Source organism: Mastigoproctus giganteus, chromosome 8 (genome assembly GCF_048544385.1).
Source record: "Mastigoproctus giganteus isolate SK-2022 chromosome 8, ASM4854438v1, whole genome shotgun sequence".
Classification (NCBI taxonomy): domain Eukaryota; kingdom Metazoa; phylum Arthropoda; class Arachnida; order Uropygi; family Thelyphonidae; genus Mastigoproctus; species Mastigoproctus giganteus.
This window is the reverse complement of record NC_143582.1, coordinates 31,984,538-32,128,716: the sequence shown is the minus strand read 5'-3', so window position 1 is coordinate 32,128,716 and position 144,179 is coordinate 31,984,538. Positions and strand designations below refer to the sequence as shown.

At 37.0% G+C, this 144,179-nt stretch overlaps 2 protein-coding genes across 2 annotated transcripts in view; both read left to right on the top strand.

Moving 5' to 3' along the window:
- The window catches only part of LOC150081424 (solute carrier family 22 member 4-like), a 130,722-nt gene extending 129,410 nt beyond the window's left edge, over nt 1-1,312 (top strand). The window contains exon 8 of the mRNA XM_090380198.1: nt 1,194-1,312. The gene's annotated coding sequence lies outside the window, so the exon portion shown is untranslated. The remainder of the gene's footprint in view (nt 1-1,193) is intronic.
- Nucleotides 1,313-37,097: 35,785 nt separating this feature from the next.
- Nucleotides 37,098-139,412, top strand: LOC150081423 (organic cation transporter protein-like). The gene is made up of 10 exons (XM_090380197.1): nt 37,098-37,508; nt 38,709-38,812; nt 62,071-62,225; nt 73,767-73,935; nt 96,109-96,256; nt 105,000-105,094; nt 117,808-118,022; nt 128,543-128,724; nt 137,169-137,308; nt 139,238-139,412. The coding sequence occupies exons 1-10, from the start codon at nt 37,098-37,100 to the stop codon at nt 139,371-139,373; spliced, it is 1,755 nt and encodes a 584-aa protein (XP_090236323.1). The 3' UTR covers nt 139,374-139,412.
- Nucleotides 139,413-144,179: the final 4,767 nt, after the last annotated feature.

Sequence of the window (144,179 nt, the reverse complement as noted above, 5' to 3'; positions counted from 1 at the left end):
TCCTAGCATTGTTGTACACGCAAGTATACATGCACTAGATAAGACTTCAGTTATAGCTCGGGCACAGCATGGAGGGGTGAAGTGGAAGTTTTTTTTTTTTTTTTTTTACCCTGGCTGATGCTGCATAAGCTTGCTTTCTTGCATCATATGCCTCTACTAATGACACTCTAATTTACTGGCCCACTATTTCTCTGCACAATTTTTCATTATACTCATCAGATTCATTAGGCCTATAACACACACCTACTCTCATTTTTCCTTTCCCAGTGCTTATGTCACACCAAACAGACTCAACATTGCATTGTCCACCAATATCAATTGGATGCACTTCTTTAGATTTTATGTGTTTCTTAACTAACAGCATAACCCCTCCTCCCTTTCTGTCCTGTCTATCCTTTCTGTGTGCATTGTACTCCCCAAATTCCAGTTCTGCACTACTTATGTCTGTGTGACACCATGTCTCTGATATCCCAACAATATCTGCCTTTGATGTCTTGACTAGCACTTCAAGCTCATAGAATTTATTAACTATAAATTCTATGAGCTTGGGGAGTATATACTCCTAGCATTGAAGTATATACTCCCCAAGAAATTGTGACATACCTTGATTATACAATACTCAAAGTGTGGCCTAGATTTCATATCATGGAACAATTACCTTTTTGCCGCTACTAACAAAATACCTGTGCATTATAGATGGAATACCACACACTACGCACACTGCCCTCCTAGAATCTGTCTGCTTGTTTTATTATGCCTCAGTCTTTTTCATTATCAACTGCCCAAAGTTTAATGCTTTCCAAATAATAAGATAAGCTGGAATTGCTATTACCCATATGCAAAACTTTTCATTTCCCAATATTGTACTTTAACCTGATTTTCGTCCAGTCCCTTTTTAACTATCATTTTTCGGACCCTGAATAATTTTTCTAGTTGTTGAAGCAGAATACCCTGTTTATTATCTTTTGCCACCCCCTAATTTGCATATTGTCATCAGATTTTGATACCAGACTTCTTGTACCTTCATTGCTGTCATTAACAAATATTTAAGACAACAAGGGACCCTGTATTAACGCTGTAAAATCACACATAAAAATAGGTATCTGTCTCTAGAAGAATATATAACAACTAAAATTGTTTGTTTGTTAGTGAAAGGTTTCTGGCAAATATTTTTCATAATTGTTTTTTTGCAGAAAAAACCTGATGGTGATTGTAGAGAGACCTGCATCACCTTATTTCAGGACAGAAAATGGAATCTATCAGCAAAATATACTACCATCTACTAGTACAAAGGTTATTACAAATCTTGTAAAACAAGAGGTATATCCAGGGGACTTGGTATTAAATAAGTAAGTTTGGATGATGTTTTTGAGAGAGAGCGAGAGAATAATAAGATATGAAAAGTTAGAAATGCATGATTAGAAAGAAATAAATAATAACCAATAGTCCATTTTATTGTTATATTTTATAATGTTCTCTTAAGAGATTACTGAATAAGTTACAGCCATAAATGCAAGCAGTTTAATTAGTTTTTGGCAAATAATTGAGTCAAAGAGGGGGATCCGTCAAAAAATAATTTTTTAAAAGTTTTTTTTAATAGTAACTCAGAAAAATGAAAGGTTACTGAAACATATTGTACTCTTTGAAATTATAAAATAACTTGTGCTATTTTGACCTTTTAAATATAATATCCATATCATACCTTTATTGTAGGAAATCTGGACCCGATGCTCACATCAAACTGATCCGGTTAATGTAATATAAAATCTTTAAGTATTAAAACACGAACATATCCCTATTAAAGGATTGTTAAATTATGTGATATTATATAAAAACTAAACTTGTCTTCAATTCGCATAATCTGCTAACTGCCATCAAGGCAGAGCCAAGCACAGCCGATGCACATCAACCCACCCCAAACTAAACCCATCAGCAATGATAGACCAGAAAGAGAAGACAATTGTCAAACTTATTAAAATATTATTAGGCTGAATTTCTTAATACATGTATTAAGAAATGTATATCAGTTGTAAACCGTGCTCACAAGAAGTAACGAGTTAAAAAAATATCCACTCTCTTATACTTTAAAATAGGCACATTGTGACGAGATTATTACCATTAACCAATGTGAATTGTGCTATTCACACATGCGCATGAAGATCCACGAGTCCGAAATAGTATATGATCTCTGTACATTTATAGAATAACAGTTTAATTTCATTTCAAGTGTTTCAGCTATTAACAGTTTTATGTATTCTTTCTGTGAATTTATTACTTTAGCTTCGTTAAACAGAAAAACGTGGTTCTCCTGAATGGCGTGAAAGGAAAGTTCAGATGCACCTGTCCTTTTTGCCCTCACAGATGCCTTGTGTTGTTGTAAACACATCGAAAGATAATTTTGGGTAGAACCAATGTAAAAAGGAGTTGCCCTCCCCACAAGCAATATTATAGACAATATTGATTTGCTCCATGTTAGAGACTGAGGTAGGTTGGTTTCCTTGCCCTCAATATTGTCTGAAGTTTACTTATCGGTTGTGCAACTATTTTGAATTCTGTATTTTTAAAAATGTTAATAAACTGCTCATACCATTGTTGTACATAAGGAACTTTAATAAAATATTTTTGTGTGGTGTTTCTAATCACCGGAACTGATTCGGATTTTAGTTTTGCCTGTCATTGAATATTCCTAATTATACCTAGTGTATATCCCCTGTTTAAAAATCTTGTTGTAAGTTCCCTGAGTTCATCATTAAGGGTTTCTTGTGTAGAACTATATCTATACGCATTGTGAAATTGGTTGAAAATGATACTCCTTTTATACATAAAAGGGTAGTAGCTCGAATAGTGTCAAAATTTCCCTGTATTAGTAGGTTTCTGATATATTTTAAAGTGTATGTTATCATTAACCCTTCTTAATGTAAAGTTAAGAAAGGTTATAGAGTTCTCACCTGATTTTTCTTGTTCCAAAATAAATTTATGTCTTGTGTGTATATTATTAAAAGAACTCAAAGATTATTTACGTTGTTTTCATGAGAAATAACAAGAATATCATCTAAATACCTACCATAAAATGTTAACCTGGTAATATACAGATTTAAGTGTAATTGTTCAATAGTATTGAGATAAATTTAAGCTACTAAACCACTCAGGCTAAGTCCCATCGAAAGGCCAAAAATTTGTCTATAAATATCCGATTGAAAATCAACATAATTAGCCTCTATAAGAAATCTGATTAAATTAAATATTTTGGCTATAGGTAATTTGGTGTTATTTAACATTATGGCATTACTGTTGATCAAATCCCATAATGTGTTGAGCGAATATTTAATATTTACATTAGTATACAGTTTTAAAAATACAGAATTCAAAATAGTTGCACAAACGATAAGTAAACTTCAGACAATATTGAGGGCAAGGAAACCAACCTCAGTCTCTAACATGGAGCAAACCAATATTGTTTATAATATTGCTTGTGGGGAGTGCAACTCCTTTTACATCGGTTCTACCCAAAATTATCTTTCGATGCATTTACAACAACACAAGGCATCTGTGAGGACAAAAAGGACAGGTGCGTCTGAACATTCCTTTCACACCATTCAGGAGAACCACATTTTTCTGTTTAACGAAGCTAAAGTAATAAATTCACAGAAAGAATACATAAAACTGTTAATAGCTGAAACACTTGAAATGAAATTAAACTGTTATTCTATAAATGTACAGAGACCATATACTATTTTGGACTCGTGGATCTTCATGCGCATGTGTGAATAGCACGATTCACATTGGCTAATGGTAATAATCTCATCACGATGTGCCTATTTTAAAGTATACGAGGGTGGATATTTTTTTAACTCGTTACTTCTTGTGAGCATGGTTTACAACCGAAATACATGGTCATGTATTAAGAAGTTCAGCCTAATAATATTTTAATACAGTTTTAATTTAATATTGTTTTAATACAGTTTGACAATTGTCTTCTCTTTCTGGTCTATCATTGCTGATGGGTTTAGTTTATGGTAGGTTGATGTGCATTGGCTACACTTGGCTCTTCCTTGATAGCACTTAGCAGATTATGCGAATTGAAGACAAGTTTAGCTTTATATAATATCACATAATTTAACAATCTTTTAATAGGGATATGTTCGCGTTTTAATACTTAAAGATTTTATATTACATTAACCGGATCAGTTTGATGTGAGCGTCGGGTCAAGATTTCCTACAATAAAGGTATGATATCGATCTTATATATAAACAAGAGTACTTAAAGAAGGAAATATTGGGCTTCATTGCTCTTACAATTTGAAGTCTTTGACCTTTTAAATATTTTGAAAAGAAGGAGGACTTTCTCATTCTTTCTCATTTTGTGGCCAATAGGATTTAAGCTACCTAGTGAATGTAACGTTCTTAATGCTCACAACAGAATAAACTTCACATTGCCATGAATTGTTTTAGTATTGCACTATTTTTAAACCAAATGGCATTATCAAAAGATTAATCTGCCATTAAATTAAAAGATGATATGCTATGACAACCTGTTTCAGGACTTGGCATTCCCCTCATCTGGTATCAGGTATCGTGTAGTGGCAATTTCTTGATATTTGAGAGCATCTTTCATCTGATGATAACAACAAAATCCTGAGACAGGCTGTCATAACAATGTTTCATCTTTTAATTTAATGTCAGATTAACTTTTTGGTAATGCCATTCATTTAAAAACAGTGCAATACCAAGGCAACACTTGGTATTGCTCTATTGTAATTCACATAGTAATGCTCTTCACATTACAATGTGAAAAGCATCCTGCTATGTGCATTAAGAAATGACATGCCACATAAAATGAACATTTATGTGATGAAATGCACTTACTCCAACATTTCTACCAACCTTCAAAAACATGGTGGAAGCTATTTTTTGACATGCATTTGAGAAATGCCTCCGATGTCTTTACAACTTCTGATGACTAGAAACATTTTTCTCAAAGCTTCTTCTTTAATTTCGGAAATAAAAAAAAAAAAATCGTAGGGTGCAGGGTCAGGGCTGTAGGGCAGATGAGGAATAAATTTTATATTAATGCTAGCTGAGTAGTCAGTGACAGCATGAGCAATGTAAGGTGTGTCATTCTCGTAATGCAGCATCTACCAACCTGCATGTAGTCATTTGTGATGAATGTGATCCTGAAAAGTGTGCAGTAAGGTTCTGTAACAGTCGTATGACGTGGCACAATGTGTTGGAAACCATTCCTTGAATGTCAAAAAAAGAGATGACTATAATCTTTCCTGTAGAAGCCACAACTTTTGGTTTATTTTGGTGTTGGTGATGATGTAGACTTCCCAAACAGAGTTTTTTGCTTAGTCCCTGGGTCAAAATGATGAAAACACACCTCATCCACCATTATCACCTTGTGCAGAACCTCACCATCTTCAGTAACCATCCATTGCAGCTCCTAAAAAACTTCCTTGCGAACTCACTGTTGCTCAGGTGTAAGTAGTCTTGGAACCCAGCATGCATAAACACGTGTCATATGCAAATGGTTGTGGAGAATACCATACATGCTTCCTACCGATATTCTCAACATCTCTGCCAGTTGCCTTATTGTTATACAACAGTGTTCTCTCACAATTACAGAAGCAGTGTTTATAGTTTCTGTGGTGACAGCAGTGGTTGGAGCTCCAGGACCACTGATCTTTGTAGTTGAACCACGTCCATCTTTAAACATTCTAAACCACCTGCGACCTGTGCTATATTCACCATATGGCACAGGAAGTGCAGATTCACCATAGGCCTCTTTTAATATTTCATATGCTTCAGCTGATGTTTTCTTGAGACAGAAACAAAATTTGAGAGCAGCATACTATTCCTCATGTGTCACATCCATTGTTATGTAGGTGAAACTGAACAAGAATAAACTTGACCAACTGCCCAGGTAACACCATGCGCACGAGACAAATGTGCAGCTTGGTTTAGTCTTAAATTCTGCAGCTCGGCTAGAAAGAGCAAGCAGTGCAGTCCTTGAAAAATTATGACTATTCTTTATTGAACAGTCCTCATATGAGTTTGGTACTATCCAGGTGGTTTTCTACTCGAGGGTTACTGCTACCCAGATGCGAGAAACTTGCATTTTCCATTTCTCAGTTCATCCAAATAATTTATTTCAGTTTTTATTGAAGTAGCATACCCTGATTATTGATTTTTTATTAGTAAGGACCAAAAGAAGTTAGGCTTCTGCTGCATCGGTCAAAAGCAAAAAAAATTGTTTATACAACCTCTGTCCCTCCTATGATAATTTTCCTGCTGCCAGAAGGTATCAAACTAGTTGTTTCTTAAACTTCACCAGACTGTTGATTTCAACCACCCAGGATGGCATTATTTAGTTCAGTGGTCAACATCATGCTGACCAAACAAACTTCCTGAGGTTAAGCCATTATGAACTTCAAGATAACATAAGGGCTGAAATCAGTGCTGTGAAACATTTAACTGCAGTAATCATGAAAAATATTATTTTAAGAGTACACCAGTATAATGTACAAAGGTGTTAACTTTCCAGGAATTGTTTCTCATACTTAAAATTTAAATTTATCACTTTTAATTTATAAGTGTATCAGTGAACTTAGAATTACACTTACACTTCAATTACCTACATCAGTATTATTAATAAAGAATGGAAACAGTAACAGGGCCCAGAACTGAACCTTGTGGAACCCCATCATAACATTAATCTGTGAAGAACGGTGCTATTTATAACAACCTCAATCTCTTGCACCTAACCATCATTTTATCCATATTAGTAACTTGTCCCTAAAGCCTCATTACTCCAATAAATGAACAATTATATAATAATTGTTCATTTAGGACTGTACCTTGATACTTGAGCATCTTTCATCAGAATTGAAAATGTCAAAATTTTTTTTGTGTCCAAATCTTTTGTGACAGCTGATAGTAGCTAATTAGATTAGTCAAACATAATCTACCTTTAACAAATCCATATTGCTATTCACTTATAATTCTATTCTTTTCAAGGTGGTCTTGTTGGGATAACAGATAACAATATCTGTTATCCCAACAGATATTGTTGGGATAACAGAGACGTGTTGTCACACAGATATAAGGAATGCAGAACAGGAATTTGGGGAGTACAATGTGTACAGGAAGGACAGACAGGATAGTAAGGGAGGAGGAGTTATGCTATTGGTTAAGAAACACATAAAATCCAAGGAAGTACAGCCAGTCGACATGGCTGGACAGTGCAGTGTTGAGTCAGTTTGGTGTGACAAGCACTGGTAAAGAAAAATTGAGAGTAGGAGTGTGTTATAGGCCTAATGACTCTGATGAGTATAATAAACAACTGTACAGAGAAATAGAGTGAGCCAGTAAATCAGAGTGTCTTATAATGGGGGATTTTAATTTTCCAGATATTGACTGGAATTTGTGGGTTGGTCACTCACACACTAGCAAGGCTTTTGTGGATTTATTGGATGATTGTTTTCTACAGCAGCATGTTCGGGAGGCAACTAGAGGGAGTATACTCTTGATCTCATTATCAGTAGTGATTCTTCATGCATTAAGAATCTGCATATAAGGAAACTACTAGGTGGCAGTAATCACAGTGTGCTGAAGTGGGATTTACTCAAAGAGGCAACTACCATCGGGGTAAAGGGAAAGGGTTTTGCTTTCGTAAAGGTGACTACAGTGGTCTGAGACAATATTTAAATTTTATACAGTGGGATCAGCTGATGATGTTACCAACAGCAAATTCAAAATGGGAAACATTCAAAGAATTAATCTTGGAAGCTACTATGCTTTTCATACCAATTAAGAAATATTGTTCAAAGTTTAGGCCTAAATGGGTGTCAGATGAACTAATGAGACATGTGGCAGAGAAGAAAATACATAGGATACATATAAATCAATGGGTGACATGGAAGCCTGTGATGGATATAAGTTGGTCTGTAACCAAGTCACAAAGTTGATTAGGTAGGCAAAGGCAGATTACGAGAAATCATTGACAAAGGATGCAAAGAAAAACAGCAAACAGTTCTTTTCTTATGTAAACTCTAGAAGGAAGGGGATAAATCAGATTGGTTCACTTGATATCGGTGGTTCAACTGTTGATGATCCTGTTCAGGTAGCTAACAAATAAATGAATATTTTGCTTCTACATTCACACATGAGGAATTATTCAGTGAGGGGAATGCCAGAGGTCTATTACACTCTGGCAGTAAGCTAGATAATCTTGTAATAACTGAGAGTAAAGTGGAGGAGAAATTGTTGTAGATAAACATAAGAAAGGCACCTGGGGTGGATGACATCTATCCAGTTATATTAAAGGAGGCAGCAAAGGAAGTAAGCAAACCCTTAGCCATAATTATGAGAGCTTCCTTGGACTCAGAGGAGGTACCCATGGACTGGAGATGTGCAAATGTGACCCCAATCCACAAAGGAGGATCAAAGGGAGACACAAGTAATTACAGACCTGTTAGTTTAATTTCTGTTCCAGGGAAATTAATGGAGGCACTGGTTAAAGAAGCATTGCAGGATCTTCTAGACAAGATATCTAGAAAGTCAGTTATAGCTCAGAAGCATGGGTTTGTTAAGGGGAAGTCTTTCTGACCAATCTGATTGGATACTGTAATGTGGTCACAAAGGAACTGGATTCCAGCTTGATATCATATATTTGGATCTTAGACAGGCTTTTGATATTGTTGCACATGGAAGACTGCTGCACAAATTGGAGCAGTGTGGCATTGGAGGCAAATTGCTGCTATGGATAAATGGATGGTTGAGTGAGAGAAGACAGAGTTTTAATCAATGGACACTGCTCTTCATGAACTAATGTTATTAGTGTAATCCCCCAGGGTTCAGTGTTGTGTCCATTGTTGTTTTCTGTATTCATTAATGATGGTATACCAAGTTTGCATACAATAGGAAGGTCGGCAGGGTTGTTAATGATGACACTAATGACAGTATGCTGCTGCAACAGGATCTAGAAAAGTTGGGCAGGTGGGCTGAGAGGTGACAACTGAAGTTTAACTTTGACAAATGTAAAATACTGTATATGGGAAGCAATAACCCCAGAGTAACATATCAACTGTGTGGTACTACACTGACAGTGGTAGAGAGCAAAAAGGACCTGGGGGTAATTGTGCAGGGAGATATGAAGTTTTCTGAGCAGTGTGGACAGTCTGCAAGTGTAGCTCATGCTGTCTTGTCAATGATATACAGGAATTTTTCTAGCAGGGATAATGAGGTGATTATCCCCTTGTATAAGGCAATGGTCAGGCCACACCTTGAGTACTGTATACAGGTCTGGAGGCCTCATTTTAAGAAGGATGTAGAGGTGTTGGAACAAGTACAGAGAAGGGTAACAAGATTAGTGAATGGAATAAAGGGTTGCTCTTACAAAGAAAGGCTTAAATTTTCCAAATTACAGTGTCTGGTGACTAGGCACCTGCGAGGTGATCTGATTGAGGTGTATAAAGCCTTGAATGGTTTGAGTATGCTCAATGCTGATGGGATTCTTTCTGTTGCTCAGAATAATCGCCTGAGAGGGCATAAATTCAAATTGAGGAAAGACAGTTGTAGAATCGATGTACGGATGTTTGCCTTTAGCCAGCAGGTGGTTTATTGCTTAAAAAAACTTCCACCTGTCATTGTAGAAGTTGATGGCTTAAATAAATTCAAGGCAGAACTAGACAAACATTTGGAACGAGTGCATGGGTGAAATGAGAAGGGTATGTGTTTTTTTTTTTTTTTTGGCTGATGCTATATAAGCTTGATTTTTTGTATCACCTTTGCTAATGCTAATTATATCTCTATTAAGGACTTGGTAACCTTTCATAGTAGAGAGGTCCAACTTACTTGTCTGTAGTTGATCAATTCACTCCTTGAGCTACCTCTGTGAATAAGAGAGTTATTTGTATGTCTTCAATCTTTATGAACTGCACCTAAATCCAAGGATACTCTTATTATAATAGTTAAATGGTTTGCTTATGTCTTTTGCTACTTCTTTAGTATAGATTCCATCAGTTCATGGTGTGCCTTTATCCCTTTTAATTGTAATAACTTTGCTTGTAGTCCCTTTTCATTTATCATAAAATCATTCAGATGCAAATTAGTATTAGCTAGGCCACTGGTATCTTCAAGTTTAACAATTTCCTCTCATGTGAATGTGGATACAAAATACTTATTCAACTTATCAACAGTCAATTCAAAATCATTGATATTGTTACCATAGGTATCATATGGACAAATATGGGTGGTTCCTTTTACTACTAAAAAGAAATTCTTTTAGCAAAGAATTTCTTGCTACTGCTCTTTTGCATTCCTAGTTAAGCATTTCTGAGGTCTTCAAGACCATCTTAGATTGAGTTACAGGGATATAGTAATGTGGAGGTGTGAATAGACAGATTATATTTTGATGTATGAAGATCAAATAGAATTTTAAAAAAATTAAGTGAATTAGAATGCAGTTTTTCATAGCTGAATCATGAAATATAACAACATTTTTGTATTATAAAAATACGAATTAAGATTTTTATTTTTTTTTATTTTTGGGAGGTTCAGTATTATGAAGATTTTGGTTTAGTGCCACATAATAAAAAATAGAACAGAAAAGAATAATTTCCTTTTCAGTATCAATTTTATCTAACTTTTTAACTCGTCTGTAAAAAAAAAAGAAAGTTATGTCTGCAGGTATGATGCAGTAAGCTGGTCACCATTAATTATTTTTGGAAAAAAAGGCAAGAAGTTGTTCAAAGTGGTGCACTTTAAAATTTTATTCATTATTCTGATGTTATGAACAAAAAATATCTTCAGTAACAGAAATCTTGTTATCCAAACAAATATGTATTTTCTTACTACCTCATGTCCATTGTATAGCAATGCAAAGTTATGGAAATTGAAGATGAAGTTTTTGTGTTTACCAACATTCTTTGGTAGACACAAAGAATGGATATGATAAAATTGTTAAAAAAGATTTTATCGAATATACTTTTGTATGTGTAGTTACTGTTATATTCTATATCTCATATCTAGAGCTACCTGAATTAAAATAAAATTTAATTCCACTTTTTGAAAATCTCTTTTAATGATTATCTTTATATACATTTGCTGTTTCAGAAACCAATATGCAAAAACTAGGATCCAAAAAGGACTTTCAATATGCCCAACGATCCATGAAGAAACTGAAAGGACTTAAAGGCACAGTAGATTTCACTGTCAGTAATAAAATATAGTAAACACGATTAGCACTTGATTAGCATTAAACAAGATTAGCATTAACAACATTTATGACATATATTCACAGAAAAATAAATAAACATGGAAAGAACCTTGAAAATATTTAACTTTTATTGCTTCTATTCACTGAAGGAATGATTTTTTATAGTTGCACACTTTACAGACACTGTTTTTATATCTTTATAAACTAAATGAAGGTGAATATAGAAAATAGAAATTCCTTTTATTTTAGATGTAATAATGTTATGAGTGTTGTAAATTATAGTTGGTTTGTTTGTATAAACAGTAAGGCTGTGATTGTTAATAAATAGCATCAATCTGTGATCAGTTTTAATTTTGCTGGATGAGAAACTTGAGTTGTTAGAAGAAAATCCCTGTTATGAAAGGTAAGGGACTTCCTCATCCTTTCTTGTTTTGTTTCTTGCAGACTATTTAAACTGCAAGAAAATTGAAACTAAATAGTAAATAAAATAAATACCTAGGGTGATTGTACAGTCCAACATGAACTTCTCAGAGCATTGCAGATATGTTGCTAGAACACTTTATGAGTGTCTGTCAATGATATATAGGAAATTTTTGAGCAAAGACAAAGAGGTGATTATCCCACTGTATAAGGCAATGTACTTCATTCAGGTTTGGAAATATCATTTTTGAAATTACCAGATCTGTTGGAAGGGACACAGAAAAAAGCAAGATTAGTTGGGATTCAAAGGGATAGATATTCCTAATGAAAAACACTGCGGTTTCTGAAAATTACAATCTCCAGAAATTAGGCATCTGCACAGTGATGCCAAGTTTCCTGAGATTGCAAATTTCCAGATGTGTGATTGAAGTGTATAAGCCTTTAATAGAGTTAAGTAAACTGAATTCTGATGGCATCTTTACTCTTTTTCAGCAAGGAGAAATAAATTTAATTTGAAAAAGGATGACTGCAGAATAGATGTATGGAAATTTGCATTCAGCTGGAGGGTGACTGATTGCTGGAATAAACTTCCACCTAGTTTTATGGCAGTGATGGTTTGAATAAATTAAAGAAGGTTTAGACAAATTATTGAAAGAAATGGGCAAATGAAGTGAATACTTTTTATTATTTTATTTATTTATTTATTGTGGTTAATACTATATTTACTTCCAGCATCACGTTGCCAGTATTAATAGTAAATAAAATGATCTGAATGCCCACAACAGAAAATACTTTGCATTACCACAGTTTGTCTTCATATAATTTTTAAGCAAATGTAATGCAAAAAAAAAGATTAATCTGCCATTTATTTAAAAAATAAGATATTGCTGCAGCCTGTTTGGGGACTAAAGGATCAACTATATTATTCCATCAGCAGTCCAAAAATGAAATTTATAAGGATTTATAGCTAAACTTCACATCCAGGGCCGAATTAAGTATGAAATAGGCCCTCAGCAACATTTAAATTTAAGGCTCCTTTAATATATATATATAATTCCTTGATAAAAATTCAAAATAAGAGGTCAAAAATGTTTTGTTCTTTGACTTGAAAAATAAAGTAATAAAAACAATTTTAATAGAAACTTTTAACCTATTTATTGTACAATGAAAAGATATAAGAATAAAATTTAAACACTTAAGTTAAGTTTAAGTATGCTTTTATATTACATGTTTTCTTGGTTTTTTATTATTATTAGAAATTTTTATCACTACTTTAGAAAATATTTACACTGAAAATGAGGCCCCTCTTCAGGTGAGGCCCCCGGCCATGGCTGGTTTGGCCATAGCATTAACATGGCGCTGTTCACATCAACAAGACAGAAAATGAAATGCCAGGGAAACAGCTTTTCAGCTCTAGTGACAGTTCACTGACGGATGAAAATGAGGAAAATATATTCATGCTGGCAGGTGAAACTGGAACAAGAGGGAATGATTATAAAATTTTGGGATGCCACAAAAGATTGGATCTTATGAAGTTCTCCTTTGGGCAGTGCAGCATGCTGTTAATCATTGGAATACGTTGCTTCTCAAGGTAGATGAGTGGGAGAGTCTGAGGAGGAAATTAGATAGTTGCTGATTAGTGACTAGCAAATTGTGATCAGTTGATGTGTTTTTAGCCCAACTAACAATATTGCCTCACAAAAAAAAGCTTACTTTATGTTTTTACAACTGTCAACCATACATTATTTTACATCTAGTCCAATAGCTTACTAAACTAGTTGTCATTAGGCTATGTTTTTTGATCAACCTTGTTATCCCCCTCATCAGGCCAAAAATGAAGTTTCTTAGATGTTTACAATAGCAGTTTCGCCCGAACAAGGCAAAAACTGAAATGTTTGGTATTTCAGCTTCTGTGTTCATTAAATATAGGGTTGTGTATGATTGACAACTGTTGAAACAAACTTTTTTTCTCATAGAAATATTGTTCCCCTTTGTTTTATACACTGTAGACCCGATATAATGTGGGCAATGGGGTCCAAAATTTTGGACAGCATTTTTTTTGATTTTTGGGTCTTAGAAATTAAGATTTCACTGAAAGTTTTTGTGATTTTATTGCTAAAACCAAAAATTTACACACAACCAAGCCCACACATAAAATTTAAAAATTCCTCCACTGTATCATTATCAATTAAAAAAAAAAAAAAAAAACATCAATAAGCACTTAAAGATTAAGATCATGGAAATAACAAGACACATTTTGACATTGAAAAACTGTCTGATGTGAGTACTTGATGGAGTCTACATAATACCTGATTACACTGTGGTTTTTTTAAAATAAATGAATCTAGAGTTAACTGCTTTGTTGTCTCTTGTTTCTTCTTTTTTGCAATTTCAATAATTGATTTCAAATGAAAGATATGAATTTTGTCTACATCCTCTAATTCTAGCCATTGAAGTGCAATTTCTATGGCTGCTAAAGCCTCTGTTACTTTAGGCAATGAAGGAAGTGGTGTGTCATCACCTTCTTTGTCACTGCTGTCAGAAGATGTTGCTCCAGTTTGGGCCTGGAGACCTAGAGCATTTGCTCCAATCATCTTGTCACTTAAGTGTCCATAAGTAGGACAGTCATCATCAATATGGATCAAGTAATAAATATTGTGACCACCAGACTGCATAACCAGCTCCTGATAAACTGCATTTGCCTTGTCGACATCCCCTTTAGTCAACCCCCTCAAACTCTTCCTCATCTTTTTCTTATTCTTCTGAGTCAAGTGCAATTTTAAATGCTTCACACAAACCTTTCTCCTAACATTTCTCAATTGTAGATGGCAGTATGGTTCCTTATGCCTTCTCTGCCAAGTCAAAAACACCTTCAGGCATTCTGTTATGACTACTTCCTCATCAATTATTCATTTGATTAAATTTTTCCTATAGTGCATCTTGAAGGTCAATATAATGCTTGGATCCAAAGGTTGGATCTTTAAGCTCATATTCTTTTGCAAATAGCTCACCTTTATTTTACTGTCATGGCTTATGAGGTTTTGTTGTTATTTGGTTTTTAGGAGCATTAGCAACTAAGGCCCTATTGCTCTGGGGATATGCGGTGGTCATTCCCTGACCTTTCTGCATCCTCCATATTTGGTGGTCACAGGCTTGAACCCTGGTCTAATCAAGAAGCGTGTGCTACGCACTGCTGCTCCTGCCCACCTGGCTATGGAGGTGCCGATTATGAGGTTTTCTGCAGGAGGGTAGGCAAGACAGTTGTCCAGTAGCAAAAGCACTTTAGTTTCCATATTTTTCATTTCCTAAATGAGCATGTACAGATGACACAAAAAGTTTATGAAACCACTCCTCGAAAATCTCTGCTGTCATCCAGGAATTCTTACTGTGGCAATACGAAAATATATATTGCCACATGTAACACCTGCATGTTTTTGTGGTGGAAATACCTTGGTGCCCTCGATTTTCCTACACACAGTGATTTGATTTTGTGTGTGCCAAGTTTATTGACACAAAGCAGCAATGTCATCCTGTCCTTCATCACTTTGAAGCCTTTTGTTCATCGGATTTACAGGCTAGTGTCTTATCAGGAAGCATGCAATGACAAAGTCCTGTTTTGTCCCAATTGTAAATTTGTTCTGGACCATAGCTGCCTTCCTGTATGAAAACTTTTAATTGTAATGGATAGTCATCAGTAGCCTTGGTGTCTGCAGATCCAGTTTCACCTGAAATTGCAACCTGATTGATTCCTGCTCGTTTTCCATCAGCTGAGCCAGCTCTTGCTCACTTTGAATTCTTTCCCATATGCTTATACTCCACACTGGTTGTCTAAGTCTTTCTTCAATTTTTCAGCTTGACTCCTGATAATTTCACCAGATATTCCTTCTGCAGATTCTTGCATGAACCATGTGAACATGGCCTTATCCAATGGGTTGTTGCTTGCTGTCTTAAGCTGCTTTCTCTGAAGACCTTCACTAGCTTAAAAGTTGCTTGTTAGTTGCCGTAGGTTAGCTTCATCTTTTAACCATCCCCTGAGAGTGGATTCCCCCACACCTATGTGTTGAAATACCCCCATTTGTATCTTTCCCCATTTTATTAAGTCTAATGCAGCTAGCTTTACTTGAACTAATCATGCTTTTCCTTTTGAAAAATTTCCATGGACATTAATTTTTTATTAAAAAGGAAAGAAAAGAAAACAAAAATTTTAAAAACACAGTAATGTTGTGTAGAGTAAGCTTACATCCAATTTCCAAACAGCACATGTAAATTACCACTGTTGCATCTTTCCAGAACAGCTTTGAGTTTATTTGCATTATTGAACTTACCTTCTAAAACTGTAGTTCAATCAGTAAAGTAAAATAAAGAGAAATAAAGTAAAATCAAATAAAGACAAAAATAAAAATAAAGACACAAAAATAAAAATAAAGACAAAAAAAATAAAAATAAAGACAAAAAAAATAAAAATAAAGTAAAATAAGGACAAAAAAAAATAGCGAATTATTATTTGATCTTCTTCATAAATTAGTCACGGGTGCCTCTAGCCGGAGCTGTATTCGTCTAATACAAAGGAAAAGGAAGCATTAAGATGGCTGAAACAACAAAATAAATTAAAAGTAATATAAAAATTATTTGTAGGATATCATGTTTACAGATATCTATTGTGCTAATTGCTCCATGACACCTGTAAAAAATCAGCAACTATAAATGTTGACTGACCCGGTAAATTCACTGGAACAAGTTGCAAATTAATCAAATTTTAAGCACTTGAAAAAGAGGGGGGGATGGAATTGGGGTGAACATGGCCTTATCCAATGGGTTGTTGCTTGCTGTCTTAAGCTGCTTTCTCTGAAGACCTTCACTAGCTTAAAAGTTGCTTGTTAGCGATTCTGCGTTATATCGGGTCTGCAGTGTATTTAAATTTTGTAATCCATTTAAAAGTCACAAACCTCAAGTTGTGCACCACTAACTGAACCTACAAAAAGTATTTTTATAACTAATTACCAAAGCCAGATTAACCTGTAGGCTAATATAGCCACTTCAGTATGGCATAGCCTTAGGCCATCTTTTCCATATTGAAATATACTAGTTCCCATTAGTATATGTACACTGAGTGACCAATTTATGAAACATTTAAAGTAATAGGTAAACTGCAGCCATTACCAATCCACTGCAAGATGGAAGGCTCCTCATTGGTTCACTTGAGGGAAATGGACCATAATTTGCCACTCTGGTCCAGTGTGGGTTGGCAGAGTGACCGTATTTATCAGTCAGGGACTTGAACCCTGGTCTACTGAAAGAGCGTGTGCTACTGCACTCCTGCACCTGACCACTGTGGTTTAAATCCTTTCACATAATAATAAACTGGCTGTAGCTTACTCAGCTATGGCCAGTTTATTATTATGTGAAAGGATTTAAACCACAGTAAATGTCATCAGAAACAAAATGAAGCAGACAAGATTAGCATTTTTACATTTACTACATATATCATAGAAAGTGGTTTTCAACCTTGTTTTTAATAACAGCACCCCTAAGTAATTTATTTTGTTTTGCGGCACCCCTACTCAATTTTCTGCCTGTTAGATCCGATTCTCTCTCTCTGTGCACATATATATATATATATATATATATGTGTGTGTGTGTGTGTATTATATGATAGTTATTACAATATTATAATTATAAAAATTACATTTCATAATACAAATTATATAGAGATAATATAAAAAGATACTGTATACCTTTTTATGATGAAATAAACTTATAAATTTTTAAAAAAAATAAAGTTTAAGTAACTTAAATCCAAATTACATGGCACCCCTGGAATGCTGTTGCAGCACTCTAAGGTGCCGCGGCAACCCAGTTGAAAAACACTGTCATAGAACAATAAATAAGTCTGAAAAGAACCCTGAAAATTTTTATTTTTATTTCTTCTTTTAGTAAAGGAATATGTTTGGTTTTTTTTTGCAGTTGCATGCTTTACAAACTTAAAAATATAAAGATATTTTTATATATTTGTAAACTGTAATAAAAGATATAATAAAATTACTAGTGATGCAGCTTAGTTTGCTTATGATGACCAAACTAATAGCTAGTAGCACCTACTTTAGTCCCCTCAAGTTCTTGGGACATAGGCTCCATGAGGGGCTGAAAATATTCCACAAGGATATTGGTCCATGCAGATTTTGTTACTTCCTATAGTTGTTTCAAATTACATGGTAGTAAATCTCTATCATGAATAGCTCATTCCACCTCTTTTTTTTTTTTTTTTTGATTTGGTAGTTGTTGGCGCATCGGCTTCTGTGGCCATATTGCACCTCCCAAGGTTTTTGCAGTACTTTGATCCAAGCCCGAGGCGGGAATCGAACCCGCGACCTTTGGGTTGCCGGGCAGGTACTTTACCCACTCGGCTAGCCCGGTCGGCCCACCTCTTCAGATGCTCAATTAGGTTGCAATCCAATGATTGAGCTGGCTCGTAAAGAATGGTAATCACCTTCACGATCCTGGAACCCTTTTCATTAATCCATGCCTTGTGACATGGCACATTATCCTGCTGGAAATTTATCATGGTGCATTATAACCTAGTTGTTTTTGTGCCATAAAAACCAAAAATCTAATCGAACCTGCTGGAAATAACTGTTATTAGGTGAATAAACTGTGAGCATGAATGGTTGTATCTGGTTGACAACTATGTTCATGTATGTTGTGGCATTTGCACATTGATCCAATGGTATAAAGGGACCTGACATGTGCCATGGAAACACTCCCCACACCATCACATTTCCATTATCAGCCTGCATTGTTGAATCCATCATACACTTGGTATGTAGATCCATTAATTTATGTTGATTGCCAGATCCTGCTCTTTCCATCAGCAGAGAACAAATGGAACTGAAATTTGCACGACTAAGCTATTTTCTATTCCTTAAGTTCTGGAATATTTACCTAGTGTTAGTGTTCCTTTGCCCAATATACTCATAGCTGCTTATTTTTAACTGACGTGAGTGAAACCTGGTGAGGTCACTTACTATACCCCATCTGATAGAGTTACAGATGGGGTATAGTAGCAGATGCATTTCAGTATACCTCTTTGTACACAAGACTGCAAGATTCTATTCAGCCTCCATTGGCATCTCACATCAAGAAGCTGTCTCTGGCCAGTACTGCTTTTGGCTTGATGTTTTCTGGCTATTGGATTATTCTCAATACTGTTTCAGTGAATCATGAGTCAATCTGATGTGACTGCTAAATACAGTCGTAGTCATTCTCAAAATGACTAATTGTAAACTCTTCTGATCTAGTGGTCTTGCCATAATATAAACAAAAACAGAACTGTAATTTTATTTTTGCTTCAAGTAAATCGGAATACACTTTCCAAGAGAGAGAGTCAATAAGTCACGAAGTATGAGAAAAAAAAAATAATAAAAAGTAAGCAGAAACTGACCTGAAGATAGCATTTATTTTTTTAACATAAACGCAAAAAAAAAACATTTTTATACTTTCTAATCGCTTTAACAAATTCTGAAAACACACTGCAGGAAAAGATGTTAGTTTCTTTCATGATCAGTGGTGCACTCTAACTTCCACATCATCATGTAATCCTTTAAAGTTGTTTAAGAAATATATACAATATGATGGAATATTCACTGTATCTGCATGCATTTGAAAATGCAGAAGCCATAAAAATAGTCACCATTACACTCCATGCATATGGCACAACCTTAAAATTCTTTGATATTCCTTTAGCGGAATGGTGCTTAGGTAAACTGTTGTTTGAAGATAATAAAGCACTCAAACCTACATTAATTAAGTTTATTTCAGAATTGGAAATATGTATATAATGGAGTCAAATGTTTCGTGGTATTTTCTTACCACTTCTTCAGTGACAGCTGTCTTTGCAATATCGCTGTCACAAAAGGTCACAAGAACTTGTTTAAAATAAACATAATTATAACCATAATTCTACCAACATAGGTTTGGGTGCTTTATTATTTTCAAATTAAAATTCTTTGTTGGGGATGAACCAAGATGCATTCATTGAGCTGATGCACATTTGGATCTAGGTAAATATTTCAGACCCCCCCCCCCCCGACTTATTCAGCTATTTCGTGTCTGACAATGCAGGGGGTTAAAAATGACGCACATTATTGATTATTACATTAACCGGGGTCATTTCAAGTAGTGAATTTCCTGAATTTAATAAAGTGATGAGAAAAAGATAGATGTTTTTTGTGATTATGTTGAAAAATAAATGTGGGTCAATTTTCCTGCCGACTTTTGATGTGAAAATATCTTTAGCAGCACCTAACAATGGAATGTAATGAAAATGTTAATTTTCCTGCAGTAGTAACTGCAGGAAGTATGATTGTGATATCATACTAAGGAAATATGACCACAAAATACCCATAATAATGGTTCTTTAGCAGCACTATTCTATAAATGGATTTTGCTAACCTCTTCCAAGCCAAGGATGTTTTCATATAAAACATCTTTTGTGCATACAGGGTACACACAATTTTTTTTTCTTTACTTTGTGGTCTACATACTGACTTTCCTCCTATATTTAAAAAATAAAAGAAAAATAAAAAAATAATATATATATCCAGTTCATAGCTATTAGTAGCATTTATCATTAGATCTTGTTTTGTCTAGATATTTTTGTTTTATAACAAAGTTATAAGAGTCCAAGAAAATCAGTTTGCAGAATTGCTTCATTGTAGAAACTTTGAATTTTGCTTTTCTGTCCAGTTTATGTTCAAAAAATTGTTTTCACATTGGCATGAAGTGAAGAAATTGAAAACAAAAAATATTGGCAGAGCTTCAAGTCTTCTATGTATTGCTCTACCATGTTTTAAAGCTGTCCATTTTTCTTAGCAGCACTGAAAAGAGAGAGGGTGCTAAGAACCACTGTTGAGCCATGGCACTACCACAATAACATAAAAAATAAAAGTAAATAAAATACTTAATAAAATAAAATATTTTTTTGTATTTATTACTGATTTATATTTATTTTATTAATAACAACCGATGCAATAAATCAGAGCAAGACAGGCTCCAGTTTCTAGTCTTGTGTACTTTTGTGGTTAAAAATCAGAACAAGGCTCTTACCAATGGATCTTTGTGACAGCAAATGATAAGCATGTCTAGCTCCACACCCTGCTTCAAGCTGATTGGACTATCTTTTCCTTCGTGTAATTTTATTTCCCAATTTAAAACCAGCAGTAAAGGAGGAAAATCATTTCCTGATGTTAAACGAGTACCAAAATGGGGAACTTGTTTTCCAGTAAACGGTTTAGAGGTTCTCCCCTGGGCAAACGAGCAGAAAGTAGTAATTTTTATTTTAATATTCACTCCAAGACCTTGGAAATTTTTGTTTAATTTTAATTGAAATTTTGTTCTTACTGCACCTAGGGCCATATTATCAGTTTATACAATGTTGTAATTATAAAACATGAATTCAATAAATTTATGTTAAATAAGCACAACACAAAAAAATCACATCAACTAAGGCAGTGTTTCACAAAGTATGGTACTCATACCAACACCATTTCAGAGAAAATAAATCACTAAAATTCAAAAGACATGAAAGAAATTTTTAAAATAATTAAATGGGCAGTATTTCTGGCTGCACAAATTGCAACTAAAAGCCACTATTTCAAGTGTCTGCATTTTTGTTTTATGGTTTTTAAGTGCCCTTTATTTTCACATAAGCCATCTCTAATGTTTCATACAAATGGTCTATTTGCGACTAATTCTTTGTTTCTATATCGCAAACTGGATCACAGGCTGTGAATAGGCCCACCTGAATTGGTTCCTCAGTGATGGATGCTATTTGTTATTAGGATCCTGCAGCTTTCAGGGGAAGGGCTAAACAATGTCTGGGCAGAGAGATTAGTCTACTGGAGCCACTATTTCAATCATACACAGTTTCGTTTTTTGGTTTTCAGGTTCCTCTTGCTCGCAGCCTATAAACAATACATTTTATAACCCTTTCATTATATATATATATATAATGGTAATATAAACTATATATATATAGTTTGTGGTGGGATTATCTGTTGCCAGGTTACCTTGATGAATGCCCTTTGAAAGACAAAGAAATAATAAAGCTATATACACCTATGGAAAACAAACGACGAACACGTGTGGGAACTGAAAGGAGAAAAATTCAGCCGATCACAGTGATTTCTTTGTCTGCAGTTGGGATAGAATACTCTTTCAGTGAAGAATCATTTTAATGAAAAATCAATGTCGATCGTCAATGTTACTGCAAGTTTGAATCATCAAAATCTTTCTGCAAAATAACAGAACATGACATAAAGATAATCTCATTTAAACTTGAACTTCGATTCTCTGTGGAATGACATTCGCTCGTTTAAATATGTGACAAAAACAAACCAATTCAACAACAACCTTGTACAATCAAATATTGGATTTGTTGAGCTAGAGACATTATCTATCAAGCTATACTGAATTCCTGTTTCAACTGCTAGTGCTGAACGTTTTTTCAGCAGAATGAATCAACTGATGACAAAACCGAATGGGACAGTAAACATTGCATGAATATAAGTGTAGAAGGCCTGAATGACTTATCAGAAAAATTAATAAATGAAGTGATTGATACATATGCAAAGAAGAATAAGGTTATTATAATACTTGCATGTTTGATTATAATTTGTATGATATTTTTGCAAATTTTAATCTGTGATTTTCATATTATTAAACTGATTATTGTAATTAATGTGGTTTTCCTGACCTGACTGTTAAAATGTTAAATAATAAATATTTCCTTTTGTTTTCTCATATTTTCTTATTATAACATTCATAAATATACAAATTTGTTTGTAACATATACTGCACATATGTTGTAAATATTAAATAGTAATAAAAAATATACACATATACTACATGTCCCCTCCAAAGGTTACATTCTTTACCCCCCCCCCGGCAGACATGCTCTGGATTCAACACTGATCCTAGACCTCTGCAAACAAAGCTACCACAGTAGATACCGAACTGTTATTAGTCCTAGCATTTCTCCCTTAAGTTTTCTTATTTTAACTTCCATTAGGTAATTTTATCTAAGTTTGTTGAGAATTTGTGGTGCTCAGAAATATTTGTGCCTATTCAATCGCGTAGTTTGCGTAGTGGGTAGTACCAGCCCTGACTACCGGAAATCAGCCTACTGCAAATATGTATAAATTATTTGCTTCCAGTGGGTTGGTCGAAAATAAAAAATAAAAATAAATGGTTGTTATTTTGGTTTTTAGGAGCATTAGCAACTAAGACCATATTGCTCCGGGGATATGTAGTGGCCATTCCCTGACCTTTCTGCATCCTCCTTATTTGGTGGTCACGGGCTTGAACCCCGGTCTAATCAAGAAGCGTGTGCTACACACTGCTGCTCCTCCTGCCCACCTGGTTACGGAGGCGCCCAAATAAATGGTAAATAAATAACTATTGTATATCTCTCTTGGCATCGGGTCCTTGGACTCCGACCCCACTACCATTTTTTTTTTTCTCTCCCATAAACATTAATATTAATGTAATTAATATTACATTAATCTTGTAATAATCTTTTACCCCTGATTATTACAGAAATGCTCCGGTTATGTCATATTGATTTTTATGGCATCTTACCACATAAATACATCCTATTAGGTTGAATGCCTATTAGGGATACTTCAACTTGCTGAGATTAAGAACCTGAGGGGGGCATAGATTCAAATTGAGGAAAGACAGTTGTAGAATAGATGTGCAGAAGTTTGCCTTTAGCCAGCAGGTAGTTGATTGCTGGAACAGACTTCGATCTGTTGTTGTGGAAGTTGACAGCTTAAATAAATTCAAGGCTGAACTAGACAAACATTTGGAGTGACTGAATGGGTGGAATGGGAAGTTTTTTTTTTTTTTTAGGTGACGCTCTATAAGCTTGCTTTCTTGCATCATATGCCTCAGCTAATGCTAGCTCTCTCTCTCCACTGTAAAATGGGGTACTTTTGTTCGGAATCTAACATTTCTAAATTTGTGTATAAATGATCTACGCTGGTTTGTGTATAAATGAACTACACTATACTTGATGTTCTTCTACCATAATTTTTATTATCTATATACAGGGTGATTCACTACCAGTGCAACAAACTTGCAGGAGGTGTAGGGAGCACAAAGACGAATCGGAATCGCATAGCATTGCAGGGTCCGAAATGCCTTCGTCATGCAGTAGAGGACGTTGAACGGGAGGTCGCGTGAACAGCGATCCCGCTGGAAGTCAGCATTTGTGAACTGGTTCCCGAGGCAGTAGGATGGACGAGTATTCAAACATTGAACTGGCCGACATGCACCTCGCGTATGGAGCTGCTGACTGTAACGGGCGTGCCACTCTGCGCTTGTATCAGAAACGTTTTCCGCACAGGCGTGCTCCTCATCATACGATTTTCGCACATGTGCACAGATTACGTGAGACTGGTTGTTTCACGAGAGGTACCATGAATCGAGAGCGAACGACAAGGACGCCAGACAATGAAGAGAATGTCCTACATCTTGCAGAAGGCAATCCGAGTATGAGTACTCAAGCGATAGGCCAACGATTGGGTATTTCCCAATCCACTGTAAGAAGGATACTGTGAACAAACCAAATGAGCTCATACCATCTGCAACGCATCCAATCATTGGAGCCTGCGGATTATCCACTCCGGAGGACTTTTGCTACTTGGTTTCTTCAACAGAAACGGTTCGCAAATGCTGACTTCCAGCGGGATCGCTGTTCACGCGGGATCGCTGTTCACGCGACCTCCCGTTCAACGTCCTCTACCGCACGACGAAGGCATTTCGGACCCTGCAATGCAATGTGATTCCGATTCGTCATTGTGCCCCCTATACCTCCTGCAAGTTTGTCACACTGGTAGTGAATCACCCTGTATATAAAACGCTTAGGTATGCTGTCCAAATTTTCCAACTGCTAATTGTTGCCAGCAATGATTCACACAGTTCACCTCGTATGACCACCATACCGGGCATTCTTTATTAACTCATGTCCCCAATATCTTACATTGCAATACTCACAGTTGTAACATATTTCCTGTCATGCTCTTCCACATTAATTACAGCTCGTTGATTATTTGCATCCAGTACTTCTATTTGAGTAGTCCTACGGTGTTTTGCCCGTCTTCTCATTTCCAATCTTGCTTCTCTTTCTTCAATGTTTTCTGTCCGTCTTCATAGTTGTAGAGTCCTGTTTTGGTCTCTTAGCTCTCTCCTCTAATGTTTCATTAGCATTTCTTCTACATTTTCTCAAAGTTCTTACACACTGTTCAGCCATTTTTACATTTCTTAAACTTAGAACGGTTTATCAAAATTGAAGACATAAGATAAACATACATCAATAACTTTCGGGCATAAGTTGCCTTTCTTCAGTTGAAAAACGATATTACAAAAATTAAACACATCGAATTAATATACTAAATGCTGTCATGATAGAAAGGTTTCACTTGTCTGAGACACCTACTCTATTACGAGAGCTGCTTACAGGGGATACATGTGAAGAAAATAACAGAGAACATATACGAGAGTACAACTGAGCAATGGACAACTTTATATTTTCGATTCTGCTGCAGCAACAACAAAACAGCTTGAAAAACAATCAAACTAAGGGTGTTTGGCCGAATTAATGGAACAATTGGAGAAGACACGATACGAGGGAGTATATGATGAGAGCCTTGTCGATCAATTCGGCCCTGGAAAGATTGTGCAAGGCTCAAGGGGTAGAATTTTTTTCAGCCTGGACTGTACTTGTTAACAGGAGAGATTGCTTCTACAGGGATGGGATACACTTAAATAGAAAGGGTGCAAGAATATTTGCTGATGCTATCGAAGCAGTGTTAGGTGGGTCGGAAAACTGCTAGCTTGGGGGGAGACAAAGACCAATAGATTGACAGTAGCCACTGGCAGAGGTGAAAGAGATTCTTGCACTGCTTCTATTAGAATGAGCAGAAGCCTGAAAAACAAGATGCATGGTATTTCAGAGACTGCTGGGAGCCATTGCGGTACAAGTAAACACATGGGTTGTGTTAGGGTAGCTAAGAATAGAAACAGGTGCAGGTATACTTGTGTGTACACCGATGCTAGGAGTTTAGTATATAAATTTGATGAATTTGAGGTATTGCTCAAAACATCAAAGGCAGATATTGTTGGGATATCAGAGACGTGGTGTCACACAGATATAAGGGATGCAGAACTGCAATTTGGGGAGTACAACGGCTACAGAAAGGATAGACAGGATAGGAAGGGGGGAGGGGTTATGCTATTAGTTAAGAAACACATAAAAACCAAGGAAGTGAAGCCAGTCGACATCGCTGGACAGTGCAGTGTTGAGTCAGTTTGGTGTGACATAAGCATTGGGAGATCAAAATTGAGAGTAGGAGTGTGCTATAGGCCTAATGACTCTGATGAGTATAATAAGGAACTGTACAGGGAAATAGAGTGGGCCAGTAAATCAGAGAGTCTTATAATGGGAGATTTTAATTTCCCAGATATTGACTGGAATTTGGGGGCTGGTTACTCACGCACTAGCAGGGCTTTTGTGGATTTATTGGATGATTGTTTTCTACATCAGCATGTTCGGGAGGCAACTAGAGGGAGTAATACTCTTGATTTGATTATCAGCAGTGATTCTTCATGCATTAAGAATCTGCAGATAAATGAACCACTAGGTGGCAGTGATCACAGTGTGCTGAAGTGGGATTTACTCAAAGAGGTAACTACCATTAGGGGTAAAGGGAAGGGTTATTGCTTCCGTAAAGGCGACTACAATGGACTGAGACAGTATTTAAGTTCTATACAGTGGGACCAACTGATGATGTTACCAACAGCAAATTCAAAATGGGAAGCATTCAAAGAACTTATCTTGGAAGCTACTAGGCTTTACATACCAACTAAGAAATATTGATCATAGGTTTAGGCCAAAATGGATGTCAGATGAACTAATGAGGCATATGGCAGAGAAGAAAAATGCATGGGATACTTACAAATTAACACATGACACAGAAGCCTATGATAGATACAAGTTGATATGCAACCAAGTTACAAAGGAGGTTAGGCAGGCGAAGGCAGATTACGAGAAATCCTTGGCAAGGTATGAAAAGAAAACAGCAAAGAGTTCTTTACTTATGTAAACTTTAGAAGGAAGGGATGAATCAGATTGGTCCACTTGATATTGATGGGTCAACTGTTGATGATCCTGCTCAGGTAGCTAACAAACTAAATGAATATTTTGCATCGACATTCACGACATGAGGAGTTATTCAGCGAGGGGAATGCCAGAGGTGTATTCAACTCTAGCAGTAAGCTACAGAATCTTGAAATAACTCGGGAGTAAAGTGGAGGAGAAACTGTTGAAGATAAACACAAGAAAGGCACCTGGGGTGGATGGGATCTATCCAGTTATATTAAAGGAGGCCAGCAAAGGAAGTAAGCAAACCCTTAGCCATAATTATGAGAGCTTCCTTGGACTCAGGGGAGGTACCCATAGACTGGAAATGTGCAAATGTGACCCCCAATTCACAAAGGAGGATCAAAAGGCTGATACAAGTAATTATAGACCTGTGAGCTTAACTTTCTGTTCCAGGAAAATTAATGGAGGCACTGGTTAAAGAAGCACTGCAGGATCATTTAGACAAGACTTCAGTTATAGCTCAGACACAGAATGGTTTTGTTAAGCGAAGTCTTGCCTGACCAACTTGATTGGATACTATGATGCAGTCACAAAAGAACTGGATGCAGGGAATAACTTTGATATTATATACTTGGATCTTAGAAAGGCTTTTGATACTGTTGCACATGGAAGACTGCTGCACAAATTGGAGCAGTGTGGCATTGGAGGCAAATTGCTGCCTATGGATAAAGGGGTGGTTGAGGGGGAGAAGACCAGAGAGTGGTAATCAATGGACACTGCTCATCGTGGACTAATGTTATTAGTGGAGTCTCTCAGGGCTCAGTGTTGGGTCCATTATTGTTTTCTGTATTTATAAATGATATTGATGATGGTATATCAAGCTTAATGTCCAAGGTTTGCAGACGATACAAAGGTTGGCAGGGTTGTCAAGGACACTACTGACACTATGCTGCTGCAACAGGATCTGGAAAGGTTGAGCAGATGGGCTGAGAGGTGGCAAATGAAGTTTAACATTGACAAATGTAAAGTACTACACATGGGAAACAGCAATCCCAGAGCAACGTATCAACTCTGTGGTATACACTGACAGTGGTAGAGAATGACAAGTACTACACATGGGAAACAGCAAGCCCCAGAGCAACGTATCAACTCTGTGGTACTACACTGACAGTGGTAGAGAATGAAAGGGACTTGGGTGGTGGTTTGTGCAGGCAGATATGAAGTTCTCTGAGCAGTGCAGATGGGCTGCAAGAGTAGCTCATGGAGTATTGTCAATGATATACAGGAATTTTTCCAACAGGGATAAGGAGGTGATTATTCCATTGTATAAGGCAATGGTCAGGCCACACCTAGAGTACTGTATACAGGTCTGGAGGCCTCATTTCAAGAAGGATGTAGACCTGCTGGAACGAGTACAGAGAAGGGCAACAAGATTAGTGAATGGAACAAAGGGGTGCTCTTACGAAGAAAGGCTTAAGTTTTGCAAATTACAGTGTCTGGAGACTAGGCACCAGCGAGGTGATCTGATAGAGGTGTATAAAGCCTTGAATGGTTTAAGCATGTTCAATGCTGATGGGATTCTTCCTCTAGCTCAGAAAAATCACCTGAGAGGGCATAAATTCAAATTGAGGAAAGACAGATGTAGGATAGACGTGCGGAAATTTGCCTTTAGCCAGCGGGTGGTTGGTTGGTGGAACAGACTTCCATCCCTTGTGGTGGAGGTTGATAGCCTAAATAAGTTTAAGGCTCAGCTGGACAGGTATTTTGAACGAACAGAGGGGTGAAGTGGAAGTGGTTTTTTTTTTTTTTTTTGGCTGATGCTGCATAAGCTTGCTTTCTTGCATCAAATGCCTCTACTAATGCTAATGCTAATGTTGCAGAAGACCGAGAATCACTTGCAAATAGAGACATATGCATATATCCACAGGTGACTGCTGTAGAATTATATCACTGCTAAACAAGAAAGGCAAAGACTGAAGGATCTAAATTAAACTACGCCATTAATCAGAAAGGTGGTATATGTTATGCTGGGTACATCTAGTTTTTTTTTTTTATATTTCGTTTAGTTAAGAAAAGGAGGAATTACCTCTATGATGTTATTATTATTATTATTAGCCTTATGGTGCAAGGAAGCCTGAGGCTTTTTCTGCACTAGCCAAAAAAAAAATTTCAGTTACCCCAGACAGAGACAGAGAGAGAAATAGAAGGGAATCACCAAGAAAGAGAAGAATGATGATATCCAGCTTAGGACCCTGGGTGTGCCAAGCCGATACTCACCAGATGTGAGCCCCTGGGGCTATAGAACATTTCTGTGTTGATACTCACCGTTTTTGAATTAACTATGTATTACATATTAATTCTGCGCACTCCTAGACAAAATCAATGATCTAATGCACCACGGAATCGGAGGCCCGCAGACCCCAAAATACATCGAATCACCAACCTTATTGACAACTTATTGTCTTCTCTCACTCAAATATTTGGGTTGGTGAGATTCGATGTATTTTGGGGTCGGGTTTGGGGTCCGCGGGCCTCCGATTCCGTAGTATATTGGATCATTGATTTTGTCTAGGAGTGTGAGGAATTCGTGTAAATGGTTGGAATTCAACAACGGAGAGTATCAACACAGAAGTGTTCTTCAGGACATCATCCAGGCAATTCCTCCTTTTCCTAACTAATTGATATATAACGTAGAAAATATAAATCTATTAATTTATATTTCGTACAGCATACACGAATAAATTTATTTTTATCGTACGCTATTTTTAAGATCACTGTCCTTCATATTTCCTGTAAATTTCTGTATCATTTTATGTTTACTTTATCTTTATTGATAGTGGCAATGAATCCTTAACTCTATGAATTTATATACGCTGTAAGCGGTGTTTTCCATTCCGCACGTGTGTATAATGTGTCTGTATCTGTGTGGGAAAACCGGGCACACAGATACAGACTGATCTGCCCGTTTGGTGGAAGATAGAAAGAAACAAACAAACAAGGAGAAGACGGGGGGAGGGAAGAGCCTTGGAATAACTCCCTGTACCTTCGCTTGCGCCCAACAAAACAAATCCAAGTAAAAAGGCCGTCAGAAAGTCCTTAAGACGGACTGGAATCACCTTTCTAAACGGATTCCATGTGCCTAACCGATATAATGAAACGAAGGTCTTGTTTTTGTTACTTGACTTTTTTTTTTTTTTTTGAAATATGCACTTGGATTACACTACACTCTTGTGGATCTCACTATTTCTATATATTCCCTTGCCCGTTTTCCTTTCTGTGCGTTTCTTTGTAGTACCCATTATTGGCTAAAATTTTTGTCTGGAATGGCTCAAATAATTGTAATTTATATGCTTTCCTATTTCCACATATGATCTTTAGTTCGAATAATCAAAAACATAAAAATAGGATCTGATTAACACAAAGAGTTAAAAATTAGGGGTACAAGAAAGGAAGTAGGTCACACAGATCACCCAAAATTGTTTATATTGTTTACACCACTTCTGCTCCCTGCTTTGGCGGTTGTGTTGAGTGATATATCTAAAATCTCCTCAAGAATATATATAGTACTGTACTGCCAAAACTAAGGACCGCTTCACTTGAGATCCTAGTATCAATGCAAGTCTTCTAGAACGCGAATCGCTGTTTCGTGGCATGAGGTATCGGTAACATTCCGAAATTTAATTCTAAATTATATTTCTGTGACATTGTCAAAATAATATCGTTCATTTTAAAATAGAGCAATGTTTATTAGTTATAGTTTAGTCAGGTTAATTTCTGGTTAATCATAATAACCAGTGTTTCATTTAAAGCGGTTACTTTACAAATTACAATACTGATTGTTTTTTTTGTTTTGTTTTTTTAAATCACTTACAATGGTGATATTTATTTTACAAAGCGATTTGAGATAATCAGATGACAATCCCAACATGTAGAAGGTACAGCAAGATTATGAAAATTGCAGAAAGTTTTTTACGTGAAACAGAAATATCGCTATTAACATAGCAATATTTCTGTTTTCAATACTTTGAAAAGCACTTGGCTACACTACATTGAAAAAAAAAAAAAAAAAGATTTTTCTCCTTCTTTCCATTGAAGAAAAAATTAATAAAGAAAATAAAACATGTAACAGTTCTTCAATAAACTATTTCTACAAGGCACTATTTTTTTCATGATCTGCGATTTGTTGGTAAAGGGGTTGCCGGATTTAGACCATTGCCAAACTCATTTGAGATGATCTTTAGGAGTAATGTTTCCTTTGCGTAAAGCAAAAGAAGCAGTTGGAAGGGTTTGGCACTATGCCGAGAGAGAGAGAGAATTTTTTTTTTTTCGTTCCCTCACTTTATTTTTAAAATTTTTTATACAGTGTTGTTTTTTTTTTTTTTTTTTTGTAAGCCAGAAATATAATGCCCTTGTGTTCTTTCGCAGTTGTTAAGTCCAGCCACATGACACTGGGAAACATTATTTGCTGTCTTTAAACAAATGTATTATATATATATTATTTTTTTTTTTTTTTTTTTAAAGCTTTCTAAAGCAAACTGGTGCTCAAACTTGTAAAAACTAGTAAAAATAAGACCGACAGTTTCCTCGAGCCTCTACATCATTGGGTGCCATTATCAAAAAAATAATAATAATAATAAAATAAAAAATATATATATATATGTTCATAACTTTTGCTTTACTTTAGAGGATGGGGGGGGGGAATCTCATGATGCAGATCCGTCCACGAGCACACATTTGTGCAGACGTAATACACGATGATAAAAAAAAAAAAAGAAAAAAGAACAATGGGAGGGGACCATAACGCTAAGAAAAATGGATAGCCCTTCGGTAAATGGGATGGATATATTTATGGCAACAACAGAACTATAATCAGATGGCCTGAAAGTAGGTACAAATAGGTTGATCTAAGATTATATTTCTGGTCTGAAGTATTCCAACAAGCAAAATAACCGAAATTTAATAAAATTAAAAAAAAAAAATCATTGTAGTAATATGTACTATTTTTTTTTTTTTTTTTTTCACTATTTATGAATACTTGCAGGGACTGTGGAATTAATGAGACAGAAAGAATATAGATAATAAATAAATGGAATGGATATTTTCTTTGTACACCAGGAAAGCTGCACAGGATTAAAAGTAGCTGCTCTTTCAAATATATTATTTATATAAAATTGTATTGGTTATATCCTTGTTTCATTTTTTTGTAAATTTATTTTTATTTTGTTTATTATTTTTAAATGTGTGTATTAATGCACATCTTTCAAGTACAATAAGCTGAGTTTTGCAGTGTGAAAATAGCCCAAACACTCAGAGTTTGAAATATTTATGTTCGAGATGAAATAATATTGATGATTATATTTTTGGCAACTTTATTAATCAGTACAATATAACTTATTATACAATAATGTCGGAACCGTGCATTTTTTTTGCACCTGAGAAAAATATTAAATATGTATCCTCTCCCGGCAGTTATACAATTCATCTAGCTATATTTTTGTATATATTATTATTCTCCTGACTTTGTTGCCAGGGCCGGAGTTAGAGTTCTGTCAACCCTGCTGTATCAGCAGCTCTCATGACTGCATAACAGTAATAATCATTATTGTTACTCGATCATAATGGTTACAAGTTATTACTATTATTATATAATGGTATTATTAAGAATAAAACTTAAAGTAAGTACTGTAATAACTGTAAACACGTACTTTATCTCAACTATTTTATTCATTATACTGCAAAGTGCAGATTAATGCGCTGCAACTAGAAAAAACATGATTTTGGACAAATATGTTTGTATTTACATAAACATATTTATATAAATGCAATATATAAAGGTCATTACAGCAATTATGAAGTTTAGACAATTACTCAAAATGATTTATTACTTTGTCCAGCACATAAAAATGGCCATTTAGATGACTAAACAAAGTTAGCTAATGTATGCAGTGCGTTATATTTCAGTCACGTTAGATTTTTTTTTTTTTTTTTTTATTAAATATGTTGATTTTTTTTTTCTTTTTCTGTGATTAATAGAATTGAAAAGTAAATATAGTTACCTCTTTATCAATTAATTACTAGAATTATAATTTTATAGAACACTTAATAAAACTCTATATAGTTTTATGTCTCTAAACTTAGCCGTTCAGTTTAATTACAGCTGTATAATATTTATTTCCCTTCTCCAGTACACTCTTTTAAGTTTTATTTATTTATTTTTTTATATATATATAATTATATCTCTCTTCGCAAGCAACACCATGTTATTGAGTCTTGCACAACAATACACGCGAAGCATGTATGGCTGTCCAAATAAAATACTAAAATTACGAATTTATTTTTTCTACACAAATTGTATGGAAAAAATAACTAATAATTGTTGTATTTCTGTTTTGTCCGATTTTAATGAAATTTGGAATGGACTGACAAATATTTCTAAAAGGCCCAAATATAGAGTTTCATGAAAATCTGTCCAATGAGAGGCCCTCTGTTACATGCGGACGGACGGAAGGATATGGTGAAGGCAATAGACATATGGGAATGCGCCTAACCAGTTAATTAATGTTCATAGTGTTACATTTCAAACGCTTTAGCAATAATTCATTATTTATAACAAATATACGAGCAAAATGCAATGACTTCTATGCACAAACTGAGAACGTTTCGTTTCTGCGCATCCGACATATTGGCCATTCATTCCTCCAATCAGCACATGGCAACAAATATAATATAATTCTTCAGCTGCAATATAAAGTATGCGGATGGTATGTGATATGTATGAAAAAAAAAAAAAAAAAATAATAATAACTGGAGGGCTTTGCTCACCAACCCCAGCGCACGATTTTCTACGTAAAATGTAGAGGTATGACGGAGTAAGTCAAATCTCTTTTACGTAAAAGACACCTGTCTAAACGCACTGATCGGTATCAAATCAGGAAATGACTGTGCATTTGTAGTGATGTAATTTCCCCGCCCACTTGTACCACCTGACCTGCATCCCTCTTCTTCCATTGGCTACCCCACCACGCGGCAGTCTCAAGGTGGAATAATATCAATTTAATTATTTATCTGCATTTACATAGGTCACTTAGGAAAAGGCCTTTTCCTTTGGGTTCCATAATGCATGAGGAATATCGTTGCATCCGAGAGAGGACTAAAATATTTATAAACTATACAAAAATTTAAAATATCTACAAAATACTAAACTATTTACAAATATACAAACTATATCGGGTCCCTTCATCAGCTGACATTACAATGGAACATCAAATGATGCCGGGCGTGGTCATGTATTAGTGAAGCACGTGCACGAGGTTGGTGGACGTAATGAGGCAGTTGTATTTCAATGTAAGATAATGTAATTATTTACCTGAGTATTTGTAGTGGCGTAATTGCCTCGCCCTCTTATCCCATTGGCTTGAATAAATATCACTAGGAGGAAAACTTTTTTTAATGTATAGATAGATGGAGCAATATGGCCTTAGTTGCTAATGCTCCTAAAAAAAAAAAAAAAAAAAAAAAAACAAATAGTATAGATAGATAATAGCTGCCGGATTGCTGTTGGTTTGATTTTAATTAAATTTGGGTAGACTGGACAAATCGTTCTAAAAGAGCCAAATATAATATTGGCTGAAAATTAGCCAATGGGAATCTAGTTATTACATGCAGTCGGATAAAAATAATAATAATTGCTAAATTTTTAATGGTCTGATTTTAATGAAATTTAGGCATTTCAACAAATAGCTCAACAAATCTTTCTAAAGAGTCAAATATAAAATTTTATGAAAATCCACTAGAAATAATTAGTTATGGACGGGCATGGTGAAAACAATAGGCGCTCTACGCATATATGCTAAAGCACCTAAAAACTTGATACATTAGATAGAAAACTCAATGCACATAAAAATAGTATGGGAAGTGATGTATTGGTATATTGTTACTTGCCAATGTCTTAAAATTAATAATAGTTTCAGTGGCGTATCATTCTGTCATGCAGTTACGCCAGGGCTCTGAACTTTGGAAGGACCCAAAAGGAAAAGAGAAAAACGACCTTGAAGGTCAATAAAAAAAAGTATTGCAGCATACCCCAAGTTCCTGATGACATACTTCTAAATAGTATCATTAAATTAATTAAAACTCTAATTATATTATGTTTCAATAACTATAAAAAACACCACTGCATATTGTGAATGAAAATCGTATAGAGGTGGATATTTCTTTTTGTCCTTGGAAATATGAGAATTTCTTATCGATAGAAATTGCTTTTCGTAAATATAAGATATACTTGGATAATTTGGAAGAGTGCAATGACAGAGCTCAGCGTCACGGATCGTTTAAACTTCATGGCAGATTGTGAAACGGTAATAACCTTTATGGAATATAATGAATTCACTTATAATAAATCCCATTAAAATGTAGCAAGACCGCATAAGGAAGAAATAACCGAGTATCGTTAGAGTTCTACTTTGAAATCTCTAACGACATTGCTGTTTTCCATTTAGGATAGAAGGGAAGAAAGCAAAGTATTATTAAATATTACTTATTAATGGTTAGACAAATATATTTCATTTAATTGTTATAGCGCAATATATTATTTATTATTAGCTGATTTATAATTACAGTATTAGGAGCCACTCACACTCACACCTTACGTGAAAGATTATTTTATTTTATTTACTCATTCTAATGAGGTAGGAGCAGTGCTGCGCTCAAATGGTCAAAACAATATTGTTGATTAATGCATTAAATATTATTAATATTTAAAATTTTTGTTCAGTATAATATAAATTTATTTAATTATGTCTTAGTTACTGTAAAATTTGAAAAATTAAAACAAAAAAATCACTATTACCAAAACACCCCGCATAAGTTTTGCGTAGGACTCTAGGGCCTCACAAGTAATTCTTGAACAGGGCACTGCAAATTTTGGGGCCGGCTCTGGGTAGGAGAAATGAAAGGCGCTTTTACGACTTTCATTTCTCCCACCTCATTATTAGAATGAGTAAATGAATTCTGTTTACTGTCAGTATTATTTATTTACTTACTCAATATATGCCTAATTAGTAACAGTAATATTATGTTAGGTATTATTCGTGCCGCCCACCAACTTTTTACATTCCAAATGCAGCTCCAGTAGAGGAGGCCACATCTTTGTTGTAGCTGTTTTTTTGACAGCCAATATACTAGCAACCCAGTGAATAATGGGCTTTACTTGGGCCTTTCTCTCACCTCCGCAACATGATATTATTATGTAACGAAATACTCCAATTCAATTGACATTATTTATCATGAAAAAGTCTACTACGTTTCATTCTTGCGACTCCCCACTCACAGCTATCCTCTTCTATAGGGCTGACGCCAGTCTGAATTTTCCCCAAATGCTCCTAAATTGAGCACAGCCATCGCCTGTTTCGGTTGTCGTTAACTGTCCCCTTTTCCTCCACTTCCAACATTAATTTGAGGAATTTGAAAAAGAAATCGTTTAAAATAAATCCAGTTTCTGGTTAGGTGGAACACCTAACCAGAAACTGGATTTATTCAGTTTTTTTTTCTGCCCTTTTTCAGTCTAGGGTGGGTAGATTGCATCCCTGCTCGCCCTTTGGTTCAGAAATTTAAGTTTTGGGAACAAGAAGAAATCACTGGGAGAACACAAACAAACTGACAAATAAATATTTTTATGCTAGTGTAGGATTTATCAGAGAGTTCAGGGGCCCGGTTGCGACAATTAATATCGGGAAACACCAAGGAGGAGTCTCCCTGCCTGTACTGAGCCCCTCCCTTCAGTTTGGATGTGGGATCCATTTCCAGTCCGTTCTCGATGTATGCGACCCTCCCCATTGGTTGAACCTATTTTAGGTATTCTTAACGCAGCGCCAATGTGACTACTAAATACGACGATATACTTGTATCCATCATCTGAACTACTCTGACCTTATGTGTTCGTCCCGGAGTATAAACTGAAATTTTATTTATTTTTCATGAATATTGGGCTACTGCACGGTAAAAGCTTCTAAGCATATTCCCTCAAGCAACACAAATTAATACATCTAATCACCTTGCAGAAACTGCACGATAAAACCACTCATTACTTTCCGGATGACCATCGTATAATTCGATGGGCACTGATGAAATATTTTTCATTTCTAACGAATAATTACGTACAAAAAAAAAAAAGAAAGAAAGAAAGAAAAAGAGGCAATCCTTTTTTAGGTAATTTTGGTATCTAACAGTTGAGACCCTTATTTATTGTTTAGAATGATTAATTATTCTCACCTGTGGTGATTGTATATCTTTCTTTTCTAGATGACGTCTAAAAGCAAGAACAAGCAAGAAGAAAGAAATGATTCAAGTGATTTTTTAGATATCATTGGAGGTTATGGCCCTTGGCAACTAGGCATCTTTATTGTGTTCTTCTTTTCAACATTTCCAACAGTTTGGCATGGTCTGGTTATTACCTTTTATGCCCCCAACGTAGATCACTGGTGCATTCCAACTCCAAACGTTACTAATAACACAGTAGATTGGAACAGTTTTAGTGTCTCGAGGAATATTGTAAAGGAAATAGAGAAATTCGGACAGTGTGAGATTTATGAGTCAGAAAACGCGACAAAATCACTGCAAGCTAACTCTGCAAACAACAGTATCAAGTTATTACTGCCCTGTAAAAATTGGGAATTTGATAAATCAGTCTATTCATCAACAATAATAGACGAGGTAAGTAGCTGAATGTTAATTGTAGTTTTAACGAGTGCAGTTTCTATCCAAGTGGCAGTACTCAAAGGCAGAAAATTAGTACCAATAATTTTTTTAAATATAAACTCAGAAGTACTTTATGATAGTGGCTGCTGAATATAAAGTGCCACTGAGACATGGCACTACCACAGTAACACAAAAAAAAAAAAAATAAATAAATAAATAAAATAAATAAATAAAATAAAATAATAATAAAAAAATAAATAATTAAATACTTTTTTGTACAACTGATTTTTAAAATTATTTTGTAAATACGGTAATGTTTTTGTATTTATCTTGTTAACTCTTCTGATCTTATATAGCCATCACAGAGTATAAACAGAAAATTTACTTTATTTTTCACTTTTTATATTGCTGTATTCTTAAGTCAAGAATGAAGCGACTTGCTACTTTAAAACTGGCTCTCATGTTACACATATGAACCCCAGGGGCTCACACCTGGTGAGTATGGGCTTGGCACACCCAGGATCCTGAGCTGGATATCATCATTCTTCTTTTTCTTGGTGATTCCTTTCTACTTTTCTCTCTCTTTCTCTTGGGGTAATTCGGAAATTTTTTTTTTTTTTTTGCTGGTGCAGCATAAGCCTCAGGCTTCCTTGTACCATATGGCCAATAATAATAATAATAATAATAATAATAATAATAATAATATATCAAGAGCGTTGCTTTGGAGATCTTTCCGGCCAAAGGATGCATAAATGAGCCATAGCGAAATTAGCTCCAGTTTTGTTAGCGTTTATTCGCAATATATAAGATAAGTAATATATATATATATATATATATATTAAACGTTTAGACCGATTTGAAACCTCTAGCCGATTTGAAAATCGTGGAAAAGCTCTAACGAAAAAAAAAAAAAAAAAAAACAACTATATACAGTATATATCGGTATTTCATATATAAATAAATAAATATTTATTTATTTTTATATATTAAGTTCCAGCACTACCATTTGAAATCACCAGTGGCCGTTACTGTCTGTGGTTATAAAATAAGTTCCATTAGAGAAATAATGTAGTTAGGTATTAAGGTTGTTTCTTTTTTTTGTTACCATTGGTGTATGAAAAGTGTATCTAAATTTCTTTTCTAATCGATGTCCAGAATGTATTTATATTTTGTTGTCTATTTGAAAGATTTTTTCTTTTCCCTCTCGTCTCCCAGTGGAACCTCGTTTGTGATCGGGCATGGTTAGTATCTGTCAACAAAGCCTTGTATTTGGCTGGTGGTTTACTCGCGGAACTCGGCTTTGGGCAGCTGTCTGATAAGTAAGTATTAAGTTTGTCTTATTGAGGTTATTTTGCACATAGGTCGTTGTGAAATAAAAAAAAAAAAAAAAAAAATGTTGCATTCGCTAGGTATATATTCTTTTTTATGGAAATTGAACCAGAAATTATTACTCTGTAATGAAAAAGTGATCATCTGTAATGTGACGCATCTAGAAATTTTGTTTGGGGAGGGGGAAGCTCTCATAATTTCCGCATTGGTGGCTTTTACAAGCGTCATACGTGAAGATGCAATTAACAAAAGAATTGAACTTTCTGAGAAGGATTCAGATTTTGGCTAAAATCTATTATTTGGGTACCACTTGTCTCCGCGCAGTGGGCGTGGTCGTAGAACGGAGTGATTGTATGGTCGAGTTCTGTGATTGGGTGATTATTGTGAAGGCGTTTTGTTTCTGCATGTTCTGTGTCGTCGTGGAGGAGGAGGAGTGCTTAGCTTAGGTAGGGTGTTTATGCCCCCACCATCACGCTGTTTTAAATTCTGAAAACAAGTTCCCGATTTTAAAACAGTGCAAATGGGGGAAGGGGGAATAAACACCTTAGGCACGCATATCAACCTAGGAGGAGGATAGGGGAAAACAGTGAGTGGCGCCTGCCAATCACTGCCTTTTAGTCGATGTATGGTACCCAAGATCTGAATTTTAACTCAGATTTTTATTTATTTTAAGTTGGAATTATAATGTAACGTGTTTATTTTATATTTAGTGTAAGACAGAGCTACGATGCTCAATACGTTGTATTTCAATGTTTGTAGAAGAATAAGAGAAATTTACCTCAATACGATACATAGAACACATCTTTTTGAAGTGTTCTACGTATCATATTGAGATAAATTTCTCTTATTCTTCTACAGTTATTTTATATTTGAACATTGCTATTGGGAGTGCCTGTGAATTCTGTGCCCCTCACGAAACACTTCCGAATGACCCCCCCCCCCCCCAACTGAATTTTTAACAACCACGCCAATTGTCTGCTGGACTGGACCGAACCGCGGTGGCGGGTATTGCTGTATAGTGATTTCGCCACAGACTGCCAAAAAACAAAAATTGAAATTTTTTGAAGTTGACTATTGAGAAAAAAGTGAAACAAGAGGGGTGGTGAAACTATTTGTTTGCAACAAACTGGCAGTTATAGACTCCCCCCCCCCCACGAAACAGCCTTGACTTGACAGTAGATTGATCCATATATATATGGAGGCCCCCCGGGGAAGACTCATGGGGATAAAAGCTCCCCAAAGAACATTTCGTTTCATATTATATTAAAAAATAAAAAAAAGTAAACACGGAGCGCCCCCCCCATTTCTTGGGGCACCTGCTTATTTTCCTAAGATTATTGAGGTTATTTTACATAGTTTGTCATGAAATAACATTCATTCGTTATCTATATAATCCCTGGTATGGTGCCAGGGCCGTGCAAATGCGGGTGCATTGGATGCGCGGCTATACTCCATTTTATGGGTACGTCTTGTAACTTCGTCGCGGGCGTGGCCGAAGAACAGAGTGATTGTCTGGTAGAGTTCTGTGATTGAGGTGAGTTTTCTTTGTATTCAAGTAGTCATTTTTGTTTAGTGAAAAAGGTCTTACGCGACTTAGGTAGGGATTCAAATAAAAAATCGGTTGTTGGCCACGGCCAGGTCTGCCTTCTTTCGCGCCGAAGTACGGTGTACCCATAATGTGGAGAATAACCGGATGCGCTGCACCAGGGTCCTCGATCTAGGGGAACCCAATCGAGGGAGCCATCAAAGTCTTAACATACATAAACGAGGTCCCCAAATAAAAGTATACTCTTCCACATCATATGCTTTACCCCCCCCCCCCCCATAGTAGGTCATTCTTGTGTTTCTCTGCTGTAAATCTCCCTTTCCCCCAGACACCAGGGTAGGATCCACCCTTACCCTCGGTAATAAGATAAGCTTTTTTTTTTTCTTTTTTCAGTTCGGCTGATTGTAATACGAGGGGGTATCAAAAAGTTCGTACCTTTACCTAGAAGTAATAGTCCTAGAAAGATGAAACTTCACAAGAACTTTAATCCCTTTATATATATATTTTTTAAATTATTATTATTTATTTTTTTTTTTTTTTTTTGCTGGCTTTCAGGTCTGGGAAACCTGGGAGCTGGATCGCTGGCATTCACCCATATAGCACTACTTCAGGTGGGTTCGGAATTTTGGTGCATGAGGCACTGTTAGAATAGTAGACCCAGGCCCGGTGCTACATGCCTAGGGGCGGCCATCAGGGAGCAGCTATCCAGGTGTCGGCTGCTCCCTGGTGGCGAAGAGGCCTGCCATACAGGCCTGTTTTGCAGAGCTGCACAAATTCAGTTTATCAGGTAGAGATTGGCAGAAGTCTAGGTGCCATCATAGACATAATAATAACTAGGGGGCTGCGCTACTTCTTTTGATAAAGTACAGTAAAATAAAATACTTACAGAAACTTTTGACACTGTGTGTGTTTCTCTCCCTCTGCTATGAATACATAAATACCTTACAGTTTAAGTAAGACTAAATGCAACTGGACATAATATTTTAAAGAGTGATAATTATCTATATAATATAGGTGTAAAAACACCATAGACAACTCTTAAAGGAAAAAAAAAAAAAACTACGATACTAGTGTAAAAGGCATCGTTTCAACTTTATCTCATATTGTGCTCATCCTTCACAACGATTTACCATGTATTGCACTACCTTGAATAAGTAACGCTTCACTAATAGAGAAGACTATCGTTATTTACTCTCATTGGGCAGTTGAAATGATGCATTTTACACTACTATCGTAGTTTTTCCCTTTAAGAGTTATCTATGGTATTTTTACACCTATATTATTTAGATAAGTATCACTCTTAAAAATATTATGCCCAGTTGTATTTAGTCTTACTTAACATTATCACACTTCAGCCAAGGATAAAGCTGACCTGCTAGCATCCCATTTTTCTTCCAGCTCATGTATCAATGATCTTGGTAAAACACCTCCCACCTTTCCCAACACGCTCCATTCAATGCCTCCTGTGGTCTTCCGTCAAAAGGATATTAGAAGGATTTTGATGAATCTTGATGCTAAGAAAGCTCCAGGTCCCGATGGTATCTCTCCACTTGTTCTCAAAACCTGTGCTCTTGAACTTACTCCTATTCTTTGCCGCCTTTTTTCACTTTCTTATTCCAAAGGTGTTTTTCCTTCTGCTTGGAAATTTGCTCATATCCAGCCAGTTCCTAAAAAGGGTGACAAATCCCTCCCATCCAATTATCGTCCCATTGCAATTACTTCTACTCTTTCTAAAGTAATGGAGAAATCAATTAACCGCCAACTCTTACACCACCTAGAAACCTTCCGTCTGATCAACGATTGCCAGTATGGATTCCGTCAGTGTCGATCCACTGGTGATATTCTGGCTTATGTTACCCATTTATGGACTAATTCAATGGAAAGGTTCGGTGAAACACAAGTAGTTGCTCTTGACATCTCAAAGGCTTTTGATCGTGTTTGGCATAAAGGTCTTCTAAACAAGCTTCCATCTTATGGTTTGCCAACTGTTTTTAGTAATTGGTTATCCAGTTTTCTCACTGATCGCTCACTGAGGGTGATGGTAGATGGCTCTCTGTCTTCTAACTTCTCCACTAATGCCGGTGTCCCCCAAGGTTCAGTTCTTTCCCCCACTCTTTTCCTCTTGTATATCAATGACCTTCTTCCATTGACTGGAAATCCTATCCATAGTTTTGCCGATGATAGCACATTGCATTCAACTTTCCATTTTGAGAAACCTTGTCCTGCTCAATCAGCTTCAACTTCTCGAAAATCTGCTGCCAATTCCTTAAATGCGATCTTGAGGTAATTCTCCAGTGGGGCAAAGACAACTTAGTTGATTTCAACCCTTCTAAAACTCAGTCTTGTCTTATATCTCGCAAAAAGGATTCTTCTGCTCCTATGCTTATCTTTAGTGACACTCCGATTTCTAGGCAAAATGATATATCTCTTTTGGGGATTACCCTGACTTCAAATCTCTCTTGGCACAAGCACATTACAAATATTGCTTCCTCTGCATCTAAAAAACTTGGTTTTCTCTTTCGCTGTCGGTGTTACGTTTCTTCCAAACAGCTGCTCACTCTGTATAAATCGCAAATCCGCCCTGCCATGGAATATTGTTCCCACAACTGGGGTGGTGCCCCCAGAACCTCTCTCAGGCTTCTTGATTCCATTCAGGAGCGGGCAGTTAGGTTAATTAATGATTCATCTCTAACAGAGTCTCTCCACTCGCTTTCTCATAGACGTACTGTTTCTGTTACATGCCTCTTCTACAGATACTTCCATGGGCACTGTTCTTCTGAATTGACTTCTATAATTCCTGCTCTCTCTTTCAAAACAGTCCGAACACGTGCCGCCACCAGCCAACATCCATTTACTGTCCACCTTCAAACCCACAGAACTAACTTTTCATCTTCCTCATTTATTCATTCAACTGCCGTTTTCTGGAACAACCTTCCTTCATACGTATTTCCTGAAAATTACAATCTACAGAAGTTCAAGTCTAATGTCAACAAATATCTTCTTTCGTCTTCTCAACCTCCAATCCAAGCACGGTACTAAGTACTATAAGTTCTAATACCTCTCGTGTTTGGGGTTCACATAAAAAAAAAAAAAAAAAAAACACCTTTTGGCATCTCTCATTTTGTGGGATTATTCTCATTTTGTGAGTCTAATCAAGAAGCGTGTGCTACGCACTACTGCTCCTGCCCACATGGCTACGGAGGCGCCCAACAACAACAAATATTAATAAAGAAGTAAATTGCATATGGCAATTTTTATAATAAAATTTTCTTGAATATTTGCGTAATTTTTTTTCATGTAATCTGTGATTTTTGTGTACTTTTCTAGAAAGTTTGTTTTTTTATGTAATATTTGTTTTTATATTGTAGAATGTTTTGTGATATGGGAAATATTTCATGTTATTTTTTACTCACAATATTAAAATTTTATCATGAAAAAAATGTATCCATTATATTTCCCTAATTGTTAAAAAAAAAAGACGAATAAAGAAGTTGCGCGTGTGCCGAGCACGCACAACATTTTTACGAAGATGAAACATCCTTCGCGTTTCTTTTAGGTATTTTGATTTGTATATATTGATTACGAAATAAGAGCTTTTTTATTCTAAATATTTTATTGATCATTCACAAATTTACATAATTTCTGGAAGTCAAGATACAATGGATTTATGATAACTAAAGTAAGATGTATACTTGCGATAGCAACGTATCTAAATATCTCAGGAAAACAGCGTCGATTGAAGTACTGATCTTTGTAGTTGAAGCGACATAAGTTTTTTAAAAAACTTTATAAAAAAATTATTTTGGGGGAGTTGGTTGAGCCACTATTTGGTTAGTTTCATGCTGTGGTTGTAATAACCTTGTCCTCTACATTCCATTGTTAGGTGCCCTGTTAAGGATACCTAACAATGGAATGTAACGAAAATACGAGACGAAAAAAATAAATTGTTCACAAATATTTGTATTGTCGAAGTCATATGACAAATGTTAGTTTGTTTGTTATTTGGTTTTTAGGAGCATTAGCAGTTAAGGCCATATTGCTCCGGGGATATGCGGTGGTCATTCCCTGACCTTTCCGCATCCTCCGTAATTAGTGGTCACGGGCTCGAACCTCAGTCTAATCAAGAAGCGTGTGCTACGCACTGCTGCTCCTGCCTACGGAGGCGCCTCATATGACAAATGCTTGTATTGTTGCAGTCATATGATAAATACTTGTATTGTTGCAATCATACTTATTGCAGTAGTAACTGCAGGATAAAGGGTGAGGCTTGGCGTCAGGAAGGGTATCCGGCCGTAAAAATTTCATGCCAAAACAGTAAAAACGCTGTTCTAATATATAATTTATATTAGAAAAAAAAAAAAACTACAAAAAAAAAAAAAATAATAATAATATTTGTTGTCGATCTTCTGCTTTGCTCAATAGTTGAGCAATGATTACAGAGGAATGAAATGACGTAACGATTCGGATCAAATTGAAGCAATGGTTTTCCATTTAGACGTATGGTCATCATAATCTGCAACGTGTTTAATTGTCAAAATTATTCATTTATTCACTCAATATTATTCATTACTCTGAAAGCTCGCTCAGCTTCACCAGTGCTAATCGCAATGGTTTCAAAGATATTTCTGGCTTTCTTAATTGAAAAGGGAATTTCACTCAAAACAGTGCATTTAATAACTTGTCACGAGGTAATTTTTTAAATGTGTTCGAATTTGATTCCTTCAAATTCTTTCCAATTCAACATGCTCTCAGTTTTAGCTTCATAATTTCCTTCAGAATTTTTCCAATTATCAATAGCATTGATAGTTCGAATAATTAATTTATCTGCGTTTACTCACCATAGCGAATCTGTAAAACTTCTGAAAGGTAAGAGACCTCCTGCAGGATGTCGATCATCAGTGCTAAATAGTTACTAAATTTCAGATTAAAAGTCGATTTAATAATCCTGAATAGGGGATAGATGACTTTCATCAACCGGTGAAATACCACCACTTTGCTTATTGGAGGCTTGAAGTAGTGAAACCCATGTTTAGTCTCTAGAGCAAAGTTTCCGGCACCCCCCTCCCCCCATACTTCTCCTTCAACCCATGCAATAGGTTTTGATACCTTTCGTGTTTGGGGTTTTCATAAAAAAAAAAAAAAAACTTCTGATTCAAAATGTTTGCACAAAGCGGGATAATTCCTCCAACCCGCAATTGCCGTCCGCAAGCTACATGGTGGCCCGAACACACGACCGATCTTTATATGTAGTTTCCACATCAAGTTCTTTAGCAATCGTCTTTAACTCGGGCTGTTTTTTTGGAGATTGGTGATATGCATACAGTTTTTTTTTTTTTTTATTATTATTATTGCCTGTATGCCATTAAAGTTTGGAACATTTTCTACACAATGAAAGCCTCGACGAAGTTTCAAAATCTGCCAACATTTCATCTTCGTAAAGTTTATATAATATCTTAGTTGCCGCAACCCCTCCCCTACCTACGTTGCTACTTTCACTACTTATTTGAATACTGTGCAAAATGCCGGAATCAGTCGGTATTCACCTAAATTGCCTAAAGGCCAGAGGTGAGAACAGTGCTTTCAAAGTTACACGGAAATTTTCTTCGTTCAACGGAAACCATTTTAAATGTAATTACCAATAGGAATTCAAAAAATTTCGCTCTAAAGAAGTTGGTTAAACAGAGGTCCGACCAGAGGCGGATTTAACGGCGGGCGCACCGGGCGCGCGCCCTGGGCCCACGCAAAACCCCAACAAATTAGTTGAACATATTAGTTCAAAACTTTGTGATTATTTGCTATTATTAATTATATTATACATATATTATATTCAAATTTTATTGGAAAAAAAACATTAATAGTACATAATATTTTTTATTTATTTAAAAAATTGGTTAACATGTATTTTTATTTTCCCTGTCTCTCTCTTTTTTTTAAGGGGCCCATATTTTCTTCTGCGCCGGAGGTCTCAACCGACCTTAATCCGCTCCTGAGTTCGACTGTAATTAAATCAAAAATGAAGCAATTTTAAAATACATAACTGATTGATTGCGCCATTAAAATGCTGGGGATGGGGTCCCGCTCACCCGACCATAGTTTCGGCTCTGGATACTCAATAATTGCATTCAGGATTTCATTTGTAAAATAAATGATCGTTTCAACAATGAGCTCGCAAATTTAAAAAAATAATAATAACAATGGGCTCTCGCGAGCCCACTATAGCTCACCACTGTTTATAACTGGAATTCAGTTTTGCACAATTTGTTTGAGTGTTATAAATATAAATAAATTTTCTGTTTATACTCCTGGACGACCAAACGGTCAGAGGAGTTCGCATGATAGATTGAATACAAGAAACAACACCGTATTCAGTAGTCACGGGCTTGAACTCCGGTCACTCAAGGCACGTAGTAGTAGTGGCATGTGATGCAAGAAAGCAAGTGAATGAGCTTATGCATCATCAGCCAAAAAAAAAAAAAAAAATCACACCATTCCCTCCAAATGCCTGTCCAGTTCCTCCTTAAATTTATTTAACTTATCAACTTCCACAACGACAGATGGAAGTTTGTTCCAGCAATTAGAACCTAGAGTACTGTATACAGGCCTGGAGACCTCATTTCAAGAAGGATGTAGAGCTGCTGGAACGAGTACAGAGAAGGGCAACAAGATTAGTGAATGGAACAAAGGGGTGCTCTTACGAAGAAAGGCTTAAGTTTTGCGAATTACAGTGTCTGGAGACTAGGCAGCAGCGAGGTGATCTGATAGAGGTGTACAAAGCCTTGAATGGTTTGAGCATGCTCAATGCTGATGGGATTCTTCCTCTTGCTCAGAATAATCACCTGAGAGGGCATAAATTCAAATTGAGGAAAGACAGATGTAGGATAGATGTGCGGAAATTTGCCTTTAGCCAGTGGGTGGTTGGTAGGTGAAACAGACTTCCATCCCTTGTCGTGGAAGTTGATAGCCTAAATAAGTTTAAGGCTCGGCTGGACAGGTATTTCGAACGAACAGAGGGGTGAAGTGGAAGTGGTTATTTTTTATTTATTTATTTTACTTTAATTTTTTTGGCTGATGCTGCATAAGCTTGCTTTCTTGCATCAAATGCCTCTACTAATGCTAATGCTAATTAACCATCCACTGGCTAAAGGCAAATTTCTGCACATCTATTCTACATCTGTCGTTTCTTAATTTGAATTTATGCCCCCTTAGGTTCGTAATCTGAACAAGTGGAAGGATCCGATCAGAATTCAGCGTGCTCAACTCATTCAAGGCCTTATAAACCTCAATCAGATCACCACGCAGGTGCCTAGTCTCCAGCCACTGCAATTTGCTGAACTTAAGCCTCTCTTGGTAAGAGGATCACTACATTCCCCTCACCAATCTTGTTGCCCTTCTCTAAGGCACCTGCGTGCTGACCACTAGGCTATGGCGGCCGAATGTTGACTGAGTTCTATGGCTGAATAATTAGCATGAAGGCTGGTTTGGTGATATAAGCTCTGTTATTTGCAGTTTTAGTGGATTAAAATTTGGTGGTAATACTACCAATATCATATACATTAGGATACCTACAGATGCTTCGGCTTGCCTGCACAGGCCAAGTTTGTGCAGTCAAACCGGAGCATGTGTATGTAGCGCAGGCCGCCTGAATGGCCCGGTCTGCGTAAATTTGGGCGACGACAGATATTGCCATGCACAGACCTGCAGGTCTGTGCATGTAGATGTGGTTTTCCCAAATATGGCACACAAAAAGAACCTTGTGAAGGTGCACTCAATGCTGTAAACAAATTCTCTACTTGATAAAATTGTTCTGTAATTATTAGCTTCGCAAGTTCTGATTGTAATTGGGCCTCTGACGTCGGTAATTTCCAGATTTCGGGTTATGAGAGTGAGCAAACATCAGGTAAGACAAAAATAATCGGGTGTGGCTGTGTCGGGGAATGGTCGGAGGGGTTTTACCTGAATACGTCACGACAACGGATTATATATGTGTTAGGAAGTGTAAATAAATGAAAACAAGTTTAATAATAGATTACAATTTTATTTATCATAGGTCTGTGATAAGAGAAATAAGATACAAAGGGTAGACAAGATACATCCAAGTTTCTGGTGAAATTCAGATCAATACAAGTGTTATCGACGTGGTGAAATCAGACGTGCACTGATCGGGTCCAACGGTGGCAGTCCGTTGGGCTTTGGTGGATACTTGAAATCGTTCGATCGCGACAAGTTTGGAATCTTATTGCTGTCCAGTGATTTTCTGCAAGCACTGCACAACTTGAAATCTGCAACCGCTTCGCCTGTAAACGTGTTATGGAGCAGTAGCATGTGTTTTGACTTCACTGGCTTCAGGTCTCGCAGAAACCATAGTCTGTCACACACATCACATTTATGACCGAATGAATTGTTCACAAACGTGCTCTCGAAACGCTCACTCACCGACCTCCAAAGGTCTTCCATTGTCACCGATCTTCCGAAATCCACATCCATTTTGTCCAATCCAACTTCTGAAGCGGTGGCATAGTCACTTATGTCATTTACATCTATGGGTTCATGCACCACCGCCGAAGTGCTAGCGCCGTCAGCTGTGCGCTGCGCCGCTTCCATTTTTTTTCACTCCCGATACTTCCTTATTCGTTCCAACTCAGACATTGGGGTATTATTGGAAAGCTGACGAGCTGCTCTTTCCCGTCGTATGCGTTCAACATATTTCTGGCGAGTATAGGCTGACGTTGTGAAATTATTAAAATTTTTCAACTTCAATCCACATTGTCTTCACCAACACTATTGAAATTTAATTATTTCGCATTGAACCGATAGATATTGATGAGAGCTGTTGATTGACACTAAAACGAGCGTCGTACCACAACCGAGAGCGAAGTTATACTGGGTGGAAGTTTCTGAAGCGCGGCAGATTGTACAGAAAATGGCGGACCCCCCACTGCCACCCGTGTGGCGCGGCGCGCTATCTGAAGGTCACTGACTAATCTTTATTCCTCAACTATCAAATGATATAGTTTGGTTTGGCTACCTTTAATACTTTAGAAATTATTAAGCCAAACCTTATCGAATGATTTCGTTACACTCAACTTTTCATCCCATACCCTGTACTGTTCTGAATTTAAAGTGTATTCAAGTCAAAAAGCAAACAGAGTGAATGAAACAAATAATTCATATTTAATGCATCTTAAATTCTTCTTAGCTACCCTTAAAGATAATATTACTCAATTTGAATTGTTTCAATATATTTTTAAAAACAATTTTACAGATACTTTTCCAAATATAGCAGTTGCACTAAGAATTTTTCTAACTTTATCAGTTTCAGCTGCCTCAGGTGAACGGAATTTTTCAAAATTAATCTTTTGATTAATTTTAATTATTTACGATCGACAATGCCTCAATGACTTTCTAATTTGGCAATAATTTCAATAGAAAGTGACCTTTTGAAAAAAATAAACATAAATGAAATAAATTCGCATTTCTTAAAGCAAGAAAACATAAATTTGTATAATTTTTTTAACATTATAATTTTCCTTTTATTTTATTATTATGATAGAATATGATTACTGTGATTTAGAATTTAAGGTTTATTTCCAGGATTTCAGAATGATTTTGTTATTTTTGCTTGTTGTTTCATTATATTATATGTGAGATATTTTGTAATTCTTTTCTTTTTCAATAAATGAATGCTATTTTATTTATGCCTTATTTTATTTTTTAATCCAAATATTTTGGCGCGGAAAATTTGATTTCTTTTATTCGCAGCACATAGGGTCGCGGCGGCCCTGGTAACAAGAAAATTCATAAATAAACGTAATAATACCAACCAGTGGCGTAGCTACCATGTAGGCAGGCAAGGCAATTGCCTCCAGGCCCTTTAGGGCCCAGGCATATTTGGCTGTCTTTTGTTTTTGCAATTTTCATTAATTAAGTAGGGCCCGAACATGTTCTTTGCTTCTGGGCCTGAAAAAGGGTAGCTACGCTAGTGATACCACATAGATTTGGAGCACAGAGAAATACAGATAGTCAACTCTCCTACAGACGACCATGGTAGTACAAAAAATTTATCTCAGCACTGCAACCAGTTACTCAGGTAAATAGGCTATTCTAGGAGATCTTATGGCTAAGTACTGTAGCCACCGCAGTGCAGTTTGCAGTGAGTACACGGTGAATACATGGGCAATGAACTAAACGTATTAGCCAACTTTGGATTATTTTCATTTCATACTTTAGCCAATTTCCACAACTTAACTGTAACACAAGTGTTATTATATTAAAGTTAGGTTACCAAAATTTGCATAAGGAGAATCCTGCAATTCAGAAATTCATCATGTAGCTGCCGCAGCATGGTTTGTGGTATGTAGCTACATGCATAATGCATTGGCGGTGAGCTACAGACTGCTGCGGCAGAGTTTGTTTTTCCTTTTCTTGCACTTTTCCGATCTTTCACCCTCACCACATCAATCGGTCAGCTGTTCCAGAAGTATCTCTCCCTTCTTTCAAAAATACTTGATGTAATTTATTCATAAAATCGCAAAATATATAGCCATCCCTTACAGGCTTACACAAAAGAAATGAGCATTTTGCCAAGTTGTCAAACAAGGCGCTGCAAACACTTTGCTGAAATTTACTATCTGTACTTACTAAAATGTGGGGTTTGAGTGTTTTTATTTTCTTCAGACAAGACAGTTTATCTACGTACCACATAGATAAACTGTTTGCAACCAGTACAACTGTTTTGCAACCAGTACAGTTTAAGGAATACCTTAAACTGTACTGGTTGCAAAACAGCAAGAGTTAACTAGATCTTTATAACTCCATGAAAAACTTACCCATGAAATTAGTGCGATTTGTCAGTCAGTCGACAGTCCAACTATATGATGTTTGGCTGTTTTTAATTCTCATTGGTTTCTAGTACTCATGATTGAAACTCACAATCTTCTTCTTCAGTATACTGGCTCTTTGCAGAGGTTGTCTGTCATCTTCGCAATGGATGTACGTGAGGTAGAAGCTCTAAACAACCCATGGTTACTCTGATCATACCACTCTCTGCGGTTTGCCAACCAAGATTTCCTTCTTTTCCCTCAACTTCTTTTTCCATTGATCTTTCCCTGGATTATCATTTGCAACACTCTATATTTGTCATTCCTCACCATATGTCCTAAATATTTTAGTTTCCTCACCATATGTTCTAAATATTTTAGTTTCCTCACCATATGTTCTAAATATTTTAGTTTCCTCACCATATGTCCTAAACATTTTAGTTTCCTCTCCTTAATGGTGTTAGTTATTTCTGTCTTTTTCTTCATCTGTCTCATGATCTGATCATTCCTTATCTTACTAGTCCATAACACCCTTAACATTCGTCTGTAACACCACATCTCAAATGCATTTAACTTATTCTGGGTTTCTTTGTCAGTGTCCAGGCCTCAGCTCCATAAATGAGAAAAGAAAAGACGTCACAATTTATTAGCATAATTTATGCATACAGATAACTGTCATTGTAATTCTTAATGGTAGAATGTAGATGTTGTTATTATTATTATTGCTCTTATATTATTTCTCCCTGAATGGGGGTTCCACCTCGTGATGGGTATTGCTACCGAGTACACAGGGTGGTTGTTGTTATGTCTGGTGTTCCTGTTGGTCGAGGAACTCTCTGACTACCCTACAGGTGTTTAGGATTGCGACTTTCTGGAGTTCCTTGTAGGTGTTTGCTGGGAGACCTATTGCTGCTAGGCTGTTATGTAAGGTCTTTGGCACCATACCTGTGGTTGACACGATGATCGGGATGGTCGTTACTTGTTGCATATGCCACATGTCTTTGATCTCCTGTCTTAGGTTCGTCTACTTCCTGATTTTTTCCTCATGGGTTTTCTGCAGGTTGCCGGTGTTGGGTACCACTGTATCAATCAGATAGGTAGCCTTTTCTTTCTTGTCCACAAGACTTATGTCTGGTCTGTTGTGTGGGATTGTCCTATCCGTTATTATAGCGCGGTCCCAGTACAGCTTGTGGGTTGGGGTCTCTAGTACTGCCTGGCGTTCATACTTGTAGTACGGTACAGTTTTTTTCGATCAACTGGTATTTCCTTGCTAGCCACTGATGTATTATTCTGGCTACCTGGTTGTGTCTATGAGTGTACTCAGTCTGGGTGATCACCTTGCATCCCGCGGTGATGTGTTGGATCGTTTCTGAGGCCAGATGGCACCGTTGACATGTGTCATCGAACACTCCGGGCCCTTGGAGATGTATTTTCTATAGTTCCTGGTGTTGATTACCTAGTCTTGAATGGTCACGAGTGTCCCGCTCATGAGCCATGCATTGGAAGCAGTTTTATGTATGTGATCTTGGTGGAGATCATTGTAGTGCCTGCCATGGAGTGTCTTCTCTGCCCATCTTTCTAGCTTCGTTTGTACCTCCTGGTTGGGGGGAACTCCTCCCCCAATGGTGGTTGCGAGGACCGTGATGAGGCGTGTGGAAATCTGAACAGTCCACACGCCGGACCACATCTGTGGTTTTTACCCATATTCATGGGGTTAGCCGTGAGGGTTCATTTTGTTTTCCCTTTTGCATTTCTTGTGTATATTTGTATCAGTGGGTCGATTTTTCTTGCAGATCAGAATCTCTGCCAAAATCTGTGGAAAAAAATAATGGCGGTTCAGAACTGCGTAAAACCTGCTCATATGTGGCCATCTTTTGGGAACTAATTGTAATGGAAAGCAATTTTTTCCAAAGCTAAAGCTGAAAAATAACTATATATGATCAGCCACGAACCAGCATTTGTCTTCCCTTGTATTACCCTTTATCGAGGATAAGATTTTGCAAAAAACCTTTGAAGATGTTATTGCTGATTTTGCAAAGAGAAAATTTCGAAAAGTTTTCATTTCTTGTGTTAATTTTTTTTCACTTTATGGGAGAAAAAAAAAAAGTTGATATTATATGACTCTTTTTTTGTGTAAATCAGTGCTTGTTCTTGCTTATATGTATAAATTTATTCAATAAGAGATTGTTTTAATCATAAAAAAAATGGTCATTTTTTGTAGGTCTAGTTTTTTTCAGATCCTAGGCACAGTGTGTGCTGTGTGTATTAGATAATATGACCCTGCTTATTAGGACCATGACCTAATAGCTTGTTAATTGGGGGAGGACTCATTCACATAGGAGAATAGGCAGCTAGCTGCCTAGGATGAAAAATTTAAGAAAAAAAGTTGAAATAAAAAAGATGGGAAAAAATTATTGCAAATAAGTTAATAAAGATATCAATATTTTAAACCTTGTGCATATAGTGAGGGAATATGAACTATAACGAATTTCTCTGCATTTCTAAAAATTATCAATATATAAAATATTTAAATATTTTATGTAAAACAGATTAATAAAATTTTTAGAGAAATTCTTTTTTGAATTTGAGATGTGGGTGAATGTGATCTATTCAGCAATTTTGATGAGCAGTGACCCAGCAATATGTTTCTCAGTGTACCAAAATCCTCAGCATACATCTGCTCTTGGGGGAGGAGTGCTAAATGCAATGTTTGCCTAGGGCAGTTGTGCGCAAACTGTGGGGTGCGATCCCCAGAGGGATTGCGGGATAAATTAAAGGGGTCATGGAAATTTTTAAATAAATTTATTTTTTATGTACATAAAAGCTAAAAACCTGTTGTTAAAATTACTTTTTCAATACTGTAGGTGTAGAGACGTTGCTACTTGAACTAAGTCTGAGATACCAATGAACCCTACTGCCTACCGCATCTGGAATACGCCTAAATTTGCTCACTGGCTATGGCAGAGTTTCCCAAACTGTGTTCCGTGAGATGTGAACTAGTGTTCCATGAAAAATCGTAATTAATAATTAAAAATATTAAATAACATAAATAAATTTTGTGTATTTGTAGCGTACACCACTTTTGTATCATTATAATATTTAACAATTTTTTTTGGTTATTAATATACTGGCATAGACTAATAATCAATTGAATAGACTACGGAACACTTTAATTTTGTGGGCTTTGCATAGAGAAGTATGCGTAGAGGTAATTACATCTATGAAAAAGTAGCAGTAGTGATGTAATATGCCATTCGTATGCAATTCAGCGTGGAGTACACAGGTTGAAGGAGAGGAGGAAGCAAACCGATATCATAACTAAACTCGCTTCCTTGTATAAATTTTTTTTGATAATTATCAGTATTTTGAAATATTATTCTTAAAATAAATGAAGTATTAAAATGAATTATTTTAATTATTAAAATAATAATAAATTATTATTATAATTAAAATAAATAAAATATTGTCACACTTCAAATTAAGGATGAACAATCCCAGCCTTTTGTTTCCCAAAAATCCAAAGTGAAAAAACAGGAACCAACTTATAAAAGACCAAAATGAAAGTATGATGATGGTGATTTGCATTTAGGCTTTACGTGTTGGAAATAAAGATGCTCCTGATGCACAGTGTGTCGTATGTAATAAAATATTACAAACAGTTCTTTGGCTCCCACTAAACTTGTGTTCTGCAGATATATTGTGAGATGAAAAGTGTTCCATGACTAAAAAAGTTTGGGAGATGCTGGGCTGTGGGCACACAAAAACAAGCTGACTAGTGTGACTTCTCAGTATGTATGAATACTTCTCAGTACTGTCCAAATGCTGAGTAGTACTGAGAAGAACTGCTCAATTAATCCCTTATGGTAATCCCTTTATCTCTTAATTCGTGCTTCCTGCAGCACAAATTCTCAAATTGCTTGAAGGCCAGAGGTGCGAAATTGCGGTAGCAGTAAATATACATAGCAAGTGTGTATATATAGCACGCAAGCTTTATTCTGCTTCGTAATTCGGTGCATTATCCTCGCTGCAATAAAATTTATTTCAATTATACGTGGAGAAAAGTATAGCAACGATTTAAAAACCATTCCTCTGTCCAGAGACAGAGTCTTGTGGCATGTTACAGTTATCGGACAACATAAAATTCAATTTATTAAATTGATTGAGAGAAAGTCCAATTTTTGTAACACAGTTAGATGAATCCATAGATATTTCAAACCTTGCTCAACTTACTGTCTATGTTGGATACTGCTACAAGTGGGATATTTTGGGGTATTTTATATTTTGCAAAGCTTTGGAAGGAAGAATGACGGGCCAGAAGATTTTTGATGTTATAAATATTTTATTTCAAACAAATAATCTAACGTGGAACAACTGTGTTGGATTTGTATTGATGGCTGCATTAAATAAAGGTTTAAAAGGCAAAGTAAAGGAAATTGCTCCAAATACATTTTTTAATCATTGCATTATACAAAGGAAAACCCCTGCTAACACACTTTATACATAGGGAAGCATTAATAATGAAGGAAATACAAACTGATTTGCACAAAGTTTTGAAAGATGCAGTAAGTGTGATCAACTTTATTGAAAGTAGAAGCTTAAATAGCAGGCTTTTCACTATACTTTTTAATGAAATGGGATCTGCATATGAAACGCTTCTTTTATATACGAAGTGAGGTTGTTGTCCAGTGGTAAAATATTGTGACGTCTTTTTGGCCTCAAACATGAAGTTTTATTGTTTTTATCAGATACAGATCAGAACCTTGCTCAGTTGTTTACAAATCAAAAATTGCTTGGAAAACTTAGCTACCTTGTTGATATATTTGAAAAACTTAATGATTTAAATTTAAATCTTCAAGGACAGGGAACTAATATATCAATACTCAGAAGCTTTCAAAAATAAACTTAACCTTTTGGAAAACTGAATTTGAGCATAATAACACTGAAATGTTCCCATGTTTTATTCTGATTTTGTTAATAGCAATAATATTGACATTTTGCCACCCACCTAACAATACTAATTAAGAATTTTTCCAAACAATTTAATGTATCTCCAAATAAAAAGTTGTATTTGGTTTGTGATCCCTTTTGCTTTTGAAATTTCTTCATGTCCCAAAATTACCAATGATCAAAAGGAAGATCTTATTGATCTGTCATCAGATGAAGCATTACGAGCTCATTTCAAGGCTACTTGTGAAAAATTTTGTCTTTCTCTTCGAGATGAGTATCCAGAATTATAGAAAATGGCAATACAAAGGTAGCTGCCTTTCAGGTCTACATATCTTTGTCATAAAATTAACAGCTATAAAAACAAAACAGCATTCCAGACTTGATCCAGAAGATGACACGAGATTAGCAGTTTTAAATATTGCTCCAAATACAGACCAAATATTATTGGTTATCCAGGTTCATCCTTCTTATTAATTGTTTTGTTTTGTAATTGTTAATTTTTTATTGTTTTATAATCTTAATTGAAGAATAAGAATTTGATTTGTTGTTTTTGCTGTACTGTTTTCAATTAAAATATTAAACAATTATTTTAATGTGTAAATTAAAAAGGAAGCAATTTTTTTATTCTCTTCTCAGTACTCAAATAAAATTTTCTACTACATAATTGGTAAAATGCCATTTTTCTTCTCTAAAAATCTTGTCATCCTCCCTCGGGGTTTACATTGAGGGGTCGCGTAAATTTTATTTTTAATAAAGGGGGTCACAAGCGAAATAAGTTTATGTGCCACTGGCTTAGGGCACTGATTGCATAGTTTGACTCAAATGTGAATTGCTGGCAGCCAGTCTAGATCTACATGTTGTGTCATTACTGACCCGAATCGCTGCTCTGAGATGACCCGTCATGGAATCAAGATATTGGAAAAGTGGCACAAGGAATTTTGGACCATTCATGACATATCGATGAACACATCTTTCCAGTTTAATCGACGGATGCTCAGTGTGATTGAGATCTAAGAATTGGGCCTGGCCAGGACAGGTGCTTGAAGCCTCCCTCATATTCTTTAAACTATTCTTTCACACATTCGCCATCCAGAAGATGACACGAGATGAGCAATTTCAAATATTGCTCCAAATATGGACCAAATATTATTGGTTATCTAGGCTCATCCTTCTCATTATTTGTTTTGTTTTGTAATTGTTAATTTTTTATTGTTTTAAACTACTTTAAGTTTATTCTTTAATTTACTCTGGTGGTTGGTTGCATTGTAATGTTTAAAGTATCCTTGTCCATTGGAGCAAACTAGCAACATTGCTTGGTGCACTTGATCCGCAACAATTTTCATATATTTTCTAACATTCACAATGCTAGATCAGAAAATGAGGCACTGGAACTTTCTTACAGGAAAGTTCCAGTGCCACATTTTCTCCATAAGTGCACACTTTCATTGATGCTGAAAAACTTAAATCAGGGCCCTTCAAACTATATGACTTGCCTCTAGCCCCCTTTGCATTCGTGACACCAATGCAACCATATTTTCCAGTTGGTATCTGAGATCAGTGGTTTCCATGCAAGTCTCATTCCTTGTATGATTCTTTGCATGGCGTGTGTACTGATACCTTGTGTTAGTCCACATTAAATGCAGAAATTAATTGTTCCATTATTTAGCGATGATTACACTTGATAATCCATTACAGACCTCGACTACTTCACTCCATTAGCTTATATTTTTGGCTTCAGTTGTATCTGTTCATGGATGTTTTCTGGGTGTTTTTTCATTCATTAAAGATTCGAATTGTAATAATCTTTGAACACGTAATGAGTGCAACCCCTTTTCTAGTACCTATTAAACAGGCAAAAATATGTCTTTAGAAGTTCACGAGATTCTATCTATTTCACATTGCTGGCAAACTGATTTGGGCGTTAGTTTGGTCACACAGCTTTTTAGAGATTTCCTGCACAAGTTACACAATGATCTATGAAAAAAAAAAACAAAAAACGTAAATATTTAATTTACATTTTTTTTACATTGTTGCATATTGCTCACACCTTTATGGTCTTAATAAAGTGACCAAGCAGTGTACAAATGAAGTGTTTTATTAAAAAAAATGCACTTCAACAGCTGCACACATTTCTATGCTAATGCAGTACAGAATTTGTTTAACCTGTTTGCTGTCATCTAAATGTGATAGAACCCATTCAGTGTGCTGTAAATTTCAGAATGTTGAAAAAATAAACATTTCAACATCCCAAGCATTCTGAAAATTCATACATGATGGTTGAAAATTAAAAGTTTGGAATTCATTGATAAAAACAAATAACACTTATTTTGTGCTGAGCTGTAAATCAGAACAAATCTTAAAATTTTATAACAAGCTTATTACTGTACATAAATTAATATCAAAATTTAGAGCATCAGGATTCATGGTAATTTTTAATTTTTTCAGCACTCGGGCTCTCCACCCACTATAGTTGCACCTCCACCAGCCTGAATCCTGCTTCTTGGACCATGAGAGTAGGGGCATGGCATCATCATGGTTGACCTCTGCAGGTGAACCCACTAACCAATCGATCCTGGCTATGCCATCCAGGAAAACCCATCCTGTTGGAGCAGGGGCCAAAGTGGTGTGTTGAAGCTGAGCTCCTCAAAGGAGGATCCACTAGGATCCCCCTTTCCGAATTCCACTGGCTACAGCAAACATGCCAGATTCCTATGGTGTTAGCCTGGAACCTAGGCTGTGGGTGTTGAATCCCAGTGATAATAATCAGGAGGACCAGCAGTGTTACTGGGAGGTCCCCTCACCACATGCAGGTGCTCACATCGAGGGTCATGGCTACATGAAATGTGTGGATTATTGTTGTTGGTTTGTTGTTTAATGGCACAAGGGCTGCTAAGGCCATATTATGCCTGTGAGAGGTTATCTCATTTTGTCTATCCACTTATGTTAATAGCTAAAACAGTTATGTTAGCAGAAAATTCAAATATGATAATGGGGAACACAGGCACACCCATGGGAGAGGAACTGATGTATGCCACTGATGGGGTTAGACCATTATATTATTAATGAAACAAATAGGCTGCTTTCAGTCTTGAAAGGTCCGTTCTGCAGACAATCTCAAATTTTGCTGTAAACTTTAACAAGTTCATCATGGCATATATGACCCTACAAAAAAATAAATCTTTGAACTGAAACACATATCCTAATGTGAGGAGCAGTGCAAATGAGATGTATGCAAAGTAGGAACAGGTTTAAAAGTGTGCAGGCAGAGATTTCATGCAGAATGAGTCATAACAAGGTACCTAAAAGTTGAAAAGGTTTAATAAAGACATCATATCAGCAATTTGTTATTGCATGCAACAACCACATGGTTAGATCCTGTAAAGTTAACTGTAGCTGATGTAGTGAAAGAATGAGAGTGATATAAGTGTGTGAAAATGATCAGGTATGCCAAAAAAAACAAACAAAAAAAAAACTGATCTCTGATAAAAGTGAACCAAGGGATGTCTATGGAAAACATTTGAGCCCCAAGTTCCCACAGGAATATTGAATAAGTGCATCCACAGTCCTTGGAAATCTGTTTCACATGGGTTTTCATTGCAAAGTAACTGCATGTTATCCTCACATCACACAAATAAATGCTAGATATAATTTGCTGTTCTGCTAGTCCACAGGTTTTAGACTGTAATACACAGTGATAGCAAGTTCTGTGGAGTAGCAAGTTGCGATATATTGCTGGTGCATCTCAGGTTATATTACTGGTGCAATATAATCTGAGATGCTGATGTTCCATGGCGCCTCCGTAGCCAAGTGGGTAGGAGCAGCAGCAGTGCATAGCACACGCTTCTTGATTAGACCGGGGTTCGAGCCCGTGCCCACCAAATACGGAGGATGCATAAAAGGTCAGGGAATGCCACCGCATATCCCTGGAGCAATATGGCCTTAGTTGCTAATGCTCCTAAAAACAAATAACAAAAATAACAATGTTCCATTAAAATTGGCACATCATCTTCTTAACAAACTGGTAGTTCTCTGGAAACAGGCTTTCTTTTTTAGCATGATAATGCTCCCTGTTATATGGAAAGCAGTGCAAAAACCTAGTTTGAGGAAAATGAAATCCAATCAAACACCTTTGGGATATGTCCCTCTTTTGCAGCCAAACTGGCAATTGTATTTTAGGAGGAATGGACAGAAATTATTGCTGCTTTCTACATGGGACTGGTGCGGCAATTGATGCTATCACTTTTGCCAAAGGTGTATGTAGGTACACCTTGGACAATAGTTTTATTGGACAAAAGATTTATTGCACCCTTTAATTTGTTTAATACAACTTGGTTGTCATTGGAACTTGTTTTTCCAAATGTGATGGTGACTGAACACTTTTGGTAGGATAGGGCAGGGGTGTGCTGAAGGGGTCTCGGGGGAGAATTGCATGAGCCTCTCATTAAATTTTTGGAGATTATTAGAACCTCCTGTTAAAAGAATTAGTTTGATAAAATTTAACACACCATTTTAACCGAGGATAACCCTTAACTGAAATTCACATCAAGCAAGTCCTTTAATATGTAGGTTAGTGCAAATGCATCATTTTAGCATAGCTATCTACCAAAGTAGTTAAATTAATTAATTAAATTGGCATCGTTTTGGTTATATCTCTTATTGTGATTGCCTTCACAACGAGTTTCCATGGTATTGTACTACCTCGAATAAATAACACTTCACCAGTGGAGAAGACTATTGTTATTTATTCTCAGTGGATACCACCACCCAGACGGCACCATTTCAAAGCTTGTTGGCTTCTCTTTGGTGGGTCTGCAGGTACCCTGATGTTGCAATAGTGTACCCTGGTGTTGCAACACTATTGCAAGTCCTTTATTAACAAATTGGCAGCACTCCCCAATGTAGAACAGTGTGTAGTTGTATGAAAATAGAAGTGATGAAATTCACTAAATTTTATAAAATTTCAAAAGCAATCTATAACTTGAATTTAAATTATATGAATCTTCATAATTCTTGTTAGTCAGAAGATGCTCTCTTCTTTTGCATACAGTATATTTTTCGCTAATTCCATGCTGGTGTTTCTGGCACTACTTCCAAGAGCACCCAACGTGACATGTAAGTTGTTTTGCATTACATGATAGATGTACAAGTATGTTTCATGTGCAGTCTTGCATAAGTGAGTAATTCCCTATATTTTTTTAGGTCAATTTGGAAAGTTATTGTGAATTAATTTTCAAGCTCTTCTTTGGACAATTAAATGGTGATGAAATTACATACTTACAGGAAACTGGTACATGACCTATACGAGACAATGATTTGGCTCATACAGCAAACGTTAAATATTTCATTCCTGTTTGCGAATCATTATTTTGTGAAATATGTGTCCCCTTAAAGTCATGAGAGACAGTTGTCTTTTATAATGCTGAAGCTCCAGTACCAGTACACATAGAGCTCATAGCCTTGTGACACAGAGCTTTTGCCAGCAGCACAGTGATTATAATCATAATCCTCCCACACCATATGAAAAAAAGGCTTCAGTTCAATTCCTGTCAACAACACAAGGAACTTTTTTGGGCTTTTCGCACCATGGATGAGTTGGTTGGTCTCGAATGAGGGCAACAAGGTTTTTTTGTCCAGCAAAACAGGTACTTGACCAGAGAACAAAGAGCCATAAACTTCTTCCTGTCTTAACATAATTCAAACCTAGGTCTTTACACACACAGTGTGAAAGAATGGCAATTGTCACCACTGCTAGTTGCAAGGGCCATGAAAAACAGAAGTGTTCACACTTAATCTATTAATCTCCCACATTGGGTGCTCTTAAGAAACCAGAAGACCAGATGCAAATTGTTTTTGAAAGCAGTAACAGGTCATTTTACAAGAGTAAAGAAATCAGATGTCAACAAAGTTACCATTCTGTTTTACTTTATTAAATTTTCAGGTATGGCAGACGTCCTGTTTTACTACTAAGCATCTCTCTTGTGATATTTGGAGGTACAAGTTGTGCATTTGCCAGTTCTTTCATCATGTTTACCGTCTTCAGAATAATCATTTCTATTGGTGCTGCACCCTTATTTACAACAGTGTTTGTGATGTGTAAGTAACCTTTGTGTAATTTACTTTATGCAAATACAGTGGCAGTTACACAGCTCATCTTTGAAATTGTTGCACCTACAGAGATACATTTATTTCAATTAAGGGACTACTAAGGTGCTGTGAGAGTTTAGGGGCCTCATCTGTTACCAAATTTTGCCTATTTGGTTGTGTATTTCAACTTTTTTGGCACCAATGTTGGAGGTTCCAGCACATGCATAATGTTCCCACATAGTAATGTGCCAGTGCTACTTAAAAGGAGTGCATGCTTTGATTTCAAAATAAGTGGAGTGACAGATGTTAAAGGCATTGCACACTCTTAGATAGTAACTTGCTCATCATTTCGTCTGCCTACTAACGCTTTATATATCTCCTTATAGCCTTCAGATTCCCATGCCCAGATGGTAACACATTATTAGAAATTCTACTGTGCTGATCAGCTTGGCATGCTAATTTTTTACATCCATATATATCACAGATATGCATTGCATGCAAATTTTTTACATCCATATTATCACAGATATGCATTGCATGCAAATCTTCAGGAAAAGCTGTCCATTCTTGTGGTCAGATGGAACAATATCAGTGACGAGTAGTGTATATTAAAATTTCATAAAATCAGAGATATTCTTTTTTTGTGTGCTGTTCTTTTTCACACCAAAACAACTAAAGCCATGAGCTATCAGCATATTTTGTTAGGAAACTCATGTATTCATTTTGCCTTTTGATATACGAGGGTGGTTCAATAAAGAATTGCCCTCACCTACTTCAACATATCGCAGAGTCATGATATTTTGTGTGTAGCATCATATATATCTCTGTACTGAAGATGTAAAATTTAAGTCCTGTGTCTTAATTTGTTTTTCTCTTACAGAGCTGAACATGTGACGAAGTAGCAACATGGACAAAGTTGAAGCCAGAGCTGTAATCCGGTATCTGTTCTTGAAGGGGAAATCTCCTAAAGAAATCCACGAGGAGATGACTACTGTTATATAAGGATGAAGCCTCGTCCTATGGTATTGTGAAGCTCTGGCCTAAACAGTTTAGGTATGGTCGGACATCGGTAGAATCTGAGCCCATTCCAAGTCGTCCCCATTCAGTCATTGATGACAGCACGATCAGAAAAGTGGAGTCGTTAATCATGGAAGATTGCCAGATATCTGTGCGTGAATTGTCCCAGGAGTTGAAGATTAGTGTGGGCTCTGTTGAAACAGTCCTCTTCATGACTAACTCCACTTACGGAAATTGAATGCAAGATGGATTCCCCAATTATTGACTGGTTTCCAGAAGGCTGATTGACAACAGAAATCACAAGAGTTGTTAGCCCTGTGCCAAAAAAATGAGGAAGACTTTTTCTCTCGTCTAATCACTCAAGATGAAAGTTGGATAAACCATTTCTACCCTGAAAGTAAAAAGCAGTCCATGGAATGGCGACATCATGGTTTCCCACCCCCCCCAAGAAGGCAAGGGTCCAAGCGTCAGCAGGAAAGGTCTTGCTGACAGTGTTTTGGGTTGAAGAAGGCATAATAATGACTGATTACCTGCTGAAAGGTAGAACAATTACAGGTGCCTATTATGCCAACTTACTCACAAAATTACGGGAGAAAATCAAAACATGTAGTCGTGGCATGCTGTCCAAAGGTGTGAGAATGCTTCAAGACAATGCCCCAGTTCACACTTCTGAAATTGCAACAACACAAGCGGCCACTTGTGGATATGAAATACTGCCCCATCCAGCCTACCCACCCGATCTTGCACCATTGGACTTCTTCTTGTTTCCTTCCCTCAAATCATTTCTTCGGGGGACCCACTTCCTTGATGACGAGATTCTCATTTCTGCAACAGAGTCATGGTTCAAAGACCAACCTCACTACTTCTATGAAAACGGTATCCGTAGCCTCATCCATCGATGGAAAAAATATGTAAATCTGCACAGTGGCTGTGTAGAGAAGGACTAAAACCTGTGCCAAGAATCAACAGGCTAGCACCTCTGCAGCTAGGTCAGGGTGATTCTTTATTGAACCACCCTCATATATACTGTATATTCACGGGGTGACCAGTTTATTAGGGACTGTGTGTGTGTGTGTGTGTCCATAGTTTATCAAGATTTTGGGCCAACAGTGCAACACAAGTGATTTTGAGCACAAAATAACAAAAAACTTGCATTTGTCAATGTTAAACTTTAGCATTAGCATTAGTAGAGGCATTTGATGCAAGAAAGCAACAAAATAACAAAAATAACAGACAGTTAGCACAAAATAACAAAAAAAAAACCAAAAAACCCTACACAGTTCACCCATCCGTACCCTCCAAGAATTTATCTAGTTCTCCCTTGAATTTATTCAACCCATCCACTTCCAAAACAACAGATGGAATCCTGTGTCAACAATCAACCACCCACTTGCTGAAGGTAAACTTCTGCACATCTATCCAGCAACCATCCTTCCTCAACTTGAATTTATGCCCCCTCATGTGCATAGTATCAGCAAGTGAAAGAATACCATTAACATTCAGTTTGCTCAATCCATTCAAGGCTTTAAATCTCCTTGCAGGTTCCTGGTCTCGAGATGATGCAATTTGCAGAACTGAAGCCTTTGTAGGTAAGAGTACCCTTTTGTTCCCTTCACCAGTCTGACCGCCCTTCCCTACACCTCTTCCGGCAGTTCTACATCCTTCCTAAGGTGAGGCTTTGAAACCTGCATATAGTACTCGAGATGCAGCCTAACCATGGCCTTATGCAAAGGGATAATCACCTCCTTATCCCTGCTAGCAAAGTTTCTGTATATCGTTGACAAAACACTATGGGCTGTCCTGGTAGCATGTCTGCAGCACTGCTCAGAGAAATTCATATCTGACTGCACAATTACTCCCAGGTCTTTTTCATTCTGTACTACCCTGAGTGTAGTACCACACAGTTGTTGATAAGTTACTCTGGGGTTACTGCTACCCATGTGCAGTACCTTGCATTTGTCAATGTTAAACTTTAGCATTAGCATTAGTAGAGGCATTTGATGCAAGAAAGCAAGCTTATGCAGCATCAGCCAAAAAAAAAAAAAAAAAAACCACTTCCACTTCACCCCTCTGTTCGTTCAAAATACCTGTCCAGCTGAGCCTTAAACTTATTTAGGCTATCAACTTCCACGACAAGGGATGGAAGTCTGTTCCACCAACCAACCACTCGCTGGCTAAAGGCAAATTTCCGCACGTCTATCCTACATCTGTCTTTCCTCAATTTGAATTTATGCCCTCTCAGGTGATTATTCTGAGCGAGAGGAAGAATCCCATCAGCATTGAGCATGCTCAAACCATTCAAGGCTTTATACACCTCTGTCAGATCACCTTGCTGGTGCCTAGTCTCCAGACACTGTAATTTGCAAAACTTAAGCCTTTCTTCGTAAGAGCACCCCTTTGTTCCATTCACTAATCTTGTTGCCCTTCTCTGTACTCGTTCCAGCAGCTCTACATCCTTCTTGAAATGAGGCCTCCAGACCTGTATACAGTACTCTAGGTGTGGCCTGACCATTGCCTTATACAAGGGAATAATCACTTCCTTATCCCTGCTGGAAAAATTCCTGTATATCATTGACAATACTCCATGAGCTACTCTTGCAGCCCGTCTGCACTGCTCAGAGAACTTCATATCTGCCTGCACAACCACCCCCAGGTCCCTTTCATTCTCTACCACTGTCAGTGTAGTACCACAGAGTTGATACGTTGCTCTGGGGTTGCTGTTTCCCATGTGTAGTACTTTACATTTGTCAATGTTAAACTTCATTTGCCACCTCTCAGCCCATCTGCTCAACCTGTCCAGATCCTGTTGCAGCAGCATAGTGTCAGTAGTGTCCTTGACAACCCTGCCTACCCTATCAACTGCCATTTCTCAGCCCATCGACCCAATTTTTATCGATCTTGTTGCAGTAGCTCACCCTGATGACTGTCATTAACACCCTGCCAACCTATGTATTATTTGCAAACTTAGATATTAAGCCCGATATACCATCATCAGTATCATTGAAAAATATTGAAAACAACAATGGGCCCAGCACTGAACTCTGGGGAACTCCACTAATGACAGAAGTTCACGAAGAGCAGTGCCCTTTGATAACTACTCTCTGTCTTTTTCCATGTAACCATCCCTTTATCCATAGCTGTAACTTGCTCTTAATGCCACATTGCTTCAGTTTGTACAGCAGTCTTTTATGTCTAACAGTATCAAAAGCCTTCTTGAAATAAATTCAAGTATATGATGTAAAAATTAAATTTTTGCATCCAGTTCCTTGGTCACTGTATCATAGTAGTCCATAAGATTGGTTAGAGAAGACTAACCAATGGTTATTAATTTTCTAACCAATTTGGTTAGGAAACTAACCTGTAATTAGGTACTCATATTGCCTTTTTATCCCCCTTTATGAATTGGGGTTACATTTGCACATCTCCAGTCACATCTACATTTGCACATACCCTGAATCCAAGGATGCACTCATAATTATGGCTGAGAATTTGCTTATCTTCTTTTGCTGTCTTACTTAATATAATTGGTTAGATTTCTTTTCAAGTGCCTTTTTATTCCATTTTTAGAAATTTCTCCTCCACTTTCCTTTCAGTTATCACAAAGTCGTTTAGCTGCTCATTAGAGTTTGATAAACTTCTGGCATTTCGTTCCCTAAAGAATTCTTTATGTGTGAATGTAGATGCAAAATACTTATTCAATTTGTCTGCGACCTGAGCAGAGTCACCAACAGTTAGTCCATAGGCATCAAATGGCCCAATGTGATTCAATTCCTTCCTTCTACTGTTAATATAAACATTGAAGTCTTTGCTGTTTTTCTTTGCATTCTTTGCCAACCAGTGACTTCTCATAATTTGCCTTAGCTTGCTCCTTTGTGACTTGATTATAGACCAATTTATGTTTATCATAGGCTTCTGTATCACCTGATAATTTATATGCATCCAACACTATTCTTCTGTGCCACGTGTCTCAGTAGTTCACCTGATATCCATTTAGGTCTAAGCCTTGAACAGCATTTCTTCGTTGGTATGAAAAGCCTAGTAACTTCTCTGATTACTTCCCTGAATGCTTCCCATTTAGAAGTTGCTGTTGGTGACATCATCATTTGGTCCCACTGCACAGTATGTAAAAACTGTCTGAGATCCCTGTAGTCACCTTTACAAAAGTAAAAGTCTTTCCCTTCACCCTTGACAGTAGTTATGTCTTTAATTAAATCCCACATTAATACACTGTGATTGCTGCCACCCAGTGGGTCTTTTAATAGTTTAACAACCAGAAAACATCCATCCAATGACAGACTTGTGATCAGAGGTGGCTTTTTGATATGCGAGGCCTACGGATGGTGAAAAGAATCAGAGAGTCTAACAGACTGGTCATAGTCAATCAACCAACAACGCAATACAACTGTTCTACTGCTTTGTTGCACCACATCTCAGCTTGAGTTTAGCAGCAGGTGACATTACCACAGTCCACTCTTGCCACATAAAAACAAGAAGCTACAGATACATTGCTCACAGGAATAACAACACTAGATATTTGAAGAGTGATAAAAAGTCAACTGGTGTGACAGAATCTGGTTCTAGTTTCATTCTGACAGCATAATGAATTAATGAACTCATCATGATTGGTGTCAGCACTGCAGACCAGCAGTGGAAGTGTGATAATGTAAGTGGTATTTGCTTGCCATATATTATATCTCCTCATATTGGTGGATCAATATCTGAATGCCACAGTCACCCCAGGGGCTCACATCTGGTGAGTATGGGCTTGGCACACCCCATGAGCTGGATATCATCATTCTTCTCTTTCTTGGTGATTCCCTTTTACTTCACTCTCTCTCTCTCAGGGTAACTCAAATTTTTTTCTTTGCTGTTGCAGCATAAGCCTCAAGCTTCCTTGCACCACATGGCTATTAATAATAATAATATTGTTGCAGACTGGAGTATTGTTGCTAATGGCTTAACCGTTCAATTATTTTGCATAATGATATCATCTCAAGGATCCATGATATCTTGATGTTAGAATGTTGTTCTGCTGGACATGGGCTAGCTTTCTAAATGATGGGATGCTTCCTGAAAAACCCTAGGATATATAGCTATAGCAAATAAGGTTAATTATAACAAATGGTTTGTGCAAATCCAAGGGAATTGGCTCTGTTACACTGCTGGATTTGGTTGTGCACAGTCAGGTAGGCCAAAAAAGTGGTAGATAGGAACAGGTGATCCCCAAGGAAAGGGAACTGAGCAACATCCTTATAAACATTATATATATGTAGGTTTATACAACATTTGGTTGAAGCTGTCCAAAATAATGTTTTTTCTCCTGGAAACTTGTGTTTTTTTTTTATCCATTGAAACAGGCCAATTGACTATAGAATACACTGCTACCTTGTAGCCTTAATTGCTTTGTTGTAAAAATAAAAGAAAACAAAGAAAAACAAAACTGTATTTATAAAACTGTTTGGTGTCAGCAACAAAGCCCATGGATGACTTCAAATATGAAATTTACTTACATATCAATGTGGTATAAAGTTGCCTATTTTTCATGAAAGTGAACTTTTCTTCATGTACTTTAATGTATTACAAGATGAGTTGTTAATAGCATAATAATCATTTATGTTTACGACAAATTTATACCAGTGAGATGGGGAATGAATGTGCACATATCTGAGGGGGTTTAGTCCTTATACTACATGTAGGTTTATACAACATTTGGTATCTTGGCATCCTATCAAAACTAAATCTGTGCCCTACCTATATTAGCTACATACAGTTTTTATATTATTTATGAGAGTATGAAGCTGAAAGAGGGAAGGTTTATTGTGCGGTTACACCCATAGGCTATCTCACCTATAGCCCCAACCCTGTCATCTCACTTTCAAATTTTTGAATTTTTAATTTCACTCTAAGTGGTGCTTTACCTTGATTTTATAATTTTTGCATTTTTATTTTTCACAAATCATCTTCACAACCTCACCTATTCATATAACTCTTGTCTACATCCAATTTTTAAAATTTTTATTTTAAATATCCATATCACTTCATTCTATCCTAATTCCTTGACATGTTGAATAACTTTCAATTTTGTATTTCAAATGATTTTGTTCCCTCATTTTTCAGTGAAAGTACTGCCTGTCAATTGCTAAGTAATGATACATATAGATAAACATGCCATATAATTTTATTATAGATGGGATGCAGTGCCAGATTAAGGCACAGGCTAGTAGGGCCCTTGCTCGGGGCACCAATCTTTAACTGGAGCCAAAAACAGAAGAACAATGAGGCAAGAAATATATATATCCTTAATAAAGAGGGTGTCGAAAAACCTTTATGCCTGGGGCACTGAAATACCTTGGTCCAGCTCTGATGGAATGCTACCCAGTATATAACAAGAATAATCACACAACACTCCCATCTCTTCCATCATGCACGATAATTGATGTCTTTTGAGGTTATGATGAGCATCATGGCAAGATGCAATTTTCCTTACATTTTAAGGGTACAGCTCCAAAACAGTGTTCACAGGCCGGCCACTAGACAGTCGCCTGGACCAAACCACATCCTAATGGTAACCCACTAGGAGGTATCCAGATCAACTGTATAATCTTGTTGCCTCTAATCTGTGAGATAGTGACTGGAGGGAGTCTGAGTTGTGTGTATGCAAGGGGCAGTTAGAGAAATAATGTTTGAGAGCACATTATTTCAAGGAGCTGGGTATATTCTTGCTGTGTGTGTGCAATATCCTTAAAAATTTCTTGAATACATCATGAATAGACAAATTAATACAGCATACTTATCTGTGAAAAGATCTAAACATCCCAAGTACTTCCTTGTTCATTTCACAAATATAGGTGATCTCAGTTCAAATGTCAGTGATGTTCATTCCCACTTACAGTCTGCCAAGCTCCACTTACTTTTTCTGACAGAATCCCAATTATTTATTGATTTAACTTCTGCTCATCTTAGTTGTCCTAATTATTTGCTGTACAATTCCTTTTGCTTCAAAGGTGATACTTGTGTATTTGTCTGCTCTGATATTCTCTATCAGAGAATTAGTAATTTAGATCTCTCCTCTGTTCGATCTTCTCTGGCTTAAAATCTCTCTACCACATTCTGTCAAATTAATCTGTTGCCTCTATCACTCTCCCAACTCCACTAATCACTTGGAACTCTTTTACTTCCTGTCTTTCAATCTTTACTCTCTCTCTCTCCACTCCAACTTTTCTGTCAAAGTGGTAATTTTCTTTGATGATTTTAATGTTCAGAATTCCAGCTGGCTTCCCTTTTCTAGTCACGCAGACCTAGCTGGACATGTTGCTGAATCTTTCACAATTACAAATGACCTCTTGCAGATTGTTCATTTACCTACCAGAATATCTAATTCTAACCACACAGCTAACACTCTTGATCTTTTTCTCATAAACAACACTCTTAAGTACACAGTCAAGGTACCTCAGATTACAACTTGGTGATGGTCTCTTCTCCAATAGAGCCTTTCTCTTGTGGCCATTCTCAACCTTGTGTTCTTCGGCATTTCAAGAATGCAAATTGGGATGATCTGTAAGATTTCTATTCTTCTTTTCCTGATTGTGTTGCTCTGATCGTGTTGGTGAAATTATTCTTGTAGGGATGAATTCCTTTATTTTACACTGCACATTAAAATCTCATCCTTTATCTAAACCTCGGTTTTCCAATAAATGTGCTAAGGCTGCTCAAGACAAGAATGTTGCATATCACAATTGGCTTATATTGAAATCTCCCGGTTCATTTTCTGCCTACACCAAACCTCACAACAATTGTAAAACAGTTATTAATCAGTCCAAAATAGATTTTGAACAGGCTAAGAGTAAAAACTTGCTTCTTGTTCAAATTGTAGTTGAGCTTTCTGGTCACTTGCTAAAGCTATTGGCTGCAACTTTTGTCAATCTCTACTCCCACTACTGTTAAAACCCAATGGCTCTATTGCCACCAAAGATAAAGCCAACCTGCTAGTATTCTGCTTTTCTTCCAACTGAATATGAGCAAATTTGGAAATTTGCTCATATTTCTCCAACTTGTTTTCAAAACCTGTGCTCCGGATCTTACTCTTGTTCTGTGTTGCCTTTTTACACTTTCTTATTCAAGTGGTATTTTTCCTTTTGTTTGGAAATTTGCTCATATTCAACCATCTCCTAAAACGGGTGACAAATCCCTCCCATCCAGTTATCGTCACATTCCAGTTACTGTGCTTTTACTCTTTCTGAAGTAATGGAGAATGTAACATAGAATGGCATTCTGTGTTGCATTAGTCATGTAGTCATGTATGTGAAGTTTAGTAAAGATATGTATGAAGTGTGGTAATAAAATTCCTGTGCTGTTGCTGTTATGTTCAATATGTCACAAAATAAAGGATAGTGGTATGTTGTAATTCAAACTTCCTCCAACAGATGGGATTACAGAGATTGTCCAGTCGGCTGACAGATTGCAAGTAACAACCAGTTTTTAGTAGTGTTGATGTTCCGTGTCATGATTTTGCAGTGGAGCAATGAACAAATATTAAATTTTGATTTAAACTGGGAAAATCTGCAAGAGAAATGTATGAAATGTTAAACACTATTTATAATTATGAAACATTAAGTCTGTCCCGTGTGTTTGAATGGTATAACTGGTTCAAAGATGGACATGAGGATGTTCACAATGACCCAAGAAGTGGGCATCTATCAACCTCTTGAAATGAGGATGGAGTTGCAAAAGTTCCAGAAATTGTGGCAAGATATCATTGTTTGACCCTCAGAATGATGGCTGACGAGTTGGATACGAATAAGGAAATGATTCATCAAATTCTGCATGAAGATTTAGGGAAAAGGAAGGTCTGTGCAAAATTTGTGCTACACAACCTCACAGATGAGCAGAAGCAATGAAGAGTGTCATCATACAAGGCTTCATCCAGACTTGTCAAGGCAATTCCTAATTTCCTTGACTATATTGTAACTGGAGATGAGTGCATGGTGTTTCGGTATGACTGAGAGACGGAGTGTCAGATCATGCAGTGGACTTCAGAATTATCACCAAGCCCAAAAAGTTGTTTACAGAAGTCCAGGATCAAGATGACACTGATCATGTTTTTTGACAAACAGTGTGATTCACAAGGAATTTGTACCTGAAGGGGAGAGAGTCAATGTTGCATTCTATGTACAGGTGCTTCAAAAACTATTGAAGCACATTTCCTAGGTGGGCCATAATTTTGAGAGAAAGGTAGTTGGTTCTTTTTGTATGATAATGCCGCCTCCTGTTCTACACCTGTTGTGGAGACATTTCTGACAAAATAGCATTGTACAGATCAGCTATTCACCCTATTTTTCTGATCTAACACCAGCACACTGCTTTCTCTTTCCCAAGGTGAAAACTTTTCTCAAAGGAAAGAGATTTCAGGATGTTGAGGACATAAAGAAAAACATAACTGTCAAACTGAACATCATCAACCCTTTGGATGCCTTCCTTAACCTTCTTTCAGAAACTTTTAGAATGGTGTAATAAGTGTATTCAGTCAGTTGGTGATTACTTTGAATAAAAATAAAATCATTTTTGAGCTCCTTCACTTTTTGTTCTTTTTATTGCACTAGTACCAGAACTTTATTGCCACTCCTTGTATAATGTGTTTGCAGTTTTTGAAATGCTTGATTTCAAATTGACAGAGAGCTTGGTAAAACAACTTCAGAAACATACAACATATTACAAATAGCCTTTGGAGTTTATGATTTATCAAAAGCAGAAATGTTCAGGTGGTTTTACAAGATTCAGAGTTGCTCTTGTTGCCTTGGCTGTAAGTTCATATCCAAAAACTAAATGCCTGTGGTTTTCTACAGAGTTTGATTATGGTATTTCTGTGCCCAAGGAAACTATTCTTAAGTGTGCCCTTTGCACCTCAGCAGCTGTTCAGAAGCATACACCCATTCTCTTCATCTAACCATATCGAAGGGTTTGAAAAGTATTGTAGTACACCAGAATGCCATTCTGGTTCATTACATGAATCCATAATGTCCATGCTTTTTTTTTATTAAAAATTAGATATTTTATGAGTGTTCTGTTTTATAAAATTTTCCATTTCAATCATCCCTGACCATATCATATGAAAAACTTATACAATTAAATTCTTGGGCTCTTGCCACCTTTCCAGCATGGAATCCAAGGCAGAGTTCAAGGCTGGTCCTCCCATCCCATCACTGCTGTTCCATCCTTCACCCCTGGACCTTGTTCCTGCAACTTATTTTAAAGATGAACATGAAGCTGAGAGAAAAGAGATTTAATGATGTCTTGGAAGTTCAGAAAACCTTAGGAGATAATTGAGAATATTACAGAAAAAAAATTAGATCAAATGATACACATAAAATATACCTCAAAGAGACATTCAGAGAAGTTTATTATTAGTAATTCAATGTCACTTTTTTGTCGTTATTATTATTGTATATTTTATTTATTTTTTTTTTTCTAAAGCTTACAAAATGTTATGGTTTGCATATTTTCTAAAAAAAAATTATTATTTTGCTTTCATTGTAGTGGCTGAAATTGTGAATGTCAAATATCGAACTCTCTTAGGAATTATTATTGAGTTTGGCTGGTCTACTGGTTATGTTCTCTTAGCAGGAATTGCATATGGTTTACACAGTTGGTCTGACATTCAACTGGCAATAACGCTCCCTTGTTTTGTTCTAATTTGTTTATACTGGTAAGTTGTGTATTTTTTTTTTAATTATTAGAGATGTACAACTCAAATTTCACAAATAAAATAGGTTGGTGATTCTTAAATTCCATGTAACTGTTTCCCTTTAAAGCAGCCTGTCTTATTGCACTTCTCTAATATATTTAAAATATAATGTTAATTTTTAAAATTACTAGTAATGTAAAAAAGACAGATAAAATAGCAAATCATAATTTCTGTCATTTATCCAAATTAAGCATGCCTTTTCATTCTGCTAGTCATGTAATAGACTGTTTTGTCTGTTATGTGATTAGCAGATTGCATGTGTAGTTTGACATGGCTTTTTTTTTTCTTTTTTTTTTTTTTTTTATTCTCATTGCCTGAAACAATTCTGTTCATTTAATTTTCTATTTATAATATAAAAAAATATTTTGATCTACTATTAGTTTTGAAGTGAAAGACTTCATGCTATGAACCACTAACAACAGCAAAAAAAAATGCTGTTTGCATAATTTTGCTGCATGCAGTTTTTTATTATAGTTTTGGAGCTTCTGAGAAGAATTATAGTTTGCCCACAAAACTAAAGATATAGGTATTACAGAAAAGTGATAATAAAATCTGTAATTGTGACAGCATCAATTCTTATTTCAGGGAGAAGCCCACTTGTAATTAAATCATTTATCCACCTGGACCTATATTTTTAATCTGTACATCTGAAGTTATGTTTAGCATTTAGTTTTGAGTAGTTAGTCTCTGTGGTAAATAACCTTCAAAATGATGGGACTCTCAGAACTGATACCAGCATATAGCTGAAATTTGCCATGCAGTACACCATTGGAAATAATTGCACGGAACACAACCATAACATGTACAAAAGGACAATGAATTCTAATGGCAGGTAAAATTAATTTTGTTTTGGTTATCACACATTAGTAGAATGGATTGAGGCCTTCAGAAAATAAATTACTGTATTTCCCCATGTATAAGATGCTCCCATGTATAAGACGCACCTTAATTTTGGGGCCCGAAATTTGAAAAAAAATGTATTACATAAAGTTATTGAACTCAAGTTTTATTCATCATAAAATTCATACAACTCATCACTGTCAAAACTCCCATCCATTAGCTTGTCCTCATCTGTGTCTGATGACGAATCACTGTCTTCATATATTGCCTCGTCCTCAGTTCCATCTATGGCATTTGAAATGCCACACTTCTTAAATGACTTGACAACGATTTCAATCTTGATATTATCCCAGGATCTTTTCACCCAGGTACAAACTTCTCCTATAGTTGGTTTCTTCACTCTTCCTGCTGGTGTCAAATTGTCCCCAGAAGACTTCATCCATTGGTTCCATTCATCTCTCATGGCAGCTTTGAAGGGTTTGTTAATGCTGACATCAAGTGGTTGGAGCTGGGATGTCAAGCCTCTAGGTATGATTGCAAGTTTTGTTTTTTGCTCTGCAGCAATCTTCTTTGTATTTTTTGTTATGTGTGCCCTGAACTGATCAAGCACTATTAGGGCAGGTTTGCGTAAGAGCCCACCTGGTCTCCTGCTCCAAACTTTCTCAAACCAGATCTTCATCCAATCCTGATCCATCCAACCCTTGTCATGAACGTGGACAATCACTCCTCGAGGAAGGTCTTCTTTTGGCATTGTTTTGCATTTTAAAATCAGCATAGGAGGCAGCTTGGTTCCGTCGGCACAAGCTAGAACAACTGTATAATGGCTCTTTTCATGTCCACTTGTCTTCACAGTTAGTTTTCACCCCCTTCCTATCAACAGTTCTGTTACTTGGGACATCAAATTGAAGGGGGACTTTGTCCATATTTGCAATCTGTCCCAACTCAAGCTGATGTGTCTTCCGACATTGAATGACAAAACGATGAAATTCAAGGACCTTCTGCTCATAGCTTTCAGGCATCTTTTGGGCAAGTCTGGTGCGTGTACGCATGATTAGTCCATTCCGTTTCATGAACCTGAAGCACCAATTGTGTCCTCCTTTGAAATCAGTAACTTCTTTTTCATCAGCAATTCTTCTTGCCTCATGCTGAACCATCTTTGTGGACACAGGAATTCCAATTTCCCTTTGCTCCTCAATCCATATCTTCAATTTCCTCTCTAAATCAGGCCATTTTGTTGACTTCCCTCTAATGTCCTTCTTCTGCCATTGCGTTTTCAGTAGGGTTTCTTCTTTCCGTAGCCAGTCTCAGATTGTTTTCTCAGTTGGAGGAGGACCAAACTTACGTTCAGCAGCACGATTTCCATTCCCTTTTGCAAACTGGATCACTTTTAACTTGAATTCAGCACTGTACGAAAATCTTTTCTGAGCCATTTCTGGGCAGAACGTGGCAAAACGTAACCTAATATACTGGTAACAAGTGCGAAACAATGAGTGCAAAGACAACAAGCGTGAAAAAGCGGGAAATGCAAGTAAAAAAAATCTACAACCACTGTATAAGACGCACCCAGTTTTTAGACCCCAAATTTTTCGAAAAAAGGTGCGTCTTATACATGGGGAAATATGGTAAATGTCACTTATCAAATAAAAACTTACCAGCTAATAAAATTACTTGAAAAACTTTGTTTGTCAGTCAACTCTGATATAATAGTAATGGAGGCATGTGATGCAAGAAAGAAAGTATATGAGACATATCCATTCTCTCTAAACGTTTGTCCAGTTCCTCCTTGAATTTATTTAAGCTGTCAACTTTGACAGAGAGTAGTTTGTTCCATCAATTAACCACCCGCTGGCTAAAGGCAAATTTCTGCACATCTATTCTAGAACTGTCTTTCCTCAATTTGAATTTATGCTCCCTCAGGTTCATAATCTGAGCAAGTGGAAGAATCCTATCAGAATTGAGCAGGTTCAACCCATTCAAGGCCTTATACGCCTCAATCAGAACACCATGCAGGTGCCTAGTCTTCAGCCACTGCAATTTGCAGAACATAAGCCTTTCTTGTAAGTGAATCCCTTCATTCCCCTCACCAATCTTGTTGCCCTTCTCTGCACATGTTCAAGCAACTCTACATCCTTCCTAAAATGAGGCATCAGGACCTGTACGCAGTATTCTAGGCGTAGCCTGACCATTGCCTTAATGCAAAGGGATAATCACTTCCTTTTCCCTACTAGCAAAATTCCTGTATATAGTTCCAAATTCCATTGATAATACCACATGACCTGCTCTGGCAGCCTGTCTGCATTGCTCAGAAAACTTCATATCTGACTGCACAATTACTCCCAGACCTTTTTCATTTTCTACCACCCTAAGTGTAGTACCACATAGTTGGTACATTTCTCTAGGGTTACTTCTACCCACATGCAATACTTTGCATTTGTAATGTTAAACTTCAGTTACCACCCTCACTCAGCCCATCTGCCCAAATTTTCTAGCTCCTGTTGCAGTTGCTCACTTTCATTACTGTCATTAACAACCTTGCCAACCTTTGTTTCATCTGCAAACTTTGACATTAAGCCTGATATACCTTCATCAATATCATTGATAAATATAAAAAACAATGGTGGGCCAAACATCGAACCCTGGATATCATCATTCTTCTCTTTCTTGATGATTCCCTTCTACTTCTGACTCTTGTTCTCTCTCTCTCTTTCTCTCTCTCTCTCTCTTTCGCTCAGGATAATTCAGTAAATATTTTTTGTCTGGTGCAGCAAAAGTCTCGGCTTCCTTGCACCATATGGCTAATAATAATAATAATAATAATAATAATAATAATTGGACAAGAAGGAAAAGGCTACCTATCTGATTGACACAGCGGTACCCAACACTGCCAACCTGCAGAAAACCCATGGGGAAAAAATCAGGAAGTACACAAACTTAAGACAGGAGATCAAAGAGATGTGGCATATGCAACAAGTAACGAAACGACCGTCCCGATCCTCGTGTCAACCACAGGTATGGTGCCAAAGACCCTACATAACAGCCTAGCAGCAGTAGGTCTCCCAGCGAACACCTACAAGGAACTCCAGAAAGTCGTAACCCTGAACACCTGTAGGATAGTCAGAGAGTTCCTCGACCAACAGTAACACCAGACATAACAACAACCACCCTCTGTACTTGGTGGTAGCAATACCTGTGACATGGTGGAACCCCCAATCAGGGAGAAATAATGTAAGAGCAATAATAATAATAATAATAATAATAATAGGGCTCGATGGCCCAGTGATTACGACACTGGACTACCCACCTGATGGACCCGGGTTCGAGTACTGCCTTGGTGGAAGCGAATGCGGCTCCATCACCTTGGCAGGCCAGTATAATAATAGTAATAAATTAGAATAATAATAATAAATAAATTAATAGTAATAAAAATTAATAAATAAAGAAACGTGAAAGATATCGTGAAAAATCATAAAGAAACCTACCCCAAGGTCAGAGTTGCGGCTAAGGCAGATTGTGGCGCCATCAGGCATCACTCCCGAGAACTACCACTGGATGTAAGCTGAAGCTAAACAGGTCCACCTCCATAGATGAATGATGTTGCAGAGAAATATTAATCGTACTGCATCGAGTGTGGCACAGGATAAAGTCACTCGCATTCAGGTCTTAGGCAGAGGGATCTGTTCGAAAAATCAGAGACAGTCTCCCAATGAAGACATTGGAGCAAGTGGCGCTGTCCCACGTATGGCTACCACAAGAGAAGTGCAAGACCATCCAGCCCCACCTACTGGAAGTTCTTCCTGCACAACTGCACTAGTGACCACCCAGGAAGGGAGAAAACACCAATGCATGAAATGGAGCATTGAAATACGTACATCATACAAGCATACTACAAAATAATGAAGCTGGAGACTGATATGACAACTTATAGGGCGAGACTACATGTCAAGTGGCTGGAATGATTCCCAGATATTCAGGTCACCGAACAGTGAATAGTGGATCAGAGAAGGACCATTGTCACAAAGAACCTGGTAGCTCCTGCAATCTTGGAAAAAATCAAGCAGGACGTGAGCGATTAATTACAAAGGATAAAGAATACAGAACCAGAGAAGGAAGAACATACAACCACCGAACCAGAGGAGGAAGAGCAAGTAGAAATACAAACCACAGCAGCTGAAGTGGAAAGAGACTAAGTCATGATATCCAGAATAGAGGACGAGTGGAAGAAGGTCCTAACAGAATTCGAAGGAATGGACCCCACAAAGACTCACATGATACCAAAGCAGAGGCCAAATAGAACCTTGTGGAGAGTCAGAGACCACCTCAATCGGCACTTAATACTGCATTACCTCTACAGCAATGGTGCAACACTGGAGGCCATCCACACAGCCATGTGGATGGCCTCCAGTGTTCTGCGGTAGCAGCCATGACAATTAATGGAAGAGAAACGAGAGAACAGCAGCAGAAGAACCGAAAACAGAAGGAACCACCAGCTTGGGAAAGCAGACTTCGGCAGAAGATAGAAGAATTACGAGTCAAGATAGGACAATTGACCCAGTACCAACGGGGCAATAGGAATAAGAAATTAATTGGAAAAGTTAAGAGCATCCTCAAGAGAGACAGCGTCCACAGCAAACATGAGATAAAAAAATCGGAGAATAGGAGAGTACTTGGACACATTGAAGCAGAACCTCCTTGCACTCAGCAAGAGACTATGCTGATAGAAAGAGAGCTCCCAGAGGAAAATAAACAACCAAATCTTCGATGAGGACCAAAAAGGCTTCTACAGAAGCCTCGGAGAAGACGGGAAAGAAGGGATTGGATCACTCGAGCAGAAGACGATTGAGGAGTTCCGGGGAAACATATGGAGCAGAGAAGTAAGACATAACAGCCGAGCTCCCTAGAAAGAACTAGAATGCAAGAAAATAAAGGACGTATAAGAAATAAGAGGGTGGGAGATTCGTGAAGAAGAAGTAAAATAGACAATCAAGAACTCTCACAACTGGCGAACTCCAGGAATAGACAACGTCCACAACTATTGGTAGAAGAAGCTCACTTGCACACACACACAAGCACCTGGCAGAGCAGTTCACCCAAATGATAAGGAACCCAGGGACAATCCCGAAGTTTCTCACTCAAGGACTCACATATCTGAAGCCTAAAGATGAAGATACAAGAAACCCGGCGAAATATAGGCCAATCACCTGCCTCCCAACGATGTACAAGATCCTGACCAGCTGCATAACCAAGAAGATATCAGACCAATTGGAGAGCCAGAACATAATGGCCGAATAGCAGAAAGGATGCGAGGAGCAATTAACCATAGATGCTGTGGTTATGGAGCAAGCCTACACGAAGCACTGCAACATGTACACAGCCTACATCGATTACCGCAACATGTACACAGCCTACATCGATTACCGCAAGGCCTTTGACCTCATAGCTGGCTAATAGAGGCGCTGAACATCTACAAAAGTCAATCCGATAATTACAAACTTCCTAGGAGATTGTTTGTTTGTTTGTTATTTGGTTTTTTGGAGCATTAGCAACTAAGGCCATATTGCTCTGGGATATGCGGTGGTCATTCCCTGACCTTTCCGCATCCTCCGTATTTGGTGGTGATGGGCTCGAACCCCGGTCTAATCAAGAAGCGCATGCTATGCACTGCTGCTCCTTCCCACCTGGCTACGGAGGCGCCTTCCTAGGAGAAACGATGGCGAGATGGATTACCACCATTAAGGTCGAAAACATCACAACCAGGCCAATCCTCATCAGGAGAGTAATCTTTCACGGAGATGCCCTAAGCCCATTGTGGTTCTGTCTAGCACTTAACCCACTATCCACCATGCTCAACAGTAGTGAGTATGGATATAACCTCAAAGAAGGAAGGAAGAACCTGTACACCCTCACCCACCTGATGTATATGGATGACATCAAGTTCTATGCAGGAACTGAGAAGCACCTCCAGCAACTACTCCAGATCACCAAAGAATTCAGCAATGATATTAGGATGGAATTTGGTCTAGACAAATGCAAGACCTATGGATTGCACCAGGGAAAGTTAGTCGACCGAAACTACCAGCTGCAGACTGGTAAAGGGATTGAAGCCATGGCAGAGGGAGAGGCCTACAAATACTTGGGGATGATGCAGTCTCAGCAGTTACAGCACAAGGAAATTAAGGCCCGCCCGACTGAAAAATATCATCAGAGACTTGGAAGCCTGCTGAAAGCAAAGCTGAACGGAGGGAACACAGTTAAAGCCATAAACACCTATGCAGTCCCAGTGCTAACATACTCCTTTGGGGTCATAGACTGGACATCGAGCTGGAGGATATCATGAGAAAGACAAGGACAGTGATGACCAAGAGCTGCCAACACCACCCAAAATCTGCCGTGGAGAGACTGACAATTGTATGGAAAGGAGGAAGGGGCCTGATAGACCTCATTGAGCAACAGAAGACAGCGATAGTTAACCTGAAGGATTACTTCCAGAAACACACAGCAGCACTCCAGCAAGCCATAAGGAAAGGAAGATAGACAAGCGATATACCCCACTCAACCTTAGCGAGGAGTCCCTCCCCCAACCAGGAGGCAGAAATGAAGCTAGAAAGATGGGCAGAGAAGACAGTACAATGATCTCCATCAAGTTTACATGGATAAAATTGCTTGCAATGCATGGCTCATGAGTGGGACGCTCTTCCCAGAGACTGAAGGATTCATGCTTGCCATCCAAGACCAGGTAATCAACACCAGGAACTATAGAAAATACTTCACCAAGGAGCCTGGAGTGTTCGATGACACATGTCGACGATGCCACCTGGCCACAGAAACGATCCAACACATCAACGCGGGATGCAAGGTGATCACCCAGACTGAGTACACTCATAGACACGACCAGATAGCCAGGATAATACATCAGAAGCTAGCAAGGAAATACCAGTTGATCGAAGAAAGTGTATCATACAACAAGTATGAACCCCAGGCAGTACTAGAGAACACAACCCACAAGCTCTACTGAGCGCACCATAATAACAGATAGGACAATCCCGCACAACAGACCAGACATAACCCTTGTGGACAAGAAGGAAAAGGCTACCTATCTGATTGACATAGTGGTACCCAACACTGGCAACCTGCAGAAAATCCATCAGGAAGCACACAAACCTAAGACAGGAGATCAAAGAGATGTGGTATATGCAACAAGTAACAACCATCCCGATTATTGTGTCAACGACAGGTATGGTGCCAAAGACCTTACATAACAGCGAACACCTACAAGGAACTCCAGAAAGGCGCAATCCTGAACACCTGTAGGGTAGTCAGAGAGTTCCTCGACCAACAGGAATACCAGACATAACAACAACCACCCTGTGTACTCGGTAGCAATACCCATCACGAGGTGGAACCCCCAATCAGGGAGAAACAATGTAAGAGTAATAATAAGATTAGTTAATGAAGAGCAGCATCCATCTCAACCACCATTTTATCCATTGTAGCAACTTACCCTTAATACCATATTGCTCCAATTTGTACAGTAGTCTTCCTTGCGCAGCAGAGTCAAAAGCTTTCCTGAAATCCAAGTATATGATATCAAAATTATTTTTTTTATCCAGTGCCTTTGTAACCACACCATACTATTCAATCAAATTTGTCACACAAGACTTTCCCTTAACAAACCCATGCTGTCTGAATTATTACTGCAGTCTTGTCTAGATGATCGTGCAATGCATCTTTAACCAGTGACTCCATTATTTTCTGCAGAGCAGAAGTTAAACTAACTAGTCTGTAATTACTGTTGGCCCCTTTAGATCCCCCTTTGTGAATTAGGGATAAATTTTCTCATCTCCAGTTGTGGGGACTTCCCTTGAGTCCAAGGAGTCTCATAATTATGGCTAGGGGTTTGCTTACTTCCTTTGCCACCTCCTTTAATATAACTGGATAGATCCCATCCACCCCAGGTGCCTTTCTTTTGTTTAACTTCAACAATTTCTCCTCTGCTTTGCTGTCAGTTATTCAAAATCATTAAGCACTCTGTTACAGTTTGATAAACTTCTGGCATTTTCCTCCCTTAATAACTCCTCATGTGTGAATGTAGATGCAAAATACTCATTCAGATTATCAGCTATCTGAGCAGGATCATCAACAGTCCAACCATCGATATGAAGTTGACCACTCTGATTCATCCCCTTCCTTCTAGAGCAGGGGTGGGCAACAGTTGGCCCGCGGGCCACATCCGGCCTGCGACGATGTGGAATCCGGCCCCCTCGATAAATGCATAAATATAGAAAATCCATACCTGAATACACTCGCCGTAAACGTTCGGCTTAATTCGGTTCAATTGGGAATCGCGGCCAGTACAACAGTAACCAAGTGATTCTACGTAGTGTCAAAGAGTTATTTCCTAATTATTATTGTAGCATTGATCGAACAAAGTTCCTTTGGGTTTGACTTCTTATTGAAAAAAATAATATTGGTGCGAGATATTTTATGTTTTATGCCTTTTCTAATTATTACAATTTTTAATTTAATATAATTTATAGCCCATAAAATGAGCCAATTAAAAAAAAAAGAAAAATTGATGCCGAATGCCGCATTTTCAATGATAATTGGACATTCAGATATTTTTTTAAAAAATACATTAATAATTTGGTAATTCAAGTAAAATAACATTTTTTAGATTCTGATTTTTTTAATTAAATCGTTCAATCTATTCTGGCCCGCATCATGATGCAAAAATTTCATTCGGCCCGCATCATGATACGAAAATTTCATTCGGCCCGCTGACGAAAAAAGTTGCCCACCCCTGTTCTAGAGTTTATATAAGTAAAGAAGTCTTTGCTGTGTTTCTTAGCATCCTTTGCCAAAGATTTTTCATAATCTCCTTTGTGACTTGATTACAGACTAGCTTAATACTACCACAGGCTTCTGGGTCACCTGATAATTTATATGCGTCTCATGGATTTTTCTTCTCTGCCACGAGTCTCATTAGTTCATCTGACCTCCATTTTAGGCATAAACCTTGAACAATATTTCTTGATCAGTATGAAAAGCCTAGTAGGTTCTATGGTTAGTTCTTTGAATGCTTCCCATTTAGAATTTGCTATTGGTAACATCATCAGTTGGTCCCACTGTACAGAATTTAAAAATTGTCTAAGACCACTGTAGTCACCTTTAGGAAGCAGAAACCCTGCCCTTTACCTCTAATGGTAATTATATCTTTAAGCAAATATCACACGAGTACACTGTGATCACTCTCACCTAGTGGTTCCTTTATCTGTAAATTCTTTATACACAAGTAATCACTTTTGATAACCAGATCAAGAGTATTATCCTCTCTGGTTACCCCTTGAACATGTTGCTGCAGAAAACAGTCATTCAGTAAATCCACAAAAGTCTTGCTAATGTACAAGTGACCAATCCACAAGTTTCAGTCAATATCTGGAAAGTTAAAATTCCCCATTATAAGACACTGATTTACTGGCTCATTCTATTTCTCTGTATAACTGTTTGTTGTACTCATTAGAGTCAGGGCTATAATACACTCCTACTCTCATTTTTGCTTTCCCAGTGCTTATGTCACACCAAACTGACTCAACATTGCACTGTCCATCTATGTCAACTGGATGCACTTCCTTAGATTTTGTTTTTCCTAATTAACAGCATAACCCCTTCTCCCTTTATATCCTGTCTATCCTTTCTGTACACATTGTACTCCTCAACTTCCAATTCTGCACTTCTTATATCTGTGTTACACCATGTCTCTGATATCTCAACAATATCTTCCTTTGGTGTCTTGACCAGCACTTCAAATTCATCAAATTTATTTACTATACTTCTAGCATTGGTGTACATGCAAGCATACATGCACCTATTCTTATTTTTAGTTACCCTAACACAGACCATGTATATATTTGTTTCATGATGACTCCCACCAGTCCCTGAATGGCTGCTACTCATTCTAATAGAAGCAGTGCAATAAACACTTTCACCTCTGCCTGTGGCTACTATTAACCTTTTACCTGTGAATCCCCCCCCAAGCTAGCAGTTTTTCAACCCATCTAATGCTTCCTCGATAGCATCAGCAAACACTCTTGCACCCCTTCTATTTAAGTGTATCCCATCCCTGTAGAAACAGTCTCTCCTGTTAACAAGCACAGACAACACTGAGAAAAATTTTACCCCATGAGCCTTACACACTCCCTCCAGGGCCGTATTGATTGAAAGGGCTCTCATCATATACTCACTCCTATCGTGTCTGGGCAGAATTGCAGATTCTTTCAAATTTAACCCTAACTCACGGCTTTTTTTCACATTGATCTGTACTTGTTAAGTAAATCTGCAGATCTCCTACTCTTAATGTCATTAGTGCCAACATGTACAACAGTATCACCCTTTGTGCCCCCGAAAAGACGATATCTGTTCTACATTATCAACTTTTGCCCCTGGCAGACATACCCTGGTCCTATTCCACCTATCCTTTTTACACAATATATTACTCGTCTCCCTGACAATAGAGTCACTGGCACACACACACACACACACACACACACACAACTTCGGATGAATAGTTAAGACTTCTATGCTAATAATACCGACAATGGTTACTGTTATGAATTTCATAATACATAAACAATTATGGCCATAATATGGTGCGCCTGCTGGGCTAAGAGTAATGTCCAAATATGTATTCTCTTTACAGAGGAGTTAAGATGACAATTTCACCTTCATTTTCCTATACCTTCTATAACTTTAAAATGTCAGTCAGATTGCAATCATGTTCAAAGTACTTTCTTGTATGGGCACCTTTTGCCAATCTCCTCCAGGAACACTGCCCATCTTTGGATCTTTGGCGTGGTCGTGATAGTTGGACAGTATTTCAAGTGCCACTTCACAGTTTCCTTATTCAGTATTGTGCAATTATGGCCTCCTATCTTTACAAAGCAGTTGTTCAGTAATTGCGATCTGCACTCCAGGTGATTGTGGTTTATTACTACATCATTCATCATCAGCCTTAAGCAGCATGAGTGCTGTTTAGATATCAGAGGTGTTCATATACCCTATTAAATTCATGAACAATTTAGGATATATTGCTCAGAGAGAATTTCATCCAGTACATATTCTCTATTTTCTTGATATCTTCAGATTTCCTTGCATTATCACCTTTTTTTGTTTGAAGGGGGCTTTGACAATTGGAGCATACATATGCCCCAACACAGGGCTGGATTTACACATAAGATAAACAAGCTACAGCTTAGGGCCTCAAATTACAAGGGGTCTCACTCCATCTTAAAAAAATCCTTTTTGTTTTTTAATATTGTCACAGGGAAACTAATTCATAGGTTTCAGGGTAAACAAACCCCTTCTTCAACAAGTGAATAAACACATACAGAATACTCACAAAATACAGACGTTAGAGATAGAATAAAATAAATACTAAATGAGTTGTGTGTGCTCCAGCTATTGTCTCTACTGGATCTGCTGTATTATTATTATTATCCTTACAGTTGTTTTTGAAAATGTTTTCTTTCAATTCTCCACTGAAAATTCCAGAAATGTCTGTTAATTATTGCACAATAGGAAAAATTTTTGATTAGGATAAACCTAATTATGAGGGCTGTTCAGTAAAGAATGATCATAATTTTTTTCACAACATACCTTTATTAATCATCCATATTTTGATGGTCCCTTTCAAATTAGATCCCATTTGATTAAATGCACTTACTCCAACGTTTTTGCCATTCTTCAAAAACATGAAGGAGGACAGAAATATTGGAGTAAGGAAACATTTTGGATGCAAAGTATTCTGTTCTTGACAAAGAAGCTAGCTGCCTTGCCCAGAAAATATTTATTAAATGTTATAGTTATGAAAAACATTGGGTCCCAATGGCTTGCATTCTGGTATTTAACCCGTTCATGCTGGGGTGACCTACCAGTGGATCGCTGCGGCTAATTATCATTGGATGTTGCTACCCACCGGGGTCTCGCTGTGCTGCGAATCTTATATTCAGTTTTGGCATTAAGCGCCCGGTATTTAAGCATTTTATCGGATTCATCAGTCCTTCATATATATTTATCTACCAAGTGTCAGCTCAGGATCAGTATTTTTTATTTGAGGTTTTTGTGGGGTATATAAAATCATAGTAGTTGGAATAGAAAAAGGAATCAATAGTTGACAGTTTTTATTTCAAATATAATTATTTTTGTTTACAGTGAATTATGTTGAAGCATTCTAGACACAAAGTGGGTTGATTTTCACAATCTTGACAAAATGTTTTAACTTTTTTTGCCTTCTAGTCTGCTTCTTTCTTTCCTTCTTTTTCAGAAATTTTCTTGTAACTTTCCTTGCTTGACCTTCCATTTTACAAAAAGTATGAATTTTGCCAGGTGCCTTTGTTACTTTTTTAGTAGTAATCCCACTATTCAATAAACTGTATATTATACTTTCTCGGAATTGAAGTATGAATAGATGAATATTAGTCCCAAATTTACTCTGTACTACTCTGTTCCAAATTTACTCTGTACCCATGCATTGATTAGCATGGTACCAAAGATGATCTCCATTGCAGCTTTTTTATACCATTTTACGGTTTTATGCAGGCTACTATAATATAACACCATTTGGTCAGATATATCCACTCCCTTTGCTTGATTGTAGCTGATAATAACATCGGGCTTTTTGATTTTTTTCTCCCTTTCTATTGTTCTTTCCTGTCTCAATAATTTTACACTGATGAGTTTTACACGTTGTTAGCATCATTACTGGTCTTTTATCAATCCATTTCATGATTTTCACTCCTTTGTTATTCTCAAGAGCGATTATGTCTTCCCATTTCATTTTTTTTCCCCTGTAATATTCCTTTTCAATTGCTTCTTAGAGTCCCACAGAGAAAGGTTTTCTTTTCTAATAACTCTTGCACTAGAGGGAAGCTAGTGTAAAAATTATCCAAATAAAGAACATGTCCTTCATTGAGCAGATTAGCCATCAGTTTCATTGAGACGGCATGGGAATGTCCTTTACTTTCCACTGAATCATCCTTTCTGGTATAAATAGAGATTTCATGAGTAATGATAAATTATGTTTGCACTTGGGCAAACATAATTTATAAAATTTGATCTCACCCATATTTATGAGATTTGTTAGGAATATACTGGCAAAAGAGTAGCCTTCCTTTCATCAATGACCAAATTGTTTTTCTGGCTTTAACACACTTTGAAAATTCCTATTGGCTTTATCTAATAAAATTCTGATTTTGTTGAGACGGTCTTGTCCATTGGCAGTTTCATTGTCAGAGAAATGCCAATATTTCAGCAGATCTAGGAAATGATCTCTACTCATAGATTTCCTAAATGAAATTATTCAAGTATAAATCTTTTTTTGACCAGTGTAATCCTATATCTGGGACATGAACAATTCCCATTATCAATAATATTCCAAGAAATTGTTCCATTTCCGGTTCAGTGGTTGGTCTCCAATCAGCTTTCTTCTTTTTTTGGGTGTTTGTATATTACTAGCTGCTGATGACAAACAGTACTGTGCATATCTGTTGGTTTCAGTCACCATCATCTGAAGGATATCGTCAGTTAGAAACAGTTTGTATATGTGGTAAGCTTGGTTCAAATCAACATCAACAAGGATTTCAGCATCTTTCTTATATTCATTAATTGAAATTTTAGTTTTTCTTACCTCTTGCCAAATAAAATTTTCAGACTTAGATGCATTGGAGATTACTTGAGAATTTGGGTCATTATTTTCATCACTGATTTCATAATATTCATCACTTTCATCAGATTCTTCTGCGGTTTGGATCTTATCATCACCATCACTGTAATTGGAATGTATGTCTAAATCATCTAATTCTGACCTGTCATCGGATTCATCACTAAAGAAATATTGTGGCTTCTTTTTTGTCCGCAAGTCCAACTCTGTTCTCGATGTCCCTGGATGATTTTCATCATGTTTTTGTGCACCGTTTTCTTTCAAAAGAGGTACATCTGAATCATCACTATCACTTCTATTCATCAAACATTTGTCTTTAGCTCATTTTCCATAAAAAGAGGAGGGGTTTATTTCAAAACTTTTTAGAAATAGGCAGTGCTTTTTTTGTAAAAAAAATAGGTGCCGGTACTCATTCTTTGCTATCAGGAAAAATTTAAAATTAAAAGGATATGAAAAGTACTCTAAAATTTTATTTTCTTGATATTGTTACTTTAGTGGTAATGTTTTTGGAATAAGAACAACAAATTTAGTATATGAACACAGTTTATTAAGAATACATTTATTCATGTATATAAAAAAATAAGTAAAATGTGAATAAAATAAGTAAATAAATCGGTCAACTGCTGAGTGCCATGCACTCAGGATGAAGGGTCCATAGTCACGAATGGCCGTTAGTGTAGTATCTCAAATAGAAGCTTTATGGTAACTGAAAAAAGTTTCTAGTGCCCCGGCTTGACCTAAAACTGAGGAACTAACGAAAACATTGTCTATTTGAGTCTTTCCGGTTGTTGTGAATGGCAAGGGTGGGAGAAGCGATTAAAGCCTTGGGGGAGAGACGACTGGCAGGTGAGGGTAGTGCAAGACTCCACCCAGGGGCCTCCCCACCACCGCCGCCTCAACACCGACTCTCTAAGTACCTCATTGTCGGGACAACTCCAGCTTTGAAAATTGTTAAAAAATACCTCTCGTTGCAAAATTTATAAATGACCTTTATAGAATCATTAACTAACTATTTAGCAACCTTTTTGTCACCAAAAGGAGAGTTACTTAGTACAAAGAAGTGCGCAATCGAAGTGTAATAAAAAATTGTTTTTTTAATTTTAACACAAAAAGTAAATGATAGATTTGAATCGGAATAGTTTTCCCTTGATAAGCATCGAATAAGACATAGCAATGTGATTTTTAAATTTTTAGCTCCATTAGCGACGGAAATAGAGGGGGGAACATGAAAATTACATTTTCCTGTCTGGCGCCGCCATTTTTAATTTTAAAATTATATTTTAAACCTACTCGTTGAGCTCTTTCCAGTGGTGTATAATAAGCTATAGATTGTCGAAAACATTCCCCCCCCCATTTCTCAAGCAAATTTTGAGAAATGGGGGGGGCATCATGGCTCACATGATGTACAAACCTATGCAAAATTTCAAGTCAATAGGTTGAGTGGTTCCAGAGATACAATGTTGTGACAGACGGACAACCGAGCGACATTATAAGAATCCTTCGTTAGACTATGGACCCTAAAAATAATAAATAAAACTAAATAACATAAGAAAAAATAATTTCATAACAAAGTTTTTGTAGAATATTCCAAATTTTTATTAAGTTCTCACCCTTGCTGACTTTTTTTCTTCCTCTTGCTGTATGACGTTTCTGAAGCAGTCAAGAATCAACATATTTTGCTGGATGGAAATGGATCAGCAGTGGGCCTACAATTTAAAGAAACAGTTTTGTCATCAACGAAGCTCTGGCTGGACTGGCGATCAGATTCATTTGTGAAAATCCTCGTTCACATTCACTCGATGAAATTGGTATTGTGCTCAGAGCGTCCATCAAATGCTTTAATTCTTCTGAAACCATCTTTTCAATTAGGTATTCCTGAAATCCACGAATTGCATCTCTTTCATTTAACTGTAACCTAATTCACAATTTTCTAACTTCATTTTCACCAAATGCCAACAATTCATGTTTAGAAGAATTAATACCTTCATTGTCCTCGTTTTCCTTCTCTCTTCGGTATTGTCACTAGTTCTTAAATTTGAATTTTTTCTTTTCTTTTCTCTTTTTTAAAAATTTTTTTTGAAACTGTCCGAAATGTCAGTGTCATTCGGATATTCAGGTACTGTGACCATGTAAACAGACACAGGGAAAATTTTTGGAAAAATGTCGATAACGCACTTCCGCAAAACAACAGATGATTATTTGTTGGGGTAAAAGAAAATCAGGCTCTCCTAATTCTCGAATGGGGCACTTTTTTTTTTTTTTTTTTTTATGAGAACCCCAAACACGAAAGGTATCAAAGCCTATAGTACTTAGTACCGTGCATGGGTTGAAGGAGAAGTATGGGGAGAGGGAAGGGGGATGCCGGAAACTTTGCTCTAGAGACTAAACATGGGTTTCACCACTTCAAGCCTCCAATAAGCAAAGTGGTGGTATTTCACCGGTTGATGAAAGTCATCTACCACCTATAAATTACAGTTGATTCACAGCAGTGTCGAAACTTACAGCCTGCCTGGAAAGTCAACTAAAACAGCATTTTAAATTTTGTTAATTATCAAAAAATTTTTCTCATTAAATGTTTTGTTCAGTAAATGTAATTGGGTATTGCACTTATTAAAATTTTCGAATATTTTCAATTTTACTTTTACATGCAACAAGTTATGGAAAATGTAACACAGTAAAGAAATCTAACTTTGAATTTCTTTTGAATAAGGCCCCTGTACGGGAAATGTTTGAACACTACTGCAGTAGGTGGACCAGAGCCCATTGGGAATACCCCTTGATCTGCCTGCTCACTCTTAGCATTAGCATTAGCAGAGGCATATGATGCAAGAAAGCAAGCTTATTCAGCATCAGCCAAAAAAAACAAAAAAAAAAAAAAAAAACCCACTCCCATTTCACCCCTCCGTTCGTTCGAAATACCTGTCCAGTTGAGCTTTAAATTTGTTTAGGCTATCAACTTCAACAACCAGTGATGGAAGTCGGTTCCACCAACCAACCACCCGCTGGCCAAAGGCAAATTTCCGCACATCTATCCGACATCCGTCCTTCCTCAATTTGAATTTATGCCCTCTGAGGTGATTATTCTGAGAAAGATGAAGAATCCCATTGGCATTGAGCATGCTCAAACCATTCAAAGCCTTATACACCTCTATCAGATCACCTCGCCGGTGCCTAGTCTCCAGACTCTGTAATTTGCAAAACTTAAGCCTTTCTTCGTAAGAGCAACCCTTTGTTCCATTTACTAATCTTGTTGCCCTTCTCTGTACCCGTTCCAGCAGCTCTACATCCTTCTTGAAATGAGGCCTCCAGACCTGTATACAGTACTCAAGATGTGGCCTTACCATTGCCTTATACAAGGGAATAATCACCTCCTTATCCCTGCTAGAAAAATTCCTGTATATCATTGACAAGACACCATGAGCTACTCTTGCAGCTCGTCTGCACTGCTCAGAGAACTTCATATCTGCCTGCACAATTACCCCCAGGTCCTTTTCATTCTCCACCACTGTCAGTGTAGTACCGCAGAGTTGATACGTTGCTCTGGGGTTACTGTTTCCCATATGCAGCACTTTACATTTGTCGATGTTAAACCTCATTTGCCACCTCTCAGCCCATCTGTTCAACCTGTCCAGATCCTGTTGCAGCAGCATAGCGTCAGTATTGTCCTTAACGACCCTGCCAACCTTTGTATCATCTGCAAACTTGGACATTAAACTTGATATCCCATCATCAATATCATTCATAAACACCGAAAACAACAACGGACCCAACACTGAACCTTGAGGAACTCCACTAATAACATTAGTCCACGTTGAGCAGTGTCCATTGATTACCACTCTCTGTCTTCTGCCACTCAACCATCCCCTTATCCATAGCAGCAATTTGCCTCCAATGCCACACTGCTCCAATTTGTGCAGCAGTCTTCCATGTGCAACAGTATCAAAAGCCTTTCTAAGATCCAAATATATAATATCAACCAAATATATAATATCAACCAACTCTTGACCAGAATGACTTCTCCATATGTGGGACAGATGGTCGAATAGGTTTTACCAGGTACCACTAAGTTGTAGAATGCGTTAGCTCTCTTAATTCGTGCAGCAGAAGTAATTGCCCGAAGGCCAAAAATGCGAACAGTGTGTACCGAGTTAATTCTCTCCTAATCCGTTCGCTATATGAAAATTTTCTTTGCTCAACAGAAACTATTTTAAATGTAACTTCCAAGGGGAATTCCAAATAGTAGTAGTAGAAGTAGTAGTGGCATGTGATGCAAGAAAGCAAGTGTATGAGCTTATGTAGCATCAGCCAAAAAAAAATAAATAAATCACACCAATGCCTGTCCAGTTCCTCCTTAAATTTATTCAACCTATCAACTTCCACCTAAAGGCAAATTTCCGCACATCTATTCTACATTTGTCTTTTCTTAATTTGAATTTATGCCCCCTTAGGTTCATAATCTGAACAAGTGGAAGGATCCCATCAGAATTCAGCATGCTCAACCCATTCAAGACCTTATACACCTCAATCAGATCACCGCACAGGTGCCTAGTCTCCAGCCACTGCCTGCAATTTGCAGAACTTAAGCCTGTCTTGGTAAGAGGATCCCTTCATTTCCCTCACCAATCTTGTTGCCCTTCTCTGTACACGCTCAAGCAAATCAACGTCCTTCCTAAAATGAGGCCTCCAGACCTATACGCGGTACTCAAGGTGTGGCCTGACCATTGCCTTATACAGAGGGATAATCACCTCCATTTTCCTGTTAGCAAAATTCCTATATATCATTGATAAGACCCCATGACCTGCCCTGGCAGCCTGTCTGCATTGCTCAGAAAACTTCATATCTGACTGCACAATTACTCTCAGGTCTTTTTCATTTTTACCACCTTAAGTGTAGTACCACACAGTTGGTACTTTTCTCTCGGGTTACTTCTACCCATATGCAGTACAGTCAGTCCTCGTATAGTTGTGTTCCTAGAAACCCTCGTGCAATGCAAAATCGTGCAATATAAACAACAGGCCCTATGGGAAAAATAGGGTTAGGTGCCGACTACCTAAGATTGAACACACATTTTTAACCAAAACATTACCAAACACAATAAATAATCATAATAAAATACTTACGTATTTTATTACGACTATTACGTAATAAATAATGCTAATGCTTTTGCTTCTATCGCAAGCAAACTTGTTTTTTGTTTGATTTTCTATCGAAACAGATGACATCCGTTCCATCTCTTCCAATTCTTTGTGTCTTAATCTAATGGATTTTAATTACACTTTGAGTTGTTCCCACTATAAAAGTTGTTTTTATTTCTCTGCATTCTTTGTAATTCTCAGCGTTGCCTCATTTAGGCCTGTAGCACGTGCAATATCACGAAGGGTTCTTTCATTTCACTCAAAGCGTTTCACAATTTCATATTTTTTCTCTATCGACAGAGGCGGACTGGCCATAAGCCTTACCAGGAAAACCACAGTGGGTCGGAGGCCGGTGTGAATTTGGCCATAAACAATAGTATGAGGCCACTACAAATTTTCTCGGGTAAGAATTTTTGACTCAGTCCGCCTCTGTTTATCAATATTGCTTTCCTTTTTTCCCTCTGAATCTGTAGTGTCTTCACCAGGATGCTTCCTTTTCACACCTTTTAAGTATTTTACTCATTTTTAGGAAATAAAGCACAATTACAAAACGAGGAGGCAAGCTTGATACACATAAACAAAGCTGTGGGCGTGTAGCAAATGAATAAACAACACCGTAAAGGCAGAGACAACTCTACCTCACATTTTACTAAAGCACATTTCTGGAGGTCACTACCATAAAACAATAAAAACAATTTCCAGTTGCGTTCCTGCTAGTGGAATCTGTTATAAACTAGTAGTAAACTCGATCTAATTGCATTTGCGATAATACCAATAGCTGGAATTTTACGTTATTATGGTGAAATGCATTTCTCCTTCACTGATATAAAAAACATAAATACATTTTCAAAATCTTCTCTTCATTCCTATCATGTTGCGTTCAGTTGGGGTGATTCCGGTCCGACTGCCATTTCTTGTAAACACAAAGGCGAATCGTGCATAACCGAATTCGGTTCATGTTATATTCAATATCGTTCTCCTATTTATAAATCGTGTATGATCGAATTCATGTAATGTAAACATGTGTTATACGAGGACTGACTGTACTTTGCATTTGTTAAGGTTAAACTTCAGTTGCCACTTCTTAGCCCATCTGCCCAAATTATCTAGATCCTGTTGCAGTAGCACACTGCCATTACTGTCATTAACAACCCTGCTAATCTTTGTATCATCTGCAAACTTTGACACTAAGCCTGATATACCTTCATCAATATCATTGATAAATATACAAAACAACAGTGGACCCAACACCGAACCCTGTGGGACTCCACTAATAACATTAGTCCACGAAGAGCAGCACCCATTGATTACCACCCTCTGTCTTCTCCCACTTAACCATCCTTTTATCTATTGTAGCAACTTACCCTTAATACCATTCTGCTCCAATTTGTACAATAGTCTTCCATGCGCAACAGTGTCAAAAGCTTTCCTGAAATCCAAATATATGATATCAAAATTATTTTTTGCATCCAGTTCCTTTGTAACCACATCATAATAACCAATCAAATTTGTCAGACAAGACTTTCCCTTAACAATCACATGCTGTGTCTGAATTATTGCTGCAGTCTTGTCTAGATGATCTTGCAATGCATCTTTAACCAGTGACTCCGTTATTTTTCGCTAAATAATAATTCGCTATAAAAGGACTTCGTTAAACAGAGGCCCGACTGAGTAATTTAGAATTATAAAAATGGTTATACAGTTTTATATAGAAAATATCTTTATAATAGACAGTGAAAAATGCAAATTTAGTTAAATAATTTTAAGCTTATATGAATAGTAGGTAAACATGTGAAAAAAAATTTACGGATATATTACAAATTTCGGAGTGCACTGTATCCAAATGTCATATGTCACTGTTAATAAAGGTGCCGGTACGCCGTACCGTTGCGTATCGTCCCAAAAAAAAAGCACTGGAAATAGGTATCTATAAATACAAAATATGATAAACAAAAATTCGAAATATTTAAAGAGTTTACCTCAATCTCTAGATTATAGTGATAAACAAAAAAGTTCTCCACACGTGCACGTACTTGAAATAAGTGAATATGGAGGCATTAACTATTGTCACTCTCACAGAGTACAAAAAAATTGGAAAACAATGCTTGTGGTGGTACCAGGAAGTAATTCAAGTGTGCGAATTGGCGACTATCCCTGTTCATTGAAAATACTTGGTGCCACAGGGTGGGGCGAACCACCGGTCGGTCACTATCAAAATTTCACAAAAAACAAATGACAACCCGTTTTTCTTGCACATACTGTGTTATTTGTCACTTAAATGAACCGAATTATGAAAAAAACACAGTCATCATTTTGGAAATATAAGTCGTGAGTCTATATTACATCTGTCTCTTGGGCTTCATGTTAAATAAATGCCCCAGTTTTAAAAAGAAATTTTTATACTGTTATGTGATATTCAGTTGTAAACTTTTTTCTCTTATAATGAGGTTTCTTCCGGAATCACCACGCTGGCTGTTAATTCAACAGAGGCATGATGAAGCCAAAAAGGTACTAAAGGAAGCAGCTAGGAGAAATAAACGTGATGTCGAAAATATAGATGCAGTTATTAAGGAACTGTGCTGCCACTTAAAAAAGGTGAGGTCAATCTAATTAAATTGCTGCATTATGAGATGGCAAGAATATGCTGGTGCAGTGGTTCCCAAACTGTGTGCTGTGGGATATTTTAAATTTTCGAGGGAAACACAGCGATACTCGACATCTGTAGGACACCGCACGAACTACTAGCTCGAGGTAGTTTATAGTTTCAACCTTATCACAGTTTCAACATTACTTAAATAAAATAAATAAATAAATTTATTTAATTGTTTGGACCTAACTACTTAATAAATGGAACTGTTAGATTTTTCTTTTTCCTGGGGTGCTGTGAAAAAATTACTGAGATACTAAAGGTGCTGTGAACCGAGAAAGTTTGGGAACCTCTGCACTGGTGTATAAAAGGTATAATTGAGTTTGTAGTTAATCTTTGTTAAACAAACTGAAATTGTGCAGAGAGATCAATTAACTGATGCAAATGGCATTGTTCTGGTATGAAAATTCTCCAGATTTTTAATGCATGAATAAACACTGCTGAATTATCATATTTCCTGAATGAACTGATTCTGGCCATACATTTTTCCGACACACATTTAATGTTGACAGTTTTGCTTCTTTGAGTGATAAAGCTATGAAAAAGCCGATACAGTCCACAATTGAAACATGTTTCCAATAGATTTGGAATCAATAGATTCAAAAATAATTTTTTCCAAAATCCATTGTAATGATTTTCTGATGTAATGAGTTTTGAAGGTAGATATAATGCTTTGATCTAATGGCTGAATTAAATAAGTTGTAATAGGCGATATAAACATTACTTCAACGTTTGGATGGCTTGACGCATTATCCAATAGTAATAAAATTTTGAAATTTAGATTTTTCCATGAGTTCAATAGTTCAGAAGACGGGGATTTCCCAACAAAACAAAATACAGGGATTTCTCAATAATTTTTTTTTGCATAACAACTAGTGAGTCAACAGCAGAATTCACAAAAAAAGAATGAAAATGTTGAAAAATTACATCCAATATAATAGCAGGGTTCCCCCCCCCCCGGCACAAAAGCTCAAAAAAATATACAATGAAACCATGGTATACAAGTACCGTGTTGTGTGAGGATTGCCACAATTTATCAATCGTGTTAGAGCGAAAACGTGTTGGAGAAATACTGTGTTATACATGGGTTGCCTGTATATATATGTGTGTATGTCTGTATTTGTATGTATGTGTTTGTGTATATCATAACACGTGGGACCCACTTCAGCGATGGCTAAAAACAATTTTAAAAAATTGACATTGACAGAAAAATTGACTTTCTGAGTCTCAGCCATTTTTGTGTTCTGGTAATTCTTTCCGTAGACTGAGTTACATAGCTGATTCCATTCAACTGTTTATAAACAATGCTGGATATCTGATAGAGCACTTTGCTGTGAACTTTGAGCGATTTCAGTTAGTTCTCCTGACATGAGTACTACATTAGAAGCTATTAACATTTTAGTACTGTGCATTTGCTGTGATAATGCAGGCTTATTCAATTTGAGAGATGGCAGATATGTATCTTATGTATCAACTTGCTAGATGCAATGCAGCTGAGGCAAGATCTTAATCATCATGTCCCAAATAAATGACCCTTCAGAGAATATGTGAACACCTGCAAAAACTAGTTTATTTAGAAAACAGCTTTCAGATGGTGGCAGACCCATCAGCACGAGAACAGAAAATCCGACAGACAGCAGGAACTTTTGAGCAGGTGAGGAGGTGTACAATGAGGAGTTTCCAGACTTATATTCAGGCGCACATTGGTCATTTTGAGCATTTCCTGTAAACATAAGCAGATAGTTCACAAAAATGGCTGTAATTTGGAAACAAAGGAAAATCAGACCTATGTTTATTTATTTTTTATTGTTTTTAGTTCCTAAATCCAACTCTGAAGTGTGTCCCACATGTTATGATACATCCTGTATGTGTGTGTGAACACGTCTCTTTCAAAAAATAAGATATCAACACATCTCACATTAAAAAAGCCTATTTCATGAGTACGCTTGACTCCGTAAAGGGATCATGTACATCACTTCTTTCTCCATGTAACCATGGGACTCCCCCACTTGTGCATCATATTGCCACACTAGAATTTGCAAGATAGCAGGACTACTGTAAATATAAAAAAACATAGAGTTGTGCAGTGTGATCTGATTTCTATGGAACAATGGAAATTCATTATGAACTAGTGTGTGTATGTGTGTGTGGATTAAATATCATATCATAGAAACAGTGTTAGTACACTGATTTTCTAATGGAAAAGCAGATGAGCAGTGATCCAGATGCCCAAGCACATTCACCCTAGATGATAATGTTTGTCATGCAGATGTCTTTATCAAAGAATACAGACATATTAAACTGAGCAAGACAACTGAAGATAGTGTACACACCTTACATGACATTCTAGACTACATAAAAGTTTGTGTTGCTGGGTGCTAAACAACTCAAAGTTATTTAAGTGGGAGATTCTCTCCCCCACTGAAAGCATTGCCAACACAAAGTGGTGCAGCTTCCTGCGACACATTGTTACATGTGATAAAACATAGGTGCATCGTGTAACATCACAAAAGAAAAATGCATCCATGATGCGGGAAAACTGATCATCTCTCCAAAGAAATTCAAAGCAGTCCCATCAGCAAAGAAGGAGATCATGCAAAAGTGTTTTGGGACCATAAAAGTGTTTCCTTAACCTTAACCACAACAACACCGAAAATGCTGAGTGCTATTGTCATATGCTGGATCAGTTGCACATGGCCATTCATTGTAAATCGTCCTCGGTTGCTACACAGTAACACTTAGTCATGCACCACTGACCACATGTGAATTGTTACAGCACTGCAATTAGGGAATTCTGGACCATGGGTCACACAATCCAGTTTCACACCGAATGATTTCCATCTTTTCAGATTCCTAGAGGAGCACTAGGCTGGCAAGCAATTTGCAACTGATAGCAATGTGTAAGCACAGAGTCATTTTCTTGTTAAAGGTGCTTGACACATGTGACAACCATGTGGGGAAAGTATTTTTACCAAAGTTTTCTTATATCATGATCTAGTATCATGATCAATTCTGTGAAGTGGAGATCCCCCTTATATTGCTCTTTAAAGAAAATTCTTTCAAAAGCACTATAAAGGAAGTTTACTGTATATATATATATATATATACAGGGTGGTTAGATAGTAAGAATCAGAGCTGTAATACTCAATATATTCTATGTTGATAATAATATTAGTAAAATAATAAGAGGCGTTTACCTCAATATAATACGTAGAACACTTCCGTATGATACCCTCCAGAAATTAAAACGGAAAAACCAAAAAAATCGACAACTTACCGGTACATTAGAGTAAAATATAAATAATTAAATAATCAATTTAACACAATTCGAATCAATTTAAAACAATTAAAAATCAAATTAACGCAATTAAAAGAATCTTCATGCAGATAAAGGAACCACTAGGTGGCAGAGAGCACAGTGTGTTCAAGTATAGACCTGTTAGTTTAACTTCTGTTCCAGGGAAATTAATGGAGGCACTGGTTAAAGAAACACTGCAGGATCATCTAGACAAGACTTCAGTTATAGCTCGGACACAGCATGGTTTTGTTAAGGGGAAGTCTTGTCTGACCAGTTTGATTGGATACTATTATGTGGTCACAAAGGAACTGGATGCAGGGAATAACTTTGATATCATATATTTGAATCTTAGAAAGACTTTTGATACTGTTGCACATGGAAGACTGCTGCACAAATTGGAGCAGTGTGGCATTGGAGGCAAATTGCTGCTATGGATAAAGGGATGGTTGAGTGGGAGAAGAGAGAGTGGTAATCAATGTACACTGCTCTTCGTGGACTAATGTTATTGGTGGAGTCCCTCAGGGTTCAGCATTGGGTCCATTGTTGTTTTCTGTATTTATGAATGATATTGATGATGGTATATCAGGCTTATGGCCTCTGTAGCCGAGTGGGCAAGAGCGGGAGTGCAGTAGCACACGCTCTTTGAGTAGACCGGGGTTCAAGCCCCTGACTGCTGAATACGGTCGATCTGCCAACCTGCACTGGACCAGCGTGGCAGATTATGGTCCATTTCCCTCAGCATGAATTGTTGAGGAGGCTTCCATCCTGCAGTGGGTTGATAATGGCTGCACTTTACTTTTTATATCAGGCTTAAAATCCAAGTTTGCAGATGATACAAAGGTCAGCAGGGTTGTTAAGGACACTAATTACAGTACGCTGCTGCAACGCGATCTAGAAAAGTTGAACAGATGGGCTGAGAGGTGGCAAATGATGTTTAACATTGACAAATGTAAAGTACTACATATGGGAAGCAGTAACCCCAGAGTAACATATCAACTTTATGGTACTACACTGACAGTGGTAGAGAATGAAAAGGACCTGGGTGTAATTGTGCAGGCAGATACGAAGTTTTCTGAGCAGTGCAGATGGTCTGCAAGAGTAGTTCATGGTGTCTTGTCAATGATATACAGGAATTTTTCTAGTATAAGGCAATGGTCGGGCCACTCCTTGAGTACTGTATACAGGTTGGGAGGCCTTATTTTAAGCTGTTGGAACCAGTACAGAGAAGGGCAACAAGATTAGTGAATGAAACAAAAGGGTTGCTCTTACGAAGAAAGGCTTAAGTTTTTCAGATTACGGTGTCTGGTGACTAGGCACCTGCGAGTTGATCTGTTTGAGGTGTATAAAAAAGCCTTGAATGGTTTGAGCATGCTCAGTGCTGATGGGATTCTTCCTCTTGCTCAGAATAATCACCTGAGAGGGCATAAATTCAAATTGAGGAAAGACACGTGTAAGATAGATGTGTGGAAGTTTGCCTTTAGCCAGTGGGTAGTTGATTGGTGGAACAGACTTCCATCTTTTGTTGTGGAAGTTGATAACCTAAATAAATTTAAGGCTGAGTTGGACAGGAATTTGGAACGAACAGAGGGGTGAAATGGGAGCAATTTTTTTTTTTTTTTTGGCTGATGCTGCATAAGCATGCTTTTTTGCATCGTATGCCTCTTCTAGTGCTAATGCTAATCACTTCTTTTAATGCTAATGGATGGCCATTTCCAGGTATTTCTTTGAAATGACTTACGAAGTTTAAGATATATCTTCTTAAATAAGGTGGTCTTGAGGTATTTTTCTCTCTTTGATGTGACCTGATAGCTGAAATAATGATATCTCTACTTTTGTAATAAAGTTTAATCAAAAGTGTTTTTTTCCTAGGCAGCATTTTAAAATGAACTTATGTTGATTACTTAATTAGGGCTATAACTTTGAGTTTTTTGTCTTATAGGTGAAGAATATAACTGCTGGTTAAAACAAGTAATGCGGGCATAATAGGGCTTACGGAGACGTGGTGCCACCTAGAAATTGGGGATGATGAGTTTCAGTACGGCTTGTACAATGTATTTAGGAAGGATAGGGTAGATAGAAGGGGTGGTGGGGTAATGCTTCTTATCAGAAGCAGCCTGAGTGCGACGATAGCTTTCCCGGATTCAGACGTTTCACATGCTAGTATAGAATCTGTATGGGGTAAGATAGTTGGAAACAAAGGTATAATGCGAGTAGAAGTAATCTACAGACCAGGTGATTGTGAAGATTATGACAAAAGCCTCTACATTCAAATGGAATGGGCAAGTAAGCGTAAATGTCTTATTATGGGTGATTTCAATTTGCCTCTAATTGATTGGAAATGGGAAGGAAACTCAACATGGGGAACAAAATTTTTAAATCAACTAGATGACTGTTATTTGTATCAACATGTCAGGGAAAGTACTAGAGAAATGAATATCCTAGACCTCATCATCATCATCCATGAATCAGATGACATAACAGGGCTGACAGTAGAGGAATCAGTAGCAGAAAGTGTTCACAGAGTTCTATGGTGGATGATGATGAGAGAGGTAGCAGCAGAAGTACTACATGGCCTCTATTAACTGGGTAGATATCACACAGAGAATGAACACATTTGAACTGTGGTATGCTTTTAAAACATTAATCACAGATGCCTTGAATGTGTATATACCATTAAAAAAATATTCCACGCGGAGGGTTCCAAGTTGGATGAATAGTGAAGTTGCCACATTACTTGAGCAGAAAAAGGTGGCATGGAAAGGTTATTACAGAGCAATAAAAAGTACTGAAGCCTATAACAGCTACAAGGTGATCTGTAATAGAGCCACAGAAAAGGTTCGACAGGCAAAGGCAGTTTATGAAAAATCACTAGCAAACAGAGCAAAGAGGGGAGATAAGGAATTCTTCATGTATATAAATGCCAAGAAGAGCAGGACAAACCAGATCGGACCTTTACGTAAGGGAAAGGCGATATTATTAAATACACCAGCTGCCGTTGCAGATGAACTCAACAGTTATTTTGCATCGATATTTACAAATGAAAAACCTTTTGTGGCAATGGGAAATTGTGGGAGCGAAGTTGAAATATATGTAATTAATGATATTGAAATTTTGCAAGATTATTTAATGAAAAAACTTTCGAGCCTACAGGCAAGTAAGGCTCCTGGAGTTGATGGAATATATACCCCATAATCTTAAGGGAGGCGGCAAGTGAGTGCATTGAACCATTTAGGCTAATTATGCGAGCATCACTAGACTCTGGGAAGATTCCCTTGGATTGGAAAAGTGCCAATGTATCTCCCATACATAAGGGTGGCTCTAAAGGTGAAGTGGGAAATTATCGACCTATCAGTCTGACTTCAGTGGTAGGGAAAATCATGGAGGCAATGATCAAGGGTGGAATTCAGGATCATTTGGATCAAATTGAAATTCTCAAGGATACTCAGCATGGTTTTGTAAAGGGAAAATCATGTTTAACAAATCTGGTTCGCTATTTCAAAAGGGTCACTCACCAGCTGGATTTAGGGAATAATTTCGACATTGTTTATTTAGATTTCAGCAAAGCTTTTGGCTAAGTCCCACATGAGTGGTTGCTTTATAAACTAACAGGTTGGAATCACTGAGAAAATGCTTAGATGGATAGCAGGATGGCTTCAAGGCAAGAGGCAGAGGGTTGTGATAAATGGCTATTCCTCAGATTGGGTTGATGTAAGAAGTGGGGTTCCCCAAGGATCAGTATTAGGACCACTGTTGTTTTTAATTTTCATAAACGACATTGATGAAGGGATAGAGGGCGTGATGTCTAAATTTGCAGATGATGTTAAAATTGGTAGAGTGGTTAATGACCACTGTCTCAGCTGAGCTTCCTCAGAGAGACCTAGATAGACTTCAGGAATGGTCAGAAAAATGGCAGCTATGCTTTAATCCAACAAAGTGTAAGGTTTTACACCTGGGAAACAGTAATCCCAAAATAACTTCTTCACTTGGTGGAGTTCAACTAAACCCAGTATTGGAGGAAAGGGACTTGGGTGTTACGATACGGTCAGACATGAAATTCTCTGAGCATTGTAAACAGGTTGCAAGGAAGGCCCATGGGGTCCTATTGATGATCTATCGAACTTTTGCAAGTAGAGATAGGGACGTGATAATCCCATTTTATAAGGCTTTTGTTAGACCACACTTGGAATACTGTGTCGAAGTATGGAAACTGCACATAAAGAAAGATATCGAGCTTCTTGAAAGGGTGCAAAGACGGGTCACTCGCTTGGTGAGATCGGCAAAAGGGCGTCCTTATGAAGAAAGACTTCAAATATGTGGGTTGCAGAGTTTGGAAACTAGACACCGTAGAGGAGATTTGATTGAGGTGTTTAAGGCTCTGTTGAGGCATCAGTAAAATGAATGAGGACGAAATTTTCAAGATTATAAATGATGCTAGAACTAGGGAATATAAATTCAAGTTACGGGGGGGAAATGTTTAGATTGGACTGCAGGAAGTTTTATTTTAGCCAGTGAGTTATAAATTACTGGAATAAGTTGCCTACATGGGTGGTAGAGGCTGACAGTTTGGGGAAATTTAAAGGTCATCTGGATAATACCTTCGGGTCAGGGAAGCGGATAGGATGATAGGTTTAATTTCCTTTTTTTTTTTAATTATTATTATTTATTTATTTTATTTTTTTTATCATTATTTTGTTTGGTTTTTTTTTTTTTTTTTTCTTTTGGCTGGTGCAGCATAAGCCATAGGCTTTCTTGCACCATGTGGCCATTACTAATACTAATATGATTACAATAAGCAACATTTGAATTCTCGAAACGCTTTTTATAATGAATGCAAAATTTTATTTGTTTGTCGGAGTGAATAAATTGCTTAGCCTCCTGGCCTCTCAAATTTTAAACTAATATTTGTATTGTTTAAAAAAAATAAAGTCCTTTCCTGCTTTTAAATATTATATCATGGAAACATGATTTTTGTAAGATTTTTGAAGAAAGTGGATATTCGAGAAGAGTGGGAGAAAGAACTGAACCTTTGCGAACACCAGCGAGGAAATTAATGAAATTTAGTGAGGAAATTAGAAGACAGAGAGCCATCTGATTACAATACAAAATACTTTTTTTATATGACTCATTGTTTTGAGTTATAGTAACTTTTAAAAATGGAAAATGACGTTATAACTACTATGTGTATATAGAAACATCTGTGTGTGCATAGTGATTTTCTGTTTTAATTTTCTCTTTGCTGACCGCCTTTGTCCATCCTAGGCACTGAGATCTAGGCAGGCCTATAAGTCATCTGGGATAATATAGATACAGGAAGGACGGTGTACTGTGCTATTTTGTACTCTTAATTTTAGTAATATCATTAATTTTAATTTAATAAAATATGCCATTTCTAGGAAGAAGATGAAAAGAAAATCAGTAAGGGATCCCTGCTAGATCTATTTAAGACTCCAAGACTGAGAAGAACAACACTGATCCTTTATTTAAACTGGTAAGTTCGTGCAAAAAAATTATTTTAAGGCAGTGGGGTATAAATTTTTTTTTTTTTTTTCTGAAAACCCCAAACACAAGAGGTTTTAGAACCTATAGTACTTAGCACCGGAATGTCTATGAGACAGAGAATGGAGAGACTCTGTTAGAGATGAGTCATTAATTAACCTAACTGTCCTCTTTTTAATGGAATCTGGAAACATGAGAGATTTTGGGAGCACCACCCCAGATTTGAGAACAATATTCCATGGCAGGGCAGATTTGCAATTTGTACAGAGTGAACAGCTCTTTAGAAGAAAAGTAATGCTGAGAGCAAAAGAGAAAACCCAATTTTTTCGATGCAGTGGAAGCAATAGTTGTAATGTGCTTATGCCAAGAGAGAGATTAGAATTCAGGATAATCCCCAATAGAGATATATGACCTTGTCTAGAAATCAGAGTGTCATTGAAGATAAGCATAGAAGCAGAAGAATCCTTTTTGTGAGATATAAGACAGGACTGAGGTTTAGAAGGATTGAAGTCAACTAAGTTATTTTTGCCTCACTGAAGATCAACATTTAAGGATTGTTAGTGAATATTCGAGAAGTTGAAGCTGTTTGTGTAGAGCGAGGTTTCTCAAACTGGAAGGTGGAATGCAATGTGCTATCATTGACAAAATTATGGATAGGATTTTCGGACAATGGAAGAAAGTCATTAATATACAAGAGGAAATGAGTGGGAGAAAGAACTGAACCTTGGGGAACACCAGCATTAGTGAGGAAATTAGAAGACAGAAAGCCATCTACCATCACCAACAGTGAGCGGTCAGAGAGAAAACTGGATAGCCAAATACAAAAAATAGATGGCAAACCATAAGATGGAAGCTTATTTAGAAGACCTTTATGCCAAACATGATCAAAAGTCTGTGAAATATCAAGAGCAATGCTTGAGTTTCACCAAAATTTTCCATTGAATTTGTCCATAGATTGGTAACACATAAGCCAGCTTATCACTAGTGGATTGACACTGATGGAATCCTTACTGGTTGTCATCGATAAGATGGAAGGATTCTAGATAGGTTAAGAGTTGGTGGTTAATTGATTTCTCCATTACTTTAGAAAGAGTAGAGGTAAGTGCAATGGGACAATAATTGGATGGGAGGGATTTGTCACCCTTTTTAGGAACTGGCTGGATATGAGCAAATAATTTCCAAGCAGAAGGGAAAACATCTTTGGAATAAGAAAGTGAAAAAAAGGTGACCCAGAATAGGAGTAAGTTCAGGAGCACAGGTCTGAGAACAAGTGGAGAAATACCATCAGGACCTGGACCTAAATCTTGATGCTAAGTAGGGATGAAATCCCTACTTAGCATCAAGGTTGTTTAAAATCCTTCTTACATCCTTTTGATGGAAGACCACAGGAAGGGATTGAATGGAATGTACTGGGAATGGTAGGAGGTGATTTACCAAGATCATCAATATACAAGTTGGAAACAAAGTAGGATGCTAGCAGGTCAGCTTTATCTTTGGGCGAAGTGGCAATAGAACCATCTGGTTTTGACAGAGGTGGGAACAGAAATGGACAAAAGTTATGGCTAAAGCCTAATGGCTATGGCAAGAGACCAGAATGCTCGACTATCATTTGGACAAGAAGCAAGTTTTCTGCTCTCAGCCTGTCCGAAATCTAGCTTGGACTGATTAAAATTAGTCTTGGAATGATTAAAAACTGCTTTACAATTGTGGTGAGCTTTGATGTAGGCAGAAAATGAATCTGGAGATTTGGGTACAAGCCGACTGCAATATGCGACCTTCTTATCTTGAACAGCCTTAGCACATTTATTGGAAAACCGAGGTTTAGACAAGGGACAAGACTTTAAGTTGTAGAGTGGAATAAAGGATTTCATCGCTACAAGAATTATTTCACTGACACGATCTGAGCAAACGTTGACATCAGAAGATTTGAAACAGTAATACAACCAAGAAGAAGAAGAAAAGAAATCCCTCAGATCATCCCATTTTGCATCCTTGTAATGCCAAACAACACGAGGTTGAGAATGACCATGAGAGAAAGGCTCTATTGCAGAAGAGTTGTGATCATCACCAAGTTATGATCTGAGGTACCTAGAGGACTACTCACCTTGACCATGTACTTAGAAGGTTTGTTTGTGAGAAAAAGATCAAGCGTGATTAGGACTATCTGGTATTCCGGTAGATAAATGAACAATCTGTGTAAGGTGATTAGTAATTGCAAAAGCCTCAGCATCTCGACCTTCTGGGTCTGTGTAATTAGAAAATGGATGCCAGGTGGAGTTGTGAACATTAAAATCACCAAGGAAAATCACTTCACTGTTAGGAAAGTAAGATTGTTAGAAAATTAGTGGAGTTGGGAGAATGATAGAGGCAACAGATGAATTTGAAAGAATGTGGTAGAGATATTTTAAGCCAGAGAAGATCGAAAAGAAGAGATTCCAAATTACTGTCTTTGACATGGAATATCAGCAAGGACATATGCAAAATTACCACCTATGAAGCGAAAGGAATTGTACAACGAATAATTTGGACAACTGAAATAAGCAGTAGTTGAATCAACCAATAACTGGAATTCTGTCAGAAAAAGTACATGGAGTTTGGAAATGGACATCTTTGAGATTAGAACTGAGTAAATGTTTGGAAGAATTTTGTTCTATTCGTTTGCCAATTCATGTGAAATTTGACAATTCGTTTTACAATTCAGTAGTAAGAAAAGGTGGGGAAGACATGCTGTATGGAGTAATGAAATTTTTGGATATGGCATACTCATAGTAACTACAAAATACAAATTATTATTTTAGGGCCACCCATAATCTCTTATATATATCCATATATGTATTATGACTGTAAATTGTGTGTGTTCTCTGGTCGATTTGCCTGTTTTGCTGAACAAAAAAAAAACCCAGTTTCTGGTACACATGGTGAGAATATACCCAGCTCCTTGACATAATGTGGGCTCGACAATGTCCTCTGCATATACACTACTCAGACTCCCTCCAGTCACTATCTGGCAGAGTAGAGGCAGCAGGATTATACACTAGCTGATTCCAGAAGCCTACTAGAGAATTACCAATAGATTCGGTCTGGTGGACTACCTAGTGGCTGGCTTGTGAACACTGTTTTAGAGTTGTACTCTTGAAATGTAATGAAGACTGGATTTTGCCATGATGTCCATCGCAACTTCAAAAGATATCAATCATACTACATGATGGAAGAGATGGGGGAGTTGCTCTAGAGACTAACATGGGTTCTGCCACTTCAAGCCTCCAATAAGCAAAGTGGTAGTATTGCACCAGTTGATGAGAGTCATCTATTACCTAGTATTGCTTAGTAACACGGAGGGGGTGGCATTCATCTGTGTGGTGTAGGCACTACACTTTGACCCTTGCTTATGTTGGTTTGCAACTGGGTGGTCACCTCCAGTATGCTAGGTGCTGTATTTCAGGACTTGTACATGGGATTTATACCTGTAAAAACTATAAAACATTTTCTTTGAAATGTAAGGGGAAAAAAACTAAGACATAAAATGTAAGAAAAAAGTATAAAATGCAAAAAAAAATATATAGGAAACAAAAATGGTGTGTGAGTGAATGATATTAATTGCATGTTCTATTCTGGCCTTTCTACCGGATAGACGGATGGTCATGGGAACCTTATGGACCCCAACATCATCCATGCTGATACTATGCTGTTCGCTTTTCCTAGCTGGAATGGTGTAGGATGTTGACACTGACCACTTGAACTAGCCCAGGCCAGGTGGGATTACGGTGTCTGATGTGGACTCCATACCATAGGAATCTCTTTCCCTACGTTCTTTCATTCCTACCATCTGGGGTGGTTGTGTCTCCTGCCCATTCCCTTTCCCCCACCTTTGGTGGCCCCCTACCCCATTTTCACTTGGTGGCTGACCCCACCACCCTCTTTCACTCCCCCTTTGGACCAGGATAGGCTTCCTGTTCCAGGGAACCCTTTGCTGTCACCCCTTTCCAACCAGGTGGGCTCCTTTGCTATAGCCTCCCTCTTTTCCTGTTCCCCTTTTATCTTACTTCTGTCTATCTTCCCTGTTTCTGTTTCCAATAAATTTTTATTTATTTAATTTTTTGGCTCTCTCTGGAAGCCTACACTACCACAGGGTTCACCCCACCAAAGCTATTCTCTGCTGCAGTCCTGGCCTGCCTTCCCAGGGCAGTGACAGAAACTGGGTGTTGGTAGCTCTCCACAGGCCCCCAGGATAAGTGGCTAGAAGAACAACACAACTCACACTAATACCTCACAAAACACACACTAACACACACCCTTTCCTTATACAGAGTAACAATGCAGAGTTGGGGGGGGGGGAACCCCTGATGCTGCCAGACAAAAAACACTATAAAAAAACCATACACTGTGGGGGGGGTTATACCCAGGGTTACTAACAGTCCCACCATTGTGAAATGCAAGCAGAGAACTTGGCTGTCACAGACCGACCAGATTTGCTGAAATTAGGTGCACTTGACTTGAGTGTCACCCGAATATCAGTTCCATCGGTGTTTTAGACTTCCAGGTAGTAAGCCCAGCTTGGCATACCTGAGAGAATGTCTGTGACAATCTAAAGGATCAAGTATCATGTTAAACTATTAAGTTACTATCAATAAAACAGTGTTATCAAGGAGTTTACTTATGCATGGGAAATGCACACACATCATATCTACTACCAAGGTAGTTTGAATGCATTGTTTTAATTATATCTCCTATTGTAAATACCTTCACAACGAGTTTATATAGTATTGCACCACCATGAATAAATAATGCTTCACCTATGGAGAAGACTATTGTTACTTATTCTCGGTGGATAAGTAAATGTAGTAATAAATTTGATAGCATAATACATATTATTTCTGCATAGTGTTATTATTACATTTAAGTATATTATTTTAGTGTAGTATTCTCAATTAAATTGAATTTGAAGACCAGACCACAGAAGAAAAGAAAAAAGGTTCAAAATAACAGGGGTGCTGTGGCTCAGATAGAACTGAGGGAGGATGGTTGTCCTCCTAATCACAGCCTCATAAAATATTCTACTTGTTTGATGTTTTCAGATCTATCTGGAATGGAACATGATACGACCAAGAGAGATAGATGTCTCACTTGGTGATAGATTGATGAGAGTCATCTACCACTAGGTGGTAGATGACTCTCATCAACTGGTGAAATACCACCACTTTGCTTATTGGAGGCTTGAAGTGGTGGAACCCATGTTTAGTCTCTAGAGCTAAGTTCCGGTCAACCCTTCCCTATCTCTTCCATCATGCAGTATGATTGATGATTTTTGAGGTTATGATGAAAGTCGTGGCGAGATCCAATATTCCTTACATTTCGAGGGTACAGCTCTAAAATGGTGTTTGCAGGCCGGCCGCTAGTTAGTACACTGGACCGAACCTATTGGTAACTCTCTAGGAGGCTTCCGGATCAGCTAGTGTATAATCTTGCTACCTCTACTCTGCCAGATAGTGACTGGAGGGAGTCCGAGTAGTGTGCATGCGGGGAGCATTGTTGAGGCCACGTTATGTCAAGGATCTGGGTATATTCTTACGTGTACGCCATATCCAAAAATTTCATTACTTCATACAGCATGCCCCACTCACTTTTTCTTACTATTGAATATACCATGAATTGTAAAACTAATATAGCAAGCTTATCTGTGAAAAGATCTAAACCTCCCAAGCACTTCCTAATTCATTTCACAAATATACGTGGTCTCAATTCTAATCTCAACGATGTCCATTTCCACTTGCAGTCTGCCAAACCCCATGTACTTTTTCTGACAGAATCTCAGTTATCGGTTGATTCAACTACTGCTCATCTCAGATGCCCAAATTATTCACTGTATGATTCCTTTCACCTCAAAGGTAGTACTTGTGCATATGTCCGTTCTGATATTCCGTCAGAGACTTGGCAATTTGGAATCTCCTCTCTTTGATCTTCTCTGGCTTAAAATCTCTCTACCTCATTGTGTCAAATTCATCTGTTGTCTCTACTGTTCTCCTAACTCCACTAATCACTTGGAGCTCTTTGACTTCCTCTCTTTGCAACTTGACTTTCTCCAGTCCAACTTTCCTAACAGTGAGGTAATTTTCCTTGGCGATTTTAATGTTCACAACTCCAGCTGGCTTCCGTTATCTAGTCACACCAACCTAGCAGGTCGAGATGCTGAGGCTTTTGCAATTACTAATGACCTAGCACAGATTGTTCATTTACCTACAAGAATACTGGACAATCCGAATCATACAGCCAATACGCTTGATCTTTTTCTCACAAACAACCCTTCTAAGTACACGGTCGAAGTGAGAGGTCCTTTAGGCACTTCAGATCACAACTTGGTGATTGTCTCTTCTCCAATGGAACCTTTATCTCATGGCTATTCCCAACCTCGTGTTGTTTGGCATTACAAGAATGCAAAATGGGATGACCTGCGAGACTTCTTTTCTTCTTTTCCTTGGTCGGATTACTGTTTCAAAACTTCTGATGTCAACGTTTGCTCAGATCGTGTCAGTGAAATTATTCTTGAAGGAATGGAATTCTTTATCCCACACTCCACTTTAAAATCTCGCCCTTTATCTAAACCTTGGTTTTCCAATAAATGTGCTAAGGCTGTCCAAGAGAAGAACGTTGCATATCGTAATTGGCTTGTTTCTAATTCTTCAGATTCATTTTCTGCCTACACCAAAGCTCGCAACAATTGTAAAGCGGTTATTAATCAGTCCAAACTAGAGTTTGAACAGGCTAAGAGTAGAAAACTTGCTTCTTGCCCTAATGGTAGCCGAGCATTCTGGTCTCTTGCCAAAGCTATTGGCCGCAACTTTTGCCCATCTCTGCTCCCACCTCTGTCCAAACCAGATGGTTCTGTTGTCACTTCAGCCAAGGATAAAGCTGACCTGCTAGCATCCCATTTTTCTTCCAGGTCATGTATTAATGATCTTGGTAAAACACCTCCCACCATTCCCAACACGCTCCATTCAATGCCTCCTGTGGTCTTCCGTCAAAAGGATATTAGAAGGATTTTGATGAATCTTGATGCTAAGAAAGCTCCAGGTCCTGATGGTATCTCTCCACTTGTTCTCAAAACCTGTGCTCCTGAACTTACTCCTATTCTTTGCCGCCTTTTTTCACTTTCTTATTCCAAAGGTGTTTTTCCTTCTGCTTGGAAATTTGCTCATATCCAGCCAGTTCCTAAAAAGGGTGACAAATCCCTCCCATCCAATTATCGTCCCATTGCAATTACTTCTACTCTTTCTAAAGTAATGGAGAAATCAATTAACTGCCAACTCTTAAACTACCTAGAAACCTTCCGTCTGATCAACGATCGCCAGTATGGATTCTGTCAGTGTTGCTCCACTGGTGATATTCTGGCTTATGTTACCCATTTATGTGAAAATTCAATGGAAAACTCCGGTGAAACACAAGCAGTTGCTCTTGACATCTCAAAGGCTTTTGATGTTTGGCATAAAGGTCTTCTAAACAAGCTTCCATCTTATAGTTTGCCAACTGTTTTTAGTAATTGGTTATCCAGTTTTCTCTCTAATCGCTCACTGAGGGTGATGGTAGATGGCTCTCTGTCTTCTAACTTCTCCACTAATGCCGGTGTCCCCCAAGGTTCAGTTCTTTCCCCCACTCTTTTCCTCTTGTATATTAATGACCTTCATCCATTGACTGGAAATTCTATCCATAGTTTTGCTGATGATAGCACACTGCATTCCACTTTCCATTTTGAGAAACCTTGTCCTGCTCAATCAGCTTCAACTTCTCGAAAATCTGTTACCAATTCCTTAAATGCTGATTTTCAGGTAATTCTCCAGTGGGGCAAAGACAACTTAGTTGATTTCAACCCTTCTAAAACTCAGTCTTGTCTTATATCTCGCAAAAAGGATTCTTCTGCTCCTATGCTTATGTTTAGTGACACTCCGATTTCTAGGCAAAATGATATATCTCTTTTGGGGATTACCCTGACTTCTAATCTCTCTTGGCACAAGCACATTACAAATATTGCTTCCTCTGCATCTAAAAAACTTGGTTTTCTCTTTCGCTCTCGGCGTTACTTTTCTTCCAAACAGCTGCTCACTCTGTATAAATCGCAAATCCGCCCAGCCATGGAATATTGTTCCCACATCTGGGGTGGTGCCCCCCAAAACCTCTCTCAGGCTTCTTGATTCCATTCAGAAGAGGGCAGTTAGGTTAATTAATGATTCATCTCTAACAGAGTCTCTCCACTTGCTTTCTCATAGACGTACTGTTTCTGCTGCATGCTTCTTCTACAGATACTTCCATGGGCACTGTTCTTCTGAATTGGCTTTTATAATTCCCACTCTCTCTTTCAAAACAGTCCGAACACATGCCGCCACCGGCCAACATTCATCTACTGTCCAACTTCAAACCCACAGAACCAACTTTTCATCTTTCTCATTTATTCATTCAACTGCCGTTTTCTGGAACAACCTTCCTTCATACGTATTTCCTGAAAATTACAATCTACAGAAGTTCAAGTCTAATGTCAACAAATATCTTCTTTCGTCTTCTCAACTTCCAACCCAAGCATGGTACTAAGTACTATAGGTTCTAATACCTCTCGTATTTGGGGTTCACATAAAAAAAAAAAAAAAAAAAAAAGAGAGATAGATGTCTTTGTGTATCGATGTAAAGGGTGTGAAGGTGTTAGGTATCAACTTGGTGTGCTGATGGGCATTCATGAGGGCTTGACAAACAATTTAAATGTCCTTGAAGGATTTAGTTGGAGGTCCACAAAGCTCTCAGCTGCCCCCATCAACACCAGAGCTTATACTTGTGCATCAACCAACAGAGTAGCAATCCCCAAGGTAGAATGCACTGGTCCCATAGGAGGTAGCTATTGTCAGTGACTATATTGTCAGGGAAATGGGAAATATGTTGTGCAAAAAGGATAGGTGGAATAGGACCAGGGTATGTTTGCCAGGGGCAGAAGTTGATGTTGTAGATCAGATATCATCTTTTAAGGACACAAAAAGTAATATTGTTGTATATGTTGGCACTAAGACATTAAGAGTAGGAGATCTGAGGATTTAATTAAAAAGTACAGGGCAATGTTGAGAAAAAGTTGTGAGTTGAGGTTAAATTTGGAAGTGTCTGCAATTCTGACCAGACATGATAGAGGGAGTACATAATGAGAACCTTGTCAATCAGTTTGGTCCTGGAGAGAGAGTATAAGACTCACTAGGTAGAATTTTTTGGCGCTTCCATAGCCAGGTGGGCAGGAGCAGCAGTGCGTAGCACCACTGGGGTTCAAGCCCGTCACCACCAAATACGGAGGATGCGGAAAGGTCAGGAAATGACCACCGCATATCCCCGGAGCAATATGGCCTTAGTTGCTAATGCTCCTAAAAAAACAAATAACAATCATAACAGCAATCATCATAGAATTTTTCTCAGTGAGGTCTGTGCTTGCTAACAGGAGAAACTGCTTCTGCAGGGTGGGAGAATATTGGCTACTGCTATCAAGGCAGTGTTAAGTGGATTGGAAGTTGCTAGCTTTTGGGGGGGGGATATATAGACTAATATATTAACAATAGCTGCAGGCAGAGGCAAAATTGATTCATGCACTGCTTCTATTGGAATGAACAGCAGCAGCTTGGAAAGCAAGGTGCTGGGGATTTCAAGCACTTCTGGGAGTCATCATGGAATAAGTAAATACATGGGCTATGTTAGGATAACTAGGAGTATGAACAGGTGCATGCATAGCAATACTAGGTTGGGTGGCCAGTGCAATGTTGAGTCAGTTTAGCATGACATAAGCCCTGGGAAAACAAAAATGAGAATAGGAGTGCACTGTAGGCTGAGTGACTGTGATGAGAACAACAAACAACTGCAGAGAGAAATAGAATGGGCCAGTAAGTCAGAATGTCTTATAATGGGGGATTTTAACTTTCCAGATAATGAATGGAACTTATGGGTTGTTCACTCACATACTAGCATGACTTTTGTGGATTTATTGGATGACAGTTTTCTATAGCAGCATGTGAGAGAGAGAGAGAGAGAGAGAGAGAGAGAGAGAGAGAGAGAGAGAGAGAGAGAGTTAGTCTTGATCTGATTATCAGCAGTGATTCTTCATGCATTAGGAATATGCATATAAAAAACCACTAGATGGCAGTGGTCACAGTGTATTGATGTGAGATTTATTTAAAGATGTGACTAGCATCAAGGGTAAAGGGAAGGGTTTTGCTTTCATAAAGGAGACTAGAGTGGTCTTAGACAGTTATAAATTCTATACAGCGAGAACAACTAATGAAGTTATCACCAACAAATTCTAAATGGGACGCATTCAGGGAAAATAATCATAGAAGCTACTAGGCTTTTCATAGTAACTAAGAATTACTATTCAAGGTTTAGACTTAAATGGATGTCAGATTAACTGTTGAGACACATGGCAGAGAAGAAAAATGCATGGGATGGATATAAATTATGAGATGATACAGAAGCCAGTGGTAGATATAAACATGTCTGCAGTAAAATCACTAAGGAGGTTAAGTAATGCAAGATATATTTTGAGACATCTCTGGCAAAGAATGCCAAAAAAAGCAGTAAGGACTACTTTACATATATTAACAGTAGAAGGAATGAGTTTAAATTACATTAGTCCACTTGATGTCAATGGTTTAACTATCGATGATCCTGCTCAGGTTGCTGAAAGGCCGAATAAGTATTTTGCATCTACATTCACACATGAGAAATGCTTTAGGAAAGGGGATGCCAGAAGTTTATCAAACTCTTAACGAGAAGCTAAATGGATGGGATGGATGAAATCTATCCAGTTATATTAAGGTAGGCAGCAAAGGAGGTAAGCAAACCCTTAGCCATAATTATGAGTGCATCCTTGGATTCAGGGGAGATCCCTATGGACTGGAGATGTGCAAATGTATCCAAATTCATAAAGGGGGATCTAAAGGCAACATCAGTAATTAAAGACCTGTTAGCTTAATATCTGTTCCAGGGAAAATAATGGAATCGCTGGTTAAAGAAGTAATGCAAGACATCTGGAGAGGCATGCAATTATATGCTATCACAACACAGATTTGTTAAGGGGCAGTCTTGTCTAACTAATCTGATAGATTACTATGATGCAGTGACCAAAGAACTGGATGCAAAAAATAATTTTGACAAAATATACTTGGATTTCAGGAAGGCTTTTGATACTGTTACACATAAAAGACTGCTATACAAACTGGAGCAATGTGGCATTAAGGGCCGGTTACTGCTATGGATAAAGGGATGGTTAAATGGAAGATGACAGACGGTCGTTATCAATGGGCACTGCTCTTTGTGGACCAATGTTATTAGTGGAGTTCCCAAAGGTTCACTACTAAGCCCATTGTTGTTTTTAATATTTATCAGTGATACTGATGAAGGCATATCAGGCTTAATGTCTAAGTTTTCGATGATACAAAAGTTGGCAGCATGGTTAGTGACAGTAATGGAGGTATACTGCTTCTACAAGATCTAGAAAATTTAGGCAGGTGGGCTGAGAAATGGCAATTGAAGTTCAACATTGATGCAAGGTACTGAATATGGGTAGCAGTAATCCTAGAGTAAAGTATCAACAGTATGGTAGTACACTCGAGGTAGTGGAAAATGAAAAGGATCTGGAGTAATTGTACAGTCTAATATGAAGTTCTCTGAGTGCTGGAGACAGGTTGCCAGGACAGCTCATGGGTTTTGTCAATGATATACAGGAATTTTGTTAGCAGGAATAGGCAGGTGATTATCCCATTGTACAAGGCAATGTTATGCCATATCTTGAGTACTGTATACAGCTCAGGAGGCCTCATTTTCAGAACGATGTAAGAGCTGCTTGAATAGGTACAGAGAAGGGCAACCAGGTTGGTGAGGGGAACAAAGGGGTGCTCTTACCGAGAAAAGCTTCAGTTTAACAAATTGCTTCATTGAGTGCCTTTTAAAATTCCTTTTCTTCATTCCCATCTGTTTTTCCTCTCAAAATTTGTAAGTGGCAAGCAGGTGTAATGCTTTCATCTACATCCATTTTGCTTTCCCTTTTAAGAAACCAGCACCAAGTAGTATGTGATATGTTTGATTAATATATTTTAAAATGAATAAGACCTATTTTTAAAATAGCATACATATTATTATATGATATTCGAAATTGATCATTCATTAAGTTAATAAAATTTCATTATATCTTTCAATGGAAATGTGATAGGGACATTATTTTAGTATTTTTGGAATCAGCAGATCAGTTTCCTTTAGAATCTGCAACTTTTCTCTGGCGGTACTAAAAAAAAAAAATTTGTACCTCCAGAATTTAAATTTAAATCTAATCAAACCACCCATTTCCACAATACCAGATGGAAATTTGTTTCAACAGTCAGTTACTTTCTGGTTGAAAGCAAATTTTTGCAAAGAAAGAGTAGGAATAACATCAGCATTTAGTTTACTCAATTAAGACCTTAGTTTACCAAGGTCTTTCTTGGTAAGAATACCCTTTTTTTGCCTCTTTTCCTCTTTCTAAAATGAGGCTTTCAGACTGTATATCTTTTATATACAGTACTTAACATGCAGTCTAACTGGTGTGGCATTACATTATGCTTGTGTAATACTGTTTTTAAATTGTTAAATGCATAGCATATGACCAACATTAATTATTGATATATGACCTTAAAATTAATATAAGTTATTTTTTTTGCCTAGGTTTGTCAATGCCTTTATCTACTATGGATTGTCTTTAAATACCAATGATCTAGCTGGCGACCCTTTTGTTAATTTTGCTGCATCAGGAGCAGTTGAATTTCTATCATACTTTTCCTGTTTATTTATTATCAGATATTTGGGGCGAAGAATATCAATAATGGGAACTATGGTTATTGGAGGTGTGGCATGTATGTTAACTCTGTGGGCACCTGAGGGTGAGTAACATTTTTTTCAATTGTTTTTTAAGATTTTTTTATTAAAAAATAATCTTATCATGGGCAAGCTGAAATAGTCAAAATGACACTTTTAACAAATAAATATAATGAAATATTTTGTACCTTACAAGTTATCCCCTTCAAAATAATTGCCTTGGGCTTGCACCCACTGTTCCATAGGTTTCTTCCAGGTACAGTAACATTCCTGGAAGTCATCTTCTGTAAGCCCTTTTAACTCTTCAATAATTTTTTTGGTCTTCAACTTCTTAAGTATACTTTTCAGTTTAGGGAGGAGAAAAACGTCACAAGGGGCTAGATCTGACAAGTAGGTTTCATGGTGAACACAGGGATTTGTTTTTTGGCCAGAAACTGGCAAATAGAGAGCACATTTTGTGCTGGAGCATTGTTTTGATGGAGCATCCAACCATCCTCCTACAGTTGAGGTCTCTTCCTTTGAATTTTTTCTTGCAGCTCCATCAGTACTTCAGTGTAGTATGTTTGATTGACAGTCTGATTTGGGGACATATTCAGCCATAAATAATTCCTTTAATATTGAAGAAAACAAGCAGCATGGTTTTCATTTTTGATTTTGACATTATTGCTTTTTTTGGTCTGGGGGATTGTTTTGTCTTCGTTGCATTGATGTCTTTTAGTTTCTGGATCTTATTGGAGCAGCCAATTTTCATTGCAAGTGATTACAGTACTAAGAAAGTATCTGGATCTTCTCATTCTCTGATTTTCATTCAGAATTTTTTGTACCATCTTAGCACACACTTTTCTCATACCTAAATTTTCATTTAAAATTTGTCTGTTTGTCCATGTTGAGTTCTGATACAACCATTCTAATGTTTAAATGACGATCACTTCTAATCGATGTCCTTACCTGGTCCACATTTTCATCAGTTTTCATGGATACAGGACAACCTGATCATTCATCATCTTCTACATTTTCTCTTCCTTCTAAAAATCTTTTATGCCATTCAAACAAACATGCAAACTCTTGACATAGTGTCTCCCCCATAAGCTTGACATAATAACTTTCAGTTGGTGTTTCTTTACTGTTGTTAAAAATTTGAGGTTGATTCATTGTTCAATTCTTTTGTCTGTTATTTTTCTGGCAAACTGCTAAAGCATAAGGTAATGAAAACCTGTCTCACTGCAAAGCAAATGAGCAGGTTGGAACGTGACTTGGCAGAAAACTAGAGAAAGGCTCACGGCCAACTGCTGTAACTTTTGTTTCACAGGTAGTGTGTAATGGCTGCATGAACAGTCTCATTATTTAATAGCCTCATATATGAAATAAATAATAATTAGAAGACAGTTAATAATTTTAAGGGCTGACATCATAAACGTGCTACCATTTGTTTAAATTAAACATTTTCAAAGGGCACTAAAGTATTATTGCTCATGTTATTCATTTCTTTTGAACTTTTTTCATATTTAGTTGTAGTGCCTTTACTGCTGACAAAATGCCTTTGATCATTATTTTTCCACACCTCGTGGCACAGCTATGTTAAGATGAAAGCTTGTAAGTTACTGTATTTAGGTGCCAGCTCCAAGGAGCAACAAAGTGTATAGTATCAGATGGAACCTTTTCATGTAGCAGGGTGGTAGTATAATGAATACAGCATTACTGAAACCTTTTCAGCTTGTGGGGTATGGCAGCATTTCCTTTCTTAAATCTAAATGCTTAAAAAGCTTTGATGTGGCACTAGCCTGCCTTGGTTCATAGTAATCTGATAGTAATCATCATAGTAATCTGATAGATTACTATGATGCTATAAAGGAAGTTTTATAGGCTTTTTTTCACTGTGACTGAGAGTTGGGTGAGAATTGGTTTTTTTTTCATGGAAACTTAGATTATTCATATTTCAAAATAGGATTGGCTGGGTTGTTTAAGTAATACTGCTAAATAATGAGACATCAGCATTTATATAGTAAATCGTATTATGAATACAATAAAGAATACCTACGATCATAATGTAGCTGCCGACCGGGCTAGCCGAGTGGGTAAAGTACCTGCCCGGCAACCCAAAGGTCGCGGGTTCGATTCCCGCCTCGGGCTTGGATCAAAGTACTGCAAAAACCTTGGGAGGTGCAATATGGCCACAGAAGCCGATGCGCCAACAACTACCAAATCAAAAAAAAAAAAAAAAATCATAATGTAGCTTGTGTTATGTATAATAATAAAGAATTCTTGCCACTAAGTCCATTGCAGATATTAGACATTAGATCATCCTTTAACTTGATGAAGGTCAGTTCACTAAAACATTTCAAGGAACATTTTCTTCACATTGTCACATGTCTTCTCACTAAAAGTATGCTATAGTTCAGTACAGAGGCAGGGACAATCATGAAAAAAATCTCTAGAATTTTTTTTTTGTGATGATCCTGGTCTCATTCTGACAAGGGAGGTGACAAAGTAAGCTGTACATTTGATCTAAACTTGTGGCTAAAATCGCCAAAATGCATGTAGCACAAGCAATTATCATGCAACCATAATCAAAAGCATTCCTAACAAGTATGCTGTTGTTGTTCAATCTAGGTGGAACATAAAATCCCACATCAGTAAACTAGACATACCCATCCTTAAAAGATAGTCATTTTTGAAATCAGTGGTCTAAATGTAAGCAAATTACTTGTTATTTTGCTAAAATTGATGCAACCAGGATGAACAAGGGTTCTGTAATGCATTTAGGAATATTTACTGTGAAATTAAATCTGTCTGCATACCTACCAACTTTTAGAAATTGGAATAATAAAAATTTTATTAGAGAGCTGTCTTTCTGTCAGAATATACGGGAATGTTTTTTTCCAAATGAACAACAACAGTAACTATTATTAATATTATTATTGTTCTAAAGATGGAGTTTCTTCCCTTTCCTTTTTTTCTTTTCCTGCATTATTACTTTTTTTTTGTATTTCTTTAATTACTCTCCTCTCTTAATTCCCTAGAGAATGCATCTCACTCATTGATATACCTATTAAGTTAATATCACCAGTATTTTTACGGTTAATAAAAACTCAGATATCTTAAGTGAGTACTATCTAAAATCTATATGCTAATAAAATAAAAATATATTGAAATTCCATTTGTAACAGAAAAAAAAAAAGGTCCATATAAAGTTTGATACTTTGAGTCTACTCCTTACTTAGGAGTTACCAACGTCTGCTGGTGGGGCAAAGAGGTCAGAGTAATCACCTTAATTATATGCTCAGCTGCAATTTTTGCAAGATTTTTGTAATGTTTTGGATTTCTATACCCATGCTAACGTAGGGCCAGAGTAGTGGAAAAAACCATGATGATTGCACAAAAGGTGAATTCCTCTAGCATGAAACTAGCATTCACATGTTTCAGTTCAGTTTTCACCCTTCTGTTACAAAAAAGGCAACAATGGGAGTTTGTTTATAATTCTTAATGTGACATTAGACATACCAGATGAATATTAGGCGATGGGATCCTTTTCCCATTATGTGTTGTTTAGTTACTGGTGACATAAGTCCTTGCTTTAGCATCAAGTCAAATGCTAAGAATGAATAAACTCAAGGAGAACCCTCAAATTTAAAAAAAGAGGGTCCTTTTTTTTCTCAAGGATCCTCCTTGAGAAACCTAAAGTTCGAAAGGGGAAGACAGGAAATAGAAGAGATACCAATGTTGTCAAGCTCCAACCAGAAAATTGGTAGTAGTGAAAATACCTTGTTATAGTGTGCAAGCTTAATAAAAGTTTGAAAGCTCCTGGTAAAGATTCCTAGAGAAGAGAAGGCAGATCCAGTTTCAAAGATCCAAGAAAGAACAGCAAGGTCCAGTAAATGTGGTAAGTGGGAATATGTTCATTTTAAAAGTATATTAGGTGAATGGCTGGTAACTAAAGTGGTAAATGATTTCTTTTTATATTTCCATGTTCCTGTAGCCAGGTGGGCAGGAGCAGCAGTGCGTAGCACACACTTCTTGATTAGATCGGGGTTCGAGCCCGTGCCCACCAAATACGGAGGATGCGGAAAGGTCAGGAATGACCACCGCATATCCCCAGAGCAATATGGCCTTAGTTGCTAATGCTCCTAAAAACCAAATAACAATCTTGTACTCCTATATAAAATGAGATGTAACCTTAAATCTACTGTTTATGTTGCTAAACTAAAGAATGAGCAAGGGTATAGTAATCTTTAACTTGTGTGTAGCTATGGATATTTACTCTTTTGTAACTAGGGAGAGTGGAATGTATGTATGGTTTAAATGTATTAAAATAAATGATTGTTTGTTATCAAAATGTTGTTTCTCATTCCCACTGCTAATTTTCATCTGCACCAAATGACACCATAGATTTTAATAAGGAACATCAAAGTGTTATTGCAGCTTTGGAGATGAAGCTACTAAATGTTGCTTAGCCTTTAAAAAAAATACACAATATATTGCCAATCCAATCTGCAGTGTTAAAGGGGACTTCCCTTTGACTTTTAGGGTATAGAGATTTTTGTCCTACAAACTATTAGAAGTGTGGGACTGCCTCCTTAGTAGTGGTTGGTTGTGTCATCGGACTAATGAACCAGTGGCAAGTTATTGACCCACGACTACAGAACCTACCCATCACTTGGAGGTAGGGGTAGGGCCAACTTTATTATTATTGTTATTATTGGTCCTTTTAGGCTGTCATAGACATTCTTTCAGGTATGGCAAGCTGAGCTTGTTACCTGGGAGTCTAAAATGCTGATGGAACTGATATTTGGATGACACTTGAGTCAAGTGAACCAAATTTTTGGAAAGTCTAGTTGTTCTGCAACAACCATATTCTCTGCTTATACCTTCATGATGTTGGGACTGTTAGTAAGCCTGGGTATAACCCCTGTGTGAAAGTCCTGAAGTACAGCACCTTGTATACTGGACATAACCACCCAGGTGTGAACTAACATAAGTAGGGATCGAAGTGTGGTGTTCACATCACACAGAGTAATGCTGCCGCTCTGTGTTACCAGACAATACTATGTGGTAGATAACTCTTATCACCTAGTGCAGTACCACCATGTTGCATATTGCAGGCTAAGTGTTGAAACCCAGGTTTATTTTCCAGAGCAAAGCTCTGGAAAACCCCATTCCCCCATATCTTCCATCTTGAAGTATGATTGATGTCTTTTGAGGTTATGATGGGCATCATGGCGAGATCCAATCATCCTTATTTCGAGGGTACAGCTCTAATGGTATTCACAGGACAGAACCTATTGGTAACTCTCTAGGAAGCATCCAGATCAGCTAGTGTATAATCTTGCTGCATCTACCCTGCAAGATAGTGACTGGAGGGAGTCTGAGTATTGTGTATGCAGGGATGAGAGGTTATTGTCAAGGCCATGTTATGTCAAGGAGTTGGGTATATTCTTGTGTTTATATGCCATATTCAAAAATTTCATTACTTCATACAACATGTTCTCCCCACCTTTTCTTAATGTTGAATATATCGTGCATAGTCAAACTAATAGAACAATCCTTCTAAAACTCAGTCATACCTTATATATCTTGCAAAAAGTATTCTACTACTGTTCTGCTTATCTTTGATAACACTCAGATTTCTAGATAAGTTCACATATGTATATTAATAGTAGTAGCAAATGATGCAAGAAAGCAAGCTTTTTATAGCATCAGCCAAAAAAAAAAAAAAAAACACTTGCACAGTTCACCATCCATACCCTCCAAGAATTTGTCTAGTTCTTCCTTTCATTTATTCAGCTCATCACTTCCATAACAACAGATGGAAGCCTGTTCCAACAATCGACCACCCTCTGGCTGAAGGAAAACTTCCACACATCTATCCTGCAATCTTCCTTCCTCAACTTGAATTTATGCCCCCTCATGTGAGTAGTCACAGCATGTGGAAGAATGCCATTAACACATTCAGCCAACTTAATCCATTCAAGGTTTTAAACACCTCAGTTAGATCTCCTTGCAGGTGTCTAGTCTCAAGACACTGCAATTTGCAGGCTGAAGGAAAACTTCCACACATCTATCCTGCAATCTTCCTTCCTCAACTTGAATTTATGCCCCCTCATGTGAGTAGTCACAGCATGTGGAAGAATGCCATTAACACATTCAGCCAACTTAATCCATTCAAGGTTTTAAACACCTCAGTTAGATCTCCTTGCAGGTGTCTAGTCTCAAGACACTGCAATTTGCAGAACTGAAGCCTTTCTAGGTAAGAGCACCCTTTTGTTCTCTTCACCAGTCTGATTGCCCTTCTCTGCACCCATTCCGGCAAATTTACATTATTCCTAAAGTGCAGACCTGTATACGGTACTCAAGATGTAGCCTAACCATGGCCTTATACAAACGGATAATCACTTCCTTATCCCTCTTATCAAAGTTTCTGCATATCATTAACAAAAACCCATGAGCTGTCCTAGAAGTGTGTCTGCACTGCTCAGAGATTTTCATATCTGACTGCACAATTATCCCCAAATCTTTTTCATTCTCTACTAGACTGAGTGTAGCACTACATATTGATAAGTTACTCTGCAGTTACTGCTACCCATATGTAGTACCTTGCATTTATCAATGTTAAACTTCAACTGCCATTTCCCAGCCTGTTGATCTAATTTTACAGATCTTGTTGCAGTAGCTCACCCTGATTTTAGCCATCCTTCCAATCTTTGTATCGTCTGAAAACTTAGGCATTAAGCCTGATATACCTTCATCAGTATCATTGATAAATATTGAAAGCAATAATGGGCCTTGTAGTGAACCTTTGGGAACTCCACTAATAACATTGGTCCACGAAGAGCAGTGCCCATTGATAACCACCCTCTGTCGTCTTCCACTTAACCATCCCTTTATCCATAGCAGTAACAGGCCCTTAATGCCACATTGCTCCAGTTTGTATAGCAGTCTTTTATGTGCAACAGTATCAAAAGCCTTCCTGAAATCAAAGTATATTTTGTCAAATTATTTTTTGCATCCAGTTCTTTGGTCACTGCATCATAGTAATCTATCAGATTGGTTAGACAAGACTGCCCCTTAACAAATCTGTGTTGTGATAGCAGTATAATTGCATGCCTCTCCAGATGGTCTTGCATTACTTCTTTAACCAGTGATTCCATTATTTTCCCTGGAACAGACATTAAGCTAAACAGGTCTTTAATTACTGATGTTGCCTTTCGATCCCCCTTTATGAATTTGTATACATTTGCACATCTCCAGTCCATAGGGATCTCCCCCGAATCCAAGGATGCACTCATAATTATGGCTAAGGGTTTGCTTACCTCCTTTTCTGCCTACCTTAATATAATTGGACACTACCCATCCACCTCAAGTGCCTTTTTATATACATCTTCAACAACTCCTTCACTTTCCTTTCAGTTATCACAACATTATTTAGCTCCTCGTTAGAGTTTGATAAACTTCTGACATCCCCTTTCCTGAAGAATTTCTCATGTGTGAATGTAGATGCAAAATACCTATTCAGTTTGTCTGCAACCTGAGTAGGATCATCAACAGTTAATCCATTGACATCAAGTGACCCAGTGTGATTCAATCCCTTCCTTCTACTTTTAATATAAGCATAGAAGGCTTTGCTGTTTCAGAGGCTTCTCATAATCTGCCTTAGTTTGCCTAACCTCCTTTGTGACTTGATTAAAGAATACTTATATCTACCATCATCATCATCATCAACCATTTTCAATCCACTGCAGGATGAAGGCTTCTCCAGAAACTTAAAAGGCACCCGGGGTGGATGGGATCTATCCAGTTATATTAAAGGAAGCAGCAAAGGATGTAAGCAAACCCTTAGCCATAATTATGAGAGCTTCTTTGGACTCAGGGGAGGCACCCATAGACTGGAGATATGCAAATGTGACCTCACTTCACAAAGGAAGATCACAGGCTGACACAAGTAATTATAGACCTGTGAGTTTAACTTCTGTTCCAGGAAAATGAACAGAGGTGCTGGTTAAAGAAGCCCTGCAGGATCATCTAGACAAGACTTCAGTTCTAGCTTGGACACAGCATGGTTTTGTTAAGGGAAAGTCTTGCCTGACCAATTTGATTGGATACTATGATGCAGTCACAAAAGAACTGGATGCAAGAAATAACTTTGATATTATATATTTGGATCTTAGAGAGGCCTTTGATACTGTTGCACATGGAAGACTGCTGCACAAATTGGAGCAGTGTGGCATTGGAGGCAAATTGCTGCTATGGATAAAGGGATAGTTAAGGGGGAGAAAACAGAGAGTGGTAATCAATGGACACTGCTCATCGTGGACTAATGTTATTAGTGGAGTCCCTCAGGGTTCAGTGTTGGGTCCATTATTGTTTTCTGTATTTATAAATGATATTGATGATGGTATATCAAGCTTAATGTCCAAGTTTGCAGACGATACAAAGATTGGCAGGGTTGTTAAGAATGCTACTGACACTATGCTGCTGCAACAGGATCTGGAAAGGTTGAGCAGATGGGCTGAGAGGTGGCAAATGAAGTTTAACATTGACAAATGTAAAGTACTATGGGGAAACAGTAACCCCAGAGCTACGTATCAACTCTGTGGTACTACACTGAGATAGTGGCATAGTGTTTTGTGGAAGGCACCACCGGTGGTTTCCCACATCTGCACCATGGTACTTTGTGAAGAATTTACAGAATCTCTGTAAAAGCCAGAAAAAGTGTCGTGGCTGGTTTGTGACAGAGTTGTGCTGTGGTCTGTTGTTCTCTCTCTGGCTGCTTAGCCGCACGGCTCCTAAGGGAACCCCACATTGCCCGCCACCACCACTGGGAGGTGAGCCAGGCTGCCCATTATACTCTGGCTGGCCTCCGCCAGGGTTGCCTGAGCTTCCTGACGGAGACCAAGAAAAAAAAATAAATAAAAAAAAATAATAAAAATAAAAATAAAAAATAAAGTAACAGATTAAAAAAAATAATAATAATAAGAAAAAAAAATAAATAAATAAAAATAAAAATAAAAAAAATATATAAATAAAAATAATAAAATAAAAATAAAAAAAAAAAATATATATAAATAAAAATAATAAAATAAAATAAGTAAAAAAAAAGTAATAGATAAAAAAAGAGAGAGAGAGAGAGAGAGAGAGAGAGAGAGAGGGGCATAGAAAAAGAGAGGATTTGAGGGGGAATGAATTTGGGTGGGTTGACAGGGAAGAATAAATCCACCTTAATTTAGGCGAAGTATAGGAAAGAGTGTGGGTTTAAAAGTACTACACTGACAGTGGTAGAGAATGAAAAGGACCTGGGGGTAATTGTGCAGGCAGATATGAAGTTCTCTGAGCAGTGCAGATGTGCTGCAAGAGTAGCTCCTGGTGTCTTGTCAATGATATACAGGAATTTTTTTAGGGATGAGGAATAAGGAGGTAATGTCCCCTTGTATAAGGCAATGGTCAGGCCACACCTTTAGTACTGTATACAGGTCTGGAGGCCTCATTTTAGGAAGGATGTAGAACTGCTGGAACGAGTACAGAGAAGGGCAACAAGATTGGTGAGGGGAACAAAGGGGTCCTCTTACCAAGAAAGGCTTAAGTTCTGTAAATTGCAGTAGCTGGAGACTAGGCACCTGCAAGGTGATCTGATTGAGGTGTAGAAGGCGTTGAATGGGTTGAGCATGCTGAATTCTGATGGGATTAATCCGCTTGCTCAGATTACGAACTTGAGGGGGCATAAATTCAAATTGAGGAAAGACAGTTGTAGAATAGATGTGTGCAAAGTTACCTTTAGCCAGTGGGTGGTTAATTGCTGAAACAAACTTCTATCTGTCATTGTGAAAGTTGATAGCTTAAATAAATTCAAGGAGGAACTGGACAAACTTTTAGAGGGAATGGATGTGTGAAATTGTTTTTTTTTTTTTTTTTCTTTTTTGGGCTGATGCTACTTAAGCTCATATGCTTGCTTTCTTGCATAGCCTCCATTACTACTACTACTACTACCTTTGTTCCATTGAGTATATATATCATCCAAATAGCACTACTTCAAAACTAATGAATTGTTGTTGCTGCAATTCATGGAAATGATTTAACTGCAGGTAGTATGGAACAATAGATAAGCCAGTTCTGCTGACAAAGAAGCAGCCACCATTCTCTAGACAGGATTAATGCAAGCTCAGACAATTAACAAAAAATTTTATGAGTGATGGATGCAGTATGGCCATCAAGTTGAACAAATACCTCTGTATTAAAGTATGAAACAGAGGAAATAGATATGAGTATGAAACAAATTACCATATTGTTTCATGTAAAGTAGTTTACTAGCAGTGATACTTCTGGATCATATACCTTTGTTTTATTCATATGAATCTTTATTTCATGTTGCTCATTTAACTTTACAGGTAAACAAGTGATTTGCAAAAAACAAACATTTAAGAAAAAAAATCAGATTATTGCAATTTAAAGAACTCATAGTTTCAAATTGTTTGTTATTACCGTAAAATTTATTTGATTTTATTAAATTGTGAACATATCAAATAATGCTCATTATAGCTGGCTTCTCATTACAGGCAGTTCTCACAATAGTGTACTTTACTCAACTTGATTTCAGATCTCATCTGGGTAAAAAATGGACTTTCAATGAGTGGAAAGTTTTGTATCACAGCTTCATTCTCAATTGTATTTGTATATGTAGCTGAAATTTACCCCACAGTGGTAAGGAATGTAGGGGTTGGATCGTGTAGTTTCATAGCTAGAATAGGATCAGTTATTGCCCCCTTTGTCAAAGAAATTGTAAGTTATTTTTGTATTCAATTTTAGTTTGATCACACCTATTTAATTTGAACTTATTTCATAGTTAGTATATATAAATATGTAATTAATATCTTTGATAATTCCTCTCTTTTCATTATGCACTACATAATTGTTAGTTTCTCTGTCTCTAATGTTTAAAAAAATAAAAACCAAAAAGAAAACCTCTTCGTTTTGGGAAACTAACTTGGAAATATGAACAAGTTCCTTAAATTTATTCCCATAGATGTGAAAAATGTGTCTTTCATTTCTTTTATTTCCATAGATGTGAAAAATATGTCTCTCATCCCTTAATTCTAAGAATTAAGGGATGAGAGCATATACACTGGTGTTCAAAGAAAGTACATCATCCCTTAAAATTGTAATTGTTGTCCGAATAACGTAAGTATGTGGCAATATTTCTTACGGATTGCATCAGATAAGATTGACATGTGTAGGTGATGACATAATATTGCATCAGTGGTTACTTTCAGCTATATAAGCACGCTCTGCAAGAGTTGCAGTCATTCCTTACTTGTGTCAGGATAGCGAGTTATGTGCAGTTGACGCCACAAAGAAAGAGTGCTATTGTTGCTTTACACGAGGAAGGATGTTCTTCCTTCATCATATTGCTTATAGGGTGTCTTGTAATCAATCAACAGTGAGTAGATTTCTTTCCAAACTCAAGAATACTGGTTCTGCTGATATGAAAAAAGGAACCAGATGCAAATGAGTCTGATCACCAAAACAGGACCACATTTTGAAGCGTTTATGCCTTCAAAACCGTAAAGCTTCTTTGTCTGAGCTGAAAAGAGAATGGGAATAATATAAAGGGTTGGTAGCAAGTGCAGTAATAGTCAGAAGATGCCTCTTTAAAAATGGACTTGTAGCCCATTATCCTAAGAAGAAGAAGAAGTCCCTCCTCACACAAAAAATGAAAAAGCCCCGATTAATTTGGTATAAGGAGCATGTCAAATGGACTCCCAAGCAGTGGAAGTCCGTTATTTTCTCAGATGAGAAGAAATTCAACCTGTGTGGCTCTGATGGGAGACAAACTATTCACCATAGACGTGGTGAAGGATACCATCCAGACTGTACGGTGTCTACAGTGAAATTCCCTACCAGCCAAATGATATTGGGGTGCATTTCGTATCGCAGAGTAGGTCACCCGCAGGTTATAAAAGGTTCTGTAAATGCCAATGGATACCTGGCTATATTGGAAGGCAAATTGCTGCCAACCATTAGAGACCATTTCAACTTGCCAAGTAACTGCTTCTTTCAGGACGACTCTGTTCCTTATCATCAGGTGAAAAGTGTAAGAAGGCACTTCTGTAGTTACTTTAGCTTCGTTTCTGCATTAGAGGTTCGACAGTAATGTGTCTACATTTGTTACAGGTGAAAAAACGGTTGGAAGAATGGGTCATTACAACTCAACTGGCCAGGTAACAACCAGGACCTGAATTCTATAGAGAACTGTTGGCATCATGTTGAATCTGCAGTTGCCAGAAAGAAACCAAAGACCCTTTCTGAACTTCAGGAAGCCATAATTAGTGTTTAGAACCACGAACTATCAGTTGATTATCTTCAGAAATTGATCTTGTCAATGCCTCGATGGTGTGCTGCTGTCATCAGGGCCAGAGGCAGTTCAACTAAATATTAGTTTGCACCTGGTGAACTTTTCATTTTGTTTTCCATTTAAAACGATAAACTGAAGCAAATTGAGGGCTTATGATAACATTTCAGCAGTAATTGTCGTGTTTACCAAAACTGTTGTACAGTATAAAAGTTGCAAATGCTCATTTTGGAATTTTTTGAGAGCACCTGTCAAATATTACTTAGCTTTGCCTTAACTATTAATATTAGTAAATTAATAAGAGGAGTTTACCTCAATACAATATTGAGGTAAACTCCTCTTATTAATTTACTAATATTATTATCAACGTAGAACATATTGAGTATTTCAGCTCTGATTCATACTATCTTAACTATTAATAAATATTTTTTGTTTATATTTCTATTTGTGATGCTAGTCATTAATGTAACATACCATTGCGAAAAAGGGTTAGAAATGTGAAATTCCTAGGTGATGCATTTTCTTTGAACACCATTGTATACATTTATTTGTCCAACTCTTACTCAAATGTTCATGTGCTCTCTAGTACTAGGAGATGAGGCAGGCAGTTGTTTAACAACAGTTATTAACCCTTTGGCTACAAAAAATTTATATATTCAGCTGTTACTATCATTCAGTAATTTCAGTACAAAACTTCTAGTTTGTGCAACCTTCAGAAAAGAAAGTTATATTTCCATTATTTAATTTACTTTAGCCTTTCAAAGCCTTAAATAATTTAGTCAAGACCTTATATAGATATCTGGTTTAGAAACTTCTGTATAGGGTCTATGGACTAATTGTGTACAGATATTTTTTTTTTTTTTTTTATGTGAACCCCAAACACGAGAGGTATTAGAACCTATAGTACTTAGTACCGTGCTTGGGTTGGAGGTTGAGAAGATGAAAGAAGATATTTGTTGACATTGGACTTGAACTTCTGTAGATTGTAATTTTCAGGAAATACATATGAAGGAAGGTTGTTCCAGAAAATGGCAGTTGAATGAATAAATGAGGAAGATGAAAAGTTGGTTCTGTGGGTTTGAAGTTGGACAGTAAATGGATGTTGGCTGGTGGCGGCACGAGTTCGGACTGTTTTGAAAGAGAGAGCGGGAATTATAGAAGCCAATTCAGAAGAAAGTGCCCATGGAAGTATCTGTAGAAGAGGCATGCAGCAGAAACAGTGCGTCTATGCGAAAGCGAGTGGAGAAACTCTGTTAGAGATGAATCATTAATTAACCTAACTGCCCTCTTCTGAATGGAATCAAGAAGCCTGAGAGAGGTTTTGGGGGCACCACCCCAGATGTGGGAACAATATTCCATGGCAGGGCGGATTTGCGATTTATACAGAGTGAGCAGCTGTTTGGAAGAAAAATAACGCCGAGAGCGTAAGAGAAAACCAAGTTTTTTAGATGCAGAGGAAGCAATATTTGTAATGTGCTTGTGCCAAGAGAGATTAGAAGTCAGGGTAATCCCCAAAAGAGATATATCATTTTGCCTAGAAATCGGAGTGTCACTAAACATAAGCATAGGAGCAGAAGAATCCTTTTTGCGAGATATAAGACAAGACTGAGTTTTAGAAGGGTTGAAATCAACTAAGTTGTCTTTGCCCCACTGGAGAATTACCTGAAGATCGGCATTTAAGGAATTGGTAGCAGATTTTCGAGAAGTTAAAGTTGATTGAGCAGGACAAGGTTTCTCAAAATGGAAAGTTGAATGCAATGTGCTATCATCGGCAAAACTATGGATAGGATTTCCAGTCAATGGAAGAAGGTCATTGATATACAAGAGGAAAAGAGTGGGGGAAAGAACTGAACCTTGGGGGACACCGGCATTAGTGGAGAAGTTAGAAGACAGAGAGCCATCTACCATCACCCTCAGTGAGCGATTAGAGAGAAAACTGGATAACCAATTACTAAAAACAGTTGGCAAACCATAAGATGGAAGCTTGTTTAGAAGACCTTTATGCCAAACACGATCAAAAGCCTTTGAGATGTCAAGAGCAACTACTTGTGTTTCACTGAACCTTTCCATTGAATTAGTCCATAAATGGGTAACATAAGCCAGAATATCACCAGTGGATCGACACTGACGGAATCCATACTGGCGATCGTTGATCAGACGGAAGGTTTCTAGGTGGTGTAAGAGTTGGCGGTTAATTGATTTCTCCATTACTTTAGAAAGAGTAGAAGTAATTGCAATGGGACGATAATTGGATGGGAGGGATTTGTCACCCTTTTTAGGAACTGGCTGGATATGAGCAAATTTCCAAGCAGAAGGAAAAACACCTTTGGAATAAGAAAGTGAAAAAAGGCGGCAAAGAATAGGAGTAAGTTCAGGAGCACAGGTTTTGAGAACAAGTGGAGAGATACCATCAGGACCTGGAGCTTTCTTAGCATCAAGATTCATCAAAATCCTTCTAATATCCTTTTGACGGAAGACCACAGGAGGCATTGAATGGAGCGTGTTGGGAATGGTGGGAGGTGTTTTACCAAGATCATTAATACATGACCTGGAAGAAAAATGGGATGCTAGCAGGTCAGCTTTATCCTTGGCTGAAGTGACAACAGAACCATCTGGTTTGGACAGAGGTGGGAGCAGAGATGGGCAAAAGTTGCGGCCAATAGCTTTGGCAAGAGACCAGAATGCTCGGCTACCATTAGGGCAAGAAGCAAGTTTTCTACTCTTAGCCTGTTCAAACTCTAGTTTGGACTGATTAATAACCGCTTTACAATTGTTGCGAGCTTTGGTGTAGGCAGAAAATGAATCTGAAGAATTAGAAACAAGCCAATTACGATATGCAACGTTCTTCTCTTGGACAGCCTTAGCACATTTATTGGAAAACCAAGGTTTAGATAAAGGGCGAGATTTTAAAGTGGAGTGTGGGATAAAGGATTCCATTCCTTCAAGAATAATTTCACTGACACGATCTGAGCAAACGTTGACATCAGAAGTTTTGAAACAGTAATCCGACCAAGGAAAAGAAGAAAAGAAGTCTCGCAGGTCATCCCATTTTGCATTCTTGTAATGCCAAACAACACGAGGTTGGGAATAGCCATGAGATAAAGGTTCCATTGGAGAAGAGACAATCACCAAGTTGTGATCTGAAGTGCCTAAAGGACCTCTCACTTCGACCGTGTACTTAGAAGGGTTGTTTGTGAGAAAAAGATCAAGCGTATTGGCTGTATGATTCGGATTGTCCAGTATTCTTGTAGGTAAATGAACAATCTGTGCTAGGTCATTAGTAATTGCAAAAGCCTCAGCATCTCGACCTGCTAGGTTGGTGTGACTAGATAACGGAAGCCAGCTGGAGTTGTGAACATTAAAATCGCCAAGGAAAATTACCTCACTGTTAGGAAAGTTGGACTGGAGAAAGTCAAGTTGCAAAGAGAGGAAGTCAAAGAGCTCCAAGTGATTAGTGGAGTTGGGAGAACGGTAGAGACAACAGATGAATTTGACACAATGAGGTAGAGAGATTTTAAGCCAGAGAAGATCAAAGAGAGGAGATTCCAAATTGCCAAGTCTCTGACAGGGAATATCAGAACGGACATATGCACAAGTACCACTTTGGGGCGAAAGGAATCATACAGCAAATAATTTGGGCATCTGAGATGAGCAGTAGTTGAATCAACTGATAACTGAGATTCTGTCAGAAAAAGTACATGGGGTTTGGCAGACTGCAAGTGGAAATGGACATCGTTGAGATTAGAATTGAGACCACGTATATTTGTGAAATGAATTAGGAAGTCCTTGGGAGGTTTAGATCTTTTCGCAGATAAGCTTGCTCTATTAGTTTGACAATTCATTGTGTATTCAATAGTAAGAAAAAGTGGGTGGGACATGCTGTATGAAGTAATGAAATTTTTGGATATGGCATACATGTGGTAAGAATATACCCAGATCCTTGACATAACGTGGCCTCGACAATGTTCCCCGCATACACACTACTCGGACTCCCTCCAGTCACTATCTGGCAGAGTAGAGGTAGCAAGATTATACACTAGCTGATCCGGAAGCCTCCTAGAGAGTTACCAATAGGTTCGGTCCAGTGTACTAACTAGCGGCCGGCCTGCGAACACCGTTTTAGAGCTGTACCCTCGAAATGTAAGGAATATTGGATCTCGCCACGACGTTCATCATAACCTCAAAAGTCATCAATCATACTGCATGATGGAAGAGATAGGGAAGGGTTGACCGGAACTTAGCTCTAGAGACTAAACATGGGTTCCACCACTTCAAGCCTCCAATAAGCAAAGTGGTGGTATTTCACCGGTTGATGAGAGTCATCTACCACCTAGTTCTGCCTGGTAACATGGAGGGGCGGCGGTCCTCCATGTGGTGTGGGCGCCACACCTCGACCCCTGCTTACGTTGGTTCACACCTAGGTGGTCACCCACCATGTACCCAGCATGGAGGTTATACCCAGGATTACTAACAGTCCCACCATCGTGAAGGTGCAAGCAGAAGGATTTGGCTGTCACAGACCGTCCGGACTTCGCCGAAATTGGGTCCACTTGACTTGAGTGTCACCTGAATATCAGTTCCATCAGCGTTTTAGACTCCCAGGTAGCAAGTTCAGCTTGTCTGGCATATCTGAGAGAATGTCTGTGATAACCTCAAGGACCAGTATTGTCTGTACTGTAGTGATAGTATCTATATGGATACCTTTTTTTACCAAAAAAGCAGCCTTTTTGCACCATTGAGAAAACTTAGTGTCGAATTGTACATTATTCTTTATATTCATAAATCCCTTTCTTTATCACTCACTTTAAGTTTGTTGCTTCCCAAGTAATTAAAACCTTATATTTACCAATATTGTACTTTAATTGATAATTTTCAGACCAACTAAACAGTTTACCAAGATCTTGTAACATGGATTGATTATTATCATTTGCCACCCTCCCAACTTTGTATTGCTAGCAAATTTTTATTTCACGCCTGTTATATTTTATGTGTATATTTTAAAACTACACTACACGACGCCGAATTGAATTTAAATAATTTTGGTATGCATTGATGAAACGCACAATACTCGCTGAGACTAATTCTCCTCTCTGGCTAGCAGTTTTTTTTTTTTTTTTTTTTTTCCTTAGGATTATTTTTCCAGTTCCAAGTTTTCCAGCCATGCTTGGTGCAAGACAGCATCCAGACTTCTCAGTAATTTTTTTCTAGTATTTATATATTTTTAAGTTTTCAATTAATTCTTCTTGCAGTTAGTTTTATGTCAGTTAAAATATTCTAACCAGGCTGGCTTCCATGAAATATGGTATCTGGGTTTGACATAATTTTATGTTCTTTATTTTTTTCATGGTAGCTCTTTTTTGGTAAGTTTAGTATTAGTATTCAAGAAGCCACTTTCTACATCACTTATCCAACCCCTACTGATATATGTAAATATGTTAGTTCTAGCTCTTACTTAAATTTATTCAAACTACCCATTTCCACAACACCAGATAGAAGTTTTTTCCTACAATCAACTACCCATTGGGTGAAAGAAAATTTCCACACATATCTGCAACCATCCTTCCTCAGTTTAAATTTATGCCCCATTGTTTATTGTCCGATCAATAGGAAGGATGCCATCAGTATTTAATTTACTCACTCCATTCCAAGCATTAAACATCTCCATCAGTTCTCCTTGCACAAGATGAATTTACAGGACTAAAGCCTTTCTTGGTAAGAGTATCCTTTTGTTTCACTTACTAATCTCTTGCCCTTCACTGCACCCATTCCAACAGATCCACATCTTTCTTAAAATGAGGCTTCCAAACCTGCATGCAGTAGGCAAGATGTGGCCTAACCATTGCCTTATACAATAGGATAATAACCTCCTTATCTCTGGTGGCCAAATTTCTGTATATCATTGACAAAACCCCCATGCACTCTCCTATCAGCTTGTCTGTACTGTTCAGAGAACTTCATGTCAGACTGCACAGTTATACCCAGGTCTTTTTTGTTCTCTGCACCCTCAGTGTGGTATCCCACAGTTGGTATTATTGTGGGATTACTGCTTCCCATATGCAGTACCTTGCATTTGTCAGTATTAAATTTTAGTTGCCTCTTCTCAGCCCATTGCCTAATTTTTCTAGATCTTGGTGCATTAGCATACCATGATTACTATTATTAGCCACCTGTAAACTTTGTATCACTGGAAAACTTAGATATTAATCTCATTATTTCTGTAATCCGTGGTTTCATAATCTTATAAGCCAATGCAGCTCATACTATTATAAGCACTCCTGTTAGGCCCAGTACCATCCCTGATGCTTTTAAGGTTACTATATAACTGAACAGGACAGTTTGAAATTCTTTAAGATTTTGATGTATACTACTAACCTATCTTTCCAATGACTCGGTCACCTAATACCCCCTTTAAACCCTTAAGGCATACGCTGTGACATGTATAAAGACTCCTCTGTTCAAATGAAATCCATCTTTTCTGTACGGATAGTAAAAAAAAAAAATAATGGAGTAGAACCAGAAGTGTGCTGGAGGAAGCTTATGCAAGTTCCTGTCTTAAATTTTTGGGGATTGTTTATGGCCCCTTATTAAAAAAATTAGTTTGGCAAAATGTAACAAACTAGGAATGATCTTTAGCTGAAATTCTTTTTGAGCAAGCCCCTTAACAAATTGGCAGCCTGATACCTATCAGTAGAACCAAGTTTTCTTTTTAATAAATTTGTATGAAATATAAATTTGATTGCACGAAACTATGAGCATGTAAAGTAAAGTACTGATAAAATAGTTGTTGCATATGTTGAGAAGCAGCTGTGACTAAACAGTAGTTACTTTTAATGATTGGTAATATTCATTTAATCTCCTACACTTTTTGTCATAGGGAAATGCCACCCATCCATCTGTGCCATTTATTATATATGGAGTTTTATCTATAATTAGTGGTCTGCTAATTCTTTTGCTGCCAGAAACTCGTAACTGTGAAGTCCCAGATACCCTAGAAGAAGCCGAATGCTTTGGAAGGTTTGTTTTATATTATTAGTCTTTATATTATAGAATTAATTTTTGTTATTTAATGTTCCTCTGAAGCTTGTTGTTTTATCATAAATTTTTTTATATGACTTATACTTTTTTGTACATAAACACTTTATGTTGCATTTATTAGCATCACACTGGGCTTATGAGCTGTAACTCTACAAAGTGCACAAAGCTGCACAAATCCCCCTAAATAGTGAATAAACTCAGTCCACCTGTTGGTGCCTAAACAGATAATCATTCATTAATTTTATTAATGTTCTTGAAAAGGGTATATTAATGAAATTAAAGAAAAAAAAAAGAGATAATTAATGAAATCATGAATCAATAATATGCTGTGATTTATTTAAAATGTGGTTTTTTAGTAAAAAAAATATTTTATTTTCATAATAATATAGGGATTGAAAGGAATATATTTTAAAGAGGTTCTGAAAAAAATAAATGATGAAAATATTTTTTCCTATGCAAAATGCATATTTTTTCATTTGCATTTTTTATATGCAAAAGTGTATTTAATAAAGATCAATTTAGATTTATATTCAGTTGTACTTAACTGTGCATTTTAAATTCTTTATCATTAAATAGTTTTTGCATATGCAAAGAATTGCCTTCATCATTTATTTTATTTTTATATAGTTACATATTATAAATACTATATACTGAAATTTTTCTTTTTTTTTTTTGTATCAAATGGTATTTGCACTCTTGTTTTATGAAAATATTGATTAATATTTTGTTTATCTTAATACTGCTCTATTCTTTACTGTTATTTTTTTGGCATGTATATAGGTGATATAGGATATAAAAATATATTTTTATTTTTATTAATCTTATATGGTGAGCAAATGTAGATTTGCCAAAGGACTGCTAAAAGTTGCTTGCAGTATCAGTTGTGTTACTGGCTTTAAATGGCTAGCTATCAAATCTTCAGCTGAAAATATAAGTAGTAAATTTTTATGGAAACTATGAATTTTGATTATTTCAGTTATTAGTGATTGGCATCCTGTTAAAATAATTTTAAGTTTAATCATCTTTAACTGATTGATAAATTTATTTTACATTTCAATACAAAGCAATATATTTTATTTAAAAAAAAATTCCAATTCTACTATGCTTTCAGTGCCTTTCAAGGAAATTCTAAGCGATGGGTTAGTAGAATAAACACCATTTCAACTCAGTGACTATGAACAGAGCTCTGGTAAAAATATCCTGGGACTGGTTTCATAACCCACTCCCATGCTCTTGGAACTTTTTGTAAACAGGCTTAACTATAGTTCCTTCAGTGCAATTAATTGTTTGTGGTAGTGACTCTCACTGCTTCTGCAATGATAGGACCACTTGCTGGGGTAAAGAAAACATAAAATCATAGAATTTTTTGATTTCTTGTTGCAGTGAAATGCTATATGATTTTTCTTAGAGAAAGTTGTCAGTGTGTGCTTATTATTTAAAAGTTATTTTAGGTAAGTGATTATAAGAGTGGTAAAATGACATGCATAGTTACTAAAAACTTTTTTTTTAAAGTTTTTCAAAAGCTTAATTACAATAATTATGAAAATGACAATTTATTTTTAAGGTAGTTATAATTCTGACTGGGGGGGGGGTACTTTATTCAGAATTAGACATATTTGTACATAGCAACAGCATTTCAAGCTTTGGAAGGGTGGATTATGAAAATGGGCTTGTGCAACCAAACACTATCTCTTTGATTATGAAATTAGAAGGGGGAGGAACCCAACCACCTCTATAATATGTATAATTGTCATAGTATTGCATTGATAAGAAAGGAAAAAAAGCTGTTTTTACTGTTAAATGCTTCTAAACTTTAGCTATAAAATTACCAGCAAGTTAATTTAGTTTTGTGATAAAGATAATTATATTTCTTAACATTCTCAACTAATTTATTCATTAATATTTCAGAAAGCTGCATTTGGAAAATGGAATGATAGATGGATTTCGTGTCACCCAGGAGTCCCAAGGAATGCTTGAGAACTTGAATTCTAATTCTGCTGTAGAATTAAGTTCAGTGGCTAGTAGTAAGGTACCAGTAAGTTAAGACAAGTATCTTTTAGTCACCTGTGACTGTTAGACAACACGCACCATATGTAATATAATGTCAGACTGTGAAAGGGTATTATGGAAGTGTTGTTAAACAAGAATCATGTAAACATTCATAATTCATATTAATAATTAATATTAATGGCAACTGCTATAGTGAAAAATCCCTCCCATCCCGAGTAAATGTCCACTCAAGCTTTGTTTGTTCTCTATATTAGAGGAATGAGGTATTCACCCCTCTAATGAGAAGTTAGCATGTTTCTCATTATTGCAAAATTATAAATCAGTGACAAGCAACCTTTTCTATATGAGAGCCAAAATAAAAATCTCAAGCTCTGTATGAACTGCAACACAAATGGATATTTATATTTCATTGAATTTCGTTTTTTTTTTTTTTTTTTTTGTTTTGTTTTCAAGTAATAAAAATTATAAAAGCATATTTGAAATGCATATTCTTACGAAATACATTTTTAATTTGATGAGAAGGACATCAATGAAGTTAGCACTGCTTTTTTTGCCAATAACTATTCAATATCTAGTCATATCTGAAAAAGTAGGAACTCTGTGTCAGCTCTCCAACTACTAAGCACTGGAAATGTATCGCTAAGTAAATATGAGATGGACCAAAATTTGATCTGGATTTTAATTTTTTTAAAAATCATATTAGTATAGCAAAATAAAATTGTAGCCACTTTGTGAAGTACTGTCCCTACAATTACTATATAATTGTTCCAGTGTTCTGGGAATTTTTGTATTCCATTTCCAAAGAAATCTCTTGATTGATGTGAATACCACTTTAGAACTACATTTTTCACCTTATTATTTGATGAGGTGAAACTTAGATCATTATTGTATTAGTAGTTATATTAGCCATATGCAGATGGGCTTTGTTGTGGAGAAAACAAACACCTTTGGACAGAAGGCTTGGTCACTTCTTAGAGTTAGTTTCAGAGATTTTTTAGAAAATCAGAATAGTTAACCAGAAAATCAACATAAATAATGCCTTGGGAAACATGGTAGCTATCACCTTGTTTGATGAGGTTATGCTTTTCACATTTTTGTGGAAATGAATGTGTATTTGTTCCATAGTGGAACATTTATTTTCAGGAATAAAGTGATGGACTTATCAGTTAGTCTTTACTATCTGGTACCCCTTCCAATTGATCATTATGAGTAGCAGTGATTGACTTGCTTAGCCTGCTATGGTTAGTCTTAGGGTGTTTATCCCTTCCTTACTGCTGTTTTAAAATTGGGGAACTCGTTTCCCAATTTTAAAACAGCATTTAAAGGGAATGGAAGGGATACCAGATTGTAAAGACTAACCGACTTGTCTCATTAGTGGTTATAATACAGTTAAAGTCCTTCCTTCCCTTCCCTTCTTTCTGAATTCATTCATTCTGAAACAATGAAATATGATATTGTATTGGCTTTAGTTCTGTATACTGACTTTACTGAATCTCAGATTGTTACAGATTATGGCAGCAACACAAAGCTAATGCTGATAAGCATTGGCTTTGTGTTGTGTTTAATGTGATGCATGTGTGATGCTATAAACTCAATGAGTTCATCAATCCACATGATTTTCATATTGATTGCAGTTTGCTGGCCTTGCTTTGCGTGCTTTAACTTCATGCATTTGTTATCTTCATTGAAAGATGTGCATTATTTGAACACTGAAGGTTATGACAGGCAAGGTTCCTCATACTGTGCTTAACCCTCCATTACTTATGCCTCTGGCACCTCCGTAGCCAGGTGGGCAGGAGCAGCAGCGCATAGCACATGCTTCTTGATTAGACTGGGGGTTCGAGCCTGTGCCCACCAAATACGGAGGATGCGGAAAGGTCAGGAAATGACCACCGCATATCCCCGGAGCAATGTGGCCTTAGTTGCTAATGCTCCTAAAAACTAAATAATAACAATAAATATAACTTATGCCTCTAAATGGAAGAAATAGGTGTGAATGGCATCTGTGAGACACGATCTTATTTTAATTATAAAAAATTTAATTTTAAATTTTTTACTGAATTGAAAACAATGGTCTATTAATTATGATCTGATAAACTCAATTACAAAATATTGAACAAAAATAAATGAGAGAAACCAATAATAATAATAATAAAGTTTTTATTGCATTTTTAAGAATTTTCTGGGTCATTTATCCCCCAAATTGAAATACAGCTGCTGACAAAATACAGACATTCATGTCTGTATTTTGTCAGTTGTTCATGTTTATAAGGAGGTGGGGACGAACCACCTCTATAATATGTATAATTGTCATAGCATTGCATTGATGAGAAAGGAAAAAAAGAACTTTTTACTGACCTTACTGTACAAAGAGGTGAAATCAAAGCTCTGTGATAGATGCTTTTGCCCACCTGGTGTCTGTTAAGTGCCAAACCAAATATTAATTTCTTGTAATTCATAATATATTGAAATGAAAACAGAAAATATAGTATTATAAGTTAGAAAATATTGATAGGCAAAGGTACACAGAAGGATTTGATTTCATTTACAAATTTTAAAAAATAACATTATTTTAAAAAGTGCTCTATCAGATGCCACAATGGAAGCATAAAGTTAAAGTCCCTAATGAATTTCAAATCCTTTCACACCTTTCACCGAACTAGAAACATGTGCAGACACCATCTTATTTTGTGTTGACATGGATTGCTGTGATATTCAAATGACCCATGTTTCATAAGTCTTTATTATAACAATAATAGATACGCAATTTTATTGAATTGCATCAATGATATGATTTAAAAAAAAAAAAGTTCAGATCATCTTAACGTCCACTAGTTAAAATGCATGAATGTGCTGCTTCTATAAACTTCCAATTCATAAATCCATTTCATGGACAAAAAGCCTCAATATTTGAAATACATCAATGGTCATGAAGAATGCCAAGTAATTGGTTATTGAAAGGTGACTATTAACAAAATATAGAAATTTCTAGCACTTCATTAATGGCATTTCATCAATAGAAAGCCAGGCCTAATGACCATCAAGGTGAAAGGATAGAAACAAAATATTTTCTGACAAATATAACCTAAATTTAAGTTCACGTGGAAATGTATGAATAAAAAAAAAAAAAAGGGCTGTACAAACTGGATGGAACTAAGGTGACAATTTTTTCCCCTCCAAGGTGATGCTAAATCTAAGTTTTGCTAAATAAGGTGCAAAATTTGATGTCTGAGATGACTGTTCTTACTTCAAGTCTTTAATTTGATAATATCCTGTTGTTTGTCATGGAAAAGTCTCCTCATAATCAACGTGTGTAACTTCCAATCCATAAATATAAAATTTCAGATTAAAAAATTGCAAAATTAAAACAAAATTTATGTTTTAAGATCCTTAATAAATTTGCATAATTATGGTTAACTGCATATTAGTCATAATTAGGCAAATAATATTGCACATAATCATACCATGTTTTTAAAAGTTGTGTGGTAGTGAATGAACTGACCTAATATTTGTTACTAATTAATATTATCAAGATGAGAAATTTCTACAGCTCTTCATTTGGGTAATAGTAATCCCAGATTATCTTATTACTTGGGAAGCAAAACTTAAGGCAATTGACAGTGAAAAAGACTTAGGAGTAATTATATACACTCCAACATGACTTTTTCAACAGTATAGATGTGCTGCTATAATGGAGAGAAGTTCTATAGGCAGTTAAATTAATTCGTTAGCTGACCTCCATATACAAAATTTGTTTTAAGGTCCTTAATGATGTGTCACAAATGCATTTGCATAATTAGGTTAACTGCATATTAGTCAAAATTAAGCAAATAATATTGCACATAATAATCATACCATGTTTTTATAAGTTTTGTGATGGTGGTGAATGAACTGACGTAACAAGTTTACATTTTTTACAAATTAATATTATCCAGATGTGAAAAAAAATTCTATATTACTATATGTATTAAAATACAATTGCGAAAGCAGAATAATATTGTTGTTTTTAATGTTTGTTGACATAAATATGTGCCTGACTTCGCAAATGTCTGTATCACGAAGATAAAGAAATTGTAAAAGATTTTGATAGAGTGTACAGACCTGAAAAATAAATATGTAACATGATGTGCGAACACACAGTATGTTTTTTTGTGTGATAAACATAACTAATGATTTTGTTATACTTAATTTTTTTATATATAATTATACATTGTGAAAATAAATTGTTTTCATTAATGTTTATTATTATTATTTCAAAAGATGTTTTTACACCTGGCAGGGTGTAAAAATTAGTTAAATTTTATCTCGTTCAGCAAGTTTTCACTTTTTTTCTAATAGGCATTTAAACAAACCATATCAATGACAAAAACTGAGACATCTGGAGTGCAGATTTTCTGATTTATCACAAAGGAAATATGATGGGTGTGTATCCCAGGAACTGTATGACAGCAGTTTAAGCATGGCAGTCATTATATGAAGATACTAACCAGAGCACCCAGCAATATCTGTTTTTGAAAAGATGTATAATCCTGTCATAAATGATTGCCATTTGACTCTTAGGTGCATTTCTTCAAATAGGCCTCTGGGGTTGGGAAAGTTCTGACTCATAACAACTGCAGTGCAACACACCAACTGTCTATAACTGAAACTTTATTAAAATAATAATAATATAAAACCAGATCAAATTTTGTAAAAAGGAGGCAGTCGCCTCTCAAAGCTACAGTTGTTTTTATCACTTTTAATTCTGTAGAGTGTAATTTCATATTTTATTTTTATCTATCATTTTATTGCTTTTATTATACAATCAGTGTATTTTATTTTTACAAAATCTTATCTGGTT

Coding starts and splice junctions, on each gene's coding strand:
- LOC150081423 (XM_090380197.1), top strand. CDS start 37,098: ATGACGTCTAAAAGCAAGAACAAGCAAGAAGAAAGAAATGATTCAAGT. Junction 128,725..137,168: donor CCCCCTTTGTCAAAGAAATT/GTAAGTTATTTT, acceptor TTTTTGTCATAG/GGAAATGCCACCCATCCATC. Junction 137,309..139,237: donor GAAGCCGAATGCTTTGGAAG/GTTTGTTTTATA, acceptor TTAATATTTCAG/AAAGCTGCATTTGGAAAATG.